This window comes from Pinus tabuliformis, chromosome 8 (genome assembly GCF_031772625.1).
Source record: "Pinus tabuliformis cultivar Carrire ecotype Pingquan chromosome 8, CPIR1, whole genome shotgun sequence".
Classification (NCBI taxonomy): Eukaryota; Viridiplantae; Streptophyta; class Pinopsida; order Pinales; family Pinaceae; genus Pinus; species Pinus tabuliformis.
Genome location: NC_142294.1, coordinates 416,426,565 through 416,570,743, shown reverse-complemented (window position 1 = coordinate 416,570,743; position 144,179 = coordinate 416,426,565). Strand labels below are relative to the sequence as shown.

General features: G+C 39.7%; 1 protein-coding gene across 3 annotated transcripts; it reads left to right on the top strand.

Moving 5' to 3' along the window:
- Positions 1-37,315: 37,315 nt before the first annotated feature.
- LOC149235823 (uncharacterized) lies at positions 37,316-134,364 on the top strand. Of its 3 annotated transcripts, none has more exons than XM_089372196.1 (7): positions 37,316-37,499; positions 44,057-44,306; positions 44,480-44,914; positions 45,958-46,053; positions 50,409-50,516; positions 50,648-50,902; positions 134,176-134,364. In XM_089372196.1, exons 1-7 carry the CDS (start codon positions 37,354-37,356, stop codon positions 134,254-134,256), a joined length of 1,371 nt encoding a protein of 456 aa, XP_089228322.1. In that variant the 5' UTR covers positions 37,316-37,353; the 3' UTR covers positions 134,257-134,364. The 3 variants fall into 3 exon arrangements, with proteins under 3 accessions (XP_089228322.1, XP_089228323.1, XP_089228324.1); XM_089372197.1 differs by lacking the exon at positions 134,176-134,364 and adding an exon at positions 93,502-93,564; XM_089372198.1 differs by lacking the exon at positions 37,316-37,499 and adding an exon at positions 42,894-43,042.
- Positions 134,365-144,179: the final 9,815 nt, after the last annotated feature.

Genomic DNA, 144,179 nt, shown 5'->3' with positions numbered 1-144,179 from the left:
TCCTTCAATTTCCTCCTCACATGCAACTTGTGGCCTTTCACCTTCCTTTTCTCCTATTTTCCTTTATTTTCATAAATAAATGTGCCAAAATACCTTTTTTCCTTTTTTCCTTTCACCTTCCTTTTCTCCTATTTTCCTTTATTTTCATAAATAAATGTGCCAAAATACCTTTTTTCCTTTTTAATGCCTTAGCCATTTCCTTTTCCAATTTCTCTTAGCCATAAACACATCCAGTGATGTCCCACTAGGATATCTTTGCCCAATATTCAGCCTGGAATAAATGTCCCTTAATCGCGGTCTTATTTTTCCTAATTAAATTTTAGCTAGGGGTTGTTACAGACCCCTCCCCCTTGGGGAATACCATCCTCGGTGTTAAATCACACCAAGACCTCAGCAAAACCACTGAAAAGAAAACATAGTGCCCACAGAGCTTTATAACTTAGCTCGTTGCAGTATTTGCAATGAATGACTTGTTCAAAAGCAAAACATCATGACAAGATAACAACCATACCACTTATTGGAGCTTTATAACACATCTCATGGCAGTATTTACATCCATATACATATGTACATATACCAAAACATCAACAAAACATATGCCAAACATATACCAAACATCATACCAAAACTGCTTTGCCTCCACCGAAAAACAAAGAAGGATACATGGTCCACATCTGATCCGCCATCTCCCATGTAGCTTCTTCGGGCCCAAAGTGCTTCCACTACACTTTAACTTTCTCTATGGCTTTGTTCCTAAGCATGAGTTGCTTCCGCTATAATATGCACTGAGGCTCCGGCTGGAATTCTCTTTCTTGGTCCACCTGTAATATAGACCAATCAATAACATGATAAACATCCTTTATATACCTTTTAAGCAATGAAACATGGAAAACATCATGGATTTTGATTGTTGGAGGTAGTGCAAGTCGATAGTCCACTAGTCCAATCCTTTTAAGGATCTCAAAAGGCCCACAATATTGTGGTGCCAAATTGGCACATGATCCAATCCTCAAATAGATCTTGTTGGGCTTGATGCACAAATACACATGCTCCCCAACCTGAAACTCCTTGAATGCCCTGTGCTAGTTTGCATAACTCTTCTGTCTATCCTGTGCTACCTTTAGATTCTTCTTTATAACCTGCATTTCTTGTTCCATGTCTGCCAACATATCTGGTCCAATAAGTACCCTATTCACTGGATCACTCCAATTGATGGGAGTATTACAACTCCGCCCATACAGTGCCTCGAAAGGACTCATCCTTAATGACCCTTGATAACCATTGTTGTATGTAAACTAAACCAATGGAAGATACTCCTCCCATATTCTCTTTTGGTGCATCATGTACATCCTTAGCATATCCTCCAAGTTCCTGTTGACCCTCTCTCTTTGTCCATATGTTTGCAGATGATACGTTGTATTGAAGTCCAACTTTGTACCCAAACCTGCAAATAGCTCCTCCCAAAACTTGGAAGTGAACTTTGCATCCATGTCCGACACAATCTTCTTTAAAACACCATGTAATCTCATGATCTTCATGATGAAAACATGTGCCACCTCACTAGTTGAATATGTAATCTTCACTGGAATGAAGTGAGCTACCTTGCTCAACCTGTCAGTCATGACCATAATAGAATCATGATGTCTCACTGTCCTTGGAAGACCTATAATGAAATCCATGAAAATTACCTCCCATTTCCATTCCAGAATCAGAATAGGCTATAGTAGACCACCTAGATTCTTACACTCTACCTTTACATGCTATCAATCCAAACATCTAGCCACAAAATTCACCACTTCCTTCTTCAAATTCAACCAATAGTAGAACTTCTTCACCACCTTCAACACCTTCTGATATCCTGTGTGACCCGAGTATGGCTTGATGTGAAACTCCCTTAATATAAGCTTCTTGAGTTCACTACAATTTAGCACATAGATCTTGTCCCTGATTCTCACCAAACCATCTGTCGTGAGATTACAATTTGCATCTTGATCACATGTACTAGTACGAGTACCATTACCAGTACGAGTACCTATACCTGTACCTGTAATCTACTGTAACCTGTGCATAATATCCATATACCTGTCATCCTGTTGTCCTGCCTCCAAGATCCTATCTTGTAAATCTATCCCATAAGATCTCATAAATGTTATATGATTCACATGTACCTTCCTATTAAGAGCATCTGCAACCCGGTTCTCCTTTCCCTTAACATGTATGATCTCGAAGTCAAACTCACTAAGGGTAGTCAACCATCTCGATTGTCTGACATTTAGATTTGGCAGGTCAAACAAGTATCACAACCCACTATGATCGCTCATCAATACAAATATCCTGCCAAGAAGATAATTCCTCCACATCTTCAAGGCATGAATAATAGCTGCCAACTCAAGATCATGAGTCACATAGTTCTGCTTGTTCTCATTCAACTTCCTAGACTCATAGCACACCACTTGTCCCTCCTACATACGGACTCCATCAAGTCCTTTTTTACATGCATCTGTACACACTACAAAATCTTTATTCGGATCTGCAATCTTAAGGACTGGAGCATTGGTCAAAAACTGTTTCAACTGCTCAAAACTAGCTACACATTCTTTTGTCCATTCAAACTTCTTACCTTTCCTCTGCAAGGATGTCATAGGATATGCAATGTGTGAGAAGTTCCCGATGAACCTCCTGTAGTAACCTGCCAATCCCATGAATGATCTTACCTCATCCACATTCTTAGGAGTTTCCCACTCCATGATGGCCCTTATATTTTCTGGATCTATTATTATGTCTTCCTTGGAAACAACATGTCCCAAGTAATGCACCTCTGTCTGAAAGAAGTTGCACTTGCTAATCTTGGCACACAATGGATGCTCTCTTAGAAATATCAACACTGCTGCCAAATTCTCAACATGCTCTTCTTCATTCTTGGAGTATATCAAGATGTCATCAATGAATACATTAACAAACTTGTTTAGCTAAGGATGCAACACACTATTCATCAAACACATTATTGTAGCTAGGGCATTCGTAAAAAAGAATGGAACTACAAAAAACTCATAATGCCCGTATCTAGTCCTAAATGTAGTCTTGTAGATATCCTCTTCATTGATGCATAATTGATGGTATCCTAATCTCAATTCGATCTTAGAGAACACTACTTCTCCCTTCAACTGATCAAACAAATCATTAATCCTCGGCAATGGGTACCTGTTCTTGATTGTTACCTTTTTCAACTACCTGTAATCAATGCACAATCTGAGAGTACCATCTTTATTCTTTATGAACAACATTGGTGCACCCCAAGGTGATACACTTGGCCTAATGTATCCCTTGTCAAGCATCTCCTTTAACTGCAATTTCAACTCTACTAGCTATGGGGTACTCATCATGTAAGGTGCCTTCGATACTGGTGTTGCCCCTAGCACCAACTCAATAGAGAAATCTACTTCCCTGTGAGGAGGTAACTCTAGAATCTATGCTGGAAACACATCCTAATATTGTTGCAATACGAGGTACCTCTTGAAGATTTCTACATCCTCAACATATTTACCCTTGTCACTAGATATATGCACTACAAACATCACACAAACTTTTTTGCAACTACGCTTAGCCTGCATAGTGGTAACCATCCTCACTAGTGTAGGCTTCTTCTTTCCCTACAAAATTCTCTTTTCCCCATTACCATCCAAGCACTCAATGGCTTTGTCGAAGTGATCCACATTGGTCTTGTGAAGGTACAACCAATCCATAACCAAAAGCATGCTATACGATCCTAATGGCAGTACATTCAAATGTGTTGTTGTAGGTGTAACACCCTCCAGGGTAGATGTGCATATAACAATAATAATCAGAACAAAAATACAATAAACATATCAGCCATCAAAATCCATATATACATCAGTACATTTGCACATGAAAATCAAGGGAATGAATTTTTCATTAATAATGCAATGAACCAACCAGTGATGGGACTACCACGTTCCACCCGACCATAGATTGGCTAAGCCAAGTCTCTCTTCAGCCAATCACCCTCATGCCATTTTCCAAGCATGGATGTGGGACTCATAGAACACATCAAAAACACCAATCAATGTGGATGCCACCAGAGTTTTCCACCCACACCGTGAGGAATTTGAGTGCCTCCTAGTCTCTCAGGCTTTACCGTGCATCCGCAGTCTGATCCAGGGATCATTAGGCCCTACACTGAGACATACTCTCCAGGATTTACCATGCATTCCATCCCGGAATCACTAGGCCAAATGGAGAGAAAATCCATCTCTTGGCTTTACCGTATATCCCGCCATTCACCGACAAGGATTCCTAGGCCCAATGAGGCACACAATCTGGATTTACCGCAACCCACAGTCCGGCTCAGGGGTCACTAGGCCAGTGGCTTTGTGCATCCTTAGTCTGGTTCAGGGACCACTACCACCATGTTTTTTTCAATTCAGAGATCCATCCCACTCAGCTTCGAATCTAATCTGGCCATCCCCCACAAAAAGCATGAGAGAACCCATCTCATCAAAGCTATCAGGAAATGGCAAGGCTAGGATGAAAACACTACCACACTTGGAAAAACCCATGCCATGGTAGGAAAGAAACACATGCAATCCCATGCATGCCAAATCTAGCAAGGAAAATACACATGCAAGTTGGAACCTGCAATGAAGCCTATTGTAGCCACTTGATCCTGCCTTTCCCTGCTTGATCCTTGCTTCCTCTTGCCTTCCTTGCTTTTCTTGCTCCAATGCCAAAGTGCTCCAAGAAAACTCTAAGTGTCCAAAAGTATGAGAGAGAGAGAGAGAGAATAATGAGAGAGCTCCAAAACTGAACTAACCAATTCTTGCCCACTAATCCTTAGAAGCCTTTTTGTTAATGAGGCCTCTATTTTCTTCATGTTCCATTATTTTCCTTCAATTTCCTCCTCACATGCAACATGTGACCTTTCACCTTCCTTTTCTCCTAATTTCCATTATTTTCATAAATAAATGTCCCAAAAATGCCATTTTGCCTCTTTAATGCCTTAGCCATTTCCTTTTCAAATTTCCTTAGCCATAAGCAACCAAATGAACACCCCCTAGGATGTTTTACCCACCATTCATCTTGGAATACGTGTCCCATCATTCGTGGTATTCATACACTTTTACACGGAATTTTCACAGGGGTTGTTACAGAAACCTCCCCCTTAGGGGAATGCCGTCCTCGGTGTTCAATGACACCTATAACCACATGACTGCTAAAAACAAAACATGCTGCCCATGGAGCTTTGTCACACAACTCGTTGCAGTGTTTACAATGAAAGATCTGCTTAAAATCAAAACATCATGACAACATGACAACATACTGCATAATGGAGCATTATAACATAGCTCATCACGGTATTTACAATAACCACATATACACATATTCACATACGCACATTTTCTCAACTAGAAAATAAAATAATACGATGCCTGCATCTACAACAAGGGAATCCAGAGGCTCACACCTCCACCCTCAAAGTAATACTAGGATCCGCCTCCTTCCCAGGAAGTCATACTCCACTGCAAAGTCAAATCTGCATCCAATGTCCAGTGCTATAATCCCGCACCATTTTTCCTCTCAGCAAACAGTTACCGGCTCATTGTCCCAGGGCACACTCCCAATGTGCATTTGATTCCATTTGGAAATGCTAATGACCAAACCAAATCCATCCACAAACTTCCCTTCTCTATTACACAGTCCCTCGAGAATCTGATCACCTCTTTCGTGCAGTCACTCACCTTCCAAGTTCCCCTGGCACCCCCATCCCAAGAAGTCCATCCCTTGGCAAGGTATCCTCACATCGGAAGATACAAAAACCAAGGCATATACCTACCTCAACACATCATATCGGTCATAGCATGCTCATGGAAATCAATGGACACTATTGGGTACCAGTGTCTCACAATGGCCCTACTCTTGAAGTGCTTTACCAGCATACTACTAAAAGTTTCAATTCCTTTGTTGTTGTTGTTAATTCTAGCAGTCGATTTCAACCACCCAACTGGGCATGTTCATGCTTCCTATGCCAAGAACATAACTTCCATTAGATTCAAAATAAATTGAAATAAACTCACATCATACCTCATTGGTAGCTCATCAATAAGGTACATTTGTAATCCTATTCGCTTCCTGTCGCAACAAGTCAAACTAGCATATTTGACCAAATCAACATATATAAACATATCACATCAGGTTAGCTCAAATCACAACAATCATAAATCACATGGAACCATCATAAACCAGAATCACAGATCATAAAACAAAATAATAGATCATAAATCAGAATCATAGATCATAAACCAGAATCATAATTCACATGTAATCATCATATACTAGAATCATTAGTCACATGCATAATAAAACTGAAATACAATATTAATACCTATCCTTCATCGATACTTACTTTTGCCTTTATTCTTTTGTATAGACATCGGATAGGTTGTAACACCCAGTGCCTTCTCCTCTACCAGGTGCACACATGCATAGTGTGCATCACACACATACAACCACACCTGACACACAACACCATGCAATACATGGACCTACACCTAACATACAATGCATACACCTACAGCCAATGTACAACATAGTGCATCCATCTATACCCGATGTGAAATACCACCCAATACATGTACCTACACAGAGTACTACACAATGAGTACACACACCGCAATACCATGACTACATTATGCATATACATAATACAACATGCCCATAACACAAAATTGAAAACATGCACACAATACCACACGTACACCAGTACCATATGTACAACATGTACACAATACCACCTATACGCTGCACCACCTACACAACATGTTCGCAACATCACATGTACACGGCGTCGCCTGCACAACGTGTACACAACACCACATGTACACTACACCACTATACAACCTGTACATAATACCACATGTACACAGTACCACATGCACGATGTGTACGCGACACCATATGTACATAGAATCACATGCACGCCATGTACACAACACTGCATGCCCATAGCACCCTATGTACAACATGTACACGACACCACAAGCTCACAACACCACTTGTACAATCATGCACACAACACCATATGTCCATAGCACCATATGTACAACATGCACACAACACCAAGTGTACATAGCACTGCATATCCAACACGTACATAGCATCATCTGTACATAGCACTGCATATCCAACATGTACATAACACCATATGAAAACATGCCGCATATACGTATTGAAGACAATACAATATGTATACAATACCCCATTTGCAATATTAGCACAATCCTATTTGCACCATCTTTTAGATAACATTGCATAAATAACATGTACACATGCTATGTATACACAACACCACAAGTGCACACATCATAGATGCAACATGTACAACATATACAACGTATGCATAACAATAGTACCACACATCCAAAACCACATTGTTCTTACCAAGAAACCTTGCTTCCAGTGTCTTATTCATGCTTATCCTAGCATGTCGTAGACCACACTGCTTTCACTTTGTTGATGTATCCCTTGGTATAACCTGTCCATAACATAGACATAATATAATCACATAATATCAACTCATAACCACATGATATTGACCTCGTATATTTGTCATGACTACTCTTCCCACTTGATTCCTCATGAACCAGGAACCTCTTCATGCCATTCAATTGCGTAAGAAATTATTACTTCACAAGAATGACCCGTGACAATCCCTATCAGACAGTGACATAGATGCATAGATACATACATATATAATTGTTAGTATAAAACAATCATCATCTTGTCAGAGAACCACATACATAATTCATGTATACATATATAAACATCAACATAATCATGATCATAACATAATTACCAGATAACATAAGGTCTAGGTTAAGAGAGCTTCCTTACTTATGCTCAAGCATTGAGAGTAACAGTTCCCAACATAGCCAAAGCATACGACACCTTTGATCCATTTGATTTACCTTTTCTGGTTACATTTCTTGTGTCTGCACTGCTACTGTCCATTTACCACAATGGACACAACTAGTCCAACCAACTGTCATAGACTTACCTTCCGCTGCACTTACTCATGCACAAAGCTTCATCTGGGTCTTATATCATCGGTTGGGTACCACACATCTCTCTTGATTTCCATAAAATTTCCTATTTCCTAACCAATTCCCAAGACTCAAAACATAAAAGGAAAGAAAAGAAACAAACAAGAAGAAGACCATAAAAACCAATAATAACATGACTCCACAAACAAAGTGGTATGGCCATACACTAGACATAAATAAAGCCACAAATCAAGCTCAACAATTCATAAAAGACCAAAAGCACAAGACTAACAATAAACGCCATGACTCAATCCCGATGGTTCCCAGGGAAAGCTCAACCTGAGCCATCTTCAAGATTTCGTGGCAACTTGTCTTGCCATGCAACTCCTACATCATGTTGCCATAAACAAATAACTGTCAATGTATAATTAAGCATAATAATACACCAGTTACTTCATCTAATTGTGCCAAGAACAATGCTTGCAACTGAACACATCCACGCCATCTCTCAAGGGACTCCAATCCTTTAACATATCCATGTGTAGCTAAAGACTAGCTAATATACCTGTCTAGTGCATGTTCATGAATATAGCACGTATCCACATAAATGTCAAACAAAATCAAGTTTAATAAGACTTCCTGTGTGCAAAGCACTCATTCATTCGAAATTACAGTTTCCAAACATATCTAAAGGAATTCTTGCCCAATTCCTTTCTTTTACCCTTTTTACCTTGTTGGAATCAAGGCTTACTATGTGTTGTCACAAGACCCAACTGTTAGTTATATATACACATCAACGATTACCTTGTCATGCTAATCCCAAGCATGTTACCTTGCAACTAATCACACATGTCAACCACATGTTCAAAATATCAAGACAATCATACCTATTAATTTGAAATCAACCGTTACCAAGACTAACAATCATGTCATAATCCATAGTCAAGTCATAGTCATCGGTCATAATACTACAACTATCACCTACTATACTCAAGTACATATCAATTGTCTTAGAACATATATTTTAGCACAATCATCTTAAAACAAGATCATTTGAACACATACTCATATTATGCAATTCATCAAACATTCATACTATGTTAAATAAATCAACTAGATGACATAATCAACAGTCAAGCACCAAATATATGACATAAGCAACTGATACCTTAATGCATCTCAACGGAGGTGATCTTGTCTACCCAATCAATCTAGTTAGCACGATATAACTTTACAACACATCAGCTCAAGCACTCATAAGATCATAATATCCATAACAATATCTAACTAACATCTTCACGTCGTAAAATCATACACATATGCAAAGTCAATCTAGATTAGTATGACACCATCTCACAAATATGTCGGTTCATACCTGAATATCGCAACCATAACCATCTGCATAGGTCAAACCAAGTTAACACAATACATATAACATCAAGATCTTCAAGGCAATGAACATAACCATCACGCATATGACCAATCCAAATTATAACATCAATATCTCAATGAAATGACCTAATCATCAAGTTAATAACATATAACAACAATAAGCTATATATCATACTCATCAACAACATACAACATAATCATCAGGGTATCTAATATAAAACAACAATAGCAATGCATATAACTACAGGTTACTATCATTCTTGACTATCTGACACATGTGCATATAACCACACTAATCATCTAACATCTATCATGAATGTAACCATAACATCAAATACATGTTCATAAACCTAATGCATATAACCATAATGTATATAATATTCCTTAACTTACATACCTACATGCCAAACATACACTACATGTATGACGATTTGATCTTATCCCAAAGTCTAATGCTACGACCTCATTATAATGATATGCATCCCTTGCTCTATCTCAACTATCTCATTAGCATCATAACAACCAATAGCATCATGATGACCTAAATTGAATACAATGACTTCACAAGGCATGTTTGACCTACTATACATGCATAATCATAGCCACGACCATACATGCATAACAACAACCATTACTCCATTGTACACATTGCCACATGCAACCAACAATATGCATAAGAAATGCCAAATCAACTACACTTATGCATAAATGCATGTATTCAACCATAAGCGATCAATTCTTGTAATCAACCTACAAGGCTGATAAATGTAATCAAAATATTAAAAATTGTAACCTAACATACAAGGATGTAAGTAGGTATCATGAAATCAACATGCAAGCGACATATAATTCATATACAGTCAGTCACATGTTCCAAAAATCAAGACATCATGTCTATTAATTTGAAATCATCTTTCACCAATACTAACAACCTATAAGCATACCCCCTTACTATCCATGGTCCACACTAAGGTAGAAGGAGGAAGCTACTATAATGGCCTGATCTCCAATGTCCAATTATGGAAATGGGATCTCCAAATCTCTACTAAATTTAACCACACTTGAAAAGAAATTGATTTTTATTTCTCATACATTTGTATGAGATTAAGTTAAAACATTTCACTTATTCCACTTGTAACATAATAACTAAAAACATGCCACTTTTCCATTTCCTTACATGCAACTTTTCAAATTCCTTGCATGCAACCTTTCAAATTCCCTATGTGCAACTCTTCAAATTATTTGCATGAAAATAGGCATAGATCATCTACATCCGTATTATCATACTATGATACTATCCTATCAAAAAAATAAAAATAAAATAACATTTTATTCAAACAACTACTATACTATTACATTTACAAGTAAGCATTTCTTCAAACACTTTACATGCAAACTAATATGGAAAACTATTTGCATACAAGTAAGCATATATCAATTAGGGCAATACTATTACGCATAAATACTATCCCCAACCACAAACAACATACTCATTGTGGCATTTTATCAAACAGTTTGTATGCAATTAATCATTGAACCATTTAAGCATTTCATCAAACACTTTGCATGAAAACTAATATAGCGAATGATTCAATGCATATATCCTAACTGTAGTAAGAAAATTTATGGAAACTGAACCATATGATCAGTGGTATTGTCCCTCACTATGGTTCAACTTTCAACCTCTGAGATTTCATAGATGAAAAGTTATAACAAAAATACCAACACAATCCTGTGTGGTGGACAATTCTAGGAGTATCCAAAAAGCTCGACTTCCACTGGTCATATCTCCTAAAATATAGCGAATAAATGTCTGAAATTTTTATCACAATATCAATGGGATTTCCCCTCAATGTGGAAAAATTTCAGCTCCTGAGAGTGCCCAGAAGAAAAGTTATAACAACAATGTTAGCGTGACCTGTTTGAGGCCTGATTTTAGGAGCATTCAGAAGGCTCGACTCCCTCTACTCATATCTCCTAAAATATTGTGACCCAATATATGAAATTTCTACCACATAATCATTGGTATTTCCCCTCAATGTGGACGATTTTTCAGCTTCTGAAAGCCTACAAAATATAAGTTATTGTAGAAATTCCAACATGACTTATTTAAAGGTGCATTCAGGAAGGTCATATTCCTTAGATCATAAGTCCTAAAGTATTGTGAACCAATATCTGGAATTTTTACCGCATTATCAGTGGGATTTACCTTAAATATGGACAACTTTTCAACTTCTAAAATGCCATAGAAGAAAAGTTATATCAGATATGGCAGAAAGGTCTAAAATTTAACCTTTGTTCTTTATTTCACCTATGATAGAGCCCATCTAGTCCAAGTGTTTGAACCTAGCTCTGATACCACTCTGTAACACCCTCCGCGGTAAATGTGCATATAACACTAATAATTGAAAAATAAATAAAATAAACATATCAGCCATCAAAATCCACATATACATCAGTACATTTTCACATGAAAATCAAGGGAATGGATTTTTCATTAATAATGCAGTGAACCAACTGGTGATGGGACTACCACGTTCCACCCGACCATAGGTTGGCTGAGTAAAGTCTCTCTTCAGCCAATCAACCTCGTGCAATACTCCAAGCATGAATGTGGGACTCATAGAACACATCAAAAACATCAATCAATGTGGATGCCACTGAAGTTCTCTGCCTACACCATGAGGAATTTTAGTGTCTCCTGGTCTCTCAAGATTTACCGTGCATCCGCAATCTGATCCAGGGATCACTAGGCCCTACACCGAGATATACTCTCTCATATTTACCGTGCATTCCATCCCAAAATCACTAGGCCAAATAGAGAGAAAATCCACCTCTTGGCTTTACCGTATATCCCGCCATTCACTGACAAGGATTCCTAGGCCCACTGAGGCACACAATATGGCTTTACTGCAACCCACAGTCCGGCTCAGGGGTCACTAGGCCAGTGGCTTCGTGCATCCTTAGTCTGGTTCAGGGACCACTACCACCATGTTTTTGTCAATTCGGAGATCCACCCCACTCAACTTCGAATCCAATCAGGCCATCCCCCACAAAACGCATGAGAGAACCCATCTCATCAAACCTATCAAGAAATGGCAAGGCTAGGCTGAAAATACTGTCGCACCTGGAAAAACCCATGCCATGATAGAAAAGAAACACATGCAATCCCATGCATGCCAAATCTAGCAAGGAAAATACACATGTAAGTTGATACCTGCAATGAAGCCTATTGTAGCTGCTTGATCCTTGCTTCCTCTTTCCTTCTTTGCTTTTCTTGCTCCAATGCCAAAGTACTCCAAGAAAACTCTAAGTGTCCAAGAGTATGAGAGAGAGAGAGAGAATAATGGGAGAGCTCCAAAACTGAACTAACCAAGTCTTACCCACTGATCATTTGAAACATTTTTATTAATGAGGCCTCTATTTTCTTCATTTTCCATTATTTTCCTTCAATTTCCTCCTCACATGCAACATGTGACCTTTCACCTTCCTTTTCTCCTAATTTCCATTATTTCCATAAATAAATGTCCCAACAATGCCATTTTGCCTCTTTAATGCCTTTGCCAACTTCCTTAGCCATAAACAACCAAATGAACATCCCCTAGGATGTCTTGCCCACCATTCAGCTCAGAATACATGTCCCATCATCCGTGGTATTTATATATTTTAACATGGAATTTTCACAAGGGCCGTTATAGTAGGCATACCATTTAGCTCAAATGCACAAGATCTTACTCAATGGTGAACTCTCTTCTTTGTACCTGTAGCCAATTGTACCAACCAAGATTATGCATGCACTTCTTCTCTCAAACCAAACCTATCCACCAGGTTAGGATTAATATAACTGTAATTAGATCTAGGATTAATCAAACTAGAAACAACTTGATCACAAAGCTTACCATCCATCTCAATTATAGCTTCATGATGGTCTTCCTGTATGTTGTCCACAACTACATAATTCCGAGGAATGCTATGACCAACATCCCAAACTGTATGCGCCTCCTGAGCACTATAGATTTTGGGTCTACCACCCTTATACTGCGAACAATCCCTCTTATGATGATCCTTGCCACATATCCAACACTGCAATGGTTCTCTACCATTGCCTCTACTCTGATGCTCTCCATGTCCCTTCTCAATTGTATTGAACTTCTTGTAAGGGACCACATTTTCTTTCTCTCCTGCATCTTGAGGTATTCCTCGCTTTGGTGGCCATTTTACTTTAACTTTCTCATTTCCTTTCAAATCACTCTTAGGCTCAACTTTTCACTTCCACTGCTCATAACAATGTTTCATCTTTCAGATGGCCTCCTCCAATGATCTAGATGCATCAAACTCAATTTGATCTCTGTATGCTACTGGTAGTCCACTTATGAATCTCTGAACCTTGGACTTTTCCTCCTTGAGGTAAGGCACATACCTCAACATGTCCAAGGACTTACTAGTATACTCATCATTTGTCATGTAACCCATCTGCAACTCATAAAACTTCTTAGCTCTGTCATCATAGTACCTTTCCGACAAATACTTCTTCTTGAATATCCTCTCAAACTCATTCTATGTCAAGTCATCTTCCCTAATACCTTTAACATTCTTCACATCCTCCCACCAAATATCAGCTTTCCCTTTAAGACTGAAAGTGGCTATCTTTGCTTTCATGTTCTCTGAATAATCATGCAATCTGAAGAACTTCCTCATACCAAGCAACCATGCCTCTGCATCATGTGATTTCTTCATCTCTCCATCGAATGTAGGTGGCTTTGCTTTCTTAAACTCATCTGAAAAATATCCTATGTCACTCCTCATGTAAGGATGACAACGATGACGATCATAATTCCTGTCAGAACAAGAACTAGAATAGTACCTGTGCCTATCAATTGCCCTATCTGAAGTATCCAAGGACCTGCCATCTTTGGTCGTGTCCTATCCATCCAACCTATACTCACCATGAGACCTGCTGCCATATGCCCTATTAGTTTTGTCCTCGTGCACATGGCTGATCTGAGGTGGTCCTTGTCGTTGCAATTTTGACAAACTCTGAAGTATCACTACATTTTCCTTTGCTTGTTTCTCCTGTGCTTGTATGATTCTGTCATTGTCTGCCTTACAACTCTTTATTTTTTCCTTTAAACTTTTCAGCGTGACTCCCAAATCATAAGAATTCCCAACACCACGTTTCTCATCTAATCCATAAGGAAAGTCTCGGGAACTGTAGTCTATTGTCTTGCTAGTCATCTTTGATATTCTTCCTACAAGGTATATCATGTCATCTAAAGCAAATCACAATAAACCAATCTACCTTAGCATAACTCAGGGAGGATATCTTGTCTACAGGATCAACAAATCAACGTAATACATGTATAACATAATCATGACAACATATAGGAATATAACACATAGTCATAGAAGCATATAACCATCATTCCAACTACAGTCCAGTCATCAATGCATGACCATATCAACTACACATACCATGACCTCATGCATGACAAAAACCACCACATCAATGTACACTTGACCACATGTGAATACCAACGTGCAAAAACAATGCATAATCAACCATACACTCATGACGACACACTCCACAACAACACCATCAACTTCTCCTGACGACCTCACTACAACCATGATCAACACCATGCAAATGCAACAAGCACATGGTCTTACAACATAAGAAACACATATGCAACTAACATGAATGCATGACCAACACACAACCCACCCAATCCGAGGGGTGAACCATGCTCTGATACCACTCTGTAAAGCCCTCCTCCCACATCTACCAAAGTAGTCAACCAACCAGGGTAAACATGTGACGATAAGTTACTATGATATGATTTGACTCCCTATGTGTCAATTAAGGAAGTGGAATTGACAGAAACACACCATACCAGACCTTATGTACTTGCTACAGGACTCCCATAATGCATCACAGTCGTTCCCCTGACCAACCCCTGGGTCCCATTGAGCTTTGAGACCACTAAACCTCTGGATGCTCCCTTGATATGGACAAGGGTACGTCTGAAGACCTACAGGCACACGCATAGCATGGGTATGCATACATCTGGGGAATTTTATCCTCAGACCTGTGCCAGAGACTCCGGGATTTGTGCCAATTTTCAAGCCCAGAATCCAGGTCACTGCTGAAAAACCCCTGTAGCTTTCATAATCCATAAATTACATGACCACAAGGATTACAAATCAAAAACTAACTCCAAGACTAGACCTGACCATCCCCAACTGGGACTAACATTCTGTCAAACACTTGGAATCAATGTAATCTACATGGAAATGAGTACAAGGCATAGCATAAATGACAGATAACTCATATGAGACTTGACAAGAAGGATCACCTCCCTCTTCCCTTAACTGTTTTGACATCAATTAGGTCATGCATCCATTATGCTTTCAGTTACAAGTAAATACATGAAATAACCATGACTATAACCAGTCATATAACCAAGCTTATATCGAACATTAAACCATGTAAATAATAATGAAATAACAACCATTAAAACCACATTTTACCAAGTACAAAGCAAGAGAACTTAGCTTTTATTAAACATAGGCAAGAGCCGACCACGTTCGGGACTTCCACGTACCACCCGACCATAGACATGGCTGAACCAAATCTTTCTTTTTGCCAGTCACCCTCGTGCCATATTTCAAGCATGAATGTGAGATCTCATGGATAAACCAATCCAAAAACAACCAAGGGAATCCATAGGTTAAACCAACTCCAACCTCACCAAAACCGACACTGAGATCACAAAACCAAACCGAGCTTGGAATGCTTCTGGACTCCATCACTATCCTTGAGGAATTTTCCGTCTCCTTGTCTCTCAGGCTTTACCACAATCCACACAGGATCACTAGGCCCTAAACCGAGACTCCACCCTCAATATTTACCATGTATCTCACCAAAACCGGTCAAGGGATTCCTAGGCCTTTGGTAATTTTCCTGAGACCACCTCTGCCCCGGATTCTGAAACCATCCGGAAATTCCAAAGCTCAAAATTGAGAAAACAATCCCATCACACCATGTATATCTAGAAAAAGGCAAGGCAAGGCTGAAAACCACCATCATAACCCAACAAAACCATGCCACCGACAACAAGAGAACCATATACCAACATGCAAAGCCATGCATGTAAAAACTAGCTAGGATATCATGCATGCAATATGTTACCTGCAAGTATTCCTTCTGAAGCTGCTTGATCATGTTCCTTCTTGCTTGATCATGTTCCTTCTTGCTTGATCTTTCGTTTCCCTTCCTTTCCTTGTACTTCCTTTGCTTGTTTTTCCCTTCCTTGCTCCAAAGCTAGAATGCTCCAAGAATACTCTATGTGTCCAAGAGTGTGAGAGAGAGAATAATGGGAGAGCTCCAAAATTGAAATGACCAAAAGCTTGCACTGACAAAATGTTAAACTGGTCCTCAGAAGTCTTCTTATCAATGAGGCATATCTTTTCTTCATTTTCCATTTTTTTTTCTTCAATTTCCTCCTCACATGCAACCTGTGACCTTTCACCTTTCTTTTCTCCTCTTTTCCTTTATTTTAACAAATAAATGTGCCAAAATACCTTTTTTCCTTTTTAATGCCTTAGACATTGCCTTTTCCAATTTCCCTTAGCCATAAACACATCCAGTGATGTCCCACTAGGATATCTTTGCCCAACACTCAGCTTGGTAAGTGTCCCTTAACCGTGGTCTTATTTTGCCTTTATTAACTTTTATTACATGAACTTTTAACGAGGGGCTGTTACATTTCTCACTTTGTATAGTTTGAAATGGCATGTGATGAGGTGTGCTCTGTAAAAGTTTTAAATGTGAAATCAATTTTTAAATTATTTTCCTTAAATTTTTAATTCATTTCTATTTAAATATATGGTAGTGATGATGATGTTATTATCAACTCAGATTACATTGATATGTTGGAATTTTACAAAGAAAAGTTAATTCTTATTAAATTATGTTGTTGCAATGATCAAACTAGGTCGCATAGCTAGCGTTCCCTCCCACTTAGTTTAATTATTGAATTTTGAAAGATATGAACCAAGTATTATTTCATGTTCTTCATCATTAATGTAAGTTTATAAATGCGTAGCATGTTCTCCCATGTGCAAATTTGTCATTTATTTTCAAATATAATTGGAAATTTGTATTTGATGATTCTTTGTTAAAAAAAAGCACATCAATGTATTTTTTTAATACTATACTCATAATTGTTTTATAATTTGATGCTTATTGAAAAGTTACAAGCTAAAATTTACTTGAAATATAATTAAAACAAATGTTATATAGTAGCTAGTACTCGTCGCTTAGTTTAAATATCGCTAAATTAAAGTAAAAACACTGAATTCATGTTAGTGTTAAAATTTAGAATTTAGCCAATTTAGGTTTTACTAATGGCTTAGCTAAATTAAAATAAAAACACTGAATTCATGTTAGTGTTAAAATTTAGAATTTAGTCAATTTAGGTTTTACTAATGGCTTAGTCTAACTTATAGACGAAAAAACCTTTTTTACCGGAATTCACCAAAATCCAGCAATACAATTTCAAGATTTGTTGTTTTTTAAAATACATTTTTGAATGCATAAATCGATTCAGCACCGTGAAAACCCAGGGCACTCCAATTATGTAGATTAAACAATTTAAACTCAAGTTAAAAAAAAAATTGTCGGATTTTGATTAAAATTAACCATCGTAAAAGAAAAAAAGTCATTTCATCTATAAGTTAGACTAGGCCTTTACTAATTGGTAAATTGAGATATTTTGTTAATTGTAATACTTCATTGTGACAGTGGAGAATCTAATCCTACTCAACCACAACAATAGTCTTATTAGTCCCTCACATAATATAAAAATCTATTTCCATGGACATTTTCAATAGCTATAGTTGTTTTTTAAAAATATATTATTTTCTATACCTTATTAAATTGTTTTGCAAAATTAAATGATTATAAGAATATTGTAGTTAAAGAAAACAATTTTTTTTTATTATCTAAAAAAAGATAAAATTATAATTTTTTAATAGTTTAGTCTCTAAAACTTGACTATGTCATTGAAATTAGATTATTATTAATCCTCTAATTAAATTACTTGATTTTGTACTTATTATTATATTAGAATATAATTAATTTGTATTTATTATTATCTTAGAATTTAAAAATATAATTTAATTATGATTAACTACATGGCTTGGTGAAATATGAATCAAACCCGGTAACCCTGACATTGATCCAAATCTGTTTGTTTCGGAACAAAACACCAACTTCTGATCCGATCCTTGCTGGAATCTTCTGTCAACTTTTAGTACACGCATTGGACCTAATGCAAATATATCAGTCTCACATGCCACCAAAATCTCCCAAAATTATTGGAATCTCTGGCAGGACATAATGCAAATATATATCATAGAATCTCTGACAGGACATAATGCAAATATATATCATATCAATCTCATAGGGCAGGAATAATTTGATATCAATCAAAATAAATCCATGGAGAGTAAACCATTACATTTTATTCAACTTTCAATCAATTCGGGCCATTATGAATGTCGTTTCAACTATTTTTAATTGACGTATATCTTGTTAAACGTGTTGCACACTTTCTCTTAAATTGATGAAATTGTCCCACCTGAAGTGCGGAACCTCATCCGTCCATATAAAAAATGATTAATTGAAAGCAGAGATTAAAGCAATCACGTTGAGTTATTATGAAGGTCGTGTTAATTAAATTTAAATTAACTCGATGCCTGTATGATAAATTAACGTCTAAAGGCACCAACTCCCTGCATCTAACGAATTACAATCGCAATGAAGACCTTGGGGCCTGCGCGATAGATTGAAGTTAATGTATTTACTCATTTAAAGAGCATTAAATGTCAGTACGCATTTCAGAATTGATGAACCGACGACTTTGTACCTTTGTCTAGTCATTCACACGAGGCGTGGATTTTGTTTTTTATTTCTGTTGGTTTGAAGATGCGCTTGGAGTCTACAAAATTGAATTTTTCAAAGTATTTTTAATGATTTGTATGATGTTTTTAACAAAAGAGTACTGTGTTGCAAAGTACATATAATGATGGCAAAATAAGAGCTTAGGAAAATTACCCAATCAAAATTGAGAAAAAATAAATTTTAAAATTTTAAAGAAATAAATTATTTTTTTTCTAATGTTTACATTAGAAAACCTATTTTAATTTTTAGTTCATTGAAATTTAATGTCACAATCAAAAGCATTTTGAATACGTTATTACCCTGTTGCAGCAGGGAATAATAACTTAGTAATGATAGTACTCAGCTCACCTCGCTTTTTATGGTTTAACATATCATAGATTCTCTACATGACAAACCTTTTTTAAAATGGATTTAATATTTGTGTATAATGGGCACTCTAAGATTTAAAAAAAGTGGCTTCAACCTTTTTAGAATTGCAAAATTTACAAAGTCCTTTCTCCTAGGGTGCTTAAGTCCCGTCAAATTTCACTATGAAACTGATGCAAATTGTTCTTATTTTAGCAATATTTATTTTATTCTTAAAGATTTCAATGATATAAATATATGCTTGGTCTCTTCTCTTAAGGTTAATGGTCTCCTTGTCATAAATCAATGTTTTATGATTTTCAATCTCAATGCAACACCATAATTTCTCTATAAAGTTGGTTGTGTTAGCACTATTGATGGTGTTTATATTTTGAATGACATCCTCTTTCACTATTCCCCAAAGGTGAAGCCAAGAGGTAGCATCCTTAATCCATCCTCTCTTGAGCCTTTAGTTCTTTTCAATAATGTTGTGGTTGTGAGAGGAAGCCTTTCTTTCTTCATGTTAGCCAACTTATGCTTGTTCAATAAGTACCCTATCACAATCTTACTTTCCTTGTCTAGTGGGAGCCCGTCATCTGAATGAATGATAAGGTAAGATGTATTCCTTTTAACTATAATGTTTATTATAAAAGGCTAATGTTTGCTCAATATTCCTTAATGTGAACCTAGATACATTGCTACACCCTCAAACTTTACAACTATATCAAATCACAAGGATAACAAGCATATTAAAGAGACTTTTTTCCCGCCCATATTCAAAACCCAACCATTTTCTATCTTTTCCAATATCAAAGTATGCTTTCCAACCTCTAGTAATCATTTTTTAGCACTACAATTCAAATTTAACTCACGATGGATGTGAATTCCAAGACATTTATAGAAAGGAATTTGTTCAAAATGTGGCTATCCTAAACAAAATAAGGGATTCTATATGCCTAAAGTTAATGGTCATTATTTATCTCAATCTTCATATAGATGTTCGATATGAGATTTTTGTTATCCATATTGTAGAATGAAAGTCTTTCAGATTAATCACATCATTAGGATTTGGTCAACATTTCGAACCAACTAATGTGGTTCATCCTCAGGACAAGGTGAAAAAAATCAATCAAGCTTTAAGAATAAATAGTAGGGATGCATCATAGCCCAGGGTCAGTCATTGAAAAACTAGCCGTTGGAGAATAGTTGACTAGGTAAAAAGAAATTCAAAGAAGTTAGAATGGAATTATTTGATATTCTAATTATAGTTATAAATTATTTAATATTCTAATTTTAGTTATGAATTATTAATATTTTAGTTATTGTAAATTAGTAATAATAGTAATAAGTTGTTAAGAAAGTTAAAAAAAAGGATGGGAGATTATATAATAATAAGATAAAAATAGTTGTTATATATGATTAATAATCGGGTTTTAAGGTTAAGACCCGATTATTAATTATATATAACAACTATTTTTATCTTATTATTATATAATCTCCCATCCTCTTTTTATTAACTTTCTCAACAACTTATTACTATTATTACTAATTTACAATAACTAAAATATTAATAACTCATAACTTAAATTAGAATATTAAATAATTTATAGTTGTAATTAGAATATCAAATAATTCCATTCTAACTTCTTTGAATTTCTTTTTACCTGGTCAACTATTCTCCAACGGCTAGTTTTCAACGGTTAGTTTTTCAATGATTGACCTTGGGCTATGATGCATCCCTACTATTTATTCTTAAAGGTTGATTGATTTTTTTCACCTTGTCTGGAGGATGAACCACATTAGTTGGTTCGAAATGTCGACCAAATCCTAATGATGTGGTTCATAGAAATCTCAAAGCTAGTGTAAAATTCTGTAAGTATTTTAAGTTGATTTTCAAGGTTAAAAGCACTCCTTGCTAAAAGAAATTTTATTTGCATTAAGGAGGAGGATGATAACTAACCCAATAAAATTAATGTCTATAGTGCACCCTACAACATCTAAGAAGTCTTTAATATCTGTAGAAAAATTTAGAGTATCACATACCCTACATCATTTAAGAAGTCTTTAATATATGTAGAAAAAATTTAGAGTATCACATCCTTGATTCCTAAATTCACAATGGTTGCCACACCCACACCCTCAACTCATTCCATCGATTTTTATTTGTACCTATGATTAATGTAACCTTGTAAGATCTGATTCAAAGGCATCATTGGTGAAAATATGCAATGCACTCAAGTCTTGATAAAGAGGCGACATACAAAATTTGAAGAGAGCTACATTCAAAATTAATTGTTGACTAAAGCATGGGATTCAAATGATGATCAACATGGTTATTAACTATAGTGAGTGGAGTTGATGGTGTATACCTTGATGTGCACATATAACAATTTAAAAAATTTTCATCAAACCATGAATTCATATATTTTTAGTAATATTACCAATCTTCGGGAAAAATTAGTCAAAATTGATAGTTGAATTGATTTGGCTTGACCAATCTATTGAATTTTGTAGTTATGGTCAATCGTAATAATTAATATTTTAGCCCTTGAAATATATAATAAAATTGTAAGACATGTTCTTCATTTCATTTTATTATTATGCCTCAAAATTATTAATATAAGATATATTCTTCATGTCAGTTTAATAAGAGAAAATTTTGAATTTTTGGCTCCAAACTTGTGAAGATGACCCCAATGGAGAGACACCCATTCAAACCAGGAATAACACTATAAAATAAGGCATCCAACCTCCTCCACAAGACACATTTCGATCTCATACAAGACAAGATATATTTTGGGCATCCAAGTGAAGAAGAAGAAGGACGAATTCATCTCTATCATTTCTTTCTCTCTGACTTCACACTTATGTTTTTCAGGGCATATTATGGGCAGCAGGGCCGAGTTTCTGGTAGATTCTGGGAGGTCGAAATTCGTCCTAGGCAGATTAGATAGAGTCGAATTTGTTTGGATTGACTAAAGGGAAGTTTGAAAAGGTTTGACCATTGTATTGTTGATCAGTTTGATCATCATATTGACTCGCAGAATTAGGTGTATCTCTAGTTGGACTGAAGAATTTCTCTAAGGAAAAGGTTGCCAGGTTTTTCCCCCAAGTGGGTTTTCACAGGGTAAATCTTGTGTTGTCTTTATTCATTAAGAAGTCTATTGTCCTTATGAATTTATGGTTGAGTTTCTGAAGTGAAATTGCTTAACGATAAATTGGAAGTGTTAAAAGAATATCTACATCATTAGAAGTAATTATCAGTTTTTCATAAATTAGTGCTTATATCTATTTAACTTGAAAAATAAACATGGTATTAGAGGTTTGGTGAAGCAAAGGACATTGATATCAGTCTTGAATAAACTTTGGTAAAGGATCACTCTTAAAGAATACCTACATCTACAATCTAATTACTTATCTATGATCATGGGTTCCTTTATGAATTCAGAGAACAAGTTCGAAGGAGCTACAAATTTCAGGGCTCAGAAAACAAGGATTGACCTCATCCTTGCAAAGAATGATGTCTTGGATATTGTGAAAGGGTGTCACCATGTTGTAATTATGAATAAGCCACAAAATAGATATATTAGGGAAACATTGCATAACATGATGGGAAGGGCCAGGTGGGCCCTATGCCCTATATTGATGCAGCGGTGCCATGTGAGCCTGAAAATTCCAGGTGGAGGCCTCATAGAAATCCAATGATGTTGTGGACTTGTGTTGTGTTGGTGTGGAAGTACCATGTGGATGCTACATGGAAGCTCAATGTTGATGTGGCCTCATATGATAGGCTAAACTTTAGATGAGCATAATTATCAATCCAGGAGTCGAATTGAGATAAAAATTATATCACCGGAAAGATATCGATGAACTAGGTATGATGGTGAGGTCAAATCTAATTCCAAAAACTTGAAAAAAGAGTTCTTTGTAACCCCATGTCCATAACTAACCTTGGGGGTTGGGTTAGAGCAATATGTAACACCTCCCATAATCCAAGGTTTGTTGTCACTGCTACAACACCCTCTGAAATTTTGCCTGCACCAAACTTCAGAGCCTACCTTGTCTGTATATTGTCATTGCAAACATTGAAATCCATTCTATGTGTTTTCTTTAAGTGTTTTGGTCCCTTTTGCAAGAAAGGAAAAATGTTGTCTTTTTCGCATGTTAGTTTTCGCACAATGTATATAAGCTTGTTTTGGTGGTTTCAAGGGGTTATCTTTGTGCAAATGAGTTGATATAACCATGTAAACATCCATGACACTCATTCCCAAAGTTTTAAGCATTGTCACACAAGTGTCATCACAATCGTCACAAAGTGTATCTTTGGTGTCGCACTTGTCGTAAGTCATCGCAAAGTTGTCACACTAAGGGAAATGTGTGGTTCATGTGTCATGGATGATCTATGTTGTTGTGTCGTCAAGTTTTCTAAGTTTGCAGTCACAATCAAGTCATGTCACTGATCACATCAGTTCACTGATCCCACACTTTGTCAAATTTCATAAATTCCCCAACAACTTAGCCTCATCTAGCCTTCCTCAACTATGCATTGCACAGTTCCAACCCTTGAGCTACAACCTTGCCCCGTGACACTATGTAATGCACAATTCCTGCCTCTTAGGAATGTGCACTGTGCAGTTCTAATGTTTAAACCCCGACCTTTACCCCCAGAATTGTGTAATCCATACCTCCAACCTGGCCTCAATAGGGCATTGCACAGTCTTCGAGCTCAAGCTCAACCCTTAAGCTCTTGAATTGCACAATTTTGCAATAACTAGGTTTGATATGCCTCCGAGAATTGTGCAGTTGGCTGAAACAATGTAAAACCCCTCAGCCCAACTCACTAAATCCCAGAACTGCACAATCTTCCTATCCAGTCCAGCCTGAACTATGCATTTCACAGTATCAAGGCTCAAGCTTCATCCCTGACTTACTAAGCTGCATAATTGTGCAGTCACTAAGCCTCTCCATCAGCCTATCACCCGGTTCTAGCTCAGTCAGTGGATCAACATGCACCATATTAGACTAGGGGTTTATTAGACTGATGATGTCTCGTCATGAGTGAATTGCAGATGCAGGTACTCTATCACACCATGATAGGATGAAGAATAAGGAGATGGAGGAGGGAAACATGCTAAAAGACATCTTTGTAGTTGATTATACGAGTTGATCAATAAAGAGAAAACAAAAGGACACTAGTTTGCGATCACAACTCAAGACTTGATATCATTGAAGACTCCTCACCTCTAAGACATAAGGAGGTAGATATAAGAGCATCCTCAAGAAGACCCATAGCAATAAGCAACAAAAGTGGTTTGACATTGCCATATCATCAAGCAGTCCATGTCAACAATGTCATGTCAGTCATGTCATGAGTTGTCATATGCCACATCATTATTGTGGATCATGTAATTTCTTATTCGAAAATGTATTGTAAAGTGGAAGTCCAAAGGACATGTACAAAAGATGAAGAGTCATGTAAAGTCAAAAATTCATAGGAAGTCAAACAATCATGAGGGTAGTCAAAGAGTCACAAGGGAGGTGAAGCATCACCCCATTGGTTATATATACACACTCATTGTATGAACAAAGGACTTTTCACCCTTGCTCCTCCTGCAAGGCATTAGAGAGACAAGCTAGTTCTTTTGGGGAGCAAGGAGTGGCTCCAATGCTCCACTATTGGAGCTAATGGTGTTAATTGTATACATGTGACTTGGAACTTTTACTTAATATCAGAAGCATCATGGCCAACATCTTCTTAATGCATGGATTATAAATATTAGTAAGACTATTTTGTGGATGCTTGTAATTCATTTTTGCTTTCATCTGTGCTAAAGTAGTTGAACTAATTTGGTCATTTTAGTACTTATCATATTAAAAATGTGTTGTAATGGTTACTATTGTTGTCACATCCTTGTGGACTATTCCGTTGGATATTGGACAATTTTTTTTGTTGTTGATTGGTTGTAATGATTGTCGCATCTTTGTGGTCTATTCCGCTGAATGTTAGACAAATCCTTCTTGGTTACATGTGTCTCTATAGGGTAGTACTATTACCTCTCCCTTAGAGGTTCACTTTCTTTTATACCTCCACGGTAGAAGAACCTTGACACACTTACAACTGAACACTCACCAAGCACACTCACTTTCTTTTTGAAGGCACATTTGCATTCCTCTCACTCACTAACAGTTAGAGCCATGGAAAATATTTAAGAAACTAGAAATCGAGCAATATTCTGGATGGGGATCCTATCCCAAATAGTGTGAGGCCTAATTGGACCACATATCGGGGAGACCCCTTGAATGTTGGTGGGTCCAACATCGTCAACATTTCTAGTGCTAGGAGGGAAGCCATATTTTTATGGCTGATAACCTCACCCACCCAAATCCTACTTATTTCCGTCAAGGTAATAATATTCTAAGCACCTCCCATGCTCATATTCCCGAATTTGGTGATTCTTCTCAACCCGGTCTCAGGCAGACTTATGAAATCTCTTACGACTAGATCTGGGCCATCCACCCTATCACCCGTAAGTTTGCAAGAGCTATTGGATTGATACCCAAAGTACATAATCTTCTGTATTTTCCAAAGAAGAACGTGACCAACCTTACTAGGATAGTGGTTTAAACAATTGAAGATTTGGTTCTCTTCACCCTTGAACAGTTGGCAGACACTGCAGAAAATGTAGATAAACCAGAGCAACTTCCATCCTTTAACAGTGGTGATGACGACAACGTTGTACTCTCAAACGATACTTTCTGTGGGTTAGGCAGAGAAGAAGAAGAAGAAGATCCATCCGATTCTGACGGAGAGAAGGAGAACAATGACGAATACATGGTGGACCAAGATCTAGATTGGATGACTCAGGTCCCAGTTGCATTGTCGAATGTGTTACACAAGATGTTGAGGCACCTGGAGAAACTATTAACAAAGTATGACACTGACAAAGTAGTGAAGGCGGAGGACCACCTAGACAACTTTTACCTGCATCTAGAAATGCTTGAGGTACATTACAATGATGTTGCATGTAGACTTTTTCCATGTACCTTAGATGGAAGAGCAACTATATGGTATCACAACCTTCCTCTGAACTCAATCCGAAATTTGAGGAGTTTTAAAAAACTATTTCTTGAGAAGTTTTTTGATGATAAAACCCCCACCATACTTTTAAGAGAGATGTGCAGTCTTAAGATGGAGTAGAAAGAGAAAGTGAAAGTTTTAATCAGAGATTTAATTGTATATTGAATAGATTTCCCACAGACACAAAACCTCATGACTCCATCACTATTAATTATTATAAATTTTCCTTACCAACAAGCATTGTGTAGTTCATTAGAAGAACTGAGAAGCCAACAATAAATGAAAATTATGAAGAAGTGATCACAATTGAAAAGGACTTGCACATGATTGGAGTCATCACAGATGACAAAACAACAAAGGAATCCAAAGACACGGGTAAAAGGTCTCAGGCCTCCATAAGTAAGGTCAAGGAGAAAGAAGCAATCAATCTTGAAATCTTGACCCGCACCATCAAGTCTATGTTCAATGAATTGCCAAAGTTAAAACAAGCGAGACCACCGTGAGAAACAAGCCTTCGAAATTCAGCTTTCTGAGAAGATTTGCCAACTCCGGCAGTAGCAACAACCAGCTGACCAAGTCTGCATAAAGCTTGAATGTTGTGTTGAATGTTGAGAGTATGGGCATGGACCAATATTGTACTTTTCATCAAGAGTGTCATTCAGAAAAAACATGCCCGCAATGGAACCACAACATGAAAGTTGTTGCTACACATTTTATTGATATAGTACTTTCATATGACCAGACTAAGCTGATGGAAGAGAAGGAATAGAATGTTGCTGCTGAAGAAACTGCGAATGTCAGACATGCAATGAATACACTCAGTTGTGTTTTTCTAGCTAAGAAGAAGAGCGTTGAAGAAAAACCACTGAGTAAAGCCCCAACTCAATAGCAGAATGCTCGATACAACTTGATAAGCCAAGGGCCAGCCTACGCACAAGAGTTGACAAAGTATAAATTGAAAGAGTATTTGTTGAGGAAGATCACATCACCCGTCAACTCATCCTAGAACACTTAGATAAAGTTTGGCAATGCTGCTACAACGAAAAGTACTTCCGTGAATAACAAAAGTAAGCCCATCATTCTGGAAGTAGCAAATAAAGCACTTCCGCCAGACACTTCAACAATGTCTCCTACCCTGGATTACAACATAGTTGAAGATATGAAGAAAGCTCGCCCGAATATTTCACTCTTTGAATTGAAAAAGACCGTGAGCCAGCGGAATTGCTTGTTCGCACACTCGAATAATCCACTTCAGATAATGATGCTTCTTCGTAGAAGGGATTTGGTAAGTCCTTTGGTTCCTTGGAATTTGTACTTAACACTTTAACATTAGATGCTAATACACTCTTCCCTCCATTTTTGTTAACGTTTGAAATTTTCAATTATAATGTGCACAATTTCTTAGTCGATTCTAGTGCATCTGTAAACGTAATTCCTTTATATGTAGCAAAGAAAATCAATGCAAAATGGGATAAAATAGATGCACAGATCATTCAGCTAGATAAGACTCTTTTCCACACTATTAGGGAACTCATAAATGTGATTATACGCTTATCATCCGACCAATGAGTTCACCAATGTATAAATATAGTAATTATGGACATTCCAGAAGCATACGGTGTATTGTTGAGCAGAGATTGGTCCAACAAATTACAATGGTATTTTTCTATGGACTGGTCGCATTGATGGCTTCCGTACAAGGGCAGAAACATTCAAATCCAGGTTAACTCGGTGTCTTACATGAAAGATACTGTCACTCCCTTCGAAGGTAAAAATGAGCCAATTGCCTTTGCAAATATTATCTTTGGAAATTTCTTATTAAAAAATGATATGGGGTGTTATCTTGCTCAGCCATCCCCAGTCCCCCCTGACACATAATTTCAACTCCTTCCTAGTTCAACTAGCGAAAATATGGATTTGTACAGTAAGTAGTAATAGTAGTAGTAGTACTAGTGCAGTACATAGTCCTTGTACATATGATGATTGGACATTGTATTTTGATGGTTCGAAGACACAGGAGGGATGTAGAGATGGTTGTGTTTTAATAAACCCGTGACAGAGAAAACATCTAATCTCCAACTTCTTGGAATTCGAGTGCACGAACAACACCGCGGAATATGAAGAACTCATCTTGGGCTTACAAAGGGCCCTTAACCTCAATGTTAGAATTATCAAAGCAATAGGTGACTCAGAAATTGTCATATGATAGGTACGTGATACTATACATTGTGTGTCACCTCATCTAAAGGGTTATCAACAAGAGGTATGGCATTTTATTTCTCATTTCCAAGCTTTCAATATCGTTTCTTTTCCTAGGATTCTTAATGTGATTGCGGATGCATCAGAAAACGTTGTTGATATATTATCACTGCTTAGGGACAATTTTTCAGTAGAAATCCTTTATAAGCCTTCTTTCCCTAACAATATTACTAATTTACGCTTTTTCAATGATGACCAATAGATACTACACTTTATGGAGAACGTTGATGTATTCAAGGATGCAACTATCAATGAAGATGAGCATGAGAGAGCATTGCAAGGTGCAGCTCATGCAAAAAAGAGAACCCCATGTCAAAAGGCGTGGTATCATTGGAAACATTGTATGACTTGTAAAGCTGCTTCAGGGGGCCAGCTAACGCAACAACCCATAGTTCAACGTTGTCGCACGAACAAATAAATCTTGGAACAGGAAAAGATATGAAGTTTGTTAATCTTAGTACTTGTTGCACACCACAGGAGAGGCAAGATTTCATCTACTTATGGCAAGCAATACTGAGATGTTTTCGTGTGGACGTATGATGAGCTCAAAACTTACGGCATGTGAATAATCTAACACGTAATTCCAATTAAAGAAGGGGTCAATCCTTTCCAATAGGAAGTTGCGAAAGGTAAATCCGACGCTTGAGCCTCTGATTCAGAAGGAGTTAAGGAAATTGTTGGATGCTCAGATCATATATAAAATGAGAAATTTGACTTGGGTATCAAATCTGGTCCCAGTAAAAAAGAAATCCAGGGAAATCCGCTTGTGTGTTTATTTATGCAACTTAAAATCGTGCCTCAGACATAGATAACTACCCCATGTCGTCTATGGAGTAGATACTGCAGGAAATATGAGGGTCATAAATGTTTTCTTTTCTAGATGGGTATTCTGGTTACAACCAGGTTTTGGTCTAAGAGCTTGACAAACTTAAGACAACATCCTACATGAAGTGGGAAATGTTCGCATTTAGAAGAATACCTTTTGGGCTACTATATGTTGGTGTAACAATCAAACATGCAATGGACATTACATTTCACAGACTGATCAGGCTGGGCATAGTGGTATATATGGACGATGTCACCGTGTTTTCCAAGAGAATATTTGACCACCTACGCAATCTTAAGAAAATTTTCCAGCGATGTCAGAAATATGGGATATCTCCTAATCCCAAGAAGAGTATTTTTGCATTGTCCGAGGGTAATATCTTGGGACATAGTATCGCAGAGATTGGTATTAAGGTAGACCCAGAAAGGGTCAAATATACAATGCAGATTCCTTTCCCGGTGAACAAGAAAGTCATGTAGTCCTACATGGGAAAGATAAATTTTCTCCGCAAATTCATCTTCGATTATGCTCAGATTGTGAAACCCATATAGGAGATGGTAAGGATGCGATATATAAGGGGGATAAGAGTGAAAAGGACATGTTTTCTAGTATCAAGCATGCTATTGTAGACTCACCTGCTTTATACAACCCAAATTTCAACAAAAAAAATTTCTCTACACTTTCGCTTATGAAACTTCTCTCATGGTTGTGCTTACACAAAAGGATGATCATAATAATGAGCGGCCAATATATTTAATGATTTTCGGTCTTCAAGGACCCAAAATCAACTACCCCGCCATCGACAAACAAGCTTATGTAGTTTACAATGCGATGAAGCACTTCTAGCCCTATCTCTTCAAAAATCATTGTATTATCTTTGTTCTACACCCAATAATCAGATCATTATTTGTTCAACAAGATTTGGGTGAAAGAAGAGTGAACTGGATGACTGGTTTGTAGGAGTATGACTTAGAGTTCAAGCCAGTTCACATGATCAAGGGCCATGGTCTATGTCAGCTAGCAATAAATGCAAACGGAGAAGATCCATTTGGGTGGGAGCATGAAATCGAAATGTACAATGTTGAGTGAGCTTCCCCCACTACCATCAGAAACTCTTGGTATGTGTATGTGCACCAATATCTTGAGCATGGCACCTTTCCCTCTCACTTATCCGCAAGGAAAAAGAGGGCACTCAGGTTCAAAGAATTATCTTACTAGTTGGTGCATGGAGTGCTTTTCAAAAAACACCATAATATAATTATGCTCAAGTGCTTGGAATCACACGATTCAGAGAGAGTATTGCATGATATCCACGACGGACCAGCGGGGGGACACTTTGCGGGCGACACAACTACACACAAGGTTATGCAGGCCAGTTTCTATTGGCCCACATTATTTAGAGATGCTCATTCTTAGGCCCGCAAGTGTCCGATCTGTCAAAGGTGTGCCAGCAAAGGAAAGAAGTCATCCACCCCATTGCAGCCTATTATAGTGGAAGAGCCATTTCAACAATGGGGCTTCGATGCGATTGGTGCAAATTTTCCACACTCATCAAAGCAACACTGCTATATCCTTACTGCTACAAATTACTTCACGTGGTGGACAAAAGCAATTCAACTCAAATAGGTGAATGGTCAGGAAATCGTCAACTTCCTTAAGCATAATATCTTTTCCAAGTTTTGCATTATGACTTCACTTGTTTTTTACAAGCAACGTTATTTTCATCATTAAAATTATATGATTTTGCATTGGAAAATGGAATCGTATTGAAACATCAACTAATTATTATCCACATGAAAATGGTCTTGCTGAGTCTACAAATATGAATCTCATCTGCATTATCAAAAATACCATTTACTCTGCAAAAAGGAATTGGAACTTTGTTTTGGTGAATGCCTTATGGGCTAACCGAGTCACACCAAAACCCTATCTAAATACGTCTCCTTACTTCCTAGTGTACAGAAAAGAAGCCATCCTACCCTCGAACATCTACCTTCCTTCCCTTCAAATTTCACAGGAATCCCAGGGCAAGCCTTGCTTATTGGTTCAATGTAGGATAGATACCCTTCACAAGCTACAAGAAGAAAGGCAAAAAACAAAAGAAAAAATTTCACTTCACTAGAGTCATATCAAGAGGTGGTTCGACAAGAAGTATGCTGGGAAGAATGAATTCAGTGTGGGTGAATTAGTCTTGAAGTGGGAAAAATCCCATGAGGAAAAAGGCAGACACACTAAGTTCCAATCCCTATGGATCAAACCATTCACCATACATGAAAAATATTGGCCAACAAACATATCGTTTGCAATCACTAGACGGGAGGATTGAATCTCTTCCCGTTAATGGCCAAGACTTAAAATTTTTGGCCTGCACCAAATTTCGGAGCCTACCTTGGTATTGTATATTGTCGTTGCAAACATTGAAATCCATTTTATGTGTTTTCTTTAAGTGTTTTGGTCCCTTTTACAAAAAAGGAAACGTGTCGTCTTTTCGCATGTTAGTAATCGCATAATGTATATAAGCTTGTTTTAGTGGCTTTAAGGGGTTATCTTTGTGCAAATGAGTTGATCTAACCATGTAAACATCTGTCACACTAATTCCTAAATTTTTAAGCATTGTTGCACACGTGTCATCATTGTCGTCGCAAAGTGTATCTTTTGAGTGGCACTTGTTGTTAAGTCATCGCAAATGTTGTCGCACTGAGGGAAATGTGTGGTTCATGTGTCATGGATGATCTATGTTGTTGTGTCATCAAGTGTTCTAAGTGTGTGGTCATAGTCAAGTCATGTCACTGATCCCACACTTAGCCAAATTTCAGAAGTTCCCCAGTAAGTTAGCCTCATCCGACCTTCCTCAAATGTGCATTGTGCAGTTCCAAACCTCAAGTTGCAACCTTGCCCCATGACACTGTGTAATGCGTAGTTCCTGCGTCCCAAAATTGTGCACTACGCAGTTCCAGTGCTCAAGCCCGAACCTTTGCCCCTAGAATTGTGCAATCCATCCCTCCAGCCTGTCCTCAACTGCACATTGCATAGTCTCTGAGCTCAATTTTAGCCCTTGAGCTCCCGAGCTACACAATTGCGCAATCAGTTGGTCTGCTCTACCTCCCAGAAATGCATAGTTGGATGAAACAATGCAAAACCCCTTAGCCTGACTCATAAAGCCCCTGAACTGTGCAATTTTCTTGCCCAGTCTAGCCTGAACTGCACATTGCACAGTCTCAAGGCTTAAGATTCACCCCTAACTGCCTAAGATGTGAAATTGCACAGTCACTAAGCCTCTCCCTCATCTTGTCACTCGGTACCAGCTCAGTGAGTGGATCAACATGCACCATCTTAGACTAGGGGTTTATCAGACAGATGCCATCTCATCATGAGTTGCAGATGCAGGTACTCTATCACACCATGACATGATGATGGAGAAGGAGATGGAGAAGGGAAACATGCTAAAAGACATCTTTGTAGTTTATTATGCAAGCAAATCAATTAAAAGAAGACAAAGGAACACTAGTTTGCGACCATAACTCAAGACTTGATATCATTGAAGACTCTTAACCTCTAAGCCATAAGGAGGTGGATAAAAGAGCATCCTCAAGAAGATCTATAGCAAGCAACAACAGAAGTGGTTTGACATTGCCATATCATCAAGCAGTCCATGTCAGCAATGTCATGTCATGAGTTTTCATATGCCACATCATTATTGTGGATCATGTAATTTCTTATTCAAAAATGTATTGTAAAGTGGAAGTCCAAAGGACATGTACAGAAGATGAAGAGTCATGTAAAGTTGAAAAGTCATAGGAAGTCAAACAATCATGAGGGTAGTCAAAGAGTCACAAGGGAGGTGAAGCATCACCCCATTAGTTATATATACACCCTCATTGTATGAGCAAAGGACTTTTCACCTTGGCTCCTCCTGCAAGGCATTAGAGAGACAAGCTAGTTCTTTTGGGGAGCAAGGAGTGGCTCCAACGCTCCACTATTGGAGCTAGTGGTGTTCATTGTATACATGTGTCTTGGAAATTTTACTTAATATCATAAGCCTCATGGCCAACACGTTCTTCATGCATGGATTATGAATATTTGTAAGACTATTTTGTGGATGTTTGTAATTCATGTTTTCTTTCATCTGTGCTAAAGTAGTTGAACTATTTCGGTTATTTTAGTACTTATCATATTGAGAATGTGTTGTAATGGTTACTATTGCTGTCACATCCTTGTGGACTATTCTACTGGATATTAGACAAATATTTTTTGTTTATTGGTTGTAATGACTGTCGCATCTTTGTAGACTATTCTGTTGGATGTTAGACGGATCCTTCTTGGTTACGTGTGTCTCTACTAGGGTGGTACTATTACCTCTCTCTTATAGGCTCACTTTATTTTCTCCCTCCACACTAGAAGAACCTTGACACACTTACAACTGAATGCTCACCAGACACACTCGTTTTTTGAAGGCACATTTGAATTCCTCTCTCTCCCTAATAGTTAGAGCCAAGGTAAATATTTAAGAAACCAACAACCAGGCCATATTCTGGATGGGGCTCCTATCCCAAATAGTGTGAGGTCTAATTGGAACCACATATCAAGGAGACCCCTTGAATGTTGGTAGGTCTAGCACCGTCAACAAGTACCTTAAGGGGGTGGGAGGGAGCATTACAATTGAGTTTGGAGGTGAAACATACTTTAGGATGGGCACTCCTAGGTCCATTTTTCTCTACTATTTGGAGCCCTTCTCTATGTCTCCTTCCCTTTGTTTATTACATAGCTAGGAGGTTGTCATAAAAGTCGTCCTACCTACACCATAAAAAATCTATTTATTGGAAGAGGTGCCTCGTTGAATATCCTTCTACTCATAACCAACAAGATGCATGCTCACATATGCTTGTGTCCTTGTCCCTTCATTTTTGGTGATTGGTGAGCCAAGGTAGTCATTCATTGCTCTCCACCTCTCATCAAGTTCCTATAGGCAAGCATTAAGTAGGAAACAAGTTGTATGATAATCTTCATTTGCATATAGAGTCCTCATGTCATTATCCACTCCCAAGTGTTGGTTATTATAAATAGTGAGTGATGTTATGGGATGACTATGATATGTTCATATCACCCAATGCAAGATAAAAAAATATAACACTTTATTCTAAAATTAAAAACTATAAATATTGAAACAAATTTAATATATATATATATATATATATATAGATATATATATATACATATTATATTTATTTATGAATAATTACATTTAAGCTTTAATTTCTTCATAATAAATGGAATTTTAACCATAATTTTGTGACATATTATTTGACTCAAAAATATAAATTCTTAAGTTAATATATAAATTTTAAAATTAATTAATATAAATTTCTTTGTAAAATAAATGAATATAATATTTTAAATTTTAGATAAATATTGATTTAGTTTTAAATAATAAAATTTAAAACTTAGGTTAATATTTATAAAATTTCATATTTTTAATATAATTTATTTTTCACTTATTTTTTTAATAAAGTAAGTGGTGAGCTTACTTAAATTATGTATGACATTTATATTTTTCCAATATTCACTTTTAAAATTTTAATTTGATTTATCATTTTTTTTAAAATATTGATTTAGTTTTAAGAGATAAAATTTAATTTACTTTATTATTTATCAAATTCCATATTTTTAATATAGTTTATTTTTGGAAAAAATAATTATTTTAATCAAATCGTGAGTTTACTTAAATTATGTATGAAATTTATATTTATCCCATATTTTGATTTACCTTTTTTTCCTTTTTCTTTTATAAAATACAGTCTAATCCAGAACTTATTTTGCCATGAAGGAAACCAAAGATTCAAATTAGTCCAATTAAACAACCACTGAAACAGCTAACTAAGACCATAATTAATGCCACACCACACTACCACTAGCTCCTACATAGTAGTGCTCAAATACTATCTGCACACCCAAATAGCAATTGAAAACACAACAACCATTAAAGCCAGAGGGATGTTCACTTGTCTTTCAAAATGCCCCTCCAAATACATAACCTCGACTGAATTCCCCAGATTACTTAACATCAAGCTGTCCTCCATATAGAACATGTGTAATTCCATCCACCCCATCAAGATTAATTTGATTTATCTAAGTGAATTCAAAATATTTTACATAATTTATATATACAAAATTAAAATATATAATATATATCAATATTTAGATTTGGTATTTTTTTTTTTTAATTCATATGGGAAAGAATATGTGGAAGAAAAGTCTCTGTCTTACTACCAAAAAAAAATTATAAATTTAAATTTATATGGAAACAAATATGTATGTAAAAATATTATTATAAATACTAATTATAAACATTGTTAAATTTTATTAAACATTAAATTAAAAATCAATTTTTCTTTTTGGCCTGCGCATATATATGATTTAAGATTTTCCTCTTCATATTATTTATAAGAGAATGTAGAACATAACACAGGTGGGACTATTGCAAATCGATTCCAAATTTTAGAGGCCGAAGTTGGTAATGGGACTTGCTTTCATATTGCTTGTATCTTCCTCCACTAACTTCAGAGGCCGGAGTTGGTGATGGGACTTGCTTTCATATTGTTTGTATCCTCCTACACTACGGGAGTATGGGTTACGCCTCCAGAAATTTGAACACAGGTGAGATTATTGCAAATCGATTCCAAACACGTGAGATTATTGCAAATCGATTCCAAACACCAAAACTCCAGAGGCCGGAGTTGGTGATGGGACTTGCTTTCATATTGCTTGTATCTTCCTACACTACGGACGTATGGGTGATGCCTCCAAAGATTTGAACTCGGGTGAGACTATTGCAAATCGATTCCAAACACCAAAACTCCAGATGTTGAGTTGGTGATGGGACTTGCTTTCATATTGCTTGTATCCTCCTACACTACGGGCGTATGGGTAGCGCCTCCAAGATTTAAACACAGGTGGAACTATTGCAAATCAATTCCAAACACCAAAACTCCAGAGGCCAGAGTTGGTGATGGGACTTGCTTTCATATTGCTTGTATCCTCCTACAGTACGGGTGTATGGGTGACACCTCCAAAGAATATTGCAAACCAATTCCAAACACCAAAACTCCAAAGGCCGGAATTGATGAAGAAAGAATAAAGCAAGAGATACATACTCAACATATTTAAGATAAATATTACATATACAACTTTCAATTAAACAATGCAAACACAAAATGTTTTGCATATTTCAATAAACATTATACTGATATAAAATTATCATTAAACCCCCTAACCACTCATATAAACACACCTCTGAAAATATAAAACAATAAATTTTCTATTATGAACCAAGAACATGCACGGTAACGTAATCTCAAAAGCACAGTAAACTATATCAGGAAAGACTATATATCATATGATATGTAATCCAAAGCTTGTGGCTGTGAATGCAAATATGGAGAGCGGTGGAGGTGTTGTAATAGTGGGAGGAGGTCCCTCAGGGCTGCTGCTCGCCCACCTGCTTTTATCGAATCCTCGGCCTGAGTTTCTGCCAGTACGCATTTTCGAATCGCGGGGCGATCCATCAATTCCAATACCCACGTAAATTCAGCAATCCATCCATTCACATTTCATTTAATTCCTACAAATACCAATTTTAATTCATGATAATGTTGAAATGAAAACAAAGAACCAACTGGCACCATTCAATATCTCATCGTGTAATTGCGTTCGGGCATTGAAAGAAACCAACAGTTCTAATAGTTGGGCTGAACTTTTATTTGTGAGGAAATTCTGTCTTAAAGTGTCAACAACTTTTTCAAGTACACATCTGATGATGGTTTGACAAAAATACATCACAGATTTGAGTTATAAATATCATACAATGGGTCGCTAACCATAGCTTGTTATCTTTGCCTTGTTCTTCTTGGGAAATGATCCTATTGCTTGCCAGAATTGCCAAACAGGCAAACACCGTTACACGCCTACATCATGGCCAAAAGCCTTCATCATCATGGATGCCTGAGATGGGAAACAGAGAAAACATAAGCTACTCTGAAAATAATAATCACTGCTCGGAAAGCTATCAATCTCAGAGTTTTTTTGGTATTGAAACCTTCTTGGTATTTGTGAGTAGTTAAATCCATCTGGCCCAATAGGCTACAACCCATCTAAACCTCACAATTTATACCTTGTGATCTCTATCTCTTGGGCTTTCAGTGAGATTCCCTTGGTTTAATAAGGCTTACAGCATATGATCCTCCATCCATAGCTTTCATTGGGACAATTCTTACAAAAGAGGCCAAGTCCTTTCTTTAGTATTCTATGTTCGTATTTTGCTTCACTAATCTCTTGTACATTGTACGGAGCTTCATTTCTGGGATAAATCCATCTAATTTTTTCTTTCTTCATCTTCCTGGATTGTGTTGGTCTCGATTTATCACTTTTTAACAGGTGCTAGGTGCTTGGGTTGTGGTTTAGTGGTTGAGAAAGGATGGTGCCATGCCAGCAGCACAGGTTCAAACAACAGTGGGTGTAGAGTTCTTGTGTGAGGGAAGGTGTTTGTTCTTCTAGAGTTGGTTTCCCTTCATCGTCAAAAGGCTTTACAAATGTTTCATAGATCAAATTACTCTAAATGAGCGTTAATATGACACTTTATCCTTGTAATAGGACTCACCAAATTTACCCTTTGAAATCTGACTGTTAATCTTAAATACATGTTCATGGACATCATTTCGGATGAGTTCATTGTTATAGAGTTCACTATTCAACATCAATGGTTAGTGAGTATATTACATTGTTATAGAGCTCACCGTTCAGCATCGATGGTTAGTGAGTATATTACAGAATGGATTGGTCAGTTGGTTCATTGATGCAATCGACAGTTCATGAAGTACTGTTCAGAGTCCAGACTTGGCACATGGTTGCATGTCTTTGTTACTCATGGATAGATCTTTTGACAGGTCTTGGACAGGTTATTCATATATAGATACAATCAAAGGATATATCATAGATGCAGGAGGACAGATGATTCAGTAGAGTATGTGTCCCATACTTTCAGGTTTAGTGCAAGTATGGAAGGTTGAACATCCCCAAAAGGTATGGTCAGGTTGGTTCTTGCAAACTTATATTTTTCAGGATCTGATCATAGGTTTGGACACCGTTTGAGGAGATGTACATCAGGTTTTAGTTTCAGGAAATATGGCAACTTGCTATGTTTAGTAATTTCTATTTTCAGTGGCTGTTATTTTTAGCAGCTTTTAAGAGTGTTCCAATTGACAAAAAAATTACATATTTGAGGACTCGGTTGGGAGATTTTCTTATTGTTCAAGTTTCAACTGATTTCAAGGTGGTCTTTTTTTAGCAGGGTGCTAGACCTTTGAGTACCCAATATAGTGAGTGGCATTAGTATTCGATTTCAGGCCATTTTAAACACTTTGAAGTTTTAGGGACTGGTTGCCATTTGGCATAGTCAAGAGGGTCCTTTCGTGTGACCTTGGCTGAGGTGCTTTCCCTAGAGGAGCTTACATTGCTATTTTTAAAGTTTCTTCTTCTTAAAATTAGACTAGCTCATTATACTACTATTGATTCTCACTTATGCCATTATTTAAGGCTTGATTTTAGGGGATTTTCTTCGTATGAAATTCGTAAGGTCGATTAAAAAAAGTGCATTAAAAGAAGAAATTAGCCATATATAAGTGTAGCTTCTCTTGTAGGTGGTTACTATGGAAGGAGAGTGATCTCTTGGAGGAGTAGTTTCTTCACACACATGCTATTTTCATTATTCAAAAAAGTAGCACTATTTTTGGAGACTACTATTTTTACTTCCCTTCTATTTACTATCTTCCCGATTTGTATTCTCTCATTCTTCTATATATTGAATAAAGTATGGAGAAGGAATATATAGTTATTCTTTGGAGTTGTTAAGCACAAGAGCTTGTGACCTTTCTTCCCTTTTCTCTATTGCTTATTCTTTCTGGAGATATTGTTTATTCTTTCATGAGATAGGGAGGTTGATAGCTAGCATAGAGTACCCGTGATAGTGGAGTTTGCTTTGCTAGATCATGATTGTACCTATTCCATCTAGCAGCGTTAGATTGTATCCTGGGAACCTTGTTGTCTAGGCTTGTCAAGGTTTTATTCGTCCTACAACCCTTGGTAATAAATACTTTTACTTGCTTTTCCTTGATTGATGAATAGTGGAACAATACACTCTATTTCCCCATTCATGTAGTACGGGTCTATGTCAATCTTGCATTCTTTTACTTTTGTGGTTTTAGATTTAATGTTGAGGTTATGGAGGGATTCTTCACATGTGTTCAAAGGATGGCGCCATCTCCACAAGAATATGTAGAGATTTCTTCGTTCATAGATCAGACCTCTAGGATGGAGCTTGGCTCATTTGCTTGTGTCTAGGGTTGAGAGATTTGGTCTACGCATGAAGAAGTGCATTAATGGATTTTTCCTAAGACTTCCCTATGAAGCACCCAAATTTGGACATAATATTGGCAAGTGAAGTAGAAAAGTTCCAATCACTCATTGTTGAGGTGACAAAGAATGGACCTCTCCCAAACTCTACAAATTCAATTTTTGTGAAAAAATATTCATAAATATTGATATTGAAAAACTCAATCATATCACCCAAATGCAAGGCCTTTCAAAGGGTTATAGAGTCTAGCTAGAAGTAGATTGGCATCTATCAATCCAAGGATCCCTCAACTTCTCCTTGTACGAATGATGTTATATTATCTTCCTCTTCCAACTCAAGAAATACCATGACTTAATATTTTGAAGTGGCCCATACTTTTTGAGGTCCAAAGGGATTTATTTAAATCATTGGATGGTAGATGTTTTTTTCTTCTTTTTTATCAGGAGAATTGATAGACTTGTTGCCTGTTACCAAGGAGACCTGGGATCGAGTTAGTTGGATTGCCACTATACACCTGAGCTTAGCGCAACTGCCCACAAGCCTTGCTAGATAGGTAAATTAAGTTTTGAACCTAGGTAGGGCCCCTATATTAGTTTCCAAACACCTCCCGGTGCAGGACATCCATCGTTCGGCTTATCACAATGGTCTCATTAGATGATACCTGTTAATCATCTTCAAGAAGACATTGCAAGGGTAGTTCTAGTTTCGGCACATGTTTCGTTAACCTTCTGGGACAACCTGAATTTTCAATACATTGACAACAACATAGAGAAGTTCTAGATGAGTGGTCCTAGAAGCAAGCCAATATTCTTGTGTGATGATTTGTATGGAGGAGGACCTCTCAAAGGGGCTTTGGAAGCAATCCAATTGAATGTTGATGAATAGTATTACATCCAAGAGTCGAATCATGTGCAACTTTCCTTGAAGTACATTGTCTAACATGAGTCTAGCCACTTGACCAATGACTGCAATGACAGAGCTACACCCCTACGCCGCTTAGGCATTACAAGGGGAAAATAGCAATACCTATATCCTCCTCAACCCAAGACTAATTGTACCTCTTTCCCTTCTCTTAAGCCTTGGTTAATCTGTTTGAGGTGTTAAATGAGGATGCTTAGGATCTAGAGAAGGTAGGGTGTATGGAAGAGGATGCTCTCAAGAAGGCAAGGCCAAAAGGAAATGAAGACAAAGATCAAGATGACGTGAAGAATCCTCAGACTTAGGAGGAGCCAAACATTGACCCTTGAACCCCCATGTATGTTGGGGTCCTTAAGTGGACTCTCAAAACCGTTTTTGCAACTTGAAGAAGGAAGATGGCGAAAAAAGTGAGAAAAAGGGAAGATGAGCACAACAAAGTGATGGGATCACATTATTCAATGTCCAAATTTCGTTATTTGCTTAAAGGTTCATCTCAAAGCTAAGTGTTCTTTCACTATATTTTTCTAAGAAGAAACCAGCAGCATACATTAGGGGAATTTTGAGGTAAAAAATGGGCCTCAAGACAAAAAATGTACTAACAAAATTAACTTTAAAATAACCAATAGGATTCAGCGTGATAATGTCATCCCCAGGGATAAATATTTTGGAGGGAAAATAATAAAACTATTTTTTTTAATTGTATTTTTTACTTATCTCTTTATAGGTTTACTCAAATCTCAAGTGTAGACACCTGTTGGATGCAGAATTAAATTCCACATCCAATGAGTACCCGCTATGCATATTTTTGAGTAGATCCACATCTAAAAAAATGAAAATACATGAAAAAACGTGGGTACATTTTTTTCATGTATTGTCAATTTTTTATTTTATGTGGGTCTGCTCAAAAGTATGCAAAGTTGGTATTCGTTGGATGTAGAATTTAATTTCGCATCCAATAGGTGTCTATGTTTGATATTTGAATAAAGACATATTTGAATAAAGCTATAAGGAGATAAGCCAAAAATACAATTAAAAAAATAGTTTCCTTTCTTTTTATTTAAAAATTCGTAACTCTTATTTTATTATTTTAACTATCATTTTATTATTTTCTTTACGAAGGTCATTTTAGACTTAATTCCCTTATCCCAATGGATGTGTAAGTTACAGTAGGAAATTGGGGAATAGAAAATCCCTTTTGTGTTATGCTTGGATATTAGAAAGCCTTGAGGACATCATGTCCTCCCCCTGCCCAATATGTTGTATCACTCGACTGTCCAGGTTTGGCCGCAGCCTCCCTCTTTCTTAATACAATATAACTGTTACTTTAAGAAAAACAGTAAATAGTACATTAAGGCTAGCAATGGCATTCCATGTATCATTCATAATTACATATTCACCTAAGACCTAGTAAATTTTGTCCTTCAATTTATATACCATAACTATCAGATCCAGAAGAGTATTTGTGTCAAGTGCTCATCATTGTCTCCTACAGTAGTCCTCCTTTCATCTAATATTTAGGCCCACGTACTGAAAATATCAGCGATAACTCTATGGATTTTCAGTGTATGATGTACCTTCAAGATTCAATCTGCTAGAATACCTCATGATAGCTTGCTTCTGGTGCATCCACGAATCTTGGCAAAAGCCTGTGGGCAATGCCTATTTAATATTATCTTACATTTCTTCTTACTAACGAAGCTGCTGTCTAGAAGAATGTCATGATTCATAAGCCAATAGATACAGCGATCTTGGTTAATCTTGTGCTTAGTTTCCACCAACGAAGGAAAGGAAAAAGGAGGTTAGTGCCTAGGAAAAGAAATGAATATTGATTCTTGACATTTTGATTCGAAGTCATTAGTTTATAAGCTTTTGTAAGCAATTTACTATTTGAATTACACTAGCTCACGAGTAAGATTACTGATGTGAGTTCATAACTATCATGACAATGGGGTTTCTGGTGACGTAGTTGAGTTAGGAATACTGTTGTCTAGCAGCCCCTTGCAAAGGAAATAGAAGAACTTACAAACTGTATTTGATATTCATACGTTTTCTTTTATATTTCTAATTGATGAGTGGTTTCAGCTACGTGTACCATATTATATTTGCATATAGAGAAAATTGCAATCAATACAAAATATGTGCTCAGGCTGAAAGTAAAATCTTCGCACATACAAAATGCTGGTTGCAGATGCCTCTCGGAGTGAATTCAAAACTCAAATCATCTTTGTCTAGTTCTGCTTTTGGTTTGTCTCCATAGGGTGCTTCAATACATCCAAAATTTAGTGGAAGCTGTGTGAAATCCTGCTTTATAACGTAAACAAAATCAACTGCAGAGTGTGACAAAGTGAAGTTTGGAAACTTCTATGTAATCCGTTCAAGATAAGACATGTAAAAATCAGCAATATGTTTTCTATTGTGTTTCTGACTTGCTTCGACAACCCAAATTTAAAACTTAAAACGCACGTGCATGAAAGAAACTTAAACGCGCACTTAAAGAACGTGGAGTTCAGCACACTTAAAGCCCAAATTTAGATATACGTAAGTCAACATTAAATATGGTGTCATACGAATAGTAGCCATCTGACTGCATACACACAGTAGCACCATTTAAAGCTTGCTTGGCCATCACATGACTTAGCAAGAGACAAAATGTTCCTTCTGTATGTGAGGCTTGCTTGTGTTTGTAGAATCCTTGCAATCTTTGTAACAAAAAATGAAACAGTTGTATAATAGCTTAATTTTTATGATTTGGGCTGTAGCACTTGCAATTATGATAACCTATAGAAGTGGGTCCCCATGGCATATAATGCAGGTATAAGACAAGGCAGTATTCTGTGGGTTTAAGTGCAAGGGGAGGCCATGCTATCAGTCATGTAGATGGTCTATGGGAGGCTGTGAAGGAAAAAGGGATTCTTACATCTCAATTTGTTGTGCATACTGGTTCTAGAAGCATTGCCTTGAAGCGCAATCCTGATAAACCATCTCTCCTGATAAGCCAGAGAGCACTTGCCAGTACTCTTATCTCTGAATTGAGGAACCGCTATCCAAAGGATCAGTTAGAGGTAATCAAATATCTTTATTCAGATCATTTATTAACTTACAATTTCACTAGATTATATGCTCTCTGATTCAACTGTAACTTGTGCCATAACAAAGTAACTACAGTTCAGTATGGTTCCTCTTTGCAGCTTTTAGAGGCCTACCCAGGTGACAAAAGCTTCTATATCTTTGACAGATTCACTTTGAGAAGCATTGTGTTTGGGCAGATTTCGATGCCCATACTGTGACATTTGGCAGAAGAAATGAAGAGCCTGTCCAATACAATCTGCTTGTTGGAGCTGATGGAGTCAGATCTACTGTTCGACAGGAATTCATCAAGCAGCAGGGTTTCAACTATCAACAAATCAACATGCCTTACACATTCAAAGTTCTTCATGTGTCAAAGCCTCCAGTTTTGACTCCAAATGCAGTACACACCTTCAGACGGTCAAAAAATGAAGTGGAGGGACAACAGAGCTGGTTCAATTTTCTTAATTTATTGGGTCGTGCTAAGGGTTCATCTATTAGATATGGTTGTTTTCCTGCACCAGGTGATGAGATGTCTGTGCTGATCGAGTGGACACCATCTTCAACTCCTGATGATTTGTTAAAAATAACTTCTCCAACAGAGGTTCTTTCATTGCACTCACTCGAAGATTAACCTTTGTTCAGTATAGTAGATTTACATCTATAGTTTTAACATATATAAAAATGGAAGAGAACTACCTCAATGCTTTCTATATAGTTCACAACCTATAAGTTTCCATTTGTAGTTATTTAGAGTCCTTTCATGTTGCTGTTTATTTCTATATTTAGTATTGCAGCATATAAAGGGCTATGCAACCCAGAAATCAATTAATTTCTAGTGTCTTTAACATGAAGACTCAGGTAGTAATCAAGCTTGCTCAAGATTGAAACACACAAACTGGATACCTAGAACATATGGTATTTTTGAAAATTCCTTAGATTGTTTCCAAACTTTCTCGTTCTTAGATTCTTGATCTGCATGTAAATCAAAATATTCACTTGTCCTTTTTATCCTTTGTTAAATACTTCTAAGGGAAGTATTGAAACTTCAGATGGATATCAACTGATTAACCAAATAATCTAGGATTTTAACTGGTTATGACATTGCACAAGATAGTATAGACTCTGATTTTCCCTATTTTTATGTCACTTATTAATGTTGCATTTTACTTAAGGAAATCACATATCACCTGGAATCCAGTGGTCTTAAAGATTGTAAGGTATTACATTCAAAGGCATGTTTAAAATTACTCTGGAGATTGATTCCACATAATTGAAATCTATCCCATCAACCTTACACTGTTTTTCTATAATAATAGCAACATTGAGAGACTAGTCAGATTATGCATACCACCGATACATATGACATGCTCTGTTCATCATATGTTATCCTTAATAATCAAGTAGGATCTGGTATTAAGTTTGCATTTTTTATACCTATCTTCTACCCCTTTTCATTTTATACAAGGCTGTCGTGATTCGTACATTTTTGTCTAATCGTAAAAGAACTTGGTTTCTTTAACTCTCTTGTTTGGGTGGATTTTATGTGCATTTTTAGTCATACAAAAACACACTTTTCATGCTCTTCAGTAACAATGGGCACTTAACGTTATTCCTTTTCTGTAAAATTACTTTTTTTGGATCCAGCTTAAAGAATTCATTGAGAAGTACATGCCACCCTTGAAAGTTTCTTTGGAGGCAGCAGAAGCTTTCATTAAGCAGCGACCAACAACTTCCATGAAGGTATTATGTTCATCTCTATCTTCCAGATTTTGGGTGCATTTCCAATTGTTATGTTCTCTCTGTTGGACTTAAATGTGGAACTCATTTCTCAAAGAATGCTCTGCTGCTGTCCTATCTTGTAGTTTATTCCTTTTTTGTTCTATTTGTTTTGGGTTTTGCAGAGTTTTGAGTTCATTATTATTTAATTAGTCTTTAAAGTATTCTCTATGCAAAATATAACATCTGAAATAAGTTTTCTTGGTATATCATGATAATGCTTTCTTGACATATCAACCTTTTTAATGCACAATTTTATAGTTAGCTTAAATGCTAAGTCCATGGAGCTTGTTTTTATACCATTATGAAAGATGAAACAAACATTTGCAGTTGTGAGGGTCCACATCCTGGGTCTCAAGTTTAGAAATTCTTTTATTTTCTAACTTTAATTTCTTCAAATACTTTTTCAGTGTTCATTTGGTGGAGTAGTGTCTTGTGAAAATTTCTAAACTGAAATTCTACTGTAGCAACTGATTTATTTCACCTACTTATTATTCACAATAAGTTATTTATGAAATCCCTTCAGCAAATATTAAAATAAATTCCACTGCGGTTATCGCACAATTACCCAGAGAAAAATACATGCACAAGAACCAATCACATCAACACAGTTGTTTTTGGACAATTGTCCCTGGAAAAACCCAATGTGGGAAAACTGGTGCAATAGATGAGGGCTTTATTAATCTTCAGCAGCAATTGCTTTTACAAGGAATGATTTTACGGAGAAACTAAACGAAAACACCTGAGACTTTCCCTTTGATACTCTCTGACATTTTGGAAACCCTGCTCCCACTCCAGCGTCACCTCTGAAATTGATCTCCTCTCTTGAGAATCGTTTTTCCTTGAGATACTGAGTATCCACCAGTGTGTCTCCAAATGATCCTCAAGTCTTCTCTTATACTTTTCCTGTTGATGAATCAACGACCGAGATTAAGTCTCTAATCAATGGCTAAGATTAAAACAAACTTGATCCTCGTCTCTTAGAAGCTTCTCACCCTTATCTTTATTAATACCCATTAATATTTTTATTTTCCTAAGTTTAGACTTAGGAACCCATTAAAAATATTAATTATTTTAATAACTCCTCATCCAGGTGGAATTTCTCAAAACGATTTCTGGGTCTTGGAGATCTCATGTGCCTTAGCCTCTCCTCCAAATTTCAAGGCTAGAGCACATCCGATGCTACCAAAAATCAACACTCCCTTTTTGCGAGGAATGTGCTCTAACAATGCTTCACTATAGAAACATCACACTTATCTTCCGCATCGGTACCTGTGCTGATGCTTGGCCTGCTGCCTCACATTCCCTGCACTGTTGCTTCCTGTACTGCTGCCCATGACACTGCCACTGCCACTGCTACATCTGTACTGCAACTCCCTCTCAACATGCTGCATCATGCTGCCCATAGCACTACCATTGCTAACTGTTGCACTGCAACTTCTGACACTTATCCATTTCTACTACTGAAATGGATTCTTTACCATGCCCATCTTCTCTCTAAAATAAACAAACTTTGTTCTTCCTAGAGCCTTGGCGAGGATGTCTACCACCTGTTCTCCTGTAGGAGTGTACCTCAACTGTACTGCTCCTCGTTGGACACAGTGTCTAAAAAAGTGACACCTAATATCAATGTGCTTCGACCGATCATGAAATACTGGATTCTCAGAGAGTTGTTGCAACTCTGATTATCACACATGATCCTGGTTGCTTCCATCCTTCTCCTAAATAAATTCACAAGTAGTTTCCTAAGCCATATGGCTTTGCACGAAGCTGTGCTAGCTTCCATATATTATGCTTCAGTTGAGCTCAGAGCCACAAATTTCTGTTTCCTACTACACCAGGAGGTCATTCCTGATCCAATGTTGAAACAGTACCCAATTGTACTTTTCTGATCTACTAAACTTCCAACCCAATCTACGTCAGTGAATCCACTCAGCCTGATGTCATTGCCTCTAGTGTACAATAGTCCATGCTCGACTGTTCCTTGTATATACCTGAGAACATGTTTGGTTGTTGCCCAACGCACCCTCTTAGGTTCCACCATGAACTGACTGAGGGTGTTGACAGCATAACAAATGTTTGGCCTGGTATTGACCAGATACATCAGGGACCCTATAAGCTGCCTGTACAAGGTGGGATCAACATCTTTATCTTCTGATGCATCAATCTTCTTCCAGTTGGTGATCATTGGAGTAGCCATAGGTCTACAGTCTTGCATCCTGAATCTCTTCAAGATTTTTGTAGCATATCTCCCTTGTCCAAGGAAGATCTCACCCTTCTGCTGCCAAACTTCCAATCCCAGGAAATAATGCATCTGTCCCAAATCCTTCATGTCGAATTTTGTGGCTAGGTTCTTCTTGCAGTCTTTGATGAGCCTGGATGATCTTGTCAGGAAGAGATCATCCACATATAACACTAGGATTAGAGGCTCATTCTCTACGACAAGATAGTAGAGATTAGGGTCTGCGTCACTCTTGATGAACCCCATCTTCTGCAAGTAGCCATCAATTCGACCATACCGTGCTTTAGGTCCCTGTTTAAGCCCATACACGACTTTCTTTAATCTGCATGCATGAGATTTCTTTTCATGTGTCTCAAAACCTTCAGGCTGTTCAATGTATACTTCCTATTCTATTACCCCATTCAAGAATTTCGTCTTGACATCCATCTGATGAATCTCCCACCCCATCTGTGTTGCAAGAGATATCACAGTTTTAATAGAAGTATACCTGGCTACTGGGGCGAAGGTTTCCTCGTAGTCTATCCCTTCCTTCTGAGCATACTCCTTAGCCACAAACCTAGCTCTGATACCATGTGAAAATTTCTAAACTGAAATTCTATTGCAACAACTGATTTATTTCACCTACTTATTATTCACAATAAGTTATTTACAAAATCCCTTCAACAAATATTAAAATAAATTCTACTGCAGTTATCACACAATTACCCAGAGAAAAATACATGCACAAAAACCAATCACATCAACATAATTGTTTTTGGACAATTGTTCCCGGAAAAACCCAATGTGGGAAAACTGGTGCAGCAGATGAGGGCTTTATTAATCTTTAGCAGCAATTGCTTTTACAAGGAATGATTTTACAGAGAAATTGAAAGAAAACACCTGAGACTTTCCCTTTGAGACTTTCTGACACTTTGGAGACCCTGCTCCCACTCCAGCGTCACCTCTGCGTCACTCAGCGTGGCTCAGCATGGCTTTGAGTGGCTCTGTGTCGCTCTACGTGGCTTAGCATGGTTCTGAGTGGCTCTGCATCACTCTGCGTGAGGGTTGCGTCTCTCCTCTGGACTGCGTCTCTCTCTGTGCTGTCTCCCACTGTCCCTACGTCACCTCCTCCTCAGTGATTGCCTGCTACTGATGCCCTCCTCTTCCTCCACCTTGCAACTCTCCCTCTGAAATCGATCTCCTCTCTTAAGAATCGATTTTCCTTGAGATACTGAGTATCTGCCGGTGTGTCTCCAAATGATCCTCAAGTCTTCTCTTATACTTTCCTCTTGATGAATCAATGGCCGAGATTAAGTCTCTAATCAAAGGCTAAGATTAAAACAAACTTGATCCTCGTCTCTTAGAAGTTTCTCACCCTTATCTTTATTAATATCCATTAATATTTTTATTTTTCTAAGTTTAGACTTAGGAACCCATTAAAAATATTAATTATTTTAATAACTCCTCATCCATGTGGAATTTCTCAAAACGATTTCTGGGTCTTGGAGATTTCATGTGCCTTAGCCTCTCCTCCAAATTTCAAAGTTAGAGCACATCCGATGCTACCAAAAATCAACATGTCTGATTCTGCAATTTAAATTATTTGCAGTTTGTATCATGCATAATCTCTTGTCAATTCACATCCTTTTCAAAAACAGTTTTTTTTTCTAAATGAGTTAAAATAAGTTACTATCTAAGCACTTCCAAATGAAGCCTACCTCATATTCAAATTCATATGCATTGCCTTTGGAACATAAGGATTTTCCCTAGTTCCCATTGTTGGGAATTGTTTACGAATCTGTTTCTAAAAACAAAAAAGAGAAAACCAGCACTGATCATGAAGACCAAACTCCAACCATGACTGTAATACAGCATACTTGAAATCATAAGAGGAACTTGGAAATTAGGGGCCAACAAGGACCATAAAAAGGGGATGGAACATGCGAAGGGAATGCAAATCAATTTAGAAGGGAACATATTTGTAGATCATTTGAAATGTTTTGTCCCTTTTGGTTGGGTAAGGTGGTGTGAAGAAGATATAAAAGAGTGGGCTCATGGATGTGTCCTTAATGTTTATTTGAGAGCTTTTGTTTTTCAGGTGAAGTGTAGCAGATTTCATGATGCTAATGGTAAAGCTGTCCTAGTAGGTGATGCTGCACATGCTATGTCAAATGCCCTTGGCCAAGGCTGTAATTCGTCTTTGCAGGTTATTTAATTGGTTTCTATATTACATCAAATTAACATATTATTAGATTAAAAAATTACCCTTTCAAAGAAGGATTTCCAGTTTTACATATTCATCAGTGACATTTTAACAGTTTATTATTCACCATACAGGATGTTTTGGTTCTTGGTAAAATGCTACAGGAGAGAGAGATTGCAGATGCCATAGAGAAATATTCTCAAAAGCAGGTTAAGGAAGACCATGCAGCTGCATACTTATCAGAGCATGCATTTCCACAAGCACAGTGGCTTTTACCATTTTTCCTGTTGGGAAATATATCATCTTCTATTTTAAGCAAGGCACTTCCTTCAATTATCAAGCCTTCCATTCAAAGTCTGTGTTCTGAAACACTAATTCCATATTCTGAGGTATGCTTTTATTTTCCCAGCACATGTACTTATGATATAAGCAGGCAGGTTATGTGCATGTCTGTTTATTTTATTTTGCAATGCATACCCTTTCATTTCAATGTATTTTATAAGCTAATTCCATCTGGAATTTGGAAGTTGTTGAATAAGCTCCTTTTTCCCACATGAATTCTGTCAGCTTTGTTCTATTAAGATGTACTAGCCCTAACACAATTACAGATGCTTATCTATTTATTTGGTGTCACTGTGAAATACCATGTTGCAAACTGACAACTAAATAATACAAAGAAGAACCATTTCAACAAGGAAAATATAAATAACTAATGAAATGTGTGAATTCGATGGGATCTAGAGTTTCCATTTGTTGGTCTATGACCCTGTTACCCCTCATTCAGCAGGGGTACATACATTTTTTCATTTTGCATTATCGCCATTGTAAGTCCAAGGATACAAGTCAAAGCCTTGTAGAAAACCATGTGATTCTTTGTATTTGTTGATTTGGGGTAGCATCAGATGTGCTCTAGCCACGAAATTTGGTGGAGAGGTTGGGGCACATGAGATCTCCAATACCCAGAAAGGGTTTGGGCAGATTCTAATATTAATGTGTCTTAATATGAAACGGTGTTAGAATGGTCCAAAAGACATGCATCAAGCCAGATCTAATCTTAGCCGTTGATTAGGGACTTAATCTCGGTCATTGATATGTCAACAAGAAAAGTATAAGAGGGGGCTTGAGGATCACTTGGAGAGAACACCAGAGTGATCAGTCATTCTATTCTCTAGAGCGGGGTTTGCTAAGAGAGGTAGAATCAGTGATCAGAGTTGCAGCTGAGGGGTATTGAGTACAGAGAGACAGAGAGGTAGAGATAGTGTCAGGAGAGCAGTGCAGTAGCCAAGGAGAGTGACGCAAAGCTAGCCAGGGCTCATGTAGGGCCACGTAGAGGCCGCTGGGAGCTGCGCAGAGCCTCAGAGAGGTCAGCGTTGCTGACGCAGAGGGCCAGAAGGCTAACGCAGGGCCTCCTAAGGTTGACGCAGACCCATCTGGGGTGACGCAAGGGTAGCGCTGGGCAGAGAGGGGCTGACGCAGTCCAGAAAAGGCTGACGTTGGGGTTTTTGGGGCAAATTGGTGCTCAAGAGCTGCCGGAAGGATTATCTGGGGTTGCAGCCAGGATATTTGTCTCAAACTGAGAGGTATTACTGCCAAGGAAATTCTCTGTTGGGTAGGCCAGTTTCGGCACCCAGATTGTACTATGATATTGCTTAATAAGAAAACCCTTAGATAGCTGCACCAGTTTTCCCACATTGGGTTTTTCCGGGGACATTGGTCCAAAAATAATGGTGTCACATGGTGTGATTGTTTCTGTTATCTTCAGTTGTTGATTTGTAATATGTTGAGCATGCACTAGTGTTTATTTTTAGCATTTACATTGTAAATAACTTGTTAAGTAACATAACAAGTAGGTAGGAATAAATTAGATAAAGTGCATGGAGGGTTTTTAACTAAGTAGACTTAGAAACTTCAATATGGTATCAGAGCGTGATTGCAAACCACAGGAGGACTAAGGACATTAGCCGAGCGAAGCAATAGCAGCCGAAAACAGCTGTATCGAGGTGACAGAAGTTGTTTCTAGCAGAGCAGCAACAAGGGAAGGGTGATGCAGTGCCTACGTCATCAAGGGTGAGTTGGGAAGAGGCAGCGCAGAGGCTAATGAAGGAAAAGGGAGCCTCATGAAGAGCCACGCAGAAGCTGGGAGGGCTGACGCAGTTGGCTGAGGAGGCTGGGTTGCTGGTGCCGGGATTGCGCAGAGCCTAGGAGCTCTCACCTTCAAGTTGCTGGGGTTTAGAAGGCTGCGGGAATATTGCAGAGTGGAGCTGGTGAGGTACTGTAGTCAGAACAATACCTGATAGAGCAAGGCCAAGAGGAGGGAGTTGCTACTGAGGGTTTCTAGCTGAGGAACCCAGATCAGTGGTACGGTTGCACAAGACAATCAGAGTAGGGGGCATCTCGACAGTGGCAGAAGGATTTCCAGGAGGGAAATCGGGACTTAGAGGAAGTCCAGAAGAGAACTTCCAGACGAGAAGTAGAGACTCGAAGGAGTTGAACAGAGAACTTCCAGGAGGGAAGTAGAAGAGCATCATGGCACTACATGGAGTAAGAGACCAGGATAGACTGGATGGAGTGTCGAACTTCGCAGTCTGGAAGGCCAGAATCTTATCCGTACTTGATAGAAATCGTGTCAAGAACTTTGCCTTGAAGGTTATAGCTATCACAGTCAACCCCAATGATAATGATAAGTACGAGGAGGCAATGGCGAGGGCCGAGAGCATCATTCTTGACGGGGTTAAGGACCATGTAGTACCACACATTGCTGAGAAGGAAACAACATATGAGATGTGGGAGGCCCTCAAGAAATTGTACCAGCATACTTCTGTGCAGAGAAGAATGTTACTTGAGAATTAGTTGAGGTCGTATCAGATGAAGAAGGGAGAGCCGATTGACACCTTCCTCGAAGGACTGAATGAGATCCGAGATCAGTTGACTGCTATAGAAGCCATGCCGGATCAAGAATTGATGGTGAGGACGGCCCTGAATGCAGTCTCAGAAGACTGGGAAGTATTTGTCCAGAGTATACTGGGCAGAGGGACACTTCCACCTTGGGATGAGATGTGGGCTACTCTTCGCCAAGAAGAGATCAGACGGCAGTTGAAGACAGGTAGCAGCAGCAAGGGGATCAAAGTCAAGCAGGAGGAGGAAGATGTTGCCCTAGCATCTGAGGGAAAGCAGGAAAAGAGGAAGAAGAAGGATCTCTCCAAGATCAAGTGCTTCCACTGTGGGGAGCTGGGTCATTATGTGACCCAGTGTCCAAGGAAAAAGAGCAAGGGAGAGTCTTCCAAGACTAAGGCAGCACCATCAAGGGCAGAGAAGGAAGTTTTGACAAACGATGACTGTGCCATGAGTGCACACGCACTACTTGAGCAGAAGTGGGGAGACATCGAGCTATAGTCAGCTGGACTACAGGCGATGAGGGGCAGGATCCTCGAGGTACCCTACCTCTTGGATTAGACCTTGCTACGAGAGCCCCGAAGAGGAGTAGCAGGACTGGCTAAGTCAGGTAGAGACGGATGCAGATGGAGCGGTAGAGAGAGCTACAGTGCAGGAGTCCCGAGACAGCGTGAGGCTAGCAGGCTGCAGCAGTGCGAGAGGCACAGGAGTGTTGCACTAGTGCAGGATGGCACGGAGAGGTGTGCAACGGTGCGAGATGCAGGGAGTTGTTGCAGCATCGCAGAGGTCATAAAGGGAGCACTTATCAGCGACAGAGGGGGCTTCAGCATCAGTGGGTGTCTTTAGCCCAACAGGGAGGTTAGGTTGGGAGATCAGTTACTTCTCAGTAACTGAGTTGTAGTGTAGCAATGGGCAGCACGATGCAACATGATGAGAGGACGTGCAGTGCGGATACAGTGTTGGGAGAAAGGACCAGCAGGAGCACAAATGAAGAGGGAGCTGTCATACAGATGCAGCAGTGGAAGTGGCATAAGCATGGGTAGAAGTACAGGATACAGCAGTGCAGAGGATGGTGGGCAGCAGGCCTAGCATCAGCATAGGGACCGATGTCGGATGATTAGAGTAATACTCAGTGAGGAGTATTGCTAGAGCACAATCCTCGCTAAGAGGGAGTGTTGATTTGGGGTAGCATCGGATGTGCTCTAGCCACAAAATTTGGTGGAGAGGTTGGGGCACATGAGATCTCCAATACCCAGAAAGGGTTTGGGCAGATTCCAAACAGTTCAGGAGATATTAAAATAATTAATATTTTTAATGGAGTCCCTAAGTCTAAACTTAGGGAAAATAAAATATTAATGTGTATTAATATGAAACTGTGTTAGAATGGTCCAAAAAGACATGGATCAAGCTAGATCTAATCTTAGCCATTGGTTAGGGACTTAATCTCGATCGTCGATATCTCAACAAGAAAAGTATAAGAGGAGGCTTGAGGGTCACTTGGAGAGAACACCAAAGTGATCAGTCATTCTATTCTCTAGAGCTGGGTTTGCTAAGAGAGATAGAATCAGTGATCGGAGTTGCAGCTCAGGGGTATTGAGTACAAAGAGACAGAGACACAGAGATAGTGCCAGGAGAGCAACGCAGTAGCCGGGGAGAGTGACACAGAGCCAGCCAGGGCTCACGCAGGGCCATGCAGAGCCTCAGAGAGGCCAGCGTTGCTGATGCAGAGGGCTAGAAGGCTGGCGTAGACCCATCTGGGGTGACGCAGGGCCAACGTTGGGCAGAGAGGGGCTTACGCAGTCCAAAAAAGGCTGACGCTGGAGTTTCTAGGGCAGATTGGTGCTGAGGAGCTGCCGAAAGGATTATCCGGGGTTTCAGCCAGGAGATTTGTCTCAAACTGAGAGGTATTATTGCCAAGGAAATTCTCTGTTCGGTAGGTCAGTTTCGACACCCAAATTGTACTCTGATATTGCTTAATAAGAAAACCCTCAGATAGCTGAACCGGTTTTCCCACATTGGGTTTTTCTAGGGACATTGGTCAAAAAATAATTGTGTCACATGGTGTGATTGTTTCTGTTATCTTCAATTGTTGATCTGTAGTATGTTGAGCATGCACTAGTGTTTATTTTCAGTATTTACATTGTAAATAACTTGTTAAGTAACATAACAAGTAGGTAGGAATAAATCAAATAAAGTGCATGGAGGGTTTCTAACTAAGTAGACTTAGAAACTTCAACAGTATTTAGGTGTCCTAGGCCTTGTGATGGTTGCCCATGTCCAGTCCCTTTGGGTGACGTTCCTAGTTCCTTTCATCTTGGATAGGATTGGAGGACTTTGGATGGATCTCATTGGGACTCACAGTTTATGAAATTCTTGGCTATGTAGGGGTGATCACTAGTGTATGGGTCAGTCCAACTTGCATTAGGGTGCACCTATGTCTTACTGCATGATTATGTGTGTCATTGAGTCTGTATATGTCCTTGGCCTTGTTGCAACATTACTAGAATAGTTCTCAACATGGTAGTCTCACAATCGTAGTAGTTCACATTTCCCGAGGAAGCTCATGTTTCTTGGTGCATATGGTCTCAAAAGTCAAAGAGTCAACTTGGTCTCAAAATGCTCAGAATGAAATGAAGATGACACACAACATTGAAATTTTTGCAAAATGTGAAGGAATTGATCAAAAATAGGAAGTCAAAGTTGGTCTAGTGGTATGTGAGGATTCCAGGTGGCAAAATAGGCAAGCACTTGATATAATGCATGAAATACATCAAAAATAGTCTACAAAATTAGCAGAACAAACCCCAAGTGGCAAAGTTCCCAGATTCTCTAGGTCATTAGAGATCCTTAATTTTGGCATGGTGATGGCATCATTGTGGCACGTGTAGGTAATGATGTGGTAGCTTATGGATTTCTCCAGCGAATGGGGCTATTGGCATAGGAAATAAAGGCAAGAAATCAGCAAATTAAGAAAAATTCAAGGCAAAGTACTCAAGGGCATTGAATACCTCTCAAAGATGGCTAAGTCGACCTTCAAAATAACCATTATAGTCAAAGAGGTAATTGTTGGAGGAATGTTGGAGGTCAAAAGTTGAATGTTGGGGGTCAAAAGGACCGTTGGTACCTTGTGGATACAAAAGTAGCCATTGCAAAGCCAAAGAATCATCCAAGCAAGCAAATCAAACCTACTATGGACCAAGTTGAGCCTTAAGCAAGCAAGTCAAACTACCCAAGTTAGCGGTTGGAGCATCTAGAGTGGAATGTTGAGCATCTAAGGACCATCTTTCTTCTTCTTCATATTATAGTGTCAATGCAAGTATAGCATTGGAATTCTAAGTGAACCGAATCAAACTCCCTAAGTTGGAAAAAGAAATGTAATGAAATATTTTATTATATTTTACTTAGTTTTCCACATGTGGATTACAAATAATATTATTTTCCTAGAGAGAGGTTGAATTAGCCATTAACTATCAATTTAAAGAACAATTATAAAAGGCTAGTCCCCCCTCTAGTTGAAGTTGTTGTTGAATTGTGGGATCAATACATGCCATAATTTAGAACTTTTATTTTGCAAACACTTTGTCTCTATTGTGTCGGTTGGATTTTTTTATTTCATGTTTTGTTGGTACATGTTGTAAAGGGGTTAATAAGATAATTCATAATTAGTAAGGATCACACAAGTTTTGGAGGGACAATCCATTAAGGGGTTACATAGTCACTTGGAGAGGGTAAACAAGGTGCCAGTCTTTTTTATTCCTCTTATTGTATGTTGGAGTGAATTGGAACTGGAAGTTGGACCAATCCTTATAGGGGATAGCATCAACCGGGTAAAGATCTATCTTGCTACACAATTGACCTAAAGATTAGAGTTGTCTTGCTAGAGGCCACTCCTATTTGGATCTAGAATGTTGTGAATAGTCTTAGACATAGGTGGGGGTGTTATACTCTCTTCGAGTCCAAGCACACCTCATTGTCCAAAGTATATAGTCAATTTAAATGTGAATGTGATTCACAACCAATCCATCTAAAAAGAAAAATTGTGACCAACTTAAGCTTGTTACCGCTCAAACTAACAGGGGGTCCTAGAGGGGCACTTGCTAGGTCAAGAGCAGTAATGAAGCTAAAGCTCACTGGTACCATAGCTAAAGCTTCCTACTCTTTACAGACTTTCGTCGATGGGAGGAGTCCCAATATAGAGAGAATCACTTATGAAGGATAGATCAACTAAGATGGATGTGAAGTGATCTCGAGGACCCTTTCCTAAGGCAGACTCAAGAATGGGACTTGCTTCTTAAGCAAGGTAAAATTTTTTCTAAGAAAGGGGATGAGGATTTAAGGGGTAGGTTTAAGGAATGTGAATTGTAAAGGAGCTTCCCAATCCCTGAAATCTTTATGGAACTTGGTTTCCCAAACTTTGATAAGGTATGGGACCACATGGGACCAAGTGGACCCAGGCTAGGTCAAGAGGAGGGATTTTAGCAATCAATGATGAAATTGACCTAAACAAGGAGAAGGGGTCTGAAGAAATGCTTTTCACTTAAAGGTGAAAAATGATCCCTATGAGGAACTAGCCTAGGGAAACTTAGGGCAAAAACCAATCTCGAGGCTAGGGCTTAGGATATCTCACAACTCCACCGTCGGAATTCCCTCAAATTTGGAGGCCTAGGAGACACACCTGTGCAGTAGAGGCCAAGGGATCAAAGTTTTTCTATGGGTGGTTTGTTAGGAAAATGATGCCCTAGGAGCCCTAATGTGGCTAGACCTAGAATAAAGAAGGAGAGGTGAAGAAAAATGATTCTTTAAGTGATCACCTTATGGTAGACTAGTGCTTAATCCTTTGGGGAGATTGGAATCAAGAAGAATATGAGAATGGATTTCATTTCTAAGTTAAAGAGGCTTCAAGGACAACTTCACTTGTCAATAGGGCAAAGGAGAGTGACCTTAAAAGCTTTTACACTTTGTTTTGCAAGATAAGATGGCTTTTCAAGATAAATTCAACCATAGAATTGTCCCTAGGAGAGTCCGTTCAACATACATGGCCCATACGTAGAGAGATGCTATATAGAAACAAAATTCCACAATTTTGCAGTAAATGCATGAAACAATTAACCCTAGTATAGCGGAAATCTCATCATCAATGCATGCGACAAAGTAAAAGAAGGAATAAAATTAAATTTGTACTTACATGTAAGACAATATATCCAACCATGAATAAACTTTCCAATCAAGAAGCTCCAAGGTAAGAAAAGATAATCCACACATCAAAATTCATCCATGCTCCAAAATTTCCTCCACCAAGACAAAATATAGAAAATCTCTAGAGAGATACAAGTCGAAAACAAATGATGATGAGAAATGAACTCTCATAATTTGTATTTATAGTATACACACTCATAATGAGTTCAATTTAGCTACTTGGGCCTACATTAGCCCCTAAAATAAAAATAATGTGCAAATAATTAACTTTCGGTGACAAACCCGCCAAACTAGCTCATAAACAAAATAACAAGCCTCTAAAGAGGTCGAATAATCAATAATACATGCCATTGGACCCTCTAAGAAGCCTGATGAAGTCCATAAGTGCCATAATGATGAATAAGAATCTTGGACATTTTTCTGAGACATTAGTGGATGGGATTCTTTGAGAAATTAAATGAATATGATGATGATATAACTCAATAATTTGCCATGGCCCTCAACTCTCATGGAGAAAATAGTGCCACTACTGTTGTTAGAGGACTTTCAATCCATTTGAGCACGAAATTTATAGGTAGAGTGACCACCATACCCTTAAGAGTTCGATGGAGCAAGGAAGATAAGGCAGTAAGTGTTACAGCTAGGAAAAACTTCTTCCTTTGTAGAGAGAAGCCTATGGAAGATAAAAATGGAGTAAGAAGAGAGAACCTCCCTTACCCTTGGGATGAAGTGGCCTATCACATCCTCAAATACATATTCTGTGAGGGGAGGTTGAGCATTGTGTATGCCTATCAATTTAGGCTACTCTATGAGCTAAGGTTCCAAATAGAGTTACCCATTCCAAACAAACTCAGTATCCCACATTTCCTCTTATAGTCCATCATTGAAATGAGCCAAAAGGTGAGGGAAGGGAAGCACCAACACATTGCCCATCATGGCCTCATCAAGCTAATTGTCATGGATGCCTTGAGCCACCTAAGGAACCCTGTGTTGTGGACTGACTTCATAGACATGGACAAGGAGATTTTCATTGAAACACAAGCCCTCACCTCCACACAACAAGAAGAAACACCAGCCTCTAGTACTGGGGGTAGGGAAGAGAAGGAAGAAGAAAAGGAAGAAGAGAAGGAGGAAGCAGAAACAAAGGAAAAAGAGGAAGAGGAACAAAAAGTAGAGGAAGAGGACCTTGAGGAGCCCTCCAAACCTCAAGGGACAAAGAGACAAGGGGAACAAATGAGCCTCTCACCAGGAAACACAGAGACATAGAGCAAGAGGTGGCTGCCACATTGGGCACACCAGTCAAGCCCAAAAGGAGGAAGCCAAGACAAGGCCCCTTGTACTTTAAAACAAGGAAGAGCACTAGGATAAGGCAAGGGAAACCTCAGCCTCCTTCAAAAATCCCTATCACCATTGATGAATCAACAAACAAAAGGGAAGAAGTGGGACCTAGTGAGGGAAAGATTGAAGAAGTTACCTCTCCTAAGGCCAAGACTAAGCAACCTGTGCAACCCATAGGGAGGCCCACCACTAGAGCAGTCACATTTAAGAGGCTCAAAACACAAACTGCCCTATTACAAGAGGAAACAAAAGAGCTACAGGAGAAATAGGGGATGCTACAGGAGAAACAGGGGTTGCTACAGGAGCAATAGGAGATGCTAAAGGAAGAGGCAACCACACCAAAAGAAGAGGAAAAAGGTCTCCAAGAACTCCAGGAGCCTAATCCACAACCCAATCTAGAATCCTAGTACCTACTACAAATTTGTTGAGGGAGGTAGGATTATACTTGGGAAATTAGCGATACCACTCTTCTTCGAGTTGGAGAAGGAAAGAGGCAGAACACATAGATGGATGCAAATTGCAAAATCCAGAAAGGTAAAAGCTGTGCATTTTTTGGCGCAAGTATTTCCATCATGTCCGAGCACTCAGATGATCCACAAATTCATCATTATCAACTATATGTACACTGGAGTTTTGTAAACCCATTCTGCATTTTGTAATGTAAATGATCCTAGTAAGACAAATGTATGTAACAACCTAGGTAAATTTATTTTTTCTGATGATGATTTCCATCCTAGGAGGTTTTTCGTTTCACCGATTCATGTGTTTTTCTAAACACGGATGATCGACAGAGTTTTTCCCTCTAGCCTCACCCTAAAGCTAGGGTGGATTTTGTCATCAGGATTTTAGATGAGTCCTAGTGCTATTTATTGAGTCTCTGTAAAAGTGATTTGGGAATAATCCTAGCTATTTGGTTAGATTATTTTATTACAAGTCACTTATTCTACCATATCATATTTTGTGTCACATAAATGGGTAAATGTTGAGGGTCTATAACGAACGGTGTTCCCCTTTCATGTATTAAATTGTAAAATCTTGATGTAAAAAATATTTAGTGCATGGTTCTTCATAATTGGACACTATGGCTAAATATTAGAGGGTTGGAAAAATTATTAATCCCCTCATGAGTCAATTAATTAAATTTTCTGGATAAAATAAATTAAAACTGATAAGCTAGAAATTTAATTAATTTAGGTCTGAGGAAACATTAAATTCTCCAAAATTTGAAATTCGTGGGTTTTAAAGTTTTTAATTTTTGGAGGTCCATGTGTTAAGTTATGGTATGTTCTATGCTTATAACAGTTTACTTCTTTTTCTTATTATATTCCACCGATTAGCAATCACATGTACATAAAGTAAAGTGCAGATAGAACATTAAACGATCGACAGAAAACAAGCCAAGACAAGAGACACAAGATGTGGCGGCTAGCCAGGGACAAACCCCACAATGTGTGGGGAAACCCTTTGATCAAATCTTCTTTTATCTTCAATAATTCAGCAGAGAGAAATAGTACAATAAATCTGATTCATATCAGCAGTAGCAAACCCTAGATTAGTAGCATCAGCATTAGCGGCTTCATTATCAAACTAGGGCAGACCATATCTCACAAACCGACAGTCGGATTGACTTCATTCCACCACCAAAAGTTTCGGCTTTCAGAGGAGGTTCAGATGAACCTACAGCGCAGTTCAGATGAGGAGATCTTCTAGGCCATGCAAGTCAATCTTTACTTCTGCAGTTGCAGCTTCAGTTTCAGCAGTTTCCGGCTTCAAACTAGGGCAGTCGATATCTTGCAAGCCGTTCGTCAGATTGACTTCATTCCACCACCAAAAGTTGCGGCTTTCAAAGGAGGTTCAGATGAACCTACAGCGCAGTTCCAAAGAGGAGATCTTCTAGGCCACGCAAGTCAATCTTTACTTCTGCAGTTGCAGCTTCAGTTTCACCAGTTTCCGGCTTCAAACTAGGGCAGTCGATATCTTGCAAACCGTTCGTCGGATTGACTTCATTCCACCACCAAAAGCTGCGGCTTTCAAAGGAGGTTCAGATGAACCTACAACGCAGTTCCAAAGAGGAGATCTTCTAGGCCACGCAAGTCAATCTTTACTTCTGCAGTTGCAACTTCAATTTCAGCAGTTTCCGGCTTCATATGTGTGAGAGAGAGAGACCCATTTCAGCGTAGTAGAGAAGAGACTCATATCTGCGCAGTAGAGAGAGAGAGATGTGATGAGATGAGTGAGTCTAAATGAGGAAAAGTCCTCTTATATTTATACACAACGTTGGTGGGTGAATAGATGCGACTGTTGGGCTTCTGAGCCTACATGAGTTGTAGGTCGGCTTGATAATAATTCCATAATCAAAATAAATTCATATCTCCATGAATACGTATCGGAATTGGATGATCTTTATATCAATCTTACACCTCTCGACGAGAGAAATCTAATAAAAATATTATCAGCCATGAATAAGATGACCCACATGAAGTTTTGCCCTGGTTGCCAATTTTAACACTCCCTCTCAACCATGGAGAACTTCATCTGCAATCTGTCTATCGGTCGTGACTCGTTACTATTCATCCATCAAATGCACTGCCTTGTACAGCCTGACCCTTGCCCTGATCTGCTCTATTTTTCCTGTTCTACTTTGTCTTGTTCTGCCCTGCACTGATCTGTACTGTTTTGTTTTGTTCTGCTCTGCTCTTGCATTGTTCTGTTCTACTCTGCTTTTGTTCGAATTATGAAGAAGAAGAAATGATCGAGGATGTATCATACTGACTCAAAGTCAGTCTCAGAGTATGTACCACTGGTCCCAGACCAGTCTCAACCAACCCAAAGTCAGCGCCATAGTGAGTACAACTCCAATGGTCCCAGACCAATATCATCCTCCACTGACTCAAAGTCAGTCTCAGAGTATGTACCACTGGTCCCAGACCAGTCTCAACCAACCCGAAGTCAGCGCCATAGTATGGTACAACTCCTACCACTGGTCCCAGACCAGTATCATTGATCCCAGATCAATGGAGGTTATCCTAGCGTAGGGAGTACGGTAGTTACAACGATGCGTCCATCGGTACTACTATGGTCCCTAACTTCATTTCCCTACTCATTGATCAGATGAGAGGTACTTCCCATGAGTCCCAGACTACATGGGTAGGATGCCTCGACAGGAGAACTAATCAATCCTGTCCTCACAGGAGAACACATCAATCATGCTACAATTTCCATGGAGAACACATCAATCCAGGCCGCCATGGAGAACACATCAATCCAGGCCTCACAGGAGAACACATCAATCCTGCTACAATCGCCATGGAGAACACATCAATCCAGGCCTGACAGGAGAACTAATCATCCTGCTACACAGGAGAGCGAATCATCCTGTTCCACAAGAGAGCGAATCATCTTGTCCCACAAGAGAGCGAATCATCTTGTTCCAGTGTGCACCACCAGGGGAGGGTGAGTCACCCTGTGGTCGTATGTTGCTCCAGTAATAACCGCAAGCCCTCAGAGCTCCCAGAGCTCAATGTATGCAACATGCAGGACCCTTGTACAAGGGTTTCTTACCGACTCCAAGTCGTTTGGGAAAATCACAGATTAGATCTTTCCTCGGGGCTTTGACAAGGTGTATCGACCTGTACATCATCTTAATGCGATGGAGCCTCCTTGCTCATCAACTTACCATATCCAAGATGATGTCTATCTGCTGGAGCAATCGACAAATACGGGATTCCTCAATAATCAAATCCCACCTCTGGTTGTTATAGAGAATCACAGTGGTATCCAATGTAAATCCAAATAGCTCACTGAAGAGCTTTCGCAACCAGACTACCTCACAGGAGGTTATGCTAGCAACAATATATCCTGCTTCGGCGGTGCTCAAAGCCACCGACTTCTGCTTCCTGCTCATCTAGGATATCGAAGCAGATCCCAAGGTGAAACAACACCCGAAAGTGCTCTTACAGTCCACCACACTGCCTGCCCAATCAACATCAGTATATCCAAGTAGTCTCACATCTCCAGCAGTGTATCTTAATCCATGAGAGATTGTGTCCTGAAGACATCTCAGAAGATTCCTGGCATCAATCCAGTGAGGCTCAACCAAATATGAGCTCACAATGCTAACTGCAAAAAATATGTTCGGACGGAGGTTCACCAAGAACATCAATGCGAATGAGTTTATGAAACTCAGAGGCACTTCCCAAATCTGGTCCGACATCACTACCATATAACTTCTAAAAGTTAAGATCCTCGAGATAGTCACAGGCTTGTAGTCCATCATACCAAATCTTTCCAATATCTTTACCACATATTTTCCTTGAGATAGGAAAATTTTCCTTGGCTTCTGCCATACTTCAAGTCCTAGGAAGTAGTGCATCAGTCCTAGGTCTTTCATTTCAAATTCAGAGGCCAGCGCCCTCTTACATTTGTGAATGAGAGGGTCTGCTCCTGTTAGAAAGAGGTCATCCACATACAATACCAGTATGAGAGGCTTGTCATCTTCAACCTTAAAGTAAAGGTTAGGATCGGCTTCACTCCTAGTGAATCCCAGCTTCATCAAGTAGCTATCAATCCTCTCATACCATGCTCGGGGTGCTTGCTTCAGCCCATAGAGAGCTTTCTTCAACCTGTATACATGAGATTTTCGATCATAAATCTCAAATCCTTCGGGTTGCTCCACGTAGACCTCTTCTTTGATCGAGCCATGCAAGAACGCAGTCTTGACATCCATCTGATGTAGGTTCCATCCTTGAGAAGCGGCAAGGGCTATGATCGAGCGGATGGTCGTATATCTGGCAACAGGTGCAAATATCTCATCATAGTCTATACCTTCCTTTTGGGAGAAACCTCGAGCAACAAAACGAGCCTTATACTTTTCCGTGCTTCCATCTGCTGCATGCTTTATCTTGTAAAGCCATTTTGAAGTAACAATTGCCTTGTCCAGGGTCTGGGAACTACTTCCCAGACATCATTCTTCATAAAAGACTCATATTCTACGGCCATAGCATCCTTCCATACTTGATGCTTGATGGCATCTGAGAATGACGAAGGCTCATTTTGTATGATTGTGCTCATGATGGTCAGGTATCCTTGATACCTATTAAGTTTCTTACTTTGACGGAAGGTTCCTCAGGGTGCAGCATGTCCTTTAGCATCATCAAGTATCCCCCTAAGCCATGAAGGCCTCTTCCTAGAAGAGGAACGCTCATGTGGATGAGAATCTATCAGATCCATGGGTTCTTCTACATCAGGCATTGATTCATCATCCTTTTCTTTCGGTTCCCTGGTGTTGGCTTCTTGAGAGCTCCTCATAGTCGAAAGATTGTTCACCTTGCGATGAACTTTTCTTAAGGAGTCTTGGAACCCAATGCTTGATGAGGGCATCAATTTTGTACATATACGACGGTGATTGTAGTTTCAGCCCATAGAAACATCAGAAGTCTTTGATCATGTAGCATGGCCCAGACAGCTTCCATCATCGTGCGGTTCTTCCTTCCCACCACACCATTCTGCTCAGGAGTATGTGGTGTAGTAGTCTCCCTCTTAATGCCAACCTCAGGTATGCCTGAGTGAACCAATTGTAATATATCAGAGGTCTTGCTTTGGCTTGAGGGGAATGGTCCCCTTTTGAGCTTTCCTTCAGCACATCCTGGACATACACCTTCATTCTCTATTCAGAATTCGGGCATCCCTATCACCATTTGTCTTACACCGAGTATAGCTTTATAATGAAGGGAGGAAAAACCTCTAATGCCAAAGTTCGGACTGAAGAGATGTGTCATAAGACATGACACCTAGCAGACTTCCATCGACCTGATATAATGAATCAACACTAAACCCAAGAGTAAAGGCATCTTTAACATTATTTTTCCATATACATACCTTGCCATCGCTGAAGGTTACCTTGTAGCCTTTGTCTTCCGTTCCCAAGATGGACAGTAGGTTCTTTTTGAGGTCAGGTGCATTTAATACATCCTGGAATTTCTGGCCTTCTTGGATGCTTGTCCTCTTCCTTGATTCCCAGCTCTCCTCTTACCTTTGCTATTGAATTTGTCATTCCTTTGATTGCCATAAGAGGGATTTTGATCATCGTCCTAGAGTGAGTCCTTTCTATCAGGGCACTCCCTTGCATAGTGACTTGCTTTATCGCAAATGTAACATCGTCATTTTCTTCTAGCCTTAGGTCCAGCCTTTCCTTTTGATTTAGTCCCGGAATTATTTCTTTTCTTTGCATGAAAAGAAAAGGCAGCAGGAGGACCTTTAGGCATGGGCATTTCTTACACTTCTTCCCTTGTTTCTTCTTGAATGTATCTAGCCATTAATTCCTCGAAACCAGGAATTACATTATAGTTCAGAAGAGTAGTCCTGAACACATACCATTCAGATGGTAATCCTTCAAGAGTTGTGAGTGCCATTTCTCTGTCAGTAATAGTTTCCCCAATAGATAGGAGATCGTTCTTGATCTTGGTGATTCTTAAGAAGTATGCTTGCATACTTTCATCTTTACCCTTCTTGATTTCCCTCAGCTTATTTCTAAGAAACAAAACTTGATTTGCATCATTAACTTTAAATAAACTCACCAGTCTGTCGTAGATTTCCTTGGAGGTGTCTAGATCAGAGATGTAGGCCACCAAGCGCTTGTCGATAGAGTCCCGGATGATCTTCTTTGTTTTGACTTCTCCATTTTTCCATTTGTTCCAGGCAGCAGCAGATGCATTTGATGAAGGCTCAACAATATTGCCTCTTACATGGTCCAACACTCCTTGATCTTCAAGGGTTAGATTGATAGACATCTTTCATCCGTGATAGTCAGCTTTCTCACGGAGCTTGTCTTCGGCAGGAAAGAGTGTTGAGGACCCCATAGTTCTTTTAGGATAGCCTTGCCAATCTTCTCTTCAATGATTGCTGTTGCTCTTGCTCGAGCTTTGTCTTCACCTCAGCTCTGATACCATGTTAAGTTATGGTATGTTCTATGCTTATAACAGTTTACTTCTTTTTCTTATTATATTCCACCGATTAGCAATCACATGTACATAAAGTAAAGTGCAGATAGAATATTAAACGATCGACAGAAAACAAGCCAAGACAAGAGACACAAGATGTGGCAGCTAGCCAGGGACAAACCCCACAATGTGTGGGGAAACCCTTTGATCAAATCTTCTTTTATCTTCAATAATTCAGCAGAGAGAAATAGTACAATAAATCTGATTCATATCAGCAGTAGCAAACCCTAGATCAGTAGCATCAGCATTAGCGGCTTCATTATCAAACTAGGGCAGACCATATCTCACAAACCGACAGTCAGATTGACTTCATTCCACCACCAAAGTTCGGCTTTCAGAGGAGGTTCAGATGAACCTACAGCGCAGTTCAGATGAGGAGATCTTCTAGGCCATGCAAGTCAATCTTTATTTCTGCAGTTGCAGCTTCAGTTTCAGCAGTTTCCGGCTTCAAACTAGGGCAGTCAATATCTTGCAAACCGTTCGTCAGATTGACTTCATTCCACCACCAAAAGTTGCGGCTTTCAAAGGAGGTTCAGATGAACCTACAACGCAGTTCCAAAGAGGAGATCTTCTAGGCCACGCAAGTCAATCTTTACTTCTGCAGTTGCAGCTTCAGTTTCAGCAGTTTCCGGCTTCAAACTAGGGCAATCGATATCTTGCAAACCGTTCGTCGGATTGACTTCATTCCACCACCAAAAGTTGCGGCTTTCAAAGGAGGTTCAGATAAACCTACAACGCAGTTCCAAAGAGGAGATTTTCTAGGCCACGCAAGTCAATCTTTACTTCTGCAGTTGCAGCTTCAGTTTCAACAGTTTCCGGCTTCACATGTGTGAGAGAGAGAGACCCATTTTAGCGTAGTAGAGAAGAGACTCATATCTGCGCAGTAGAGAGAGAGAGATGTGATGAGATGAGTGAGTCTATATGAGGAAAAGTCCTCTTATATTTATACACAACGTTGGTGGGTGAATAGATGCGACTGTTGGGCTTCTGAGCCTATATGACTTGTAGGTCGGCTTGATAATAATTCCATAATCAAAATAAATTCATATCTCCATGAATACTTATCGGAATTGGATGATCTTTATATCAATCTTACACCTCTCGACGAGAGGAATCTAATAAAAATATTATCAGCCATGAATAAGATGACCCACATGAAGTTTTGCCCTGGTTGCCAATTTTAACACCATGGCCAAGGGAATATTGAAAATTACAAGATATGTTGGACCTTTGGGCCTTAGTAGTTATGTCAAAGTCAAATTTTTGAGACAATTAACTCAAAATAATTATGTTTGAGTTAATTAAAAAGAAATTAAAAGCGAAATTCGAATTTCCTCAAAAATTAACTTAATTTCAATGGTGATAATTTAAAGATCATTTGATCTTCATCAACGATTGAGATTGCTTTGATGGGGATCAAGTCATCTAGCTGTTGAAGAATTTATCTATAAATTAGAGGTCTCTCTCCATTATTTGGATTTGATCTTTGAATCGTGTACTTGCTCTGAGAAAGCTCTTGTAACTTCTTTTTTGGTTAATAAAACAAAAAAACTTTGGGGTTTCAGACCATGGTGTTCCTCTTTCAGATTTATGTGGTAATATTGCTCTTAATACTCCGCTGCTTTTATTTGTATTCGCTGGATAATAGCTTTTGAGGATTGATCTATGCACAAGTGTCTTGCACAAATTTCTGGGTTTTTAAAATATCATTTTGATTTGATAGAACTAGTAGATATCTCTATTTCTTGATGGGTTTATGATTATTTTGAATCTCTATTAATCCAACGATCAGAACTAAGTTTGCAAAAGTTACTATTCAGGATTTGGGCGTTTGGGGAAGTCAGCTCAACTAACTGACTCTTAGATTACAGAATCTAAAGAGCCCACATTTTTTAATTTCTGAAGTCATCTTACAAAATATTTTATTTGCAGGGTTGTTCTTGGGCTTGTGCCTCTTTAAAATTTCCAGTTTCTTTATAAATTTGTGCAAAATTGTTTAGATCTGGCTAATAGAGGGCTTTGATCTGCAGATCTGCTAGATCTGTAGAATATTATTGTAGATTTGTAAATTTCAAATTTTTTAATTCATTGGGGTTTTGGGTATTTCATATTTTTGTATATACATGTTTTGGGGTTTTCTATCTTTTGTTTGTGCAGGAACATATTTGAAGATTATAGGCAATTTTTGTGGATTTTGGAGACAGATCTAAGCCCTGGAGGGCAAGATCTGATCTCCATTTTATTTGCAGGTTGAAGAGAAATTTCAGAAAGATTGTGGGAAATTTTTTTAGGGCCTTGAGGCCCTACACTGGCCATCTCCAGCCCCCTACTCCCTCTCCTTCCTCTCGGCCTCCCTTCTTCTCTTTCTTGGCATCCCTTATCCCTCCAACTCTCGACCTCCTTCTCCTCCCCTTCCTCTCCTCTATTTTCGGCCTTCCCTTCCTCCCTTCTCGACCTCCCTATCTCCCTTACGACCTCCCTATCTCTCTCACCCTCGGCCCTCACCTCTAGCCTTACGGCCTCCCTATCTCCCTCACCCTCGGCCCTCACCTCCAGCCTTATGGCCTCCCCTCCTTCTCAGCCATCTCCCCTTCTTCTCGGCCTTCCGTCCTTCCTCTCAGCCTCCCATCCTCCTCTCAGCCTACCTCTCTCTCTTCCGTTCGCTGCCTCATCTCCACCCTCAAGCCTCTCCTCCTTCACCCTCCTTTAGCATAATTTTTTCACTAATATTTTTCTAAAACTTTCCCTAAAAATTTTAACAAAAATTTCTCTAAAAAATTCTGGGTTGACATTTGAATTTGAAGATTCTTAGTAACTTGGCCAACTTATCTCTAATTAACTTCAAGCCCCTAAGGGCTGACTGGTGCACATCCTCTAAACCCTTACTCCATTTCATTTATTTGATATAAAGCAAGACTAATACTGGCATAGAGTTTCAATTAACTAAAGTTTAGCAGCAAATTTGCTTTGCATCTTTTACTGCAGTACATTTAAGAAATAAAACTATTTCCATAAACTTTTGCATGATAATTGACAAATTTCTGAATATTATTGCACTACTTTTTCAGTGATTTATTTATGAGATTTAAGATCAAATGCATCACTAGATTGGAAATAGTTAAACTCATAATTTTTTCTAAATTATTAGTTATCAGTTTGTCATTTGAAGTTTCTGCTGTTACACATAGAAAAAATCTGACTCTTGCACCATTGGTTTAAAATAAATTGTTGGCATTATCATTTGTTTTAAGAGCAGATTACTAGAACTCATATTTCAGACTTTGATCTAAGTTTAAACACTTAATTTAATTTCTGAAGTACATTTGTTTTTACATGCTCATTCAGGAAGGATTAAATTATTTTTACTTATGCATCTAATGATCTCTGATTGAGTACCTCATGCAAATGGATTACTGAATATAAAGTGTTTTATTTCCAACATTTTACATTGGTTTCCTATTTTGTTTTTAGTAATTATTTGTGCAGACTTCATATTTGAGATTGCTGGTATAAGTATTTTTTTTCACATTAAGATCATTTTTCTGAGCCTCAAGTTAAAAAGCACTCACAACATATTTAAGAAATAACTCATATTTTAGGCCCTCCTTTCACCATCACATCATTTCACTTTGCACTTGCATACTAAGCTAGTACTTGCACATTATAACTTTACTTCCAAGCATAAGCTTGGTCGATAGAAGCATTGAGGGATAAAACTTAGAACAGACATTTAACTAAAATTAACCAAGTCCCTGCATTTCACATAGTTTTAAGTTTTGCATTTGCATATAAGATAGTTGAATCATTTAGCAGCAGTTTCCCATCCATTACTTGGTCTTCATTTCCTTCACAAGATAGTTGACTCCACAAGGCACTGGTATCATTTTCCTCAAATCAAATTGAATCCTTCAAAATCTTGCGCAATCTAAACAAGTATTGGTTTCTTAGTTGTGTCTCCCATATTGGTTGGTTCCCAACTAATCTTCCCTCATTCCATTTCCATAGGGTATACCCCCCTTAGTCTGCTATTGGGAGACAACTCAAACGGAGAGATTGCGATCAGTGTGACAACTCCCGATCTGAGTCGTTGTCGCGGTGCCTAGACATTTTGTGCGACAATATTTTTTGGTGCCGTTGCCGGGAATATTTTATTCTTGACACTTCAACGACATTTTATCTTCATTCTCCTCATATCATCTTTATCATTTTTTTTGGCAATGCCAACATTTTTTGGCACCGTTGTCGGGGACCAATTTATTGGACCTTGGCTTTACGACAATTCTCATCTTTCATCTTCTATCCTTCATCTTTCATCTCAAGTGTTTGAGTTAGATTTTTGTCCAAGTGGCGACTCCACTTTATTCATTTCCTACAAGGGTTTGCACTAGAAGGAATTCAAGTACCCTGATTAATCCCACTCCGGATCCTGAAAATGGTTTTAGAGTTCGATTAAATAGGCTCTCTTCCCGTGCACACCTTGATAATCTTGGACAGAAAGCTCTCTTTGATATCCATTCGCTTTTTTTAGATCCCATTCAGCAAGACATCATGGATGACTTGTATCTTCCTTGCAATTTCGCTAACATTCAGGGTTACCCGCATGACCTTCCTAATGCAGGTATGGATAAATTGCCTTCTTTCCAAGGCAATAATGTGGTAACCGTTAAAGATCATCTTAATCGCTTTAGGCATTTCATTAACAAATGGGGTGGTGCTAATGCTGCTCATGAGGATGTGAGGATGAAGCTCTTTGTGCTCTCTTTGGAAGAGGATGCTTTAGATTGGTTCACCGAAAGGCCTGATCATTCCTTCAATTCATTACAAGCTCTTACTAATGCCTTTAAGGATAAGTTTGGAGATAAGAGGGAAGAAAGGCATTTGGTTAAAGCCCTAAGTATCATAAAGAAAAAAGAGAATGAAACTGTTGAGGAATTTAATAGAAGGTTTAATGGTATTGTTAAGGGATTACCTCAAGATTATAAACCTCCTATAAATCTCTTTGGGACTTCTACATTGATGCTTTTAACGTTGATACCTCTTATGAATTAACACGTGTTAAACTTCCTAATTATAAGGAGTGTCAAACTTTAGTCGAAGAGTTTGAGAAGGATAAGAAGACATCTGGAAAATCTAAGATTCCAGGTTTTGATAGAGCTTCCACAAAGCTAAAAGAGCCTAAGGGTAAAGAAGTTAAGGAATCTGAGGATGATCCTATGCAAAAGTTACTTCAAAAGCTTGAAAGCATGGAGATTAACCAAGCAAAATTAATCTCTAACCATGCAAAAGAGATACGTAGTCTGCAATATATGTTGGTCCAAATGGAAAGGTCACAAGCTCAAAGTTCCCAACCTAGAAAGAATAACAATAGAAATAATAGTGCTTGGCAGAAGAATGGGCAATCTAGTTTACATTGACCGCCAATTCCCCTTGAATCTACCAACCTTGTTGAGGATGCTCCTCCATATTGTAGGGCTTGTGATGCCTTGCATGAAGAAGCTACTTGCCCCACTATTAAGAGAGGTGGAAAGTAGGATCTTTGGGGAAAGTAACCAGATTAATGTTGTTGGTAGGGAATATCACCTATCAAATGAAAATTGGGAAAGGGTTAAGGAGCATTGTTGGCTTAGGGGATCCTGACCCAGTTTCAGCGCTAAGTTAGCCAAGCAAATCTCTACACTACTGGCCCTTTCAGCATCAATCCATGGAGCGCAGACTGAAGTCTCACCTGAAGCAGTATGGGGGGATGCTGGAACCAAGTTTCCGCACCCAAAGATGGTTATGATATCTTTTTGTACCCCTTTTCCGCCTTCGCGCAGATCGATAAGCCCTCGAGGCTTATTGATATAAGTTCCTCCTACCAGCCTCTAGACCTCCGCAAAGGTCTACGACTGCCTTTTGTGGACCTTAAACAGGCGAATCAACCATTTACGCGCCTCTATAATTGTTCCTAAGTCTGTTATTATCTAGATCAGCTTAAGTGTTTGATATCTTTAGCATGCATTAAGATATTCTTCACATAAATAGATATTACTTGCGTTCATACAACAATGTAACACATATAGATTCGCGCATCAATACATCATTAAATCATAAACCCAATATTCATCATATCATAATCGCATTCATTCATAACAAAAGTAAATAGATCAAACACATGTATTCCCAGAGTAATCTCTTTATTAATGCTTCAGATCTTCTTACAGACTCAAACTACCCTACGCACTCCGCTGCAGGGGTCCGCGCACTCAGCTACGGACCTCTACCCTAGGCCTTTGTGTACACAGCTGCAGAGCCTCTCTTCTACTCTAAGACCTTTCGCTCTTTTTGCTAATGACCCATTACATTCATCATCATCAATACTACTGCCTTAGACTCTTCTAAGACTCTCTTTTTTATACAATCCCATGGTCCGCCGCGGACCATGGGTAGATCTTCTAAAGCCAACACAACTTACATAAAAAAAAGGGTAAAACCCTTTATGACTCTTTACATCTACATGCTTTGCGACCACAAATTGCGGAGACTTTACACTTTACATACAAAAACTTAGGCTTTCTGCCCAAAAATTGACCCTAGGGGACTCTGTCCAGACAGGCCCCCAACACAAATATGGTGACTCACCTCGAGTCACTCTGTTGGTGCGAAGATCTTAGTGCGAAGACATCCCAACTCCACTTGCACCACTGCAACTTCAGCTGTACACTGCATAGCTGCGTGCTTGACCTGCTCCACTAGCTGCTCTGTTGTTGGTCCTGCGCTATCTGCCTGGATCTTCTGCTGTGTATTTTGTAGGTTGGCCAACTTCTGTAATATCCCATATCAGGAATATACCCCAAACACAAGCAAACTCCAACCAGAGATGCACTGGGAGGGCATTTACCAGATATGTCGCCTCTAAAAAGAGGACGAGATTCGGAGGCTACCTGGCCCTTTCCAGACTCTGTCTAAGAGTATAATAGAAACACACAAGTGGTATAATAGCCGAGAATGCTCACGGAGATACAAGTAACAATGATACTATATATATCAAATAAACCATAAATAGATACACAAGAAATGCAGAGAGAATGCTAAGCCAATTTATTATACTGAGTAATAAAATGAGTACAGGAGGTGATCAGGAAGATGGCACCTCTACTTGCACAAGGCAAGTGAAGAAATACACTTAGAATAGCAAAGGGATGGCTCCTCTTTGATCTGCGTCCAAGCTGTTGCGTTGTTGTTGCTGCTATAAATCAAACGAGGATTTGGGACTACTCCCCTCCTCAGAAAAATCTGAAACTTTGGAATCAGACTCTACTCAAGAAACCCAGAAAAACCCAGAAAGCTTTCATGGAATGGCCAAACCTCGAAAATCACCCCCTTGGGGTTCTGCGCAGTTCCTCACTGCTCTGCGCTGCCACTAAATAGAACCCTCTGAAACTTAGCCCAGAACTCTGCCAAACTCCTCCAATATGCAAGAGCTGATCTCTTGCTCAATCCCTCGGCTCAAAGCCTCCACAAACCCTCAATCCAGACTGCTCCCAAAAAGAACTGCATCCCTCTCCCAATGTTGTGCAGTCCTCCAGAACACTGATAAAACCACTGCTGAAATGTTGAAGATACTACTGCTGAAATGCCAATGAAAATACCTTGCCCGAGCAGGCACTCGAAGTCCCCCGGGGCTAAGGGTGAGATCTCCGAACGGAGACACTCAATGCACTAAACAGTGTTGCAAATTAGCTAAATAGCCAGTGTACTCTAAGCCAAAATGACTATCACAAATGCACATAACCGAATGATCAAAATGAGGGGCCTCCTCTCTCTTTTCTCTCAATCCCAATGCTCACCTTCTCCTGCGTGATTCCCCTTTTGCCACGTGTTCCTTCCCTCCTACGCAGTCCCTCCATGTGTTTGCATGGGCTCCATTTCTGCGTCCCCCTTTTGGCCCCCTTGGCTCTCCCTTTAATTCACAACGTTGTGCTACTAGGAAGTGACTTTTATTCTAAAAGTGAATTATGTCCCCCTTTCTCACTTTTTTATTTACAAAATAACTATAGAAGGCAAAATTTGGCAAAATCGAATATTCCAATTAGCTGGGGCTAATTAGGAATATTACAGTCTCCCCTGGCAAAATGTTGCTTGTCCTCAAGCAACTGAAGTGATGGATGCTGTAAGATCTTCTCATTCTCCCAAGTGGCATCCTCATCCGGCAAATTCTTCCACCTCACCAAGAATTCCTGGACCATCTTGCTCCGCAACTGCCTCTCCCTAGTATCAATGATAGCCTCTGGCTGCAATACCAAATGCCCCTCATCATCCATAGGTGGTAGCTCATTTGTCACTGTTACCTGCTGCCCTAATGCCTTTTTCAGGCATGATACATGAAAAATGTTATGAATCTTGCTGCCTTGGGGCAGCTCCAACTCATATGCAACCTGTCCATCATGGCTATCTCCTGCCTCCACACCATCCTCGTCATCCTCTTCTCCACTCCTCTCGAAGAAAACCTCAATGAAATGTGCCTTGCCAACAGCACATCTATGTCCTGGTGCCCATGGCTCCTGACATGTGAAGCACAACCGCTTCTTCTTTAGCTCCCTCTTGACATCATCGTCAATCTGCACTCGTCCTGGATTCCCCTTTGGAGGTGGAATCCTCACATCCTTCCCCTTATACTGGAAAGTCTGTCTATGGGGGTAACGTGTCTGGGTCCTGGGTGAGACATCGTGTAGGTACCGGGTCTTGCTGATAGCATGCTAAAGGGTGGTTGGTCTAGCGGATCTGACTAGACCCCGAAGTGGCTCTGCTAACCCATCAACATACATATAGATCCTGCGTGTCGTGGATAGATCTGGCACTATCACTGACACCCTCAAGAAATCTGCAATGTAGGTCTCTGGGCTCCCTGTCTATTTGAGCCTCGTTAGCTCAACAAAATGCTGCTCTGGATCCTTTTGATCAAATCACTCCATCAATCTCCTGGCGAACTCAGCATATATCGTCACCATGGAGTGTCCTAGTGTAACCATCCCATGAAACCACCAATCCTGGGCCTCACCACCCAAATGCAATGTCGCCACCTTGATGGCCTCTGTCTCCGACATCTAGTTAAGCTGGAAATAAATGTCCAGCTTCTCCACCCAAGACCTTGCCGAATAGTTTGATGAGCCATCAAACGTAGGCAAGTGGAATCTACTTGCTGCATGGTGGGTGTCACCATCATGATAATGTCAGTACCCTCGGTGATGGTCGCGGGGTCTACTATCTCGCTAGAGCTTAACAAAATCACGGAATGAGAGGGCTTCCCTGAACTCCTGCCCATAGGCCTAGTACTCTGCAAAATAATCACCCATGTGTCCAGGCTCTGCCTCCTGCTGGGCTACGACCCCCGTGTCTGCTCCTAATAAAGTGGGCATGGTAGAGCGTGTAGGGGCATGTGAGGCCACCTGCTACTCAGTATCACACTGCTATGGCAAATGGTGGGATGCACCTGATCCCTCACCAACCTGGAAAACCCGTGGGCTCTCATGCTGTCTGGCCTCTACTGCCGTGAATCTCTGCCCCATCACCTCAATCTGCCTCGACAGATCCTGCACTGATTTGAGGAGCATATCCACAAATCTCTTCCTGTCATCATCTGCCATTAGAGCCTCCTGCTCTGCGTCCACCACAGGCTCCTCCTGTTCTGCGTCCACCACCAGAACACAGTCTCCCTCTCTGTAGGTATTCTCCAACCTACGCCCAGCGTCTCTGTATCTCCGACCTCTATAACAGATATAGGGTTTCTCCCCCGGTGTCATAGATTGCTAGCTCCACAGGCTGAGCCAGATCTATGCTCTGATACCACTGTAATATCCCATATCAGGAATATACCCCAAACACAAGCAAACTCCAACCAGAGATGGACTAGGAGGGCATTTACCAGATATGTCGCCTCTAAAAAGAGGACGAGATCCGGAGGCTACCTGGCCCTTTCCAGACTCTATCTAAGAGTATAATAGAAACACACAAGTGGTATAATAGCCGAGAATGCTCACAGAGATACAAGTAACAATGATACTATATATATCAAATAAACCATAAACAGATACACAAGAAATGCAGAGAGAATGCTAAGCCATTTTATTATACTGAGTAATAAAATGACTATAGGAGGTGATCAGGAAGATGGCACCTCTACTTGCACAAGGCAAGTGAAGAAATACACTCAGAATAACAAAGGAATGGCTCCTCTCTGATCTGCGTCCAAGCTGCTGGGAAAACTGCTACGCTGCTGTTGCTGCTAGAAATCAAACGAGGATTTGGGGCTGCCCCCCCTCCTCAGAAAAAGCTGAAACTCTGGCATCGGACTCTATTCAAGAAACCCAGAAGAACCCAGAAAGCTTTCCTGGAATGGCCAAACCCCGAAAATCACCCCCTTGGGGTTCTGCGCAGTTCCTCACTGCTCTGCGCTGCCACTAAATAGAACCCTCCGAAACTTAGCCCAAAACTCTGCCAAACTCCTCCAATATGCAAGAGCTGATCTCTTGCTCAATCCCTCGGCTCAAATCCTCCACAAACCCTCAATCCCAACTACTCCCAAAAAGAACTGCATCCCTCTCCCAGTGCTGCGCAGTCCTCTAGAACACTGATAATATCACTGTTGAAATGCTGAAGATACTATTGCTGAAATACCAATGAAAATACCTTGCCCGAGTAGGCACTCAAAGTCCCCCGGGGCTAAGGGTGAGATCTCCGAACGGAGACACTTAATGCACAAAACAGTGTTGCAGACTAGCTAAACAGCTAGCGTGCTCTAAGCCAAAACGACTATCACAAATGCACATAAACGAATGATCAAAATGAGGGGGCTCCTCTCTCTTTTATAGCTTCTGCCTCTCTCAATCCCAATGCTCACCTTCTCTTGCGTGATTGCCCTTTTGCCACGTGTTCCTTCCCTCCTGCGCAGTCCCCCCATGTGTCTGCTTGGGCTCCATTTCTGCGTCCCTCTTTTGGCCCCTTTGGCTCTCCCTTTAAGTCACAACGTTGTGCTACTATGAAGTGACTTTTATTCTAAAAGTGAGTTATGTCCCCCTTTCTCACTTTTTTATTTACAAAATAACTATAGAAGGCAAAATTTGGGAAAATCGAATATTCCAATTAGTTGGGGCTAATTAGGAATATTACAACTTCTCCCCAATGGTGGCAAAGAACACATAGGCCTCATCCAGCCAAGGCTCTATTCTGGCCTTGAGGACAACCTCTTTTCGCTGTGCTACTTCGACATGCTCTTTCAGTAGCTTTGCCTCCTACAGCTTTGCCAATCTTTGCATGATAGTGATAGTTGGCGTTATCGCTTTGACTTAGTCGTACTGCTGCTGCAATTCCCTTGCCTCGATATTTAACCTCTGCACGTTGGGATCTTCTTGCAGACTCTTAAAGACCTCCATCGATTGCTTGAAGATCCTATTACATTTGGCCACCGCGGCATCTACTGTAGCGACTCCATCCTTGATAGTTGCCTCGCGCTGTTATCTGACCTGTGGCGGAGTTGAAGGTTGTGCCCTCAACTCGAGCTCTGTAATCTTTAGGTTCAACTCAAACTGAACCTTGGCCATCTCGATCCTAGCATCGCGCACACCTGCAGCCAACTTCCGAATCTTGGCCTCCAACGACGCCTCTTCTGGGATGTGCAGTTCCAGAATGGTTCTGCAGGCTTCTGCTACTACTGCTGTGGTTCACTCATTCTTCTCCTGAACCTTCTTCCAGGTGTCTATCGCTGTCGTTTTCTCAACGAACATTTGTTCGTTGTTAACCTTCTGATCGCTCAGCGCGCGCTGCTCTCGGGCCCTAAGTTTTGTGATCACACCTACTTGCAGCATGTGAAAGACTTCACTTGGGAGAGCGGCCAAGTTCAAACCAATATTCTTTAGAGCGCTAACTGTAGCCTTGTCAACTTTCGCCTTTGCGCTAGAGCTCCATCTGGCAACGCGATGGCCCGAGGATCCAAAGATCGAACCAACTCCGTTGCTTCAATTGTTCCTAGTGCTAAGCTGGTCGACGCCGCGCTGCTCTGTCCTACATTGGCCTGTAGTCGAGTAGTTTGGATCTGCAGCTCGCGCAGACCCGTTTGTATGGCGACCAAAGCTTGCTTTTGCTGCTACTCAAACCACTGCAGCAGTTCCGCTGTCGTATCCATGACCTTATCCCCAATGTTATCTAAGTCGCCTTTTGTCAAGGTGATCGGGTCGATGGACAACTTAGTGGCCTTGGTCTTTTTCTGTGGTCCCTTTTTTTCCTGTCCCCTGTTCCACTTCACTCGGAAGGGAGTGCTTTCCAGGTCTTCACTACCCTATTTTGATTGCTCTTCTTTTTCTGTCTATGGAGAAGGGGAATTCTGGCTCCTGTCAGAGCCGCGCTCTTCCTGCTTTGCTTGTTCCTTGGCAGTGCGCTCCGCTTTTGCACGTGCCTTCTCCTTAGTCTCCTTCTTTCTCTTTTCAGCCAACTGCTGAATCTTCGACCGTCTTCCTTCTTTTGCTTTCTTGCAGACTTACTAGAACCGATGGACAAGTCGGACGCGGTGCGCCAATCTGTGGCCAACAATTGAGGATCGTTGCGATGGCATCATCTGTCGCTAGGTATGGTAAATCATACCACTTTTGATCTGGGTCCTTTCATGCTCGGATGGAGATATAGTGGAAGTCCGCTTTGAACTCCGCGTATCCTGACAGCTGCTCAAAGACAGTTGGTGACAACCGTGGCTTGCGGTTGATGGCTATGCAGGCACTTGACTCCATTAGCACCCAAAATATTTTACTCTCCCGGACCCAACTAGCGTCCTTTAGGGCCCATAGCCAAGCAAAATTTGCTGCTTCTGATAGTTCTTTCACAATCGGAGGAAATTGGCTATCCTCTGGTAGCTCCCACGCGACCAACACAATTGACAGTAACAACCATGAGTAGTGGAACATTTTGCTGTGGTCTTGTGCCTCCCTGCAGTTCGTGAGGAACTCGCTGCATAGGTAGCATGCTCAGTTGAATTGTACTCCCTCCGCGCATTGGGCCACTAATGAAACCACCAGTGTCGGTACCTTGTTTGCACGACACTTCCTCATCCCCTAGCCAACCAAGATCTGGGTGGCCACCTTCACCGCAGGGTCCGTAATACTCGAAATTGAATATCCACGCAACTTCTTGACAAGTTTAAACTTGTCCTTCATCCTTTCGGCGAGGTCGCGCTCACCCATCTTTCTACCAAATGCCTTGGCTGGATTCAACCCTGAATGGGGTAGTAGGGTGATCCTATGGATCAACATATCAGTTATAGGGATCAACTCTCCCAACCACAGGCACCCGTCATGCACCAGGCACAACAACTGTTTGATAACTATCAAATTTATGGGAGCGCGGTGGTAATGCGGCACCCATAGCAGATTCAACAATCCTGCCTTTTCCACCCCACGAATCCACTTCACCGGCTCCAGTGCGGTGACACCCGAGTCCTTGTAGAATACTCTCTGCATGAAATTATCAGTAGCCAGGTGGGGGAACCGCTCAGTGTCCCCCAAGTCCCAATCCTCTAATTTCAGATGTGGGATGTGCGCCAAGCACAAACCTTCAAATGTTATGTTTTCTAGCAGCAAGGGTGTGTTAAGGAGAAACTTTCCCTCATCAGGGTCCTTCGGGACCTTTACCTTGCCTTGGCATGGAGGGATGTATTCTGGCATCTTTGAGATAGGGTCTACTCCCTCAATATCAATGTCCTCTGCGCCCATATCAGTTTCCTCTGCACCCTCGTCGGCCTCTAGGTCTACCACCTTGCCTTTCTCTTACGCGATGGGCTTCTCTTTTCTCTAATGCTTTCTTGGCGACTCATGCACCAACTGTGTTGCCTTCTGTTTATCCTTCTTCGTCTTGGAAGCCTCTCCTGTCGGCGTAGGCTTTGGCCTAGGTGACCTCGGTGATTTTGGCACTGCTGCGGGCACCTCCATACTTACGACCTCAGGGGCAGCTCCCTCAGAGGCCATAACGCCTTCCGTGCTTGTGGTTTCTATGGGTGCAGACATGAGGCTATTAAGGAGCTCCTGGGTTTCCTTAGGTAACTTGTCAAACACTAAACTGGCCACCAAATCCTCAAAAAATGCAGGGTTCATGTGCAACCGATAGCATGACACATAAACTCTCAAAATGCAATGTGTTTTCATTGGGCAACCATCTGTAATTTATAGGCAAATTCAAATTCAAATCCGACTTCCCCCCCAAACTTTGCTCATAAATGCTAGATTGGCAGCAGATTTTCAAAGATCTCACTCTTAAATTCAGCCTTAAATGCTGCTCGCCCGCTCCTCTTAGCCGTTTTCTCACTATCAAATCATGAATAGTGACAGTAACGGTCATTTTCTGGTTTCCCTGCGCGGTCTCTCCTTTTATACCGCAACTCCCTTTGCGCTTCTGCTGATGCTGTGACATTCTTCCATCTACAACCCAGACAGTCTAGTTTATAGTCTCGCACCTCCTTTCAGCTGCCTAGAGCGCTAAGATTGTGCTACCTTCATATAATCATTTGGCCGAATCCCGGTGTATGGCTTCAATCGGCTGCCATTTACCTTTCCGAGAAGTGGATCTCCAGTCAATTTCACAAGCCGAACTGCTCCACCATCGGTAATCTCTTTGATGACATATGGCCCCAGCCAATGCATCTGAAATTTTCCTGGAAATTTATCAAACTTGCTGTCATATAATAAAACCAAATCGTTTACCTTGAAGGTGCGCAGTTTGATGTGCCGATTGTGCCATGCCTTTTCGCGCTCCTTCTGAACTTGCTGATGGAATCCAGCCAAAAACCTGTCTTCTTCAAGCTTTGTCAGCTGCGCAAGTCTCTCTTCCAAGGCTCCGCGATCTGCCATTCCTGTGAACGCCGCTATGTGTAGACTAGGCACAATGTACACCATCGGCATCACAGCTTCTATGCCATAGACCAGCCTGAAATGTTATAGCACCGCGGGTACTCACACATCCCAATCATTCCTCTGCGCATTGCAAACTTTTGTCAGCGCGTTCTCCAATATCTTATTAAATGCTTCAACCGTCTCATTAGACTGCGGGTGATATGGTGTGCTCTTTTGATGATAAACTTTGAATTCCTCCGTTAGCATGCTGATCGTTTCATTAAGGAAATGTGTACCACGATCGCTCATCAAAATCTTCGGGCAACCAAACCTAGTCAGCACATATTCAAATAGGAACTTTGCTGTTGTTGCCCCTGTACAATCCTTTACAGGCTGCGCCTCTGCTCGTCTGATCAAATACTTAGTTGCGGTGATGATATACTGCGCACCCGTCTTCTTTCCTGGAGGCTGAATCGGTCCTACAAAATCAATTGCCCATTTTTCAAATGGCTGCAACGACACTTGCAGATTCAGAGGTAGCTCATCCCTCCGTGATGGCCTGCCCGTCCTCTGACATGCATCGCATGCCCTACAATAAGCTTTGGAATCCTTATGCAGTGTTAGCCACCACAACCCAACGCGTAAAATCTTTTGCGCTGTTGCTTTGCTTGCATAATGGCCTCTTGTAGCCCCACCATGGGCTTCGGCTAGCATGCTGCTTCGTTCGAACTCAAGCACATAACGTTGCAATATCTCATTCGTGCCCATCTTATACAAGTGGCCTGTAATAAGAGAAAAATCTGCCGCGCGCACCATCAATTCCTTCTTTTGTTGGCTGGTGTACCCTTCTAGAGTCGTTCCGGTAGTCAGAAAGTGTATGATGTCTGCAAAATGATTATCTGCTACACACACTGCAAAGAGCTGCGTGTCAGGCAGTCCTTCCTCCAAATTAGTGGGCTCCTCACCTGTTTCAATGTGTGACAGATGATCCGGTCTTGCATTCAATTGCCCTGGCTTCACAATGACTTCGAAATCATATTCCTGAAACAACAGTAGCCATTTGCATATTCCCCCCCCAACACAGGCTTGTTGACTAGGTACTTTAATGCAGAATGGTCTGTATACATCTTAAAGTGTCCACCTAGCAAGTAGTGTCTGAACTTCTGGAGCACGTACACCATAGCCAAACCTTCGTGCTCTGTCGTCGAATAATTCTTCTCAGCCTTAGACAACTTCCTACTTGCAAACGCTATAGGGTGATCTAATTCTCCTTCATCGGCCTGTGTCAGTACTGCTCCTAGTGCAATACATGACGCATCCACATGCACATGAAATTCCTTCTTCCAATCCGGGAAGACTAGGATCGGCGTGGTGACCATCTTTTCTTTTAACACATCCAAGCTTCGTTGACATTCTTCATTCCAATAGAATGTAGCATCCTTCTTCAATAGTTTTTCCATCGACGCGGTAATTTGGGCATAACTCTTGATGAACTTGCGGTAATAACCTGTATGCCCCAGCATTGTGCGCAGTTGTTTGACACTTCTTGACACCTCCAAATTGATTATGACCGCGATCTTAGTAGGGTCCACCATTAATCCTTGTTTGTTTGCTACATGACCCAACAAGATTCTGAAAGGAACACAAAACAAATATTTCTTCAAATTTAGTGCAATCTAATACCTCTGGCATGTATCCAGCATCAAGCGTAGACTAGCTACATGGCGCTTTACTAGCCCAAACACCATCCAATCATCAAAGTATACCTCCAAGAACTTGTGGATGAAGTCCTTGAATGCTGTGATGACTACGCATGGAAAGATCGCCAACGCATTCTTCTGTCCAAAAGGCATCAGAGTATACTGGAAGCATCCCCATTCAGTCGCGAAGGTAGTCTTACTCCTATCTTTCGGCGCAATCTTGATCTGATGGTACCCCGAGAACCCATCAATGAATGAATATGCTTCCTGTCCTCCTACATTATCCAACACTTCATTGGTGAACGAAGTCGGAAAAGGATCATGCACGCAAGCGTCATTCAGCTTCCTGAGATCTACGCATATCCTTATTTCATCCTTCTGCTTCTTTTCCTGAACTACCATAGGACTTACCCAGTCGGACTCCTCCATTGGTTCAATGATTCTTGCCGCTAACATTTTGTCCAATTCTAAGCGGACCCTTTCTTTGTACTTAGGATTGAGGCGATATGGCCTCTGCTTCACAGGCTTCGCATCTGGTTTCAATGTTATCCTCATCACCCCTAAATCGCCTATAATCCCTTTCAAGTTTGAAAATTTTGTAGGGAACAAATCCTGATATCCACGGAGCAACTCAGCAACCTTATCTACCGTAGCATCATCCCAGTAGTCCCTTATCTTCGCAAACTTCGGCTCCGCCTCTGTCCCAATGTTCACTTGTCTCGTTTTCAGCGACACGGTGATATCAAGATTCTCTATTTGTGGCACCCCCACTTCGCGGTGGCCTTCTGTTTTCGGGATATTAACGTTCCTCGGATCCTCGTCTTCCTCTTCAGCGGTCACATTGTAGCACTCTAGCGCGTGGCGCAGCTGGGTGGTCCAATTTGGTTGAATTAAATCCAAGGGATCCTGCGGTATTCTAAAGATCTCGGCTTTGACCTCCTGCAGCGCTTCATCAATGCACTCAAATCCATCTTCAAAGCTGAATGTCATCAAGAATCCTTGTCTCAAAATATCCCATTCGTCCATGCCATGGCAGAGCTCTGTCTCCAAGTACCAATTCATAGGTATTACATCCAAGGTGTGACAGAACAGATGCACCCAATCTGGTTGTGGTTTTGCTCCATAAGCATCGGTCCATTTGGCTAAGTGATCGCATAGATCACTCCTTCCATTGTATTTCTTTGTCAATCGTACCTTTGGGTGACCAAACCACACCCTCATCATTCTTCTATATTTGCGCCATCCATCGAAGTTGTCTTTATGCGTACCCCGCCATCTTACAAGCATAGCACCAAGTCCAAGGCTTGGAAGCAATGCTTCTCCAACACTTCCCTTTCAAATGCATCCAGAAATTTATCAACGTCAGTTAAACCATCATAATAAGGCAGACTTCTTACCTCCAACGATACATAGCGCAACGATTTGGTCATCATGTTACATCGTAGCGTAGACACTTCGTGCAATCTATTCTGCCAGTGTTCCAATTCCTCGTCTGAATTTGATGTGCAGAGCTTTCGTGGTCCCATGCAATACGTCCATCTACTGTCAGATTCACCCAATCTTGATCTCGCGCTGTTATCTTATAAATCTGGTCCAAATCATCGTCACTTTCGTAATCGCGGACTGGTTTAGTGTAGCACGATCCTTCTGTAGGGTCCAACGGTACTACTACGTGGAGTGATTTTCTTTCAAATGACATCGTCCGCTTCTTCAAATTGATCACCCCGTTCATGTCGATAGCCCAGTCGATCCCAAGGAGCGTAGGGTAGGGATTGCTGTCATCCACAATCTCTATCACTTCAAAATTGGCCAACGCGCTCGCGCCTTCAATATCGACTATCACTCCCTGTAATCTTCCCATGGGGATAATCTTTTGCTGATTCATTGTCCTCAATTGAATAGGAGACCACTGCAGCACAGGTCTCCCCATTCTCTCCCATGTCTATTTAGGCAAAAAGTTTGCGTCGGATCCTAGATCCAGAATAACTTGGTCCATTTCATATTCCCATATTAGCGTAGTGAGCCTCATCTCACGCCCTGTTCTTGCCTTACGTTTACCAATTTCCTGACCACGTGCGGTCCCTCAGGAGTATTACCAGCGCATTTATTGATCAACTCCCGTAATCCCTTTACGGCCTTGTTATTGTGTAGCAGCTTCATACAGGTCTTTAAAAATGTAGTAAGCATGGATGGGTCTATTTCTTCAGACTACTTATCCTCACTTCTTGAGGTAGAGGCCTCAGCGAAGCTTTTCTTTGCTTCCATGAAAGTTTCCTTCGTGGGCTCCAAATCAAAGGCAACCTCCTTCTCTGGAGCTTTGCGGACCCATTCACCCTCTTTAGGTCGCTTTCCCTTATCTTCGCCAATTGCCATTCCACTTCGCAACATAATATTCACATTGGGGTCCTCTTCTCGAGGTTCAACCTTCATCATTGTAAGTTCTGCGTAGGCTGTGTCCCCTTTTCGTGCATCTTAGCTATTAATACAAGGCAATGTTCTGTTGCGTGGTCAAACTGAGTGCAGTATCTGCATGATAGACGTGTCGGGTTCGTGCATTCTCGCGCGTAGTGTCATGGAACTCCATAATTGTAGCAAATAAATTTCCTCCGACCCCTCGCAGGTCCTCCTCCACCTTGGCCTCGTCCGTGCCCCTGATATTCTCCTCACGGCCCCCCAATGCCTTGATCCGGAGGCCGAGCTTCCGTCTGCACTTGATATGCGGGCATTCTCTCCATCATTAACTCATAACTACAACAATTGCGTTCATCGTGGCCCACTAATTGGAGGAAGTTGCAGAAGAGTTGTTGGGTGTCAATACAAATTTCCGCAACAAGTAGCAATTATTTGTTGCATGTTTTCCAGCTACCTGACACATAGCACACCACAGCGCGGGTCCTGCACTTGGCCCTACTTGAGCTTTCGGCCTCAGAGGCATCGGCCCTCCTCCTGCAACATAATTCGCGAAGACAAGGCAATGATCTTTATCATGCCCTTGACTCTTACATTTCAAGCACCAAACCTCTTCGCACACCTCTGGCCGAGCCACTCTATCCTTCTTCAGACTTTGAAATTCTGGGCAAAGGTTCTGCAACTCCGCGTGAATCTGCTGAACTCCTAAAGCAACATCTTGAATTGGTGTCTTGTGCAATCTCACCGCAATCTCCAAGGCCTCTGGGTCCCAATCTTTTGTTGTGATAAATCAACCCTTAGATGCGGCAAGAGCGAAGCCACAAACCATTCGCAGTGCTGCCCATCCGTAAGATTCATGTTAGCTTCGCGGATCTTGCACTTCAGTCTCTAATCTAGCTCCCAGGGTGTCTCGCCAGGCTTCATCATAATCTCCTTGAATCCAACTATCGATTGCACTTCAGACTTGGGTTTGCTGACTTCCTTATTCAGCACAGTCTGAATGTCCGCCAACGCAGCCATCGGGTTATCAGTGCAGTATTTAATGTACCATGTTAACGCGCGTTCCTGTAAAGCATTGACCAATGTAGCTTTCTTTATCTGATCATTTGTCATGCCTTGGGCTTCCCACACAGCCTTCGCGACAAACCAAAACTAGTTTGAGTCCTCATTCCCCAAGCCCTTGAAAACGGGAAATTTTACTGAATTCGCCATATTGAACAATGGTGGAGGTGGTGGTGGTGTGGGCGAAGGTGTATGCGGTGGAGGTGAAGATGGAGGTGGTGTGGGTGGATGTGGTATTCGCGGGAACCCTCACCTTATTAACTGGACAACGCTCTGTGGAGAAGCCTGTGCTGCTTCTTCGTCGTCACTCAGAGGAGGCTCAATCAGCGGGCTATATTCAAGCCCTGTTCTTTTTCTATCCCTGAATAACTTTCCACTTCGCGTAGCTCCAAACATCAAGGTAATTGCATAACCCACTTTTCACACAAGAGCATTTTAATCCAAGTATTCAAAGACCTTAAGTACTTACCTCGCGGTCCTTTGAAGAAGCGTTGCTTTGCTTCGCTGTAACTAACCGAAGTATCAACCGCGAACTCTGTCACAAATCCTCCTATGATACGATCAAGCCAGTGATCGACAGTGCGTGCGATCTTATCTTTAGAGGCTTCCAATCTCCGCACTAACTCCGGGGTCCACGCTATCGGACCGTCAAGCCTCCACCTTCCTTGGTCGTCTGCCAATTTAGCGATCCACTCGTATAATTCGACCAGGAAGGAACAAAAGAAAATTTCGTGTATCTCTGTGTAGAGATACCTATCCAACCACTGTTCTTTCGTCAATCGCGAGTTTCTGTTTTCTTGCGCCGCGAATTCGTGGATCTTCCTATCCAACCAATCTTCAATTTCCTTCTTAGTTGGATTCTAGTGATGCGAAATCACACATCTCTTTATGCAGATACTGGTCCTGGCAACAAAACCATTTGTTGGCTTAGGGGGTCCTAACCCAAGTTCAACGTTAAGTTAGCCAAGCAAATCCCGACACTATTGGCCCTTTTGGCATCAATCCGCGGAGCACAAATTGAAGTCTCACTCAAAGTAGTATGGGGGGATGCTAGAACCAAGTTTCCGAACCTAGAGATGGTTATGATGTCTTTTTGTACCCCTTTTTTTGCCTTCACGTAGATTGATAAGCCCTCGAGGCTTATCGATATAAGTTCCTCCTACCAGCCTCTAGACCTTCGCGAAGGTCTACGACTGTCTTTCGCGGACCTTAAACATGCGAATCAACCATTTATGCGCCTCTGTAATTATTCCTAAGTCTGTTATTATCCAGATCAGCTTAAGTGTCTGATATCTTTAGCATGCATTAAGATATTCTTCGTGTAAACAAATATTATTACTTGCGTTCATACAACAATGTAAAACATATAGATTCGCGCATCAATACAACATTAAATCATAAACCCAGTATTCATCATATCATAATTGCATTCATTCATAACAGAAGTAAATAGATCAAACACAGGTATTTCCAGAGTAATCTTCTTTATTAATGCTTCATATCTTCTTACAGACTCAAACTACCTTGTGCACTCAGCTGCAGGGGTCCGTGCACTCAGTTGCGGACTTCTACCCTAGGCCTCTGTGCACATAGTTGCAGAGCTTCTCTTCTACTCTAAGATCTTTCACTCTTTTTGCTAATGACCCATTACATTCATCATCATCAATACTACTGCCTTAGACTCTTCTAAGAGTCTCCTTTTTATACAATCCCATGGTCCGTGGACCATGGTTAGATCTTCTAAAGCCGACACAACTTACATAAAACAGAAGGGTAAAACCTTTTATGACTCTTTACATCTATGCGCTCCATGACCACAAATTGCCAAGAATTTACACTTTACATACCAAAACATGGGCTTTCTGCCCCAAAACTTGGGCTTTTAGCCCCAAAATTGACCTTAGGGGACTCTGTCCCAACAAGCATAGCCATGATGTCAGGCCTTTCGCATCTTCCTCTAGTATCCATAATTTTGACCATGACAATGATATGCTGGTTAAATTATTTGGTGAAAGGCCTTCTCCAGATCAAATTTTAGCAATTGCGAAAGATAAGGGGTTAACTTATCAAAGAAGGGATATAGGTCAAAGTGATAATCATGCTCCCCTTTGAAATTTTAGCCCCTCCTCTGGAATGAATATTGACTTGGGTGGATGGTGGAACAATTCCAAAATCTGGGTTCCTGTCACCGAGGTTTTGAAAATCCCTTCCCAAAAGGCTAAGTTGTTAAATGCCATTGAGAATCCTTGTATTAATGTTGCTCAAGAAAAGGATCCTGAGACTGTCTACCAGGATGCTCTTGTGTTTTTGCAAAGTATGTGTTCTGACAACAATGAGCATCAACATTTTTTCATTACCTTGATGGTTAATGGTTATAGGTTGTACAATTGCATGTTAGATTTGGGTGCTTCGGCTTGTGTTATGACCAAGAGGGTCATGGAACAACTAAATTTAAGGATTTCTAGGCCTTACTACAACATTTGTGCCATGGATTCTAAGAAAATCAAGGTTCATGGGTTAATAAACGATTTACAAATCCATTTGTCTGTCTATCCTGACATAATGATTGTGATGGACATAGTTGTAGTTGATGTTCCTGATGCTTGGGGTATGCTATTGTCCAGGAAATCGGCCTCTGATCTAAGAGGAAGTATCCAAATGAATTGGTAATATGCTATGATTCCTTCTCCCAGAGGTTCCAGGTTCATTAGACTAAATAGGGAGCTATAAAGGAGATTCCATGTGGAAGATCCTAAGAGACCCCATGATAAGGTAATCACTGACAAACCTGACTTGGGGAATTACGCTTTTTTTTTCTAGTTCCATAATCCCCTCAGAAGTTAAGGTTGATGAAAAGATGAGTGATCTGAAGAGTCAAGTATGGTATATGCATTTCAATGATGCATCATCTAAGCATGGTAAAGGTGTTGGGATTGTGTTGAAGTCTCCCCTGGGGCATGTTTTCAAATTTGCATATAGATTAGAATTTGGAGCAACCAACAATGTGCTGGAGTAAGAAGCTTTGTTGTTGGGCCTTGAGTTGGCAAAGGCCTTAAGCATTAAATTGCTTCATATCAAGGGAGACTCTGATTTGGTTATCATGCAAGTTAAAGATAAATTTACTTGTAAGAATCAAAGATTGAGAAACTATCAGAGTGCAGTGTGGGATATTTTGGAATACTTTGACGTTGTTGACCTCGAAGCTATCCCAAGAGATAAAAATAGTTTGGTCAATGTGCTTGCTATAGCCGCATCTACCTTGCAGTTGTTTGATGAATTAGTGAAGGATAAGATTAAAATGGAAATTATTTTCAGACCTTCCATTCCAGATAACTTAGAGCATTGGTAGGTTTTTGACGATGAAAAGCAAGTGATTAGCTTTTTAAATAACTTGGATGAGTTTGAGAATTTTCTAGTAGGTTGTAGGGATGATGGACCTGATGACTATGAAGATATTATAAATCCTACTCCTAGAAATGTTGTTGCCTTAGAGCAACACTTTGATTGGCATGATGCCGCAAGGAAAGGAGAAGAAAATAAGATGGATTTTGGCGAATTTATTGAAGTAAGTATAGGTACCCCTAGTGACCATGAAATTATTAAAATTGGTAAGGGTACTAGTAAGGAAGAAAGGAAAAGGATAATCGATTTACTTCATGAATATCGGGATGTCTTAGCATTTTCTTATGATGAGCTAAAAGGTTATAGGGAAGATGTATTGGAGCACACTATCCCTTTAAAGGACGAAAATGCTAAGCCCTTTCGTGAGAAGCTTAGGTAGATAAACCCTAGGTTGGCCCCCTTAGTCCAAAAAGAGCTTGCAAAAATGCTTGCAGCTGGAATCATTGCTCAGACTAGGCATTCATCATGGTGTTCCAATCTGGTGATTGTTAGAAAGAAGAATGGAACAATCAAACTTTGTATCGATTTCAGAAACCTTAATCTAGCATGTAAGAAGGATAATTACCCTTTTCCAAACATGGAGACTATGTTGCAAAGGATAACGGGTTCTGGAATGATGTCCCTGCTAGATGTTTCTTTGGGTACAATCAAGTTTGGGTTACGAAAGAGGATTGACACAAAACTACTTTCACCACACCATGCAGTACATTCGAATGCCTTTTGGATTAACTAATGCTGGAGCTACCTTTCAAAGGGCTATGGACTATGCCTTCAAGGGTTTAATCGGTAAAATTATTGAAATTTATCAAGACGGTCTTACTGTTTTTTCTAAGAATTGTATCAATCATACAGGTCATCTTACACAAGTTTTTAATAGATGTAGAGAATTTGGAATCTCTTTGAATCCTGCTAAGTCTGTTTTTGGAGTAACAGAAGGGAAGTTGCTTGGTCACTTCATTTCCAAGGATGGGATCAAGATTGGCCCTTAGAGGGTTGAGGCAATCCAAAAGATTCCTCTCCCTCATAATCTCAAATCCCTTCAGTCTTTTCTTGGGAAAACTAATGTCCTTAGAAGATTTATTCCAAACTACGTTGAAATAGCTAATCCTATTCAAAGTCTTCTGAAAAGGGATGTTAAATTCTTACGGAAAGACGATGGCAAATTGGCTTTTCAGGAGATCAAAGGTGCTATTGCTAAATCTCCTGTCTTAGTTAGTCCCGATTATTCAAAGGACTTCATGATTTTCTCTTTTGCTTCTGAAGATACCATCGCTGGTGTCCTATTACAAAAGAATAAAGATGGCCACGAACAGCCTATAGCTTTCATGAGTAGAGTACTTCAAAATTCTGAATTATATTATACTACCATGGAAACGCAAGCCTATGCCTTAGTTAAATCTCTTAAGAATTTCAGGACTTATGTGGGTTATTCCAAGTTCATTGCTTTTGTCCTACATTCTTCTATTAAAGATATCTTAACTCAAATTGATTGCTTAAGGACTCATGCTAGGAGGGTTACTAAGATTTGAGAATATGATTTAGAGATTAGACCCACCAATTTAGTCAAAGGTCAAGGTTTGGCTGAAATGATGACAAAGGGAAATGAAACAACTCTTGGTTTGATTTGTCTTAATGAATCATCTTCGTCTAAGCTGCAAAGATTAGGAGAGCATGAATGGTACAAGGATATTATTTATTACTTTATTAAATCTTACATGTCCTAACCATTTAGTTGTTCATAGGAGAAGGGTTCTTAGATTAAAAGCCACTAAGTATTGCCTTATGAAGGATGGCCTTGGATGGAGAAATCCTGAGGGCATTGTACTTAGATGTGTTGATGAGATAGAGTCTAAAAAGTTGATTTCCAAGTTTCATTCAAGATTTTGTGGTGGTCATTACGCTGCTAGAACTACCGCCCACAAAATACTTAGACCTGGTTAGTATTGGCATTCGATTTTATCTGATGTTCATAAATTTGTTAAAAGTTGCCAAGCTTGCCAACGATTCACTGGGAAGCAGAAGCTAGCTGCCCTGCCCCTACAAACTGTTGTTGTTGAGGCACATTTTCAGCATTGGGGTATGGATTTCTTTGGGAAATTCCATGAAAATTCTAGCAATGGCTACTCATGGACCTTGACGGCTACCGATTATTTCACTAAATGGGTTGAATCCATTCCTGCTAAGAATGCCACTGAAAAGGTCATAATGGATTTTATTGAAAATCATATTATTACTAAATTTGGTGTCCTAGCTAAAATCACCACCGATAATGCCAAGGCTTTTAGTTCCATGGAGTTCTCATCTTTTTGTTTTAAGTATGGCATTGTGTTATCTCATTCGTCTAACTACTATCCTTAGGGTATTGGCCTGGCTGAATCAAGTAACAAAAATCTTATAACCATTATGAATAAGATGGTAGGAGATAACAAGCAATCCTGGTACAACAAAATCAAGTACACTTTATGGGCAGATAGGATAACTAAAAAGAAAGCTACTGTTAAAAGTCCATTTGAACTTGTCTATGGCATAGATGTAATGTTACCTGTCCACCTTAAATTACCAGCTTATCAACTCCTTCAACATTTTTCTAGAGATAGAGATGTTGTCCAAAATAGGATTGATCAAATCGTGGAGTTGGATGAAACACGCAGGAAAGCTTTTGATAGTATATGCAAGAATCAATATAACATTAAGAAAGGCTTTGACAAATCTTCTCGGTCTAGATATTTGCAAGTTGGAGATATGGTTCTACTATGGGATCGCAAAAATGAAAAACTAGGAAAGCATAAGAAATTTGATAGTTTGCGGCTGGGACCTTACATCATCAGAGGCATTGCTAGTCAAAATTCATTCCATTTGAGCACATTGGAAGGTGATTGACTTGACTTACCTGCAAGTGGCCAAATTCTCAAGTTGTTCTTCAAAGAAATCATCTGATGCCATGGGGCATCCTTTGTATCATATTTCTAACCCTACACCTTGTCATTTTAGCATTTTATTTATGTTCTTAGATTAAGTTTACATTTCATGTTTGTATAATTGTTACAGAGATTCGATTTCATAAATATAATGTTATTGATGATTTTTGTATTATATTTGGATGGACTCTACTTATGTCATTCTATGTGTTCTTTGGGTGCAGATTATGGATTCTCACATTCCTTCGATGAAGAAACATGTCCCCAAGTAGAGTCAGATGTTGACCACTCCATGTCAACTACCCCATAGCTGTGCATTTTTTGGCGCAAGGATTTCCATCATGTCCGAGCACTTAGATGATCCACAGATTCATCATTATCAGCTATATGTAAACTGGAGTTTTGTAAACCCATTCTGCATTTTGTAATGTAAATTATCCTAGTAAGACAAATGTATGTAACAACCTAGGTAAATTTATTTTTCTGATGATGGTTTCTATCCTAGGAGGTTTTTCGTCTCACCGATTCATGTGCGTTTCTAAACACGGATGATTGGCAGAGTTTTTCCCTCCAACCTCACCCCAAAGCTAGGGTGGATTTTGTCACCAAGATCTTGGATGAGTCCTAGTTTTATTTATCGAGTCTCTATAAAAATGATTTGGCAATAATCTTAGCTATTTGGTTAGATTATTTTATTACAAGACTCTTGGTCTACTAGATCATATTTTGTGTCACAGAAATGGATAAATGTTGAGGGTCTATAACAAACGGATGTTCCCCCTTCATGTATTAAATTGTAAAATCTTGATGTAAAAAATATTTAGTGCATGGTCCTTCATAATTAGACACCATGGCTAAATATTAGAGGGTTTGAAAAATTATTAATCCCCTCATGAGTCAATTAATTAAATTTTCTGGCTAAAATAAATTAAAAATGCGAAGCCAAAAATTTAATTAATTTAGGTCCTAGGAAAAATTAAATTCTCCAACATTTAAAATTCGTGGGTTTTAAAGTTTTTAATTTGGAGGTTCCGACTAAGGAAATATTGAAATTTTCAAGATATTTTGGACCTTTGGGCCTTAGTGGTTAAGTCAAAGTCAATTTTTTGAGGCAATTAACTGAAAATAATCATTTTTGAGTTAATTAAAAAGAAATTAAAAGTGACATTCAAATTTCCTCAAAAAGTAACTTAATTTTAACGGTGATGATTAAAAGATCATTTGATCTTCATCAACGGTTGAGATTTCTTTGACGGGGATCAATCCATCTAGATGTTGGATAATTTATCCATAAATTAGAGGTATCTCTCCATTATTTGGATCCAATCTTTGAATCGTGTACTTGCTCTGAGAAAGCTCTTGTAACTATTTTCCTGGTTAATAAAACGCAAAGACTTTGGGGTTTCAGACCGTGTGACGTTCCTCCTTCAGATTTATGTGGTAATATTGCTCTTAATACTCTGTTGCTTTTATTTGCATTTGCTGGATAACAGCCTTTGAGGATTGATCTGTGCACAAGTATCTTACACAAATTTTTGGGCAAAGGTTTTGCAACTCCGCGTAAATCTGCTGAACTCCTAAAGCAACATCTTGAATTGGTGTCTCGTGCAATCTCATCGCCGTCTCTAGGGCCTCCGCCTGGGTCCCAATCTTTTGCCGTGATAAAGCAACCCTTAGATGCGGCAAGAGTGAAGCCACAAACCATTCGCGGTGCTGCCCATCCATAAGATTCATGTTAGTTTCGCAGATTTTGCACTTCAATCTCTGATCCAACTCCCAGGGTGTCTCGCCAGGCTTCATCATGATCTCCTTGAATCCAACGATCGATTGCAATTCAGACTTGGGCCTGCTGAATTCCTTATTCAACACAGTTTGAATGTCTGCCAACGTAGCCATCGGGTTATCAGTGTAGTATTTAATGTACCATGTTAGCATGCGTTCTTGTAAAGCAGTGACCAATGTAGCTTTCTTCATTTTATCATATGTAATGCCCTTGGCTTCCCACATAGTCTTCGCAACGAACCAAAACTGGTCCGGGTCCTCATTCCCCAAGCGCTTGAAAACAAGCAATTTTACTTAATTCGCCATATTGAACGATGGTGGAGGTGTGCACAAAGGTGTATGCAGTGGAGGTGAAGATGGAGGTGGTGTGGGTGGATGTGGTATTCGCGAGAACCCTTGCCTTATTAACTGGACAACGCTCTGCGGAGAAACCTGTGCTACTTCTTCCTCGTCACTCAGAGGAGGCACAATCAGGGGGTTATATTCAGGCCCTGTTCCTTTTCTATCCCTGAATAACTTTCGACTTCGCGTAGCTCCAAACATCAAGGTAATTGCATAACCCACTTTTCACACAAGAGCATTTTAATCCAAGTATTCAAAGACCTTAAGTACTTACCTCGCGGCCCTTTGAAGAAGCATCACTCTGCTTCGCTGTGGCTAACCGAAATATCGATCGTGAACTATGTCACAAATCCTCTTATGATACGATCAAGCCAGTGATCGACAACGCGTGTGATCTTATCTTTAGAGGCTTCCAATCTCCACACTAACTCCCAGGTCCACACTATCGGACCGTCAAGCCTCCACCTTCCTTGGCCATCTGCCAATTTAGCGATCGACTCTTATAATTCGCCCGGGAAGGAACAGAAGAAAATTTCGTGTATCTCTATGTACAAATACTTGTCCAACCACTGTTCTTTCATCAATCGCGGGTTCCTGTTTTCTTGCATCGCGAATTCATGGATCTTCCTATCCAACCAATCTTCAATTTCCTTCTTAGTTGGATTCCAGTGATGCAACATCACACATCTCTTTATGCAGATCCCTGTCCTGGCAAAAAAACCATTTGTTGGCTTAGGGGGTCGTGACCCAGGTTCAGCGTTAAGTTAGCTAAGCAAATCCCTACATTACTGGCCCTTTCGGCATCAATCCGCGAAGCGTAGACTGAAGTCTCACCTGAAGCAGTATGAGGGGATGTTGGAATCAAGTTTCCGCACCTAGAGATGGTTATGATGTTTTTTTGTACCCCTTTTTCTGCCTTCGGGCAGATTGTTAAGCCCTCGAGGCTTATCGATATAAGTTCCTCCTACCAGCCTCTAAACCTCCGCGAAGGTCTATGACTATCTTTCACGGACATTAAAAAGGCGAATCAACCATTTACGCACCTTTGTAATTATTCCTAAGTCTGTTATTATCCAGATCGGCTTAAGTATCTAATATCTTTAGCATGCATTAAGATATTCTTCGCATAAACATATATTATTACTTGTGTTCATACAACAATGTAAAACATATAGATTCGCACATCAATACAACATTAAATCATAAACCCAATATTCATCATATAATAATCGCATTCATTCATAATAGAAGTAAATAGATCAAGCACAGGTTTTCCCAGAGTAATCTTCTTTATTAATGCTTCAGATCTTATAGACTCAAACTACCCTGCGCACTCAACTGCAGGGGTTTGCGCACTCAGCTGCGGACTTCTACCCTAGGCCTCTGCGCACACAGTTGCAAAGCCTCTCTTCTGCTCTAGACCTTTCGCTCTTTTTGCTAATGACCCATTACATTCATCATCATCAATACTACTGCCTTAGGCTCTTCTAAGGCTCTCCTTTTTATACAATCCCATGGTCCGCGGACCATGGGTAGATCTTCTAAAGCCGACACAACTTATATAAAACGGAACGGTAAAACCCTTTAAGACTCTTTACATCTACGCGCTCTACGACCACAAATTGCCAAGGCTTTACACTTTACATACAAAAACATGGGCTTTCTGCCCCAAAACTTGGGCTTTTAGCCCCAAAATTGGCCCTAGCGGGCTCTGTCCCAACAAGCATAGTCATGATGTCAAGCCTTTCGCATCTTCCTATAGTATCAATAATTTTGACCATGACAATGATATGCTGGTTAAATTATTTGGTGAAAGGCCTTCTCTAGATCAAATTTTAGAAATTGCGAAAGATAAGGGGTTAACTTATCAAAGAAGGGATATAGGTCAAAGTGATAATCATGCTCCCCCTTGAAATTTTAGCCCCTCCTCTGGGATGAATATTGACTTGGGTGGATGGTTGAACAATTCCAAAATCTGGGTTCCTGTCACTGAGGTTTTGAAAATCCCTTCCCAAAAGGCTAAGTTGTTAAATGCCATTGAGAATACTTGTATTAATGTTGCTCAAGAAAAGGATCCTGAGACTGTCTACCAGGATGCTCTTGTGTTTTTGCAAAGTATGGGTTCTGACAACAATGAGCATCAATATTTTTTCATTACCTTGATGGTTAATGGTTACAGGTTGTACAATTGCATGTTAGATTTGGGTGCTTCGGCTTGTGTTATGACCAAGAGGGTCATGGAACAACTAAATTTAAGGATTTCTAGGCCTTACTACAACATATGTGCCATGGATTCTAAGAAAACCGAGGTTCATAGGTTAAAAAAGGATTTACAAATCCATTTGTCTGTCTACCCTGACATAATGATCGTGATGGACATAGTTGTAGTTAATGTTCCTGATGCTTGGGGTATGCTATTGTCTAGGAAACCGGCCTCTGATCTAGGAGGAAGTATCCAAATGAATTGGTCATATGCTATGATTCCTTCTCCTAAAGGTTCCAGGTTCATTAGAATAAATAAGGAGCTAGAAAGGAGATTCCATGTGGAAGATCCTAAGAGACCCCATAATAAGGTAATCATCGATAAACCTGACTTGGGGAATTACGCTTTTTTTCTTCGAATTCCATAATCCCCTTAGAAGTTAAGGTTGATGAAAAGATAAGTGATCTAAAGAGTCAAGTATGGTATATTCATTTCAATGATGCATCATCTAGGCATGGTAAAGGTGTTGGGATTGTGTTGAAGTCTCCCCTAGGGCATATTTTCAAATTTGCATATAGATTAGAATTTGGAGCAACCAATAACATGCCTGAGTAAGAAGATTTGTTGTTGGGCCTTGAGTTGGCAAAGGCCTTAAGCGTTAAATTTCTTCATATCAAGGGAGACTTTGATTTGGTTATCATGCAAGTTAAAGATAAATATACTTGTAAGAATCAGAGATTGAGAAACTATCGGAATGCAGTGTGGGATATTTTGGAATACTTTGACATTGTTGACCTCGAAGCTATCCCAAGAGAGAAAAATAGTTTGGTCGATGAGCTTGCTGTAGCCGCATCTACCTTGCAGTTGTCTGATGAATTAGTGAAGGATAAGATTAAAATGGAAATTATTTTCAGACCTTCGGTTCCAGATAACTTAGAGCATTGGCAGGTTTTTGACGATGAAAAGCAAGTTATTAGCTTTTTAAATAACTTGGATGAGTTTGAGAATTTTCTGGTAGGTCGTAGGGATGATGGATTTGATGACTATGAAGATATTATAAATCCTACTCCTAGGAATGTTGTTGCCTTAGAGCAACACTTTGATTGGCATGATGCCACAAGGAAAGGAGAAGAAAATAAGATGGATTTTGGCGAATTTATTGAAGTAAGTGTAGGTACCCCTAGTGACCATGAAATTATTAAAATTGGTAAGGGTACTAGTAAGGAAGAAAGGAAAAGGATAATTGATTTACTTCATGAATATTGGGATGTCTTAGCATTTTCTTATGATGAGCTAAAAGGTTATAGGGAAGATGTCATGGAGCACACTATCCCTTTAAAGGATGAAAATGCTAAGCCCTTTTGTCAGAAGCTTAGGTAGATAAACCCTAGGTTGGCCTCCTTAGTCCAAAAAGAGCTTGCAAAAATGCTCGCAGCTGGAATCATTGCTCAGACTAGGCATTCATCATGGTGTTCCAATCTGGTGATTGTTAGAAAGAAGAATGGAACAATCAGACTTTGTGTCGATTTCAGAAACCTTAATCTAGCATGTAAGAAGGATAATTACCCTTTTCCAAACATGGAGACTATGTTGCAAAGGATAATGGGTTTTGGAATGATGTCCCTGCTAGATGGTTTCTCTGGGTACAATCAAGTTTGGGTTAAGAAAGAGGATCGACACAAAACTACTTTCACCACACCATGGGGTACATTCAAATACATTCGAATGCCTTTTGGATTAACTAATGCTAGAGCTACCTTTCAAAGGGCTATGGACTATGCCTTCAAGGGTTTAATCGGTAAAATTATTGAAATTTATCAGGATGATCTTACGGTTTTTTCTAAGAATTGTATCAGCCATATAGGTCATCTTAGGCAAGTTTTTAATAGATGCAGAGAATTTGGAATCTCTTTGAATCCTGCTAAGTTTGTTTTTGGAGTAACAGAAGGGAAGTTGCTTGGTCACATCATTTCCAAGGATGGGATCAAGATTGACCTTGAGAGGGTTGAGGCAATCCAAAAGATTCCTCTCCCTCATAATCTCAAATCCCTTCAGTCTTTTCTAGGGAAAACTAATTTCCTCAGAAGATTTATTCCAAACTACGCTGAAATAGCTAGGCCTATTCAAAGTCTTCTGAAAAAGGATGTTAAATTCTTATGGAAAGATGATGGCAAAAAGGCTTTTCAAGAGATCAAAGGTGCTATTGCTAAAGCTCCTGTCTTAGTTAGTCCCGATTATTCAAAGGACTTCATGATTTTCTCTTTTGCTTCTGAAGATACCATCATTGGTGTGCTATTACAAAATAATAAAGACAATCACGAACAACCTATAGCTTTCATGAGTAGAGCGCTTCAGAATTTTGAATTAAATTATACTACCATGGAAAAGCAAGCCTATGCCTTAGTTAAATCTCTTAAGCATTTCAGGACTTATGTGGGTTATTCCAAGATCATTGCTTTTGTCCCACACTCTTTTGTTAAAGATATATTAACTCAAACTGATTGCTTAGGGACTCGTGCTAGGTGGATTACTGAGATTTGAGAATATGATTTAGAGATTAGACCCACCAAGTTAGTCAAAGGTCAAGGTTTGACTGAAATGATGACAGAGGGAAATGAAACAACTCTTGGTTTGATTTGTCTTAACGATTCATCTTCGCCTGAGCTGCAAAGATTAGGAGAGCATGAATGGTACAAGGATATTATTTATTACTTTATTAAATCTTAGATGTCATAACCATTTAGTTGTTCATAGGAGAAGCGATCTTAGATTAAAAGCCACTAAGTATTGCCTTATGAAGGATGGCCTTGGATGGAGAAATCCTGAGGGCATTGTACTTAGATGTGTTGACGAGATAGAGTCTAAAAGGTTGATTTCCAAGTTTCATTCAAGATTTTGTGGCGGTCACTACGCTGCTAGAACTATTTCCCACAAAACCTTAGAGCTAGTTACTATTGGCCTTCAATTTTTTCTGATGTTCATAAATTTGTTAGAAGTTGCCAAGCTTTCCAACTGTTCATTGGGAAGCAGAAGCTAGCTGCCCTGCCCCTACAACCTGTTGTTGTTGAGGCACCTTTTCAGCATTGGGGTCTGGATTTCATTGGGAAATTCCATGAAAATTCTAGCAATGGCTACTCATGGATCTTGACGGCTACCGATTATTTCACTAAATGGGTTGAAGCCATTCCTGCTAAGAATGCCACTGAAAAGGTCATAATGGATTTTATTGAAAATCATATTATTACTAGATTTGGTGTCCCAGCTAAAATCACCACCGATAATGCCAAGGCTTTTAGTTCTATGGAGTTTTCATCTTTTTGTTTTAAGTATGGCATTGTGTTATCTCATTCGTCTAACTACTATCCTCAGGGTAATGGCCTAGCTAAATCAAGTAACAAAAATCTTATAACCATTATGAAGAAGATAGTAGGAGATAACAAGCAATCTTGGTACAACAAAATCAAGTACGCTTTATGGGCAGATAGGATAACTAAAAAGAAAGCTACTGGTAAAAGTCCCTTTGAACTTGTCTATGGCATGGATGTAATGTTACCTGTCCACCTTAAATTACCAACTTATGAACTCCTTCAACATTTTTCTAGTGATAAAGATGTTGTCCAAAACAGGATTGATCGAATCGTGGAGTTGGATGAAACGTGCAGGAAAGCTTTTGATAGTATATGAAAAAATCAGTCTAACATTAAGAAAAGCTTTGACAAATCTTCTCGGTCTAGATCTTTGCAAGTTGGAGATATGGTTCTACTATAGGATTGCAAAAATGAAAAACCAGGAAAGCATAAGAAATTTGACAGTTTGTGGCTGGGACCTTACATAACAGAGGCATTGCTGGTCAAAATTCATTCCATTTGAGCACATTGGAAGGTGATCGACTTGACTTACCTGCAAATAGACAAATTCTCAAGTTGTTCTTCAAATAAATCATCTGATGCCATGGGGCATCCTTTGTATCATATTTCTAGCCCTACACCTTGTCGTTTTAGCATTTTATTTATGTTCTTAGATTAAGTTTACATTTCATGTTTGTATAATTTTTACAGAGCTTCGATTTCATAAATATAATGTTATATGATGATTTTTGGATTATATTTGGATGGACACTACTTATGTCATTCTCTGTGTTCTTTGGGTGCAGATTATGGATTCTCACATTCCTTCGATGAAGAAACATGTCCCCATGTAGAGCCAGATGTTGACCACTCCATGTCAACTACCCCATAGTTGTGCATTTTTTGGCGCAAGGATTTCCATCATGTCCGAGCACTCAGATGATCCACAGATTCATCATTATCAGCGATATGTAAACTGGAGTTTTGTAAACCCATTCTGCATTTTGTAATGTAAATGATCCTAGTAAGACAAATGTATGTAACAACCAAAATAAATTTATTTTTCTGATGATTATCTTAGGAGGTTTTTCGTTTCATCGATACATGTGTGTTTCTAAACACGGATGATCAACAGAGTATTTCCCTCCAACATCACCCCAAAGCTAGGGTGGATTTTGTTATCAAGATCTTAGATGAGTCCTAGTGTTATTTATCGAATCTATGTAAAAGTAATTTGAGAATAATCCTAGCTATTTGGTTAGATTATTTTATTACAAGACACTTAGTCTACTAGATCATATTTTGTGTCACAAAAATGGATAAATGTTGAGGGTTTATAACGAATGGGTGTTCCCCCTTCTTGTATTAAATTGTAAAATCTTGATGTAAAAAATATTTAGTGCATGGTCCTTCATAATTAGACACCATGGCTAAATATTAGAGGGTTTGAAAAATTATTAATCCCCTCATGAGTCAATTAATTAAATTTTCTTGCTAAAATAAATAAAAAATTCTAAGCCAAAAATTTAATTAATTTATGTCCTAGGAAAAATTAAATTCTCTAACATTTAAAATTCGTGGGTTTTAAAGTTTTTAATTTGGAGGTCCCGACTAAGGGAATATTGAAATTTTCAAGATATTTCAGACCTTTGGGCCTTAGTAGTTAAGTCAAAGTCAATTTTTTGAGGCAATTAACTCAAAATAATTATTTTTGAGTTAAGTAAAAATAAATTAAAGGTGAAATTCAAATTTCCTCAAAAAGTAACTTAATTTCAACGGTGACGATTGAAAGATCATTTGATCTTCATCAACGGTTGAGATTTCTTTGACAAGGCTCAATCCATCTAGATGTTGGATAATTTATCTATAAATGATAGGTCTCTCTCCATTATTTGGATCCAATCTCTGAATCGTGTACTTGCTCGGAGAAATCTCTTGTAACTTTTTTTCTAGTTAATAAAATGCAAAGACTTTGGGGTTTCAAACCATGGTGTTCCTCTTTCAGATTTATGTGGTAATATTGCTCTTAATACTCTGTTGCTTTTATTTGTATTTGTTGGATAATAGCCTTTGAGGATTGATTTGTGCACAAGTATCTTACACAAATTTCTGGGTTTTTACAATATCATTTTGATTTGATAGAAGTAGCAGGTATCTTTATTTCTTGATGATTTTATGATTATTTTGAATCTCTATTAATCTAACGATCACATCTAAGTTTGCAGAAGTTGCAATTCAGGATTTGGGCATTTAGGGGAGTCCTCAGTGGACTAACTAACTCTCAGATTACAGAATCTAAAGAGCATACTATTTTTAATTTTTGAAGTCATCTTACAAAATATTTTATTTGCAGGGTTGTTCTTGGGCTTGTGCCTCTTTAAAATTTCTAGTTTCTTTATAAATTTGTGCAAAATTGTTTTGATCTAGCTAACAGAAAGCTTTGATTTGCAGATTTTCTAGATCTATAGAATATCATTGTAGATTTGTAAATTTCAATTTTTTTAATTCATTGGGGTTTGGGGTATTTCATATTTTTGTATATACATGTTTTGGGGTTTTCTATCTTTTGTTTGTGCAGGAACAGATCTGAAGATTGCAGGCAATTTTTGTGGATTTTGGAGACAGATCTAGGCCCTGGAGGGCAAGATCTGATCTCCATTTTATTTGCAGGTTGAAGAGAAATTTCAGAAAGATTGTGGGCAAATTTTTTAGGGCCTTAAGGCCCTACATTGGTCATCTCCAGCCCCTGCTCCCTCTCCTTCCTCTCGGCCTCCCTTCTTCTCTGTCTTGGCCTCCCTCACCTCCCTTCTCAGCCTCCCTTCTTCTCTTTCTTGACATCCCTTCTCCCTCCAACTCTCAACCTCCTTCTCCTCTGCTTCCTCTCCTCTATTTTTCGGCCTTCCCTTCCTCCCTTCTGGGCCTCCCTATCTCCATCACCCTCGGCCTTCACTCTCGGCCCTCCTCACTCACCCTCGGTCCTCACCTCTAGCCTTACGACCTCCTCTCCTTCTTGGCCATCTCCCCTTCTCGTCCTCCCCTCCTTCTTCGCGGCCTCCCATCCTCCTCTCAGCCTACCTCTCTCTCTTCCTTTCATTGCCTCATCTCCACCCTCAAGCCTCTTCTCCTTCACATTCCTTCATCATAATTTTTTCACTAATTTTTTTCTAAAAATTTCCCTATAAATTTTAACAAAAAATTCTCAATTTTTTTGTTTTTTTTTTTGTTTTTTTGTTTTTTTTTTTTTTGAGTTGGCATTTGAATTTGAAGATTCTCAGTAACTTGGGCAGCTTATCTCCAAGTATCTTCAAGCCCCTAAAGGTTGACTGGTGCACATCGTCTAAACCCTTACACCATTTCATTTATCTGATTGAAAGCAAGACTAATAATGGCATAGAGTTTCATATAACTAAAGTTTAGCAGAAAATTTGGTTTTCATCCTGAACTATAGTACATTTCAGAAATAGAATTATTTCCAAAAACTTTTGCATGATAATTGACAAATTTCTTAATATTATTTCACTGTTTTTTCAGTAATTTATTTCTGAGTTTTAAGATCAAATGCATCACTAGATTGGAAATAGTTAAACTCAGAAATTTTCTGAATTATTAGTTATCAGTTTGTCATTTGAAGTTTCTGCTGTTACACATAGAAAAAATATGAATCTTGCATGGTAATAGGACCAGTGGTTTAAAATAAATTGCTGGCATTATCATTTGTTTTAAGAGCAGATTACTAGAACTAATATTTCAGACTTCGATCTGAGTTTAAACACTTAATTTAATTTCCGAATTACATCTGTTTTTACATGCTCATTCAGGAATGATTGATTTGTTTTACTTGTAAATCTAATTATCTCTAATTGAGTACCTCATGCAAATGGATTTTTGAATATAAAGTGTTTTATTTCCAACATTTTACATTGGTTTCCTATTGTGTTTTTAGTGATTATTTGTGCAGACTTCATATTTTACATTGTTGGTATAAGTATTTGTTTTCACTTTAAGATCATTTTTCTGAGCCTCAAGTTAAAAAACACTCACGACATAGTTAAGAAATAACTCATATTTTAGGCCCTCCTTTCGCTATCGCATCATTTCACTTTGCATTTGCATACTAAGCTAGTACTTGCACATTAAAATTCTACTTCCAAGCATAAGCTTGGTCAATAAAAGCATTGAGGGATAAAACTTAGAATAGACATTTAACTAAAATTAACCAAGTCCTTGCATTTCACATAGTTTTAAGTTTTGCATTTGCATTTAAGATAGTCGAATCATTTAGCAGTAGTTTCCCATCCATTACTTGGTCTTCATTTCCTTCGCAATATAGTTGACTCCACAAGGCACTGGTATCATTTTCCTCAAATCAAATTGAATCCTTCAAAATCTTGCACAATCTAAACAAGTATTGGTTGCTGTGTGTCTCCCAGATTGGTTGGTTCCCAACTAATCTTTCCTCATACCATTTCCATAGGGTATACCCCCTTTAGTCTGTTATGGGGAGACAACTCAAACAGAGAGATTGGGGATCAGTGTGACATCCCTCGATCTGAGTCGTTGTTGCGGTGCCTAGACATTCTGTGCGACAACATGCCTCATGGAGGAAAAAGTAAATGAAATGAGAAAGGAATTAAACAACTTAAGGTTAAGAGAGTCAATCATGAGGGAGCAGCGACAAACAGAAAACATAAGGCTAAAGGAGCAGCTGCAAGAAAAAGAGGTACAACTTGCCACTATGGCAAGTCTATCCATGGAAGCCATACAATGCAGGAAGCCATCCAAATCCTATGCCATCTTCCTCAAGGAGCAGTGGCTACAATTTCAGATAAAGACCTTAGCATAGTATGGCTCTCTACCTTTTCAAGACTACAGGAAGTTCATTGACTTTTGCAAAAAAGGAAAGTATTGAGGATAGAGCCAAACTGGTTGAGTTCTACATGCACAATATGATCCTCACAGACATGAACTTCTGGGACCCCAACTCAAGATTGGGGGACATGCAACTAATGGCATTATCCTCTTGGTTGACTCATGAGGAGACAAGAGCTGAGGAAGTAAAGAGGGTGATGGCCAAAGAAGAGAGGGAGCCCTTATACATCAAAGCAGAATTAGTGAGCCCCAAGGTTGTCATTAGTAACCACAACCTCATCTCCACTGATCCTGAATTTGCACCACGGTATATGGCAGACCAATAACAAACTATCCTCCATTTTGAAGACACCTTTAGGATGTTGGGGACAAAAAGTTTGCAGGCTTGCCAAAGAAGATGACATGCCCTGCCTCACAATTTGCAAATCAAAGAGTATCACTCTCCTGAAAGACTAAGGAATGCCTTGCAAAGAACCTCACTATACAAGAGAATCATGCAAAGGTTGAAGATCCAATGGATAAGACTCAAACTCAGTCCTCCCTTACTGTTGGGCCTACAGGAGAGAAGAAACTAGGTAGAAGAATAAAAGGAATGGATAGACATAGAAGCAAACGGAGGTTTCTATCCCTAGGAAGGCACACCATCTGAGATGCCTTAGGATGTCAGAGAGGCCACCAAGTGATCCGAATTTAAACAAGAACACAACGAATTATAGAGATAACCATAAATACAGAGATACAACAGAAATAATACTTCATTTCATTAATGTAAAATACTGAAATATGCTTACAAATAGAAATGGAAATAAACTAGCTCGGGCGATGGTAGCTTATCCCTAAGGAGAGATGTGGCGGCTACATGCCTCTGAACTGTCTTACAATGGGGCTCGAAGGCCTATTTATTGTTGAGAAACAATGGAAAACCCTAAACATCCAAAGCCCTAACCCTAAGAGATGAAGCGCCAAACTATGGGCCCCATTTTGGGTAAATTGGTACATCAACTTCCTGGGGTCGTAACTTTGGCATACGATCACCGTTTGATATGCACAATACCTCGTTAGAAAGATCTATTTGAGGACTGATGTTGCTCCAAGTTTTCCCAAAAAATGTCGTTTAGGGCTTCAAAACGGCTCCAAAAGTTCAGGACCCACAAAACTGCCAAAAATAGTGAATTGTGCTACAAATAAGGAAACTGAAAAACTAAAAGAAACAATGGTGGGGCTCCAAGTGGAATTGGCGGGTGGCCACCAATATCCACTTGGATCACCAAGGCCATGAATGAGCTTCATATCAGTGACTGAGTTGCTTAGAGGGTGAGGAACACCTTTAATAGGGGGGTGATGATGGGTCCCATCAATAAGTATATTTTGAGGCCCATTGTGCTATCCTCCAGCCCTAAAAACTCTCCTTTTCTCACATTAATTTGCATTTTTAACCATAATATGCCTAGTAGGAAGAGTAAAGGGTGATTGTCGTATTTCATGGCCTAATGTGATTAATATGCAGGAAAAGGAGTATTTTTGGAGATATTTACTATGCAGGGACTGATTGAAGACATCTAGAGAGAATATAGGGGGGCTTGTCCACTGCATTAACTCCCCAACTTGGATTTGGATCAAAGGTTCTTCACCAACGACTCAAATTCACTAGCAACTGAGGAATTCACGTGCATGTGAAGATCCAAGGGAACAAGATCCAACAATCTCGACATTTTGGAGGGAATCACTCCTCTTTTCAAGGGAGCTTCCCCTCAACTACTTTTTGTATAAATAAACCAGCCAAAAGGCTCATTAGGATTCGAATTTTTGTTGCAGCTAGGAGTAGCTACTGAGAGCCTAGTGCTTGACATTGTTATTCTCATCCTTCATATGATGTATGTGACTCTTATTTTATGTTAATGAGAAGTTCACTATTGGTCTGCATCTGAGTTAGTTTTGGAGGGCTGAAACCCTTGGGTTTGGGCCCAACCCAGAGGCTTTAGTCCCTCTCTTGTATTTCTTCCTTGTTCTTGTTCAAGTCATTGCAATTCCTTTTTGTTTCAGTAGGTATTATATCATAAAAAATTGTAGTTGCAGGTTTTCCTATCACCTCTCTTGTGGGAAGAGTGATTGGAAGATCTACAATAACAACCCAAAAATATGTGTTTATGATTTCTTGGAAATTGTTAAGTATTGGACTGCAATCCTTCTGCATGTTTAGTTTTTGCAACTTAGAAGTTAGCAGCATTGGTTTGGCAATTTGAGTTGTGTTGTAGGGTAGAGTAGATTTTAATAAAATTCAACTCATCCTTTCCATGTTAATTTGCTTTGCTATAATAGTGATTATTTGATGCATGTGTTTGACTAGTTTGTAGGGATTATGTTGAACTGCAGTGGTGGACACACATTTCTACATCCACCTAGGCCACTCCATCTCCCTCCTAAACACCACACATTGCCTCCAAACTCTGCCACCGAAATCACTCTGCTAGGGTAAATGGAGGACACCATGGGCACAAACTTTGGTGCAAGATAGACCTCTGAGGGGTACTAGGCTTGGCTAAGGGGCTCCCACACCCTTCATTCACCTTATTCTACCTTCATCCACCTTCTTCTACCTTCAAGACACTGTTCCTATCCTCAAAAATCTCTCAAACCCCCCTCCTATAGCAAAACAAGGCCTCTGTAGCAGACCTGTAGCATTGTTTTCTTCAACTAGATTTGCTCCATATTTCAACCCTTGAGTATTGAAGTTGAATAATGGACCACAAGCCTTGATTTCATGACCAGGGAAGATTCTAAGACCACTCCAACCCCATCCTCTCCTCACTACAAACATAAGACAACAAATAGAATTAGAATTAGCATTTTTTTTCATAATTGTGTTGAAGGTTGAATTTCTCATTTTCAAGCAAGTTGCAAATAGATAGATGATTCATGCAAGTAGGTTGTTAATTTGATTAGGTATGCAAATAGAATAGCATGGTTTACTTCTGCAACTAGACTAGTTTTTTCCTTTCATGCAATTTCAATTCAGCATTTACATTGAATGAATGGCATTTTCACTTTTGTAGTTAGAATCATGTTCATATCCTTACAATTATGACATGCTTTTCTCTTTGTAGTTAGCAAAAGGAGTGGTCTATGAACACCTTGATTTGATCTCATGACTGAGGGTGACATGAGTGGAACCTAACCTATTGTGCACTGCATATAACACTATCACCTCTATGTTTTTATGAACCCCGAGTTGATAATTTAAGTTGAGAAGCCCTTGGGACTTGCAACATCGTTGGTGCAATACCAGGGCTGATCACAACGAATTCCACCCTAGATTTTGGGTTTAAGCTGGAAGAAAAACTCTGTCGATTATGCGTGTTTACAAACACATAATTCAGGGCGGTTAAAAAACTTCCTAGGATGAAATCCTTTGCCAAAATCAGAGGCTTACCTAGGTGTTGTTACATAATTAAATGGTCATACTAGCATCATTTACAATAAACCTTGCAGAAATTAGGTTTACAATGATAACTTCATGCTGGAAAATGACTTTGATCTCTGAAAAGTTTTCTCCACTTCTTTGTGCATTGATTTGCTTTCTCGGACTGTTGACAAAATTGTGGATAACATATCCTAACAGGATTACGGTCTTTATCAACCAAGATGAGGTCACATATTTGGTATTCCCTTTTTGGTTTTTGAACCAATTGCTTTTTGGTAATGGTTGGCCTTGAGTTAGACGTCTTAATATGGCAGACCTCTTGTGAACTAGGAGGCTTAATTGACTTCTGGGGCCCATTATAAGGATTTTGACTCACAACCTTTGTTTTTTGGTAACTATGGCCTTACTATGATTAGTGGTAGGGAAAGGCTCAATGTCTTCAATATGATCAGGAATTTGAGGTTCCCTATATAACACAAAATGTATCCAATCAGAATTGGGAATAATGGCATATGATAAATCCATTTGTAATTGGCCATCTATCAAAGCACACCATTTTCTTAATAACAGCATACCCCTGGCATCAGGGACATGAATGACAACAATATCCGTCAACATAGATTTATCCTTGTTAGCTAACAAAGATACCTTCACATATTTAATTAGACCATAGAGAGGGATAGACTTGGAATCAAAAAAACATACATTCTTGTAAGGTCTAGTGATGTCCATTTCTAACTGATGCATGACCTTTAGTGGCATGACATTTTTTGAAGCACCTAAATCAAGCATACAATTATGCAATATAAGATTATTGATCACTAGAGATAACAAGAATGGCTCATGACCTCCATTTTTCTTATCAAAGAACATGTTTTCTAGAATAACGAAAGGATCCTCAAGCTCATCCTCAAAGTCAAACGCCTTCCTAATTTGCCTCCTTTGGGCAGGAAACTTTGCCATCTCCATAAGAGGGACCTGCACATTAACCTTAGCCAAAAAATTGTCATATCCACATCCAATGCAATATCATTGTTTCTAAGTTTTGACTTAGGTTTATTTTGAGTTTGTGCTTGAGAATTGTCCTTTTGGGATGCATTACCAGAGCTAGAACTTGCTTGGGCTTGGTTAGTATTTCTCCTAGAATATTGCAGACCCTTAAACCTTCCACTATTCTCAACAACCATGATCGACTCAACTTGATCATTACCATCTACACTATGGACTTGATCAGGCTCTAGGTGGAAGTAGGTATAACCAAGCAAGATGTTAAGGAAGCATTGTCATTTACTATGTTCAAGTGCTCAGGATATTCCTCCTCCTCTACTTGATTGCAAGGACATTCTTCATTAGAGTGATACTCCTCACAAGGTTGACACCAAGGGGGCTCTTCTTGCTCTACCAGGTTGGTTGAGGCAAGTGTGTTTGGAATACTTTGTTGGTTAGCATTGTCTTCCTCAGGGGTCTTTTCGTTGAAGGACTTGTCCTAGCTGAATTGTGATTTAGGAGGGAAGTTTGATCGAGATCCCCCCTCTCTCTATTGTGGACAACTTGTTCATCTATATCTTTTGACCCTGCATTAATTCATTCATAAGTTTGTCAAACTTTTAGGCAAAATCCTGGAAAGTAGGATCCACTTGGGAACTAGGTTTGATATTAGGCTCAATTCTAGCTCTAGGATAATTGAACAAGTCAATTCTAACAATATTTATATTTTTCTCTACTTAAACATCCATAATCTTAGCCTCTTCTAGGTCTTTAAAGCCTGTTACCGCTCAAACTAGCAGGGGGTCCTAGAGGGGCACTTGTTAGGTCAAGAGAAACAATGAAGCTAAAGACAACTATCACCACAGCTAAAGCTTCCTACTCTTTAAGGACTTTCACCGATGGGAGGAGACTCGATATATATAGAGAATCACTTATGGAGGATATATCAACTAAGATGGATGTGAAGTGATCTCGGGGACCCTTTCCTAGGAGAGACTCAAGAGTGGGACTTGCTTGCTTTTTAAGCAAGGTACAAAGTCTTCTAGGAAAAAGGGATGGGGATTTAAGGGCTAGGTTTAAGGAGTGTGGATTCTAAAGGAGCTTCCCAATCCCTAAAATCCTTATGGAACTTGGTTCCCCAAATGGTTATTGAAGAATTAACTTTTTTAAGGTATGGGACCACACGGGGCCAAGTGGACCAGGTTAGGTCAAAAGGAGGGAGTTTAGCAACCAATGATAAACTTGACCTAAACAAGGAGAAGAAGTAGATCAAAGAAGTGATTTTCACTTAAAGGTGCAAAATGATCCCTATGAGGAACTAGCCTAGGGAAACTTAGGGAAAAAACCAATCTCAAGGCCAAGGCTTAGGATATCTCACAAGCCCATCATCAGAATTTCGTCAAATTTGGATGAGGCCTAAGAGACACACCAACGCAGTAGAGGCCAAGAGATCGAAATTTTTCTATGGGTGGTTTGTCGAGAAAATGATTCCCTATGAGCCCTAATGCGGCTAGACCTAGAATAAAGGAGAAGAAGTGAAGAAAAATGATTCTTCAAGTGATCACCTTATGGTAGACCAGTGCCTAATCCTTTGGGGAGATTGAAGTCAAGAAGAATATGAGAATGGACTTCGTTTCTAGGTCAAGGAGGCTTCAAGGACAACTTCGTTTATCATTAGGGCAAAGGAGAGTGACCTTAAAAGCTTTTACACTTCGTTTTGCAAGGTAAGATGGCTTGTCAAGATAAATTAAATCATAGCATTATCCCTAGGAGAATCCGTTCAACATACATGACCCATACATAAAGAGATGCTATATAGAAACATAATCCCATAATTTTGCAGTAAATGCATGCAACAATTAGCCCTAGTATGGCTAAAATCTCATCGTCAATGCATATGACAAAGTAAAAGAATAAATAGCATTAAATTTGTACTTACACGTAAGAGAATATATCCAACCATCAATAGAATTTCCAATTAAGAAGCTCCAAGATAAAAAAAGATAATCCATACATCAAAATTCATCCATGCTCCAAAATTTCGTCCACCCAAAAGGAATAGCGAAAATATCAAGAGAGATACAAGTCCAAACCAAGTGAAGATGAGAAATGAACTCTCATAATTTGTATTTATGCACTCCTAATGATTTCGATTTAGCTACTTGAGCCTACATTAGCCCTTAAAATAAAAATAATGTGCAAATAACTAACTTTTGGTGACAAGACCACCAAACTAGCTCATAAACAAAATAACAAGCCTCAAAAGAGGTCGAATGATCAATGGTACATGTTATTGGGCTCTCTACGAGGCCTAATGAAGTCCATAAGTGCCATAATGATGAATAGGACTTCCAAAAGTAATGGACAAGGGGTTGGCTCTGTTGAAGAAAGTGTAACTAGGTTCGGTCTTCATAACAACTTGTAATTATGATTTTATGTAAAGAAGAAACAAATGTATTTATTGTATTCCTTGCATCATGGATTTCATGAGAAAGAAGTGTTTTTCATAGGTCAAAGACTTCTTCTTGATGTCTTTAGGGATTTGTCATCTTGTCATAAATATATAATTTAGAGTCTATGAAGTGTTGTTACACTTGTAAGAGTCCTCCAGAATAGACAAGCACAGTCATCCTAACGACATGAATATATATATGCTCAAACTTCACGTCGACTTCAATAAATGGAGACACAACCTTTGGAGAATGTCATATATATATATGTGTGTGTAAATGATATGTCCTCTCAGCATAAAAGACACGTTGGTTCATAAAGACAAGTAAGCTTAAATGTATGACCCAACAACTATAAAAAGGAGCCTATACCTTCGCATTTACATAGTGAGATCTTTGCATACAGTCTCTGCAATTTCGGATGGGTACAGTCTCTGCAATTTCAGATGGGTACAGTCTCTGCTACACTTCGGATGGGTACAACAGAGAAAGTCTGAGATTTTGGATGGGTGACAGAGATTAGGATTCAGATCTCTCTAAAGCTTTCGGATGGTTGAGACAGTAAGGATCTCGGTTACCACAGTGATCACAATGCAGACTAGTGACATTGCAGTGATGTCTTCCTCACAGTCTTGGCACATACTCACTATAATATGGATGAACATATCACTGTAGTATAGTTTGAATAAAGGTCTCAATAATATGAAGGTGTTGTGCTAGTTGAAGAGACAGTTTGAATAAGGTCTCAATGTTGTAGGATCTCAATGATTTCAAGGTGTTGTGGTTAGTAGTGCTATAATGATCAGTGATGGGAGGTGCTATATGATACAACTGGGAGCTACATGATGCATCTCGGATCCAGTGACAGTATGAAGAAATCAAAGAATCAAGGAAGAAGGATGATTATGTCTTGGTCTGGAAGTGGCATCATAGGTCAAGGGTCATGGTCTTGGTATTCGTCAATTGGAATCTCTATAAGAAGAATTTTGTGCGGGTTTTCCTCTCAAAGAGTGAGAGGTTTTGGCCCTAGCAGAAAGCCAACATCTTGTGTTCTTGTCTCTTTGTTTTGGTAACTATTTAATGAACTAAGAAGGTACACTCTAACATTAACAAGCAAAGATTGTGTTAATAAGAAAAATTAAAAACACCTCACAAATAGTTATCATGTCTAGAAGAATCTCATTAATTTCATTTGCCCTAGATTCTTCAACAGGCCCCTTGTTCTCCACATAATAAACCTGTGGTGCTGCCAATGAGTGTGAGGGCACACAAGTGACATCATGGGTCTCCTAATGGGTGTGAGGGCACACAAGTGACCTCATGGGTCTCCAAGTAAATCGAAGATGTCTATAGATGATTTGTAAAGACTCAGATGATGGTGTAAATGATGCCACATCAGCATATGGGTCCTAGGTCATTTGTCAAGTGTATGGTACAACTATGGGGTTGGCTAGGCAAAGGTGAACTAGGTGCATCTTCCTCGTCCAATAGGAGAATATCGAGCAATCTCTAAACATCTTTGGGGATCCATGGAGTGTTGTCTATTGCTGTGGGCCCATGGCTCTCAATACACACCCTACATGTGCCAATGTAGCCCTCTAGAGGGTTAGGACCCCGTATAGGGAGACCAAACCCAAAATGGAGACCACCTGCAATCCTGCACAAGATCCAATGCGTCCCCTAGCCTTCCAGTACAACAAGTCATCAAGGACATCGAGTAAAAGAGCTTACAAACCATGAACAACGGGTGGGGACTTCATAATGGCATGCTCTTCCATAGTGGGCTTTGGGACGTGCTAATGTCTCCAAGCTCCAAATGGGGTTAATCAAGTATCCTATTAGGTGTTTTCTACTTCTAAAGGGGATAGTATGTCCAAGGTACATCCTTTAAAGAGTGGTGGCATGTGATAAAGAGAAGAATGGAGTAGGGAATGAAAGGGGCATCCCTGGGCCACATGCTGGGGTATAAGTGTAGCCAATAAAAGGGAAGCCCATGCTTGGGTATATAACGTATAGGAGGGAGAAATCGTGGTACATGAGGTGCCCCGGCCTTGATTTTTCCACCCTTCTTTATATGCCTTTTTCCTTTTATGGTTTTTCTTTATTAACTGCTAGGGGCTCAAGGGATAAGAGCATGATGTGTGAGATATAATTGTGGATACCCCCTTTAAGGTAGGGTGGTTCATTACCCACCAGGGGTTGGGACAATCATAGGTTCCTAAATGATAAAGGAGGCTCATCTAGGGCTTGTAGGAACTAGGTTGATGGCCATGATGGTGGGGTAGAGCTCATGTATTGGATTTTGCCCACGTGCTAAATGTGTTTGTCCTGGCCATCTTTTGCATTTTGTGGTACATTATCCTATTGAATGTGACCAATTATGCTTTACTTTTCTTTTCAACTGCATCAACCTCCGGGGCATCATTCCAGGCTCGACCTAGGGTGTGGGCAAGGGTAAAGGGAAGGCTAACCCTATGTGGCCCCAGGTGGAAGAAATGATGAATGGGGTTATAATGAGTGGAAGGGGAGTAATATATGTGGATAAGGGAGTGGGACCACACAAAGAAAATCAGGGTTTCCCATGTACTACCATCCCTAAAGCCCAAAGGTCAGTAAAAGAGATCCCATGGGACTAGGGTCCAAGGTTAACATCCAAAAGAGGTCTAGGGGACATGAGCACAGACCTAGCCCACTCTTTCCACCGAATCCCCCCATTAATCCATGCCCAGAAGTGTCCATGATAAGTAAACTACAATACTCAATTACCAAATGACAAGGCATACCTTTAGGTTCAGGAGGCCCACCTTCAAACATACGATTATAACAAATGGGTGAAGGACCACATGGCTGGCTCAGGTGGCGGAGAATGGCACAACGAGCTAGTTGGTGGCTGCAAGGGGTTGTTGGCTGTTGGCTGAGGACCATCTTGGAGAAAAAATTTCTCCTAGAGATATCACCCACAAAATGTGGGTAACAATGTCCATGGAGAGATCTAATGTATCTAACCAAGATAGCGTCATCAGTGAGCTTGAATTTTTCAGGGATCTCTCTAATGAAGTTTTCAAATCTCTGAGTATATTCCTTCACAAATTCTTTCTCAGTTTTAGCAACTTGAAGGATGTAAAATCCCCTCTTAAAAATGACCCCAAGTTATCACTGTAATTGCTAGGTTTTGTTTGAGTTTTCAGTGAGGCATTTCTTCAAACAGTTTGTTTACTATTGGCTGTAGTTGCACTTTTTTTCAAAATAACCCAAGTAGTTTAACACAAAACTTTAGAAATGATTTCAGATAGTAACATTTTGTTATTAGAACACCCAACAAGGAATTACACCACTGATATGCACCGTATAACAAGAGAGTGAACACCTTTCATTAATGAGAACAACCCAGAAATTATAACAGCAGTGATTTTATTGACACACAGTCATGAAAATGAATGCTACAAGACACAGAACTCATATTGGGACATGATAATTAGTCTAGCGAGCTTACCTGGTATATACGTTGTCCAAGAACTTCCAACTCATGGTCTCCTTCAGCACTAGGCATTCCAGAGATTCGTACCAGCTACAAGAGGACATTTGACCACATTTTCTGTGTGTAATTAGCAAACAAGATATGGAAGTACGCTGCCTTTACCAGCATACAATTTCAGTCTCTTCCAGCATATTGAACTCGACCTTACAAGCCCAAATACAATGCAGCAATTGTAGTATACTCAGCCCACAATAAAAGGTAACTCGGCCTGCTGTTTGTGACTGATAATAACCAGCAGTAAGGGAAAAACTCCAGTCTTCTTCCAAAACAAGGAAACTCGACCCATGGAATATAAACTTCAACCAACAAAAATACCAAGTGATTTGTTCTCCTTAAGTTGGGAAAATCATGCCACAAGAAGCTAGTGACTTGGGTTCTGTTCTCTTCTATGGAACTCAATCATCTTCAAGGACAAAGAATTAGATTCAACGGCTACTCGAACCCACTAGCAAAAAGACTAGGAAACTCATTCTTCTTTATGGGAACTCTTCCAATAAGGTAAATCTCCATATCTAGTTATGGTTATCACCTGTGAGAGATAATATATAGAAAACGCATTATCAAAAGATAAAATTAACTGATAAGACCTCTCTACCTCAATATTTCCTGCAAATCATCTTCTCTTTTGAATCCCAATGGTGAAATCAGAGTGATTCCACTCCTTGAACTTGTTAGGGTGTATAGTTTCAACACCGGAACCAACTATGGCGGCTAGGGTTTCTCAAGCCCTAAGTCTTTTCTCCAAAACTCTCCAAGAGCTCTTTTTCTCAAAATGCAAGTGAAAGAATGAGAAGTGGCCCCCTTATTTCCATTTTAATAACTTATTTACCTTTTCCCTCCAATTAAATATTAAAAACATTTTTCCTTTCTTTATTTAATAAAGTGACTTTTATAAACTAATTAAAGTCAGTTTTAATGTCGGAAAACGCTTAATTCACCTATGTGGTCACACTGGCCACCCAAAGCCCCTTTTTATCATCCTACCCATAGATATTTTCATCCCAATTCCAACAAGCTATTACACTAAGGTGTTTCTCCAAGTAATCATCCCAAAACAACACCTTAAGCATAATTAATTAAAATATGCTTGTTAATAATGTCGTTTTACAGAAATCGTGGGAATGCAACGGAACCAAGAACAAACCGTGCAAAATTTATCATGATGATGAAATATGGTAAGCGATCCTAGTCGGACCCATAAAACCCTTCTAAAACCCTTCGGACCCACCAATGGAGTAACCCCACTCCTGTGACCAGGTTGACACAAGCTCTAGAGATTCCTCCTAACCACATCACATGGTATTTCTCAAGGAGGACGCCTCCAACTAATGTTGAAGCCCATATTTTCTTGAATGTTTCATGAAAGGTATCTTAATCATAAATACTACCTTGGGGTAGGGAAGATACGAGTCCATAGAATTCCCATCAAAGGTTAGGCCAAAACGCATCATGACTTCATCTTACATTATTAGCTTTGCACTCATTGCCTAGTAGAACTGGTGAATATGTTTCTCTGTGGTGGTGCCATCAGTACCATTGAATTTTGGGAGCTACTTGCAATACTTCTCAGGGAATGGATGTGGAGCATTAGGGAGTTTGCTCAAATCAAAGGGCTTGAATGGAGTTATAAGCCATGTCCTATCCATGGTGAAAGGGGTGGTGTTATCAACAAATATTTTCCTAACCACTGGACTAATAGGGTTAATTGGAGATATAGAAGCTTCAATGGTCTTCTTGGTAGTCTTCCTCTTTCTTGGAGCTATGGTATACTCAAAAGAACTACGAGAGGGCTTGATAGGATTGGATTCAGGAGTCACTAGAAGAGGATCTCTCTTGTTGTTTGAGATATTCTCTTCAAAAGGGGTGAAGCTAAATCTTCAAATTACGATGAGGCTGACTCAATTCCTCCCCGGAAATAGTGCCAAAGATGTTGCCTCAAAATCTAGCAGGTGTTGTGTTGTGAGCAAAGCTCACAAGGAAAAAAATTAGAACAAGGGACAACAATGAGGTGTGGCCCACTATCACCGCAACCACTACATCCTACTCTTTTATGGACTTTTACCACTAGGGAGGCTTCCCTTTAGTAGGTCACCTATGAGAGATATGTTAAGTCCAAGGAGTAAGGTGACAAGATAGGCTTATAGAGGACATCTCTTCCTAAGGACAAGGTTCAACAAGCAAGATAAAGCAATTCACATCCACCAATGTATCCTATTAGGGAACAAATGATCTAGGGCTTGATGAATAGCAAGCCTAATGGATCAACCTAGAATCACAAGGCCAAGAAAAGGCTTCTGAGCAATGAATACTAGCAACCAATGGAAAAAGAAGCCTTCAACAACCTCCAAGTTGAAGCCTAGGGCAAACTAGGGCTTTTTTAACAATAAGATCTACCTAGGGCAAAAGAGTTCAACTTTGGAATGGATGGATTAACCACTAAAAGAAGTTGATTTGAAGCAACAAATACTCCTTCCAATGTTGAATCCTTCCACAAGCCAACGACTTCACACCTAGTCCAATTCGTGCCTTAGCCCTAGCTAGCAAATTATCCTTAAGGGGCCAAAATTCAGTTCAAGAGAGAAAACCAAATTTAAGGTAAATTTTGAAGGTGATCAACAAAGTGACAAGGCTAGTGCCTAGTCCTTAGGATGATGGAGTCTATGGGATTGTAAAATATGTTAAATCTTGGCAAGGAGTAAGAGAATGATGAAACCCTAGGTCTCAAAACCCTAACTATTACATTCGTGAGGGAGAAAAATCAGTTGGGAGAGCTAGTTTAAATATTTACCAATGGGGTTTTCATTCACATTCTACTATTGAGTAATGCATACAATGCTATCATCGAGATTCCATACATTGAATTTCAATGATAACTAGCACAATAGAACCCTAGATAATTAACCATTCCATACATTAGACACAATAATAAAAAATGATCAAATCCAAGGTACACTTACAAGATAGAATGCATGCAAAAGCCTTTACTGCTCCAAAGTAACATCTCCAAGACCAAAGAAATAGCTCCAAATAGAAAAATACGCCATAGAGTCACATCTTCATAGAAAAAAAGGCCAAAAATCTCCAAGAAGGTCGAAATAAGTCACAAGTGATGATGATCCAATACAAGGAGCCTATCCTCTATATATATGAGGATTATGACTAATAATTAGCCTACAAAATCCCATTAAACAAGTTTGATGCTAAAATGTACTTGGGTTACAAGCCAACCCATTAGATTTATCAAAATATGTCCTAATTAGCCCACATGTGTGAGTTGTAAGCTCTCTAATGATGACATCATCATCACTAATAAATGCTCCAACTACCATGTCCAAGGGTGATGAGGTGTCCAAGAAAGTGTAGATGTGTGTGAAATCCATGATTTGAGGGTTGGCCATCAAATTCACCTCATTACCTCTAGTGGGGTCCCAAGATCCAGCTGGGGTGCCACAAAGTGGTCTCCATGGGTCTCCAACTGATCCATGTGGATATTGGTGGCCACCTGCCTATTCCACTTGGACCCCCAGTGTTGTTTTCTAATAGTTTCCTATTTTTCAGCGCAGTTTCTTTTTTCAGCAGTTTTCTATTTTTGGCAATTTTCGGGTCCTAAACTTTTGGGGCCATTTTGAGGTCCTAAATGGAATTTTTTAGGAAAATGGGTAAACATGGATCTTTCAGTCGAAAAATGGGGCAATCGAAAGTTGTTGTCATTGAATAGACCTTTCTAACGGGCTATTGTGCACACCAAACGAAGATCGTATGCCAAAGTTATGACCCCAGGAAGTTGCCATTCCAACTAACCCCATCAGAGCCCATACCTTTTGGCGCTTCATTTCCTAGGGTTAGGTTTTTGATAGGATTTCTCATTGTTTCTTCATGATAAAAAGGCCTTTGAGCCTCATTGTAACATAGTTCAAAAGGCATGTAGCCGCACATCTCTTCTCAGAGATAAACAATCATCGCCCGAGCTAGTTTGTTTTCATTCTTCATGTAAACAATATTTAGCATTTGCTATTTATTAATTGAAGTTTATTTTTACTGTATCTCTATGTTTCTATTTTAAATTTGTATTTCATTTTGTTCCTTCATAAATTTGGATCAGTGGTATCAGAGCGATCTGCGCTTTCTCTGTTTTTCTGTGCATGTCCACAAGAAGGTCGAGGTATAAGGATTTGGGACTCGAACTGGTTGAATCCTTGCAAGACCGTCCTTGCCAACCTCGATGGCCTCCCATGGTGGAAGAAAAGAAAGACGAGGGAGTAGGAGATCCTATCAAATTGTTGCTCGAAGAAGCCCTCCATCAACAGAGGAATGAGATGATGGACAATTTTTCCCAGACCCTTCGGCGGATACCAATGGGTGATGCATCTTCATCTAGCAGCCACTTCGGAGGTGTCACCCCCTTTAAGGTACAAGTTAATTTTGACATTCCCATATTTGAAGGCTAAATAGACGCAAATGCTCTAGATAAATGGTTAAATCTACTGGAAGGATATTTTTCGGTCCATAATTTTTCCAATAGAGAAAAAATTACTTTTTCACTCCTTAAGGCTGCCCCCCATGTCAAGGACTGGTGGGAAAATTACTGTGATCAAAGAGGCAAGGAGGAATCCTCACTATTTTCAGCCACACCCTCTTAGGACTCTTTCCGAGATGTTATTAAGGAACAATATTACCCTATTGGGAGATATGAAGACAAGTACATAAAATGGACCACACTACCACAGGAAAGGGATAAAGAAGTGCCATAGTTCATGATCCAAACTTAAATAGGAATGAAACAACTTACATATATAATCATGTACACAGAGATGCAGCATAAAAACACTTCATTTCATTAATAGAAAAATACTGAAATATGCTTACAAACAAAATGGAAATAAGATAGTTCGGGTGATGGTAGCTTATCTCTAAGAAGAGATGTGGTGGCTACATTCCTTTGAACTGTGTTACAATGAGGCTCAAGGGCCTATTTATTATTGGAAAACATGAGAAAACCCCAAACAACCAAAACCTAACCCCAAGAGATGTAACACCAAGAGTTTGTGGGCCCCGTTAGGGTTAGTTGGACAGCCAACTTCCCAGGGTCGTAAATTGGTCATATTATTTCCATATGGCATGCATGATACCTTGTTGAAAAGGTCTCGCCGAGTACTACAGGTTTTGCTGCAGAACCCTGCCTACAAGTAAGGGCCTGCCGCGGACCCCCAAAAAACGTCGTTTAGGGGGTCAAAAATGCTCCGGAAGTTTAGGACTCGAAAAACTGCTAAAAATAGTAAATGCTGAAATGAACAAGGAAACAGATGAAACGGATTGGGGGTTCTAGGTGGAATAGGCGGGTGGCCACCAATATCCACCTGGATCATTCCTCCCCCCTTAGGAAGCAATGGTCCCCATTGCGTGTAGAGCCTCCATGAGGTGAGGAAATTTTTGTTGAATCTAGTCCCTGGTGAACCACTTGCCCTGGTGACCCACTTTCCCTGGCGACGGAGTTGGCTTGCTTTGACAACTCGATATCACTATATCCTTTGTTGGCGAGTGTTCTTGATCTATGTATCTATGATTTGATCAGTTGTGGCCTGTTCCATGTAGTCCGTGTTGGGCTCTGTTTGTGTGAGATGTTTTGCAATGTCAGATGTGTCCAATAATGGTGGAAAGTATGGTCGAAGGCGATCTACATTGAACAGTGGGTGTAGACCAAGGAATGATGGGATGCTAAGCTCGAAGGCATTGTCACTGACGACCTTGGTGATGGTGTATGGCCCATATCAGAGCGGGCGAAGTTTGCGGTGGGGTCCAGCAAGGCGCTCCTTCTGCAAATGTAGCCAAACTTTGTCGCCCACTTGGAACTTGTGCGGCACTCGATGTTGATCATGGCGCTGCTTGTACTTATCATTGGCTCTATCCAATATATCATGGCGTTGTCCAACAATGGTGGAAAGCATGGCCTAAGGCGATCTACATTGAACACTGGGTGCAAACCAAGGAACAGTGGGATGCTGAGCTCAAAGGCATAGTCATCGACGACCTTGGTGATGGTGTATGGCCCATATCGGAGCGGGCAAAGTTTGCGGTGGGGTCCAAAAAGGCGCTCCTTCTGCAAATGTAGCCAAACTTTGTCGCCCACCTGGAACTTGTGTGGCACTCGATGTTGATCATGGCGCTACTTGTACTTAGCACTGGCGGATGTGTTGAATGTGCTCAATGAAGTTGTTAGCCCTTTCAACTTCAGATTGAACGTGAGCCGAATCTACCAAAGTGGCTGCAGATGGTATGGCCACATCAATGGGGCATAATGGTTGAAATCCCAACCCTACCTGAAAGGGGTTGTGGCCTGTTGAGCTATGGAGAGCTTTGTTGTAGCTGTGTTGGACATAGGGGAGACTTTAATCCCACATGCGTGGATGCTTCGAGTTGTACATGCGTGGAATGTGTACGATCATCTTGTTGACAACCTCTGTTTGGCCATTAGTTTCGAGATGGAAAGTTGTGGACCTAGTAAGTTTTGTATCTAGCATCGACCAGAGAATCGACCAAAATGCACTTAGGAATCTGTTGTCATGATCTGAGACAATGGACTGTGGGATCCCAAAATGTACCCACACTCGCTCAAAGAAGAGCTTAACAGTGGCCTTTGCCATGATACTATTCTTGCAGGCCGCCATGATGGCCATCTTAGAGAATCTGTCGACGACCACGAAAATGCAATCGTTGTCGTGCTTAGTAGAAGGAAGACCTGACATGTAATCCATGGAGATAGATTCCCAAGGCCGACTAGGAGTAGGTAGAGGAGTATACAGGCCTTGCTTCTTGATGGTTGGTTTGGCAATGGCGCAGGCGGTGCAGGATCTAATGTACTTCCCAACATCCTGACAAAGTTTCGGCCAATAAAAATACTTCTGCAATAACGCCATTGTTTTCTCTACTCTGAAATGTCCAACGACCCGACTATAGTGCGCCTCCCAAATCATCTTGGCACGCTCACTTGAAGGAACACAAATGTGTCCCAGGTGGCATAATAGTGCATCTTGAAGGTGAAAATTTGGAACTTGCTTCCCTTCTAGGAGTGTTTGGTATATGTTGCTGAATTTTGGATCACTCTTGTAAAGATGTGGCCACCCCGATGTCTCGTGCCCATAGGAGTTGAGCACGGTGATCAGTGCCATGACCAGTGGTTCGCTGAGTCAATCAACGATGTTATTGGTGCTGCCCTTCTTATACTTAATGTTCAAATGGAATTGTTGCAGATAGGTGGACCATTTCTAATGGCGATCGTTCTGCAACTTCCCTTGTGTCTGTATGAACTGTAGAGGTCGATGGTCTGTGTGGATGACCATTTCCTTCCCTAGAATGTAATGCTTCCATTGACGACATGCCTGCACAATGGAATACATTTCTTTGTCGTAAGTGGGGTACTTTCGGACTGTGTCTGAAAGTGTCTCACTGTGGTAAGCCACTGGATGCCCATGCTGAGTAAGAACTGCACCAATAGCATAGTCGGAGGCATTTGTCTCAATCTCAAATGGTTGTTGCAGGTCTGGTAATGTGAGCATTGATGCAGAACAGAGGTGATTCTTCAACTCGAAGAACACTCTTTGTTGGGTTTCTGACCAAAAAAACTTTGCTTTCGCTCCACCCTTGGTGACTTGACTTAAAGGCCAAGTGATATGAAAGAACCCCAACATGAACCTACAGTAGAAATTGGCAAGACCCACAACGCTGCAGAGCCCTGTTAGAGTGGTTGAGGCTGGCCAATCCTGAATGACTTGTATCTTGGATGGGTCCACATGTACACCTTTCTCATCAATGATGTATCCGAGATATTGAACCTGGGTCAGGCCAAAGGTGCATTTCTCCAAGTTAGCACAGCTTGTGTTGTCACAAAGTTTGAAGAACCTGTCAAATATGGTGGAGGTGTTCTTCCCAACTCTGGCTAAAGATCAAGATGTCATCTAAATACACCACTCACGAATGCATTAGTGAAGGGTGGCAAGATGTCGTCCATCAGTCTCATGAAGGTTGTAGGGGCGTTTGTTAATCCGAACGGCATGACCAACCATTCAAAAAGGCCCTCCTTGGATTTGAAGGCATTCTTCCACACATCGGAGGGTTAGATAGGCACCTAGTGATAACCTGACTTCAAGTCAATTTTGCTGAAATATTTGGCCCCTTTGAGTTGGTCCAGAAGGTCATCAATCCGCGAGATTGGGTACCTATTCCGGATAGTGATCTTGTTCAGTGCCCGATAGTCAATACAAAGCCTCCAGGTCCCATCCTTCTTCTGTACCAATACAATCGGGCTCCCACAAGGTGATGAGCTTGGCCTGATGTGCCCTTTCTGCAATAGTTCCTGAATCTGCCTCTTGATCTCATCGTTCTCCAGAACAGAGCATCGATAGATCGGTCCATTGGGCAGTGGCGCGCCTGGGGTCAGATCGATGGAGTGCTTGACCTGATAGTGTAGAGGTACCCCTGTGGGTGAGGCGAAAATATCCCTGTACTCCTCCACGACCTTGTCCATCTGTTGTTGTTATGCAAAGGAGCCCTGCTTGGAAGTCATGGCCATAACCTTCTTCTTGCCCTAGGGGCGAATCATAAGGAAAACAAATTTCCTGGTCTGGGAAATGATCTTACTGCATTGCTTTGCAGTGATCAAAGAGATGGCGGTAGGCAGGGCTACCTCCAGTATCCTATACAACTTATTAGCCAAAGTAATAATCACAGAGAGAGGTCTAGACTCATATACAACATGTTGCTTCCACAAGTATGGTTGTCCCAACAATACATCACAAACTTCAATAGGAGCAACGTCACATAGTACCTCATCTGTGAAGGGCTTGATGCTATAGGGAAGGCAACATTGCTGGCTGACGCGAAGATATCGTCCTTGGTGAAGCCACCTAATGGTGTACGACTGTGGATGTGCTGTAGTCTTTAGGCTTAGCCGCTTCACGAACTCTGCTGAAATGAGGTTCTTTTGGCTCCTGCTGTCAACAATGAACTGTAGCGGAGAACCCTTCACCCACATCTGTGAGTGGAAGAGGCATTCCCCTCCCTCTGGATCTTTAGGCTCAATCTTTTGGATCTTGGTGGTGGCCATGGTGGCACTAGGCTCCGCATCAATGATCTGCTTCCCTTTGTCAGTTCCCTTATCGGGTTATGATTCAGAGTCTAAACCTGCATCTGATTCGGAAGCCTTCAGCTTGGCCACCAGTCACTGCTTAGCCTGACACTCACTTTTATTGTGAGTGGAGCTCCTATGGAACTCACACCATTTTCCTGTGTCCTTCTTCGTCTTCGTGGTGTTGTTCTTTGCTTGCGGCTTCGGTGGGCTGTCCTGGGTAGCCCTGCCTTGGCTTGGTCCTTTGTTTTGTGGTTTGGGGGCGCCTTTTCCTTGCTTTGGATCAGATCCAAAGTCCCGCTTCTTCTATTTAAACTTTTGCTCAATCTTGACAGCGTACTGATACGCCGTGTCAAGCGAGGAAATGTCCAGAAACTCCATCTCATCTTGGATGTACTTGTATACACAGTGATACTTGAGCACCAATGTCACTCAGTATCCTTGATACCCAGCTTTGTGCGAAGGGTATGGAAAATATTTGTGAACTCTGGCACATCTTGGTCCCTTCCCTACCGTAGTGTGGTCCACTTTATGTATTTGTCTTCATAGCTCCCGACAAGGTAATATTGTTCCTTGATGGTGTTCCGGAAAGAATTCCAAGTGGATGCAGCTGAAAACAGCGAGGGTTCACTCTCGTCCTTTTGTTTACAGTAGGTTTCCCACTAGTCCTTGACGTGTGGGGTGGCTTTGAGAAGTGCAAAAGTAATCTTTTCCTTATTGGAAAAGTCATGAACTGAAAAATATCCTTCCAACAGATTTAACTATTTATCTACGGCATCTGCATCTATTGGGCCTTCGAATATGGGAATATTGAAGTTAACTTGTACCTTAAAAGGAGTGGTGCCTCCAGAGTGGCTGCTGGATGAAGATGCATCGCATGTGGGTAGCCGTCAAAAGATATGGGCAAAGTTATCCATCATCTTGTCCCTCTGTCGCTCGAGGGCTTTCTCAAGCAACATTTTGAAAGGATCTCCTACCCCCTCGTCTTTATTTTCTTTCGCCATGGGAGGTCGTTGGGTTTTGCAAAGCTGATCTTGCAATGGTTCAACTAGATCAAGACCTAACTCCTTATACCCTGACCTCATTGGGGACATGCAAAGAAAAATAGAGAAAGAGCAAACTGCTCTGATACCACTGATCCGAACTTAATCAGGAACACAACAACTTACAGATATAATCATAAAAATAGAGATGGAGCAAGAAAACACTTCATTTCATTAATGAAAAAATACTAAACTATGCTTACAAACAAAATGGAAATAAGATAGCTCGAGCGATGGTAGCTTATCTCTAAGAAGAGATGTGGCACTACATGCCTCTGAATTGTGTTAAAATGAGGCTCAAGGGCCCATTTATTATTGGAAAACATGAGAAAACCCTAAACAACCAAAACCCTAACCCCAGGAGATGTAACACCAAGAGTTTGTGGGGCCCGTTGGGGTTAGTTGGGCAGCCAACTTCCCGGGGTCGTAACTTGGTCATATTATCTCTATTTGGCGCGTACGATACCTTGTTGGAAAGGTCTCGCCAATTACTACAGGTTTTGCCGCAGGCCCTTGTCTATGGCTATGGGCCTGTCGCGGGCCCCCAAAAAATGTCGTTTAGGGGGTCAAAACTGCTCCGAAAGTTCAGGACCCAAAAAACTGCTAAAAATAGTAAATGCTGAAATGAACAAGGAAATAGATGAAACATACTAGGGGGTCTAGGTGGAATAGGCGAGTGGCCACCAATATCCACCTAGATCAGTTCATGAATATCTTTCATACCCTATGCACAAAGTTGGGTATCAAGGATTCTAAGTGACATCTGGTGCTCAAGTATCGTGGTTGTCTGCACAAATACATCCATGCAGAAATGGAGTTCTTGGACATTTCACTTGGTGCAATATACCAATTTGTTGTGAAGATCAAGCAAAAATTTAAACAAAAGAAGAGACTTTGGATCTGGCAATCTACAAATCCGAAGCAGGGCAAAGGCACCCCCAAATCATAGAACAAAGGATAGAGCCAAGGTGGAACGACCTAGGACAACCCGTCGAAGCCGTAAGTAAAGAATAGAAATGAGAAGATGATGAAAGACACGGGAAAGTGGTGTGAGTTCCACAAGAGCCCCACTAACAACACAAGTAAATGTCGCGCAAAGCAATCACTAGTGGTCGAGCTAGAAGCTTTAGAGTTAGATGCATGTTCCAACTCTCAGCTAAAACCCGACAAGGGGAAACAAATCATTGATGCAAACCGCAATGCTACTGTTTCCACCACCAAGGTCAAGAAAAGTGAGCCCAAAGATCTAGAGGAGGGTGAGTGTCTCTTCCACTCATAGATGTGGGTGAAGGGTGCTCTATTGGAGTTCATTTTTCATAGTGGGAACCAAAAGAACTTGATCTTAGTAGAGGTCGTTAAGTAGTTGGGCTTGCCGATAATACCACACCCACGCCATACACCATCAGGTGGCTCAACCAAGAGTGAGATCTCCGTGTCAACCAACAGTATCGCCTTCCCTACAGCATCAAGCCTTTCACAGATGAGGTATTATGTGATGTTGCTCCCCTTGAAGTTTGTGATGTTTTATTAGGGCAACCATACTTGTGGAAGCGCCATGTTGTGTATGAGTCCTGACCTCATATTGTTATTATTAGTTTAGGAAGAAAACTATATATGATATTGGAGGTAGCTCCTACTACCACCATTTCTTTGATCTCTGCTAAGCAATGAAGTAAGATCATCTCCCAAACTGGGAAATTTGTTTTCTTCCTAATTCGCTCTCAAAGTAAGGGGAAGATCATGGCCACATCCATGGCCTCCAAGAAGTGCTCCTCCACGTAGCAGAAGTAAGTGGATAAGGTCATGGAGGAGTACAGTACATCTTCTCCTCTCCCATGAGGGTACCTTTGCACTGTCAAGTCAAGAATTAAATCGATCTAACCATCAGTGCACCTCTACCTAATGGGCCAATCTACCGTCGCTCTCCTCTGGAAGACAAAGAAATCAAGTGATAGATCCAAGTGTTGCTACAAAAAGGGCACATCCGACAAAGTTCTTCATCACATAGGAGCCCAATTGTCCTCATGCAAAAAAAGATGGGACATGGAGACTCTGCATTGATTATTGGGCACTGAACAAAATCACAGTCAGGAACAGATACCCAATCCCATGGATTGATGGCCTTCTTGACCAACTCAAGGGGTTAAGTACTTCAACAAGATTGATTTGAAGTTCGGCTATCACCAAGTTCTAATAGAACCACAGATGTATGGAAGATTGCCTTCAAGTCCAAGGAGGGTATCTTTGAGTGGTTGGTCATGCCCTTATGGTTGACAAATGCCCCCGCAACTTTTATGAGGTTGTTGGACGACATCTTGCGGCCGTTCACCAACTCGTTCATGGTTATATATCTAGATGATATCCTCATCTTCAGCAAGAGTTAGGCAGAGCAATTGCAACATATTCGGCAAGTTCTTCAAACCTTGCAGCAACACTTGACCCTTGAGTCAAGTTACCAAGGGCAGAGTAAAAGCAAAGTTGTTTTGGTCCGAGTCACAACAAAAGGCATTAATTGAAAAAAAATACCACCTTTGCTCTGCACCAGTCCTCACCATGCCAGACCTGCAATAGCCATTTGAAATTGAGACAGGTGCCTTTGATTATGCTATTGGTGCAGTCCTTACTCAGCAAGTTCACCCAGTGGCCTATCACAATGAGACGCTCTTTGATATTGTTCGAAGGTGCTCCACCTATGATAAGGAAATGTATTCTATCATGTAGGCATGTTGGCAATGGAAACTTTATATTTTGGGGAAGGAGACGATTGTCCACACGGATTACCGCCCTCTTCAATTTATGCAGACACAAGGGAAGTTGTAGAATAACCGCCATCAGAAATGGTCCACATACCTACAACAGTTCCATTTGAACATTAAATACAAAAAGGGTAGCACCAGTCATGTCACAAACTTCCTTAGTTGGCCCCCGATTGTGGCACTAAGCATAGTTCTCAACTCTTGTGGGCACAAGACCTATGGATGGTCGCAACTATCTGAAAATGACTCAAAATTCGCTACCACCTATAAGAAGTTGATGGCTGGAGATCCAGTTTTAGACTTCCACCTTCAGAATGGACTATTGTGTTATATAGGACATCTTTGTGTTCCTTCAAGCGAGCGTTGCCAAGTTGATTTGGGAAACGCATTACAATCAAATCGCATGACACTTTGGTGTGGAGAAGACAGTGGCAGTACTGCAGAAGTATTTTTATTGGCCAAAACTACGACAAGATGTTGGAAAATATATCAGATCCTACACTGTTTATGCCATTGCCAAGCCAACCATTAAGAAGCAAGGCCTGTACACTCCTCTTCCTACTCCTAGTCGGCCTTGGGAATCCATCTCCATGGGCTATATGTTTGGCCTTCCTTCTACCAAGCATGGTAATGATTGTGTGTTTGTGGTCATTGATAGATTTTCTAAGATGGCCATATTGGTTGCCTACAAGAAGAGTATCACAGCAGAAGCCACTGCCAAGATCTTCTTCGAATGAGTATGGGTACATTTTTGGATCTCATAGACCATTATATCAAATCGAGATAGCAAGTTCCTAAGCGCATTTTGGTCGAGCCTCTAGTCATTGTTGGACACCAAGCTCACCAAGTCGACTGCATTCCACCCCCAAACTGATGGCCAAACATAGGTCGTCAATAGGATGATAGTGCACATACTATGCATGTACAACTATAAGCATCCACGAACATGGGATGAGAGACTCCTCTATGTGCAACACATCTACAATAGAGCTCTCCATAACTCAACTGGCCACAAACCTTTTCAAGTGGGCCTGAGATTTCAACCATTGTGTCCCATTGATGTTGCAATGCCTCTTGCAACTACACAGATAGAATTTGCACATGTTCAATTCGAAGTTGATAAGGTCATCAAGTTTATTGAATGCATACTGCACATCTGCCAGTAGGTTCATGATATCCTGGATAAAGCCAATACTAAGTACAAACAATGTCATGATCAACATCGAGTGCCACATAAATTTCAAGTGGGCAACAAGGTTTAGTTGCATTTGTAGAAGGAATGCCTTGTCGGAGCTTATCAGAAGTTCGACCACTCCGAGATAGGCCTTACACCATCACCAAGGCTATGGGTGACAATGCTTTCGAGCTAAATATCCCCCCATTCCTTGGCATACGCCCAATATTCACTGTGGACCACCTTCGGCCATACTTTTCACTATTGTTAGACACATCAAATATTGTTGAGCAGCTGACACCAACAGAGCTCAACCTAGATTGCATTGAACATACCACAACTGATCAGATCATGGACACACAAATTAAGAACACTCACTAATAGAGGATCCAATTGTATTAGGTTGCCAAAGCCGACTAGCTCCTACACCAAGGCAAGTGGCTCATCAAGGACCAAGTTCACAGAAGTTTCCTCACCTCATGGAGGCACTCAACACAATCGAAACCATTGCTTCCTAAGGGGGGAGGATTGGTCCAAGTGGATATTGGTGGCCACTTGCCTATTCCACTTGGACCTCCAACACTATTTTCTATCAGTTTCCTACTTTTCAACACAGTTTCCTATTTCAGCAGTTTTCTATTTTTGGCAATTTTCGAGTCCTAAACTTCTGGAGCCGTTTTGAGGCCCTAAACGATGTTTTTTGGGAAAACAAACCATGTTTACAGTCGAAAGTTGTTGTCCTCAAATAAGCCTTTCTAACGGGCTATCATGTGCACCAAGCAGAGATCATATGCCAAAGTTACAACCCCGAGAAGTTGACGTTCCAACTAACTCCATCGAGGCCCATACCTTTTGGCACTTCACCTCCTAGGGTTAGATTTCTAGATGTTTAGGGTTTCTCATTGTTTCTTCATGATAAAAAGGCCTTCGAGCCTTATTGTAACACAATTCAGAAGGCATGTAGCCATCACATCTCTTCTCAGAGATAAGCTACCATTGCCTGAGCTAGTTTGCTTTCATTCTGCATGTAAACAATTTTAATCATTTGTTATTTATTAATTGACGTTTAATTGCACTATATCTTTGTGTTTCTATTTCAAATACGTATTTCATTTCGTTCCTTCATAAATCTGGATCACCAACTGCTAAATTAGGCTTCCTTTGCTCCAACGTTAGGGGCTCCTCTAGTGCAACAATCCCTCCCTAGTCTCTCAGTGTGAGAACATCCTCATTTGGGCTCTGAATCAACTGTTGCCCATCGAGTTGTGTCAAGGCCAACTTGGAGGCACGCTGGGTCTAGCTGATCATCCTGAAGAATCCTCAAAATTGTGTCAAATTCAACCAAGGTCTTGGGTGTTGGAGGTGCTCCAGGACATGTGTCATCCAATGATGCTACTAGTAGGCTCCTAACTCTGAACACTTCACTTGTTTGTGCCATTGTACTCCCTTGAAGAGCTTGGGTACCTATGGAGTAGATGCCAAAGGCCGGGGCTACTGAACCACCTGACAAGAACAACATGGATTCTAGTGAAATCAATCAGCCTTTAGGGACCAAGATCAATAATGCATCTAAGTGAACCAAACTTGAATGTTAAGGGAAATTTAATACTTCAAACAAGGATTCCTTTCCAAAATCAGAACCCTGATCTCGCAAAGATGTTTTTCCCCAGATAGGATTGGCTAAAGGTCAACCCTATTAGGTGCTTCCACGACCTAAGGGAAAGAAACAACTCCTTGGTCCACCCTTCAATTGATAGGTGCTAGTAAATAATAATGATGGTAATGGAGGGGAGAAGACTTCATGGCCAAGTAACATGGTCAAAGGGACCAACTGATGGGGGTGTCCACGTCCTTAGTGTATAGATGTGAGGAGGCAGCATTCGTGGATGCATGAGTTACTATCTAGGTCTTTGTTTTTCCATCCATCTTATGCTCCTTTTATTTCTTCTTGATTTTTCCTTGTATTACTAGTTATAGCTCAAGGGTTAGAGCTTACTTTGTATTATGTAGCATTTTTATTGCCCCCTTAAGATGAGTAATCTCATTGCTCATCGGGGTTGGACATGCAAGGGTTCTTTCTTTTGATGTAATGGAGCAACATGTGCTCAGTAACAGGGTGAAAACCATATGAGTGAGGTAGAGCTCATGCTAGGTTTTTCCCCACATGCTAATCTTCATGTCCTTGGCCATCTTTTGCATTTTAACTTTTCTTTCTTTGTTTTGTTTTGGCCATGATATGCTCTTTTTGTTTCTTTTAGCTGCATCAACCTCCCAAGGCCAAGTTTGGGGCCCTACTCAAGGTATGTGAACATATGAGTGCCATATCCCCAGAAACCAATGGCAAGTTGAACCTGAAGAGTGGAGGTGAGATATGGGCTTGTAATGTAAGATGGAAGGTGTTAATTATGACATATGGGAAGATGGAACTACGCTATCTCAATCAGGGCTTCCCAAGTAGTGCCCCTCCTATACCCAAAGGGCCTTAATGGAGGTCCCGCTGGACTAGTATCAAAATCCCCCATGTAAGATGAGAGAACAGGATCACATTCAAGATTTGTCAATCTTCCAAATCACCCCATAATCCATACTAAATGCCCAAAAACAAACACGTATAAGCACTCTATTGCGCAATGATCAAAGTTCCTTTTGAATGGCATCCCACCTTCGCCCAAGTGTTAATGTTGAATGGATGAGAAGCACATGGCTGATGCAAGTGGCGAAGGCATTGGCATATCATCAGCTAACGTTGGTTGGCAAAGGCTGATCGGCTGGCTATCAAGAGTAGGAGAAAAGTTTTCTCCTATGGGGTTACCATTTTTATGGGTAACAGTCCTCACAACTAATAAAAAAAAAAAAATCCATTCAAGTCCATGGGAGAATGTAGGGAGTATTTGGGGAGTACTTTTAATGGCCCCAACAATGTCCTGAGAGCGACAATGTTGGACAGCTCCCCACCGGGGTAGGGAGCAGCTCAAAACCCTGTAGAGCATGCTCCCAAAAATAGCTCTTGGGACGAAGTGACCTAGAAGTAGGTGTTCAAGAGTGCTTCCTCTTGAAGTACACTTTTGAAGTGAAGTGCGGTGGGTGGGGGGAGAGGCGCGCTCCCACACAACTCATACAAAGAGTTCCTGATGTTCCCCTGGGATAGCATAGTCAGCCTTCTTAGCCCCAATCATTCTTTGGAGGACATTATTAGGTTTAGCATTGGCACTTTCACAGTGGTTGACAAAGATTTTGGCAGCTCCTCTAATTTGGATGCTGGCCATAGCCTTTCTGCTCACAAGTTAACTTTTTTTGTTACATGGATGTTTCTCCCTATAGAGTTTGTCTCTAGTACAAGGTCTGTGGTTTAAACTTCACCTATTTGGGTTCATCCCATATTAGTTTTGTATTTTGATCTTTGTTCATTTTTTGTTTTCAGCTGTAGGCATTCCTTCATTGTTACTATTAGTTGTTGTACAGGATTAAGTTTCAGAATTTATTATATAAAATGGACAGCTAAATTGAATTCTTTTTAGTTCCTTACACTCTAGTAGAACAGACCATGGTTTGAACTTCTTATATTGTTATTTGGCTACTTTATGTGTTTCCCTAGATTTGGAATACTTTCCTTTAAATCAGATAATTCATACTATTCAGGTTGGTAGACTTTTTTGACAATCACTTGTACATGTAGATAGAGGAGTTTGAGATTGTAATCTAATGAGATCAAGTCTAGAAGTTAAAAGTCCATTCACACGGATGCAACTTTTTCTTTATAATTATATTTATCTCTATTGAAAAAGGAAAAGTTATAAAAGGCTTAACTGTTGAAGATCCATTCTTGCGATTCTTGTAATGATTAGAATTGTGTGTCTGTCAACAGATAGTTCAGATGCATAAGACTTGGTTATCATTTGTTGCGCTGACAAACAGATTAGCAAAAGCTGAAGGTTCTGCCAACTGATAGTGACATCTCTGACTGTCTACCAAAGCCATTTGACCCAGTAGAATGCAGGGACGTTTGCCAATAACTTACCGGTTCTTTCTGGTGGAAATTTTCTTTATGTTCTGATCAGCTCTCAAGAAGAACAGGCCTTTTACATAAAACAGTGCTAATCAAGTTCAAGACAAAGGGCAGCTAACTTGGATAGCATATTTGACAAACCCCATGGAAAATAATGTCACACCGTTCGTTTTCTTTTCCAGCCCTTTTCACTTTGGACCTGGCAATGCACAACATTTTTCTAACATACACATAACCAAAGAAGTTTTATTTTTACTGGTTTATAATTCAAGCTACAGCTTGATATCTGGAACAATGATGTGAACACCATGTCATTTCATTTTATGGTTTTCTGCTTTTATGCTGGTATGCAATGGCTCTCTTCAAAGTGACATGTAACTAATGTGATATAAAATCACTTGCTCGGGAGGCATGCTTGCTCTCTATTGGTTGCATAGTTGGAGAATGGTCATGTGTGAATACTTACAATCTGAGCTTGTTATCCATGTTTGAAAGGCATACTTATCTGATGCTTGTTTTCTTTCCAAAAAATGAGACTTCATATTGTGCTCAGAATAATTATCTGCAGGTGATTACTGTATAAACACAATGCTTCATGATAGCAGGTTATGATCACTGCTCCTTTATTCTTAAAATGGTTGGAGGCCCCAGTATACTTCTGTAGTGTCTGACCTCTCAGACAGGTTTTTGGGATTTTATAATTATTGATAAGGAAAGACAAAATCCTTCTCTATAACAGATTTATATCACTATGCTGCTTTTCCTCGGCCATTGTACTTTATTATTTTATCTGTTCCTACAGAGTCATTTTGGAACTTCCTTGCATTTTTGTACATAATTTATTTGTCAATCATAGTTACTTTTTCGGTGTGTGGGAATACAGGTGCAAATGCTCGCTCTTCCTTGTTTTCCCTGTCGGGGCTGGTTCAAATTCTTGCTTTAGTGTCTGATTTGTTCAGTTGTCCCGTGGAAAAAAATTGGTTTGTTCAGTTGTTGCTTATTTGTGAATATGAGCATTTGCTTTGTTGCCCTGGTTCAAATTCTTGTTCTAGTATCTATAATCGTTTGTTGAGTTGTCATGCGGGAAAAAAAATTATGTTGTTCAGTTTTTTCTTATTTCTTCACTTGATCTTCCAGTTCTAGTATCACATTCTAAAAGGAAGACAGCAAGATGATACTTGGAATATATGGTCCATGATATAATCTCTCTGATCCTTTGACCTTACAATAATTTAGTTATAAAGTTCTCTCACTACTCTAACCATTGTTTAGAACCATTGGCTCTCCCTCTTTAATAGCTCCCAATTTGTTAATCTGTATCATATTCATCTCTTTGAAACACTAAGAGCAGGCTTGGAATTTGACAAACCTGCCGCCTCTCCAGATGAAATTGAATGACGGTTCAGTTTTCACACTCACGTAAAAAATTTGTAATATACATCCGGACTTTCAAGATAATAATTCAATGCAAATGAAATTTCATGACTTCTACCTGTCTTTGAGATCTTGTGAGATTCATTTTAACTTTACATTAAACTCATTGTACAATGTACATTGCAAAGTTTTATGAATTTATTATAAAAAATGATTATAGCAATAAATTTGACATTTTAGCTTCTATATCTTTGTGAAATCACTTAACAAACTTTGCTCTATGTTATATCAAATCAATATGAATAATCAACACTAAAATCTGTGAAATCATAAAGATAACATAAGTTGAAATTCAAATATGCAAGTACACAAAATTTGAAGAACTTGATACAATTCAAGAACTACAAACCCTTGCTAGGGTATCCACCAAAATAGCAAACCCTAGCCACCATCCCCTCACAAGAAATCTCCCTTAACTAATGCTAGTTTCATCTCCAAGGATCCACAAACAAGCAAGTACAACACACTGGCAAGTCCTCCTTGGCACCTACATATGCATGACACAAATCTACAAGATAGTTTCCCTTTATCTTCTCCACATCAAGCATAAAGATGGTCACTGTCACAATCCAATGAGATCCTTTTGAAGCTTGGGGATTAGAGTGGAAGAGTGAGTTTCACCATTGTTCCAACGGATGACCTCAAAGTTGGTTTGGACGAAGAGCTCATGAGGCAGATGAAGGCATCACCCATATTTCACTTTGTTAGTTTGGTCATCTTTACGGGCAAGAGTCCAAGTTTAATGCCTGTTATAAGGAGGAACAAGGAAACAGGCAGTCGGATGTCATCCTTGAGATTGATTGTTGAGGGCAATTAATCTAGATAGGATCATCATATAATTTGTCATCCATATCAGTACTTTTTGGGTGGAAAGATTGGAAAAATTGGCTTGCAGAACCCATTGTAGTGGAAAGATTGGAAAAATTGGCTTGCACAACCCATTGGGTGGAAAGATTGCAAAATTGGCTTGTTCTACATAGATCAAATTGTCCAAAGTTCACCCCAATCGAAGCCCATATGCGGAAGTTATGTCTCCTGCAAGTTGACCTACCTAGGTGACCACCAAGGTACAAGTGGATGCTACATCGACCCTTTTTACTCACACTTGAGGTTTTTCAAGAAAATTCTAGAAAGAGCAAAATCTTATCACACTGAGGGTTGAAAAAGTCAAACCCCTAACTTTAGATAGATATGAGGCTATGTTAAATATTGTGTTGCTAAGAGGAAAACAAGTTCCATTATTTTGCACTGTACTTGTTCCATCACTAAGCAAAACTTGTAGGAGTGGTATTTTAAGATCATAACAAAGGAGACGATTTTGTAGTAGTTATTCAAGCCACAATGTCAAAGTTAACTCCATAGGACTGTCCATTCCTTTGTATGTGCATTTTCATAATTGAAGCAAAGAGAAATGAGGCTAGGCCTCACCTTCTAGTTGGGTTTTCTTACGTATTGGATTTCCAAGGATAAATCTTGTGTTTATTTGTGTGGATGGTGTTTTTGTGTGTCTATTCTTTCCATTTTTTATTTCTGTGATTTTATACATTTGAGCAAGGCTAGTAAATAAATAATTTGGGATCTAAGGAAATAACTTGCATAAAATCTAAGATTACGGAATATTATAAGATATGTTGTGATGAATTGTTCCAATGGAATATCCACAGTAGTTCACAGATCATATCAGTATCAAAACAATTTTTCTTTGGAGCATTTGTGGAATATATTACAAAATTCAGGAATTGGCTTAAGAAAAAGAGTCACAAACTAACCATGGCATATGAATATATTCACAACAACCCTCAAGATATAGCAAAAGAGAGAATCATGAAGCTGGAAGAGCAAGTTGTTGATATCTATCACAATATGGCCCCCCACATGGTTGCTCTAGCAATAAGGATCAAACTATTTGAGGATGTTGGAGGCTCTAACTCAAAGATCAGATCAGATGGGAAATTAGGAGAACATGAAGACCCAAAAAAGGAGTTGAGGAAAGAGTGCAAGAAAGAGCATCTTGGTTCTAGTACCAATACCCTTTCATAGTTCTTATTCAAAATGAAAGCGAAAGTGGATATCAAGCCATACCAAGGTGAGATCAATGCAATAAAGTTGACTCAATGGTTGCAACAATTATGATATGGGTTGGATCATCATATAATTTGTCATCTATCTTGGTACTTTTTGGGTGGAAAGATTGGAGGAATATACTTGTAGGGCCCATTTTAATGGCAAGTCCCAGTTTGAAAAATTGGGGTCTAGAACCTTCCGAAGTCATTTTGAGGCATCAATGGAACTTTTGGGCTTAGCTCCACCCCCGCAACACTATTGTACACTTTGAGACCTTTCCAATGGTCCAAAGATCACATCAATCAGAGCCACTACACAAAAGTTATACCTCCTCCAAGTTGACCTACCTAGTTGACCACCATGGTATGAGTAGATGCCACATTAGCCCCATTACTCAGGGCTTAGCTCCACCCCCACGACACTATTGTACACTTTGAGACCTTTCCAATGCCAAAGATCACATCAATAAGAGCTACTACACAAAAGTTATACCTCCTGCAAGTTGACCTACCTAGTTGACCACCATGGTATGAGTAGATGCCACATTAGCCCCATTACTCACACGCATGGAGATAGCCACATGAGGACTTTCAAAAAGATTCTAGAAAGATCAAAACCTTATCAGATTGAGGGTTGACGAAATCAAACCCAAACCCTAGATTTCTATCGTGTTATGTTAAATATCAGGTTGCTTTTGCATTATATTTGTCCCATAACTAAAGAAAACATCTAGTTGTGGTATTCTCAAGGCATAACAAAGGAGTAGAATTTCGTAATAGCCATTTAGGCCACAGTGTCAAATGTAACTCCATAGGAGTGTCGATTCCTTTTTATATGCATTTTTATAACTAAAACAAAGAGAGAACCTCACCTTCTAACTATGTTTTCTCTCATATTAAGAATAAATTTTGTGTTTATTTGTGTGTATAATTTTCATTTTTTATTTCATACATGTGAAAGTATCTAGTAAATAAATAATTAAATCCTATCTAGGATTTAATGAAAAAACTTTCATATTTCAGAATATTGTAAGATCTATAATGATGAGCTATTCCAGTGAATAGTTTATAGATCAGCAACAAAGCATACTACGCCAACAAACCTGGACTAAACGAATTGGTGGATAGATGGAAGACCTACCTAAGAGAACTCAGTTCGTTGGACAAGGAAGTGTTGGTAGCCATTGAATATTATTTCACGCGGTTCGAAAGCATCTAAGAAACCATGGTGTTGGTAATGGACATGATTGTTGTTGCTCATTTGGACAGACAAAGGGTTCAAGGGAAAAGTATGGTGGTGGATGTGACTAAGAAGATCCCGAGTCGTTTGAGGAATGGAGGTTGGATTCATCCATAAGACAAGTGGATGAGGCGGGACTACAACAGCCCATGTACATTCGAAGGAAGGAAGAATTCTACCAAGTCTCGGGCACACTTGAGTAGGACAAATGGACAATGGATTCTAAACTCGAACGACTCATAGAGGGGGCGCGACAATAAGATCTGTTCAAACATACCCTTGCTTATGTACTTACGACACAGGTATGGTGACTCCCCACACCTTTTAGTGGAGCGAAATGAAGGTGTCAGTGATGGCTCAAATAGCCATGCGCCCTCATCTTCACACTGAGAAACGACACTATTGACTTACTGCCATGGCAGCCAAATATACGACACAGGTATGGTGACTCCCCACACCTTTTAGTGGAGCGAAATGAAGGTGTCAGTGATGGCTCAAGTAGCCATGCGCCCTCATCTTCACACTGAGAAACGACACTATTGACTCACTGCCATGGCAGCCAAATAAAGCACCTTGGCATGGGTGCCTCAATGATCTTTGCCCAGGTGTGACTTGGTGAGGTGGACTTCACTAGGTATGACGACAGCAGTTGAAGTTGGCACGTTATGTCGGTGAGAAAAATGGAATGCCACATGTGGAGGAGTAAGACTTTGCCTTAGCGAAGATGTTGGACATAACATTGGATTTGTCGTCGTAAAAGGGTTAGGACACGAGGATGTGCATGCTCACAGATTGAGCGCAAGGGACATGATGGTTTGAGAGACAAGAGCAATGTATGTGAGAGACAAGCGATAGGATAAAACTCATATGATTAAGAATTTGCGCAAGGAAGAGACAACACAAGAAGGCAAGCGACTTGGAACAAAACACACGAGTCAATTTGTGTGGAAGCTAGAGAGCAGGCAAATAGAGGTATTTGCATGATTCGATGAGATGACTCCATCGAACAGAATTTTGTACGAAGTCTGGCTCACTTTGGTAACCATTGTAACATTTGTATTATATTATAAATTATTAAGTGTGAGGCATAGTTTGTGACATCAAAGCTTATATGTGTTCATTCCATGTGATGTTTTGTATGAACGCTTAAGACTTAATTTGTGAATAGTTAAATAATATTTAAGTATTGAAGTGATTAAGTACTAAAATGTGTGTATGTGTGATTCATGGGTAGGGAATGACTAAGCGTGTGTTTATTTATTTATACAATGCAAATTTGGCATGATTTGACTCGGGGAAAAGTATGAGATTGCCTTGAGTGAGAAGTAGTCTAGATGAATTATGTATCAATTTGGTCGAGTTTCCAGAGTAAAGGGTAAAACCTTATTTGAAATGGTTGGATTTGAATCATCCCTTAACTATGTTTGTAATTATTATCTAGGCATAGCAGATCAAATATTGTCCCAACCAGAAGGTATTGTCCCAAAAGAGATTCCAGCCACTAACATTGTCACAATGCCACACAACCTTAGGTGTCAGGTAACTTGGTTGCACCAAGTCAGTTAAGACCTTGGATAGACCGAGGCAGTATGAAATTGTCCCTCTATACTTTCCATCGATACGTTAGAGCTCAACAAATTCAAAAAATTTAGATCATTTATGATGCCTATGGTTCGAGATTTATAGAGAATACACAATCCCTAGATAATGCATACATACAACTCTTATGGATTTGAATGATGGATGTTTATATAGTAAATGAAGATTGTTCATTTCACACTCCACAAGAAGTGTCCAACACTCCTCCTCCAAAGGCCTTCATGCTCCAATGCTCCCTCTTAAATGATGTGTAGTTATAGATCCACCATGTCTATAGTAGTTATAGGTTCACCACATCCACATGATCACTTCTCAATCTAAGCATCTTTGAGTCAAGTACAAGCCTCCATGAAAACAACTAATTGTTCACATGCAATTTAGGACTCAATGCCTTACTCCAAGATGAGTTGCCTTTCGAAGCAATAAAAAATATTCTCTATGTGGACATCATCATGAAGAATTTCAACATGTTATTTCAATATCCAACACTCCAAGGAAGTGAGCCACATAAGCATAAAGACAAGGTCTAGCAATAAATGAGCAAGTTAACTCCAATGAGTATGTCCATCACAATACAACCAAGGTAATCAATACACCATGCATCCCCATCACATGAAGCACCCCTAAACTTGGTGTAGATACTTTTGGAGTAACCTCAAAGCCAACATGGTAATTATATCAAATAGAAATAACATAAGCATTTTTTTCCCAATATTCGTATAGAGCTTGTGCATTGAACTAGTATCCTCGACAACCTATTGCACATAGGTTTAATCTTCATGGGTCCACGGAGATGAAACACAAACTTCATCGTTATTTAAGACCTCCTTCTGACTTTTACAACTATGGCAACATTTTGTTTGAGCCACAAGATTCAAATCAAGGAAAATAATAGTTGGATGCATGCAAAGATGCAATGAACCTAGGGTTATTGTATCTTTCTTTTTAATCTTCAATTCAATAAGCAGAACATGCTTCTTCGGCCATAAGCATTCATAGTCTCAAATATTCTCTTATTTTGTTTTAACCTAAACAATATAATGCAACTCTTTGCTTACAAGAAATTGATAGTAAAGTGTATTTAACCACCTAGGATTATGTACATTTTCCAATGGATTTTGACTTGTAAACCACCATGGATATTCCAATGTCAACTTACCAAAATGTATTTTAACTTAAAACAACTAAAATGAGCTTATGCTTGATTATGTAACTATATTTTTGTATTTTAAACATTTAGCATAATTAAAATCACACCAGTGAGATTTTTTAACAATTCGAACATATGAAATAGACTACAATACTAAAGGCACACAATGGGACATAGATATTTACCCAACAAACCCATATGAGAAAAACAACATTTAATGAAGGATTATTCCTTCCATTGTCTTATCTTATGGAGATCACAATACAAATTACAAAGATCTCTATGCTTATTGTGAAGCTATCAAACAATATGGTTTTCTACAATCCTCTACAATATACACTTCTATCTTTTTGCTCAATTATTATCTCCTCCACCCTCAAGTCCATACTATGGAGTAGTTGACGACTAGTGAAAAGGTGAATTCTTTTCCCCCATTTAGCTAGGTTATTTAGGGTTTCCAAGGAACTATTGGAACCTCGATGATGCTTCTAGACTGTATTTAGTGGATTTCTATATGTTACTAACTCTCTATATTCAAATTATAGTGAATTGACACGGTTGCCACTTGGACATGTTGGGAATATTTGGATTGTTATCTTGTTGGGGCCACATGTTTACATACATACTTTGTTTTAGGTTCATTGTAGCTCATTGGGAATATGTCAATGAGAATAACAATTTTCACCTTGAAAAGAAAAAAGAAAAAAAAGAAAACAAACAAACAACCTATGACAACTCTTATCTGATATCACACCCCAAAAATGGGCCAGAAGTTGATGACCCAAACGTGAAAAAATAAATACTATCTTTGAGATGTCTTAAATTCTTATCTCTTGTGTAGAGCATCAATAAATTCATATGTTACATGTGTTAATCCATTTTGGAGCATCTCGCTACATCTTTGAAAGTTTTTTGTCTTTAAAAGCTTTAGTATTAAAGGAAGTGAGGAAACAATTGTTCGACTTTCTCTTTGGAACACCACTTGGCGTTTGCCGGTAGCTGACTCTTCAAACCTATTTGTCAAATTTTTGGTTGATCCCTTTAGGTCATTTTGATATTTCTCTACAGACTTGTGTCTTCTAGTGATTATGCATGTGCATTTAGTGCCAAATCTTAAATGGAAGGTAAGACTTGTCCCTTTCATTTTTATCGAGAATGGATGGCTCATAAAGTTTCAAGGTTTCTACATTTACTAATGAGTAAATGTGCATTTAAGGTGGAAGATTGATCATGTAAGAATTTTTACTACATTTTTTAATATTTCAAAGGGCCCATATCAATACTTTAATTTTCTTCCCTAGTCCTTGTAACCTTTCCTTATTAAGGTACAATCACACTTTGTCTATTATTTGGAAGGTATTCTCAATCTTGTGTTTATCATGTATGGCCTTATATTTCTCCTAAGACTTATTCAAATTTTCTTGAACTTGTGAGTATTTTTTCGCTATGTTGTCTATGAAATTTGCTTCTTTCAGCGCATCATTTGAGGTTGCTGCCTCTATTTTAGGATGCTCATAAAAATTATCCAATGGTGATAGTGGAAAATGTCAAAAACAAATTTCAAAATGGGACTTACTAATGAACATGTGGGCACCTCTATTATAAGAATGTTATATGTAAACCAAATTTTCATCATAATCCTTAGATGCTTTTAAGTGTAACCTATCAATGTTGAACCAGAGGCATATTCACTACCTCTTCGTGCCCATCAATATGATGGTGAGAGGCAATGGATCTCTTCATTTTAGTGTTGAAATTTTCCAACAATGAAGTCAAAAATACACAAGAGAATCTAGTATCTTTGTCATAAATGGTGATCCTTGGAATCCCAAAGTGCACCTTGACCTTTTAAAAAAATAAGATTGTGGTATCTTTTGCTTTGATGGTCAACTTGCAAACCATCCCAATGCACATGTTTTTTAACCTATCTAGTATCATGTACAAGTAGTCATACCCTTTTATAGTCCTTGAATCATTCCCAATAATGTCCATGGATATGCTTTCCCATGGCCTTGTAGGCACTGGAAGTGGACCTTATAATCCTTGCTTATTATTGTTGAGGTTTATTGGTACAAATATAAAATACAACCTCTAATAAATCTAGCTACTTATTTTTGAATCTTGCATTAATAAACATAACTCGACAAGTTAGCCATAGCTTTCTTGTCACCAAAATAACCAACAATCTTGGAGGCATGAACCTCCCTTGCTAGTGATACTCTTTCTTCCTTTGGTACAAAAAGATTCTCCATGTTGTAGAGTTATCCATTTTGAAGATGGAAAACAATATTTGCTTCCCCTTTTTTTCTTTGCAACCATTGATACACCCCCTTGAAGTGCTCATGTGTTTCCCTTTTTTTCTTCTTCATGGGGGAAT

Coding starts and splice junctions, on each gene's coding strand:
- LOC149235823 (XM_089372196.1), top strand. CDS start 37,354: ATGGAGAGCGGTGGAGGTGTTGTAATAGTGGGAGGAGGTCCCTCAGGG. Junction 37,500..44,056: donor CCATCAATTCCAATACCCAC/GTAAATTCAGCA, acceptor CATATAATGCAG/GTATAAGACAAGGCAGTATT. Junction 50,903..134,175: donor CACTAATTCCATATTCTGAG/GTATGCTTTTAT, acceptor GTCTGTCAACAG/ATAGTTCAGATGCATAAGAC.